Raw genomic sequence first — 144,179 nt, 5'->3', positions numbered from 1 at the left:
CACCACTCCTCTTGGGCTAGCTGCACAAAAGCTGTTCTACCCTGTATGCACACATGGATTTTTCCTCTCTGAACCCTGTTCACACAGGTAATGTACAGATGATCAGGTTTTTAAATACATCAGATAGGGATTGCATACATTAGTTAGGACTGCTCTGATAAGGGTATACCGTGAAGATTGGTAGAGCAGCTTAGTATACATTTTTTGCAAAAAACGTATCAACCAAATACCCTGTTATTTACATCTTTTACTAGCACTTGCGGATTACTGCAAACATTTTTTCAAACTGAGTGTTTTTGGTTTTACCATTCTCTTTTGTGTCTTCAGGTTTCTTGGTGGTGTGTGAACATGTTCTTACAGACTTGTTCTCTGTGCAGGTAGCCCATGTGTTCCTGTTTCCATAATTGTTCTCTTGTGTCTACAAGACTGGGGAGTTCCACCACTCCTCTTGGGCTAGCTGCACAAAAGCTGTTCTACCCTGTATGCACACATGGATTTTTCCTCTCTGAACCCTGTTCACACAGGTAATGTACAGGTGATCAGGTTTTTAAATACATCAGATAGGGATTGCATACATTAGTTAGGACTGCTCTGATAAGGGTATACCGTGAAGATTGGTAGAGCAGCTTAGTATACATTTTTTGCAAAAAACGTATCAACCAAATACCCTGTTATTTACATCTTTTACTAGCACTTGCGGATTACTGCAAACATTTTTTCAAACTGAGTGTTTTTGGTTTTACCATTCTCTTTTGTGTCTTCAGGTTTCTTGGTGGTGTGTGAACATGTTCTTACAGACTTGTTCTCTGTGCAGGTAGCCCATGTGTTCCTGTTTCCATAATTGTTCTCTTGTGTCTACAAGACTGGGGAGTTCCACCACTCCTCTTGGGCTAGCTGCACAAAAGCTGTTCTACCCTGTATGCACACATGGATTTTTCCTCTCTGAACCCTGTTCACACAGGTAATGTACAGATGATCAGGTTTTTAAATACATCAGATAGGGATTGCATACATTAGTTAGGACTGCTCTGATAAGGGTATACCGTGAAGATTGGTAGAGCAGCTTAGTATACATTTTTTGCAAAAAACGTATCAACCAAATACCCTGTTATTTACATCTTTTACTAGCACTTGCGGATTACTGCAAACATTTTTTCAAACTGAGTGTTTTTGGTTTTACCATTCTCTTTTGTGTCTTCAGGTTTCTTGGTGGTGTGTGAACATGTTCTTACAGACTTGTTCTCTGTGCAGGTAGCCCATGTGTTCCTGTTTCCATAATTGTTCTCTTGTGTCTACAAGACTGGGGAGTTCCACCACTCCTCTTGGGCTAGCTGCACAAAAGCTGTTCTACCCTGTATGCACACATGGATTTTTCCTCTCTGAACCCTGTTCACACAGGTAATGTACAGATGATCAGGTTTTTAAATACATCAGATAGGGATTGCATACATTAGTTAGGACTGCTCTGATAAGGGTATACCGTGAAGATTGGTAGAGCAGCTTAGTATACATTTTTTGCAAAAAACGTATCAACCAAATACCCTGTTATTTACATCTTTTACTAGCACTTGCGGATTACTGCAAACATTTTTTCAAACTGAGTGTTTTTGGTTTTACCATTCTCTTTTGTGTCTTCAGGTTTCTTGGTGGTGTGTGAACATGTTCTTACAGACTTGTTCTCTGTGCAGGTAGCCCATGTGTTCCTGTTTCCATAATTGTTCTCTTGTGTCTACAAGACTGGGGAGTTCCACCACTCCTCTTGGGCTAGCTGCACAAAAGCTGTTCTACCCTGTATGCACACATGGATTTTTCCTCTCTGAACCCTGTTCACACAGGTAATGTACAGATGATCAGGTTTTTAAATACATCAGATAGGGATTGCATACATTAGTTAGGACTGCTCTGATAAGGGTATACCGTGAAGATTGGTAGAGCAGCTTAGTATACATTTTTTGCAAAAAACGTATCAACCAAATACCCTGTTATTTACATCTTTTACTAGCACTTGCGGATTACTGCAAACATTTTTTCAAACTGAGTGTTTTTGGTTTTACCATTCTCTTTTGTGTCTTCAGGTTTCTTGGTGGTGTGTGAACATGTTCTTACAGACTTGTTCTCTGTGCAGGTAGCCCATGTGTTCCTGTTTCCATAATTGTTCTCTTGTGTCTACAAGACTGGGGAGTTCCACCACTCCTCTTGGGCTAGCTGCACAAAAGCTGTTCTACCCTGTATGCACACATGGATTTTTCCTCTCTGAACCCTGTTCACACAGGTAATGTACAGATGATCAGGTTTTTAAATACATCAGATAGGGATTGCATACATTAGTTAGGACTGCTCTGATAAGGGTATACCGTGAAGATTGGTAGAGCAGCTTAGTATACATTTTTTGCAAAAAACGTATCAACCAAATACCCTGTTATTTACATCTTTTACTAGCACTTGCGGATTACTGCAAACATTTTTTCAAACTGAGTGTTTTTGGTTTTACCATTCTCTTTTGTGTCTTCAGGTTTCTTGGTGGTGTGTGAACATGTTCTTACAGACTTGTTCTCTGTGCAGGTAGCCCATGTGTTCCTGTTTCCATAATTGTTCTCTTGTGTCTACAAGACTGGGGAGTTCCACCACTCCTCTTGGGCTAGCTGCACAAAAGCTGTTCTACCCTGTATGCACACATGGATTTTTCCTCTCTGAACCCTGTTCACACAGGTAATGTACAGATGATCAGGTTTTTAAATACATCAGATAGGGATTGCATACATTAGTTAGGACTGCTCTGATAAGGGTATACCGTGAAGATTGGTAGAGCAGCTTAGTATACATTTTTTGCAAAAAACGTATCAACCAAATACCCTGTTATTTACATCTTTTACTAGCACTTGCGGATTACTGCAAACATTTTTTCAAACTGAGTGTTTTTGGTTTTACCATTCTCTTTTGTGTCTTCAGGTTTCTTGGTGGTGTGTGAACATGTTCTTACAGACTTGTTCTCTGTGCAGGTAGCCCATGTGTTCCTGTTTCCTATGTCGGTGACTAGTTGGGGTTGTCGAGGAGTACATAGTGACGTTCCTTTGATGTCAATTCCCTCTTCCCCCTCTTCTGAGGTCCCTGAGTTTTTGTCGGATTTCCAGGATGTATTTGATGAGCCCAAGTCCAGTTCCCTCCCTCCACATAGGGACTGTGATTGTGCTATTAACTTGATTCCTGGTTGTAAGTTCCCTAAGGGCCGACTTTTCAATCTGTCTGTGCCAGAGCATGCCGCCATGCGGAGTTATGTTAAGGAATCTTTGGAGAAAGGGCATATTCGGCCCTCTTCGTCACCATTGGGAGCGGGTTTCTTTTTTGTTGCTAAGAAGGATGGCTCCTTGAGACCCTGTATTGATTATCGTCTGCTTAATAAGATGACGGTCAAATTCCAATACCCCTTGCCTTTGCTTACTGATTTGTTTGCTCAGATTAAGGGGGCTAGTTGGTTTACTAAGATTGACCTCCGAGGGGCATATAATCTTGTTCGTATTAAACAGGGTGACGAATGGAAAACTGCATTTAATACGCCCGAAGGCCATTTTGAATACCTTGTGATGCCATTTTGGCTCTCTAATGCTCCATCTGTGTTCCAGTCTTTCATGCATGATATTTTCCGCAATTATCTTGATAAATTCATGGTCGTATATTTGGATGATATTTTGATTTTTTCCGATGATTGGGAGTCTCATGTGAAGCAGGTCAGGATGGTGTTCCAGATCCTTCGTGATAATGCTTTATTTGTGAAGGGGTCTAAGTGCCTATTCGGAGTTCAGAAGGTCTCTTTTTTGTGTTTTATTTTTTCTCCCTCGTCTATAGAAATGGATCCTGTTAAGGTCCAGGCTATTCATGACTGGATCCAACCCACATCTGTGAAGGGTCTTCAAAAATGTTTGGGCTTTGCTAATTTCTATCGCCGTTTCATTGCCAACTTTTCCAGTGTGGTTAAGCCCCTTACTGATTTGACGAAGAAAGGCGCTGATGTGACGAATTGGTCCTCTGAGGCTGTTGAGGCCTTTCAGGAGCTTAAGAGCCGATTTACTTCTGCCCCTGTGTTGCATCAACCAGATGTTTCTCTTCCTTTTCAGGTTGAGGTCGACGCTTCTGAGATTGGGGCAGGGGCCGTTTTGTCTCAGAGGGAGTCTGATGGTTCTTTGATGAAACCATGTGCTTTTTTTTCCAGAAAGTTTTCACCTGCGGAACGCAATTATGATGTCGGTATTCGGGAGTTGTTGGCTATGAAGTGGGCGTTTGAGGAGTGGCGACATTGGCTTGAGGGAGCTAAACACCGTGTTGTGGTCCTGACCGATCATAAGAATCTGATTTACCTCGAGTCGGCCAAGCGGCTGAATCCTAGACAGGCTCGATGGTCCCTGTTTTTCTCCCGTTTTGATTTCGTGGTCTCGTATCTTCCGGGATCTAAGAATGTTAAGGCTGATGCCCTCTCTAGGAGTTTTTCGCCTGATTCTCCTGGAGTCCTTGAGCCGGTTGGCATTCTTAAGGAGGGGGTGATTCTTTCTGCTATCTCCCCTGATTTGCGGCGGGTGCTTCAGGAATTTCAGGCTGATAGGCCTGACCGCTGTCCAGTAGGGAAGCTGTTTGTTCCGGATAGATGGACAAGTAAGGTAATTTCTGAGGTTCATTGTTCAGTGTTGGCTGGTCATCCTGGGATTTTTGGTACCAGAGATTTGGTTGCTAGGTCCTTTTGGTGGCCTTCCTTGTCGCGCGATGTGCGTGCTTTTGTGCAGTCCTGTGGGACTTGCGCCCGGGCCAAGCCTTGCTGTTCCCGTGCTAGTGGGTTGCTTTTGCCTTTGCCAGTCCCTGAGAGGCCCTGGACGCATATTTCCATGGATTTTATTTTGGATCTTCCTGTTTCCCAGAAGATGTCTGTTATCTGGGTTGTTTGTGACCGGTTCTCTAAAATGGTCCATCTGGTACCTCTGTCTAAGTTGCCTTCCTCCTCAGATCTGGTTCCATTATTTTTTCAGCATGTGGTTCGTTTGCATGGCATTCCGGAGAATATTGTGTCTGACAGAGGTTCTCAGTTTGTCTCTAGATTTTGGGGGGCCTTTTGTGCTAGGATGGGCATTGATTTGTCTTTTTCTTCGGCGTTTCATCCTCAGACTAATGGCCAAATTGAGCGAACTAATCAGACCTTGGAGACCTATTTGAGATGCTTTGTGTCTGCTGATCAGGATGATTGGGTGTCTTTCTTGCCGTTGGCCGAGTTTGCCCTTAATAATAGGGCTAGTTCGGCTACTTTGGTTTCACCTTTCTTTTGTAATTTTGGTTTTCATCCTCGTTTTTCTTCTGGGCAGGTTGAGCCTTCTGATTGTCCTGGTGTTGATTCTGTGGTGGACAGGCTGCAGCAGATTTGGACTCATGTGGTGGACAATTTGACGTGGTCTCAGGAAAGGGCTCAACGTTTTGCTAACCGCCGTCGGTGTGTTGGTCCCCGGCTTCGTGTGGGGGATTTGGTTTGGTTGTCTTCTCGTCATGTTCTTATGACGGTTTCTTCTCCTAAATTTAAGCCTCGGTTTATTGGTCCTTATAAAATTTCTGAAATTATTAATCCGGTGTCTTTTCGTTTGGCTCTTCCTGCCTCTTTTTCCATTCATAATGTTTTCCATAGATCTTTGTTGCGGAGATATGTGGTGCCCGTTGTTCCCTCGGTTGACCCTTCTGCCCCGGTGTTGGTTGAGGGAGAGTTGAAATATGAGGTTGAGAAGATTTTGGATTCTCGTTTTTCGAGGCGGAGGCTTCAGTATCTTGTCAAGTGGAAGGGTTATGGCCAGGAGGATAATTCTTGGGTTGTTGCCTCCGATGTCCATGCCACCGATTTGGTTCGTGCTTTTCACTTGGCTCATCCTGATCGGCCTGGGGGCTCTGGTGAGGGTTCGGTGACCCCTCCTCAAGGGGGGGTACTGTTGTGAATTCCGCTCTTGAGCTCCCTCCGGTGGTTGTAAGTGGCACTTTTGTGAGTTCTGCTCTTGGGCTCCCTCTTGTGGTTTCTAGTGGTATGGCTGCTCCTTGGAGTTAGCTGTCTTCAGCTGCTTCCACCTGATCGTCATTTCTGCTCGGCTATTTAAGCCTGGCTTTTCCTTCAGCTTGTGCCACTTGTAAATGGTTTCTGGTTGGATTCACATCTCTTTGGATTTACCTGTTATCCTGACCAGTTCAGCTAAGCTAAGTTCTTGCTTGCGCTTTTCTGTCCACAGATTGTGGACTTACCCGTTCTGTGTTTTCTATGTTTGTCCAGCTTATCAGTATGAATTAATTCTGTCTTGCTGGAAGCTCTGGAAAGCAGATTTACCCTCCACACCTTTAGTCAGGTGTGGAGTTTTTAGTAAACTCTGCGTGGATTTTTGTAGTGTTTTATACTGACCGCACAGTATTCCATCCTGTCCTATCTATTTAGCTAGACTGGCCTCCTGTGCTCATTCTGGTTTCATTCTGTGTATGTCTTTTCCCTCTCCACTCACAGTCATTATTTGTGGGGGGCTAATATATCCTTTGGGGATTTTCTCTGAGGCAAGATAGTTTTCCTGCTTCTATCTTTAGGGGTAGTTAGCTCTTAGGCTGTGTCGAGATGTCTAGGGAGTGACAGGTACATCCCACGGCTACTTCTAGTGTGGTGTTGAGCTTAGGGACTGCGGTCAGTACAGATACCACTTCCTTCAGAGCTCGTTCCATGTTGCTCTTAAACCACCGCATCATAACAATCGCCCCCATGTAAGGGCAATGGGGTACTCGGTACCGGGTCCTTCAGTTTACTCAGCGGGGATGTCACGGTGGCCCGACCCGGACCGTGGCCCTATGAGGGGCGCCCAATAAAAGGCAGAGTTCGTAGATAACGGTAGTGTTCGTGACGTCACCTGTGGTATTCAGTCAGGGTGACCGACACTGCTTAGGGGTCCACTGGGGTGATGTTATGGCAGCTAGATTATATACCTTCCCACAGGTGAAGTATTTTCCCCGGGGCTTCTCAGAGGTATAGATGGTGATGGTGGGTGATGTAAGGCACGGCAAATAACGAGGACACAATGGGTGCAGTCTCTTTACCTTTACTGAAGGCTTTAGTATTCTCAGTCCAGAGTGCCGGATGACAGGGTAGGCAGGGTACGACCCGTCTGATGGCAATTCCAGAGTCCCCTTATCCAGGTGGAAATCAGTAGCCTTCCCCTTGCGCACAGTAACGTAGTAAGTCCCTACTTGCATAAGCTACCATAAGGTCCTCACTGTTGTTACTTCTCTCTCTCTGTCCCCCAGATGGATAGGACACTCCCGTATGACGGTGATGGCCTGATGCTATTTTATAGGGACCCTAGAGACGCCTCTTCTCCGCAATTGCCATCGTGTCTGCTTAGGTGTTTAGGTCGGACAGCCAACTTGGAATTCACTGCCCTGCCGGTCTCTGAAGTAAAGCATAGAGTCTATTACTCCCTCGGTGTTCCGGCCACTGGATCTACGCTTCGGAAGGAGGCAGCCTGCTTCTAGCTGGTCTCCCACCGATGTTTCACTCCTGTTGCTACGACTTCTGTGCTCACTCACAACAGGACACTTCCTTTCTTGTCCTTCCTTAGGATGCTGCCACATGGGTTGCAGGCGCAGCTCCGTGTCCTTCTTTCTTTCCTCCTCAGACTTCAGTCTGGATCTGACCAGGGATCACCCCAGCCAGCTCGACCGGGAGACCTTTCCTCGTCGGTCCCCAGCCAGGAACTCTCCTCCGACTCCTTCTGACTAACTTTCTAACCAACCCACCAGTTTTACCCTATGTGAAGTGTGGCCTAGTGGATAGAACCCTTAGCCCCCCCTGGTGGACTGGAGTGTGAAGTGCAGGGCCGGCGTCAGCACCCGGCACACCGGGCAAATGCCGGGGCCCTAGAGAGAGAGGGGGGCCCACTCACGCTGTCATAGATACAGCTGTGAGAGCAGAGCAGGAGATAACATGCTCTCTCCGCCTACAATGTCGTTCTCTTAACCCCTATGTGCCAGCTCTGACAAAAGCATCTTCTCAGTCAGTCAGTGAAGCCAGGCAGGCACACATAGGGGTTAATAGAAGGCAGCCAGTGTGACATTGTTTGTGGGCGGAGAGAGCAGTTCTCTGCTCTGCTCTCCAGCCCTGGCTGGCTGCAGTGCTGCTGAAGTTATGAGGCAGATTCAGGAGGACTCGGAGCTCCTAGTCCTACCAGTGCCTGAGTGAGTGGCACTGCTATATACTACGTGGGCTGCGCTGCTATATACTACGTGGGCTGGAGTGTTATATACTACGTGGGCTGCGCTGCTATATACTACGTGGGCTGCACTGCTATATACTAAGTGGGCTGCACTGCTATATACTACGTGGGCTGCACTGCTATATATTACGTGGGCTGCGCTGCTATATACTACGTGGGCTGCGCTGCTATATACTACGTGGGCTGCACTGCTATATATTACGTGGGCTGCACTGCTATATATTACGTGGCCTGCGCTGCTATATACTACGTGGGCTGCGCTGCTATATACTACGTGGGCTGCGCTGCTATATACTACGTGGGCTGCACTGCTATATATTACGTGGGCTGCGCTGCTATATACTACGTGGGCTGCGCTGCTATACACTACGTGGGCTGCGCTATATACTACGTGGGCTGCGCTGCTATATACTACGTGGGCTGCAGTGCTATATACTACGTGGGCTGCAATGCTATATACTACGTGGGCTGCGCTGCTATATACTACGTGGGCTGCAGTGCTATATACTATGTGGGCTGCGCTGCTATATACTACGTGGGCTGCGCTGCTATATACTACGTGGGCTGCGCTGCTATATACTACGTGGGCTGCAGTGCTATATACTACGTGGGCTGCAGTGCTATATACTACGTGGGCTGCGCTGCTATATACTACGTGGGCTGCAGTGCTATATACTACGTGGGCTGCGCTGCTATATACTATGTGGGCTGCACTGCTATATACTACGTGGGCTGCGCTGCTATATACTACGTGGGCTGCAGTGCGCTGCTATATACTACGTGGGCTGCGCTGCTATATACTACGTGGGCTGCGCTGCTATATACTACGTGGGCTGCAGTGCGCTGCTATATACTACGTGGGCTGCGCTGCTATATACTACATGGGCTGCAGTGCGCTGCTATATACTACGTGGGCTGCGCTGCTATATACTACGTGGGCTGCGCTGCTATATACTACGTGGGCTGCAGTGCGCTGCTATATACTACGTGGGCTGTGCTATATACTCCATGGGCTGCTATATACTACGTGGGCTGCAGTGCGCTGCTATATACTACGTGGGCTGCGCTGCTATATACTACATGGGCTGCAGTGCGCTGCTATATACTACGTGGGCTGCGCTGCTATATACTACGTGGGCTGCGCTGCTATATACTACGTGGGCTGCAGTGCGCTGCTATATACTACGTGGGCTGTGCTATATACTCCATGGGCTGCTATATGCTACGTGGGCTGCTATATACTACATGGGCTGCTATATACTACGTGGGCTGCTATATACTACGTGGGCTGCGCTGCTATATACTACATGGGCTGCTATATACTACGTGGGCTGTGCTATATACTCCATGGGCTGCTATATGCTACGTGGGCTGCTATATACTACATGGGCTGCTATATACTACGTGGGCAGTGTTATATACTACATGGCTGTGTTTATATGCGATCATGAATCGGGGTATGTGTTAAAGGGGGGGCCCACTGAGACTCTTTCGCCCGGGGCCCTCAAAAACCTGGAGCCGGCCCTGGTGAAGTGTGTGTGTGTGGCTGTGATACCTGGCAAGGTGAACTCCTTTGGTGCCATCAGACGTAACATCACTCCCCCCTAGTGGAAGAATGACATTACTGCAACGACCAGGACTCTGGGATGCTGCATAGACATACCTTAGTAAATAATTTATAGAAACAATACACCAAAAATTGGATTTTTTAGGACTGTGCCTCTTGTTTAACTGAACAATCTTAGAACTATATTGGAATACTATCTATCATTGTATTTATCTGAAGTTTTGGAAAATCTTTACAATTGGTTATATTTTTATGTTATAGTTGTTTGTTATGTAGTATTTTGTTATTGCATCCTGTCGTTATTGTATAAACCAAGTCCTCCCTTTTCCTTCCTTCCTTTTTCCTTATTTATATCCCTAATAAATATTGCTCCTTATCCCCATTTCCCCTCCCTTAGTTCCTTTCCCCAAATATAACTAAAAAAATTAAGTAAAAATGATTGCAAATTCTCTTCAAAGAGGAAGAGGACTAGAACTCTAGTGCCACCTATTGGAAGTAGCAATCCTAACAGTCAATGTAGACCCTTTAACCCCTTTCTGACATCAGAAGTACTATCCCGACAAGGTGGGGTGGGCCCGTATGACCACCGACGGGATAGTACGTCATCACCGATCAGCCGCACTCATGGGGGGAGTGCGGCCGATCAGGGCCGGGTGTCAGCTGACTATCACAGCTGACATCCGGCACTATGTGCCAGGAGCAGTGACGGACTGCTCCTGGCACATTGACCCCAGGCACACTGTGATCAAAGATGATCTCAGCGTTCCGGCGGCACAGGGAAGCATCGCGCAGGGAGGGGGCTCCCTGCGTGCTTCCCTGAGTCCCTCGGAGCAACGCGATGTGATCGCATTACTCCGAGGGTCTCCTACCTCCTCCTCCCTGCAGGCACTGATCTAAAATGGTCACGGGGGCCTTCCAAGTCCTGCAGGGAGGTGGCTTTCAAGCGCCTGCTCGGAGCAGGTGCCGGGAAGCCTCCCTGCAGTGCCTGTGTGATTGCTGATCTGACGCAGTGCACTGCAAAGTGTCAGATCAGCAATCTGTTACTTTACTGTGATGTCCCCCCCCAGCAATGTAAAAAAATATGTATATTTACATGTGTAGAGAAAAAAAATCCTAAAAAAAATATTGTTCCAATAAATACACTTCTTTATCTAAATAAAGAAAAAAGTAAAAGAAAAATACACATTTAGTATCACCGCGTCCATAACAACCCGACCTATAAAACTCCCACTAGTTAACCCCTTCAGTAATCACCATAAAAAAAAGAGGCAAAAAACAACGCTTTATCATACCGTCGAACAAAAAGTGGAATAACACGCAATCAAAAAGACAAATATAAATAACCATGGTACCGCTGAAAGCGTCATCTTGTCCCGCAAAAAACGAGCCGCCATACAGCATCATCAGCAAAAAAATAAAAAAAGTTATAGTCCTCAGAATAAAGCGATGCAAAAAGAATTATTTTTATGTAAAATAGTTTTTATCGTATAAAAGCGCCAAAACTTAAAAAAATATAAATGAGGTATCGCTGTAATAGTATTGACCCGAAGAATAAAACTGCGACTCCCCAAAAGAAATTAATGACTAGCTGGTTTTTGTTCATTCTACCTCACAAAAATCGTAATAATAATAATAATAATAATCTTTATTTTTATATAGCGCTAACACATTCCGTAGCGCTTTACAGGTTGCAAACATTATCGTCGCTGTCCCCGCTGGGGCTCACAATCTAAATTGTAAAAAGCGATCAAAAAATGGCACGTGCCCGAAAATGGTACCAATAAAAACGTCAACTCGTCCCGCACAATACAAGACCTCACATGGCTCTGTGGACCAAAATATGGAAAAAGCATTAAGCTACTTACCGGTAGCGGCATTTTTCGGGGGCCCATGACAGCACCACGAGAGAGGGGATCCGCCCTTCAGGAACAGGAAACCTACAGATACAAAAAGGGTGGCACCTCTCCCATGCATCAGTTGTATTTCAGAGCCTGAGAGGACTACCGCAGTTAGTGGCACACAAATATACATTATATACAAAAATATCCTGTTGAATTGTAACTAGATACCACACGTGAGATCTATATATCTCATTATATATACATTCTTTAGGAAGTGCAACCCCCACATGAAAAGGAAGGGAACTAAGGGTGCTGTCATGGGCCTCCGAAAAATGCCGCTACCGGTAAGTAGCTCAATCACAAAGCTCTCTACAGTTCTGCACCGCCTTATATCTCCTCTCTCATCTCTGTCTATCTCCCTACACGTGCCCTCCGTTCTACAAATGACCTAGGACTAACATCCCCCGTAATTCGAACCTCGCACCTCCGTCTCCAAGACTTCTCTCATGCTGCGCCAGCTCTCTGGAATGCACTTCCCCAGACGATCAGACTAATACCTAGCCCCGACCTATTCAAGCGTGCGCTCCATGCACATGATAACTGCACTTGATACTTGACTATTGCACTTAAACACACGGGCTGATGACCGGATCAAGCAGCTTCATATGAAAATCCCTATTTATTATAATTGCCAGACCTGAAATAACAAGCACTTTTTCACCTATTGTGTCCCCCCCCATTTCCTTGTAGATTGTAAGCTTGCGAGCAGGGACCTCACCCCTAATGTCACTGTTTAAATTGTCTTAACTTGTACTGAATTTATTGTCTGTACACATGTCCCCGCTTAACTGTAAAGTGCTGCGGAATATGTTGGAGCTATATAAATAAAAATTATTATTAAATTATTATTATTAGAATGGTGATAGGATTTGGGGTGCAGCCAGCGGACATACCAGGAATATTTGGGTGAGGAAGATCAGGATAGTTGGGTGATGGTGATGGGAATTGGGGTGCCGCCAGCGGACATACCAGGAATATTTGGGTGAGGAAGATCAGGATAGTTGGGTGATGGTGATGGGATTTGAGGTGCAGCCAGCGGACATACCAGGAATATTTGGGTGAGGAAGATCAGGATAGTTGGGTGATGGTGATGGGATTTGGGGTGCAGCCAGTGGACATACCAGGAATATTTGGGTGAGGAAGATCAGGATAGTTGGGTGATGGTGATGGGATTTGGGGTGCAGCCAGCGGACATACCTGAGGATGAAGCAGATAAGTTGTCAGATTGATAGCAATAACAAAGCATAGCAAAAATAAAAATGAAGCATCTATAGCACAGGGTTATTTTTCTGGCATATTTCTGCTGTAATATTTTATGTTATCCTTTTAGACACATCCTTCTAGAGACAGACCAAGGTCCAGACAGACCTGTGTCTCTGAATTTATATGATGATAAATATAATTAACCTGTGTGTAATCAAGACTCTGTATAAACGCACCTGCTCTGTGATAGTCTCAGGGTTTTGTTTGAAGCCCAGAGAGCATCACGAAGACCAAGGAAGACAACAGTCAGGATCGTGATACTGTTGTGGAGAAGTTGAAAGCCAGATTTGGATACAAAATTATTTACAAAACTTTAAACATCCCAAGGAGCACTGTGTAAGTGATCATATTGAAATGGAATGAGTATCATACCACTGCAAATCTACCAAGACCTGGCCGTCCCTCTAAACTTTCATCTCAAAACAAGAAGAAGACTGATCAGAGATACAGCCAAGAGGCCCATGATCACTCTGGATGAACTGCAGAGATCTACAGCTGAGGTGGGACAGTCTGTCCATAGGACAACAATCAGTCGTACACTGCACAAATCTGGCCTTTATAGAAGAGTGGCAAGAAGAAAGCCATTTCTGAAAGATATCCATAAAAAGTGTAATTTAAAGTTTGCAGCAAGCCACCTGGGAGACACACCAAACATGTGGAAGAAGGTGCTCTGGTTAGATGAAACCAAAATTGAACTTTTTGGCAACAATGCCAAGCGATATGTTTGGCGTAAAGGCAACACAGCTCATCACCCTGAACATACCATCCCCACTGTCAAACATGGTGGTGGCAGCATCATGGTTTGGGCCTGCTTTTCTTCAGCAGGGACAGGGAAGATCGTTAAAATTGATGGAAAGATGGATGGAGCCAAATACAGGACCGTTCTTGAAAAAAACCGGTTGGAGTCTGCAAAAGACCTGAGACTGAGATGGAGATTTGTCTTCCCACATGACAATGATCGCAAACATAAAGCAAAATCTACAATGGAACGGTTCACAAATAAACATATCCAGGTGTTAGAATGGCCAAGTGAAAGTCCAGACCTCAATCCAATCGAGAATCTGTGGAAAGAGCTGAAAATTGCTGTTCACAAACGATCTCCATCAAACCTCACTGAGCTCGAGCTGTTTGCCAAGGAAGAATGGGCAAGAATTTCATCTCTCGATGTACAAAACCGATAGAGACATACCCCAAGTGACTTGCAGCTGTAATCGCAGCAAAAGGTGGCGCAACCAAGTATTAAGTTAAAAGGGCCGAATAATATTGCATGCCTCACTTTTCAGTTTTTGAATTTCCACAAAAAATTAAAATAACCAATAAATTTCGTTCAACTTCACAGTTGTGTTACACTTGTTGATTCTTCACCAAAAATTTACATTTGGTATCTGTCACGGCCACTCCTTCTGCAGCCGTGCCTGCTGCCGGGACCACCGCCACTCTCTCCACTGATACTTACCCCCTGTGGCATGCTCCTCCTGCAGGCGCGCGTCCTCTCCTTCATTCTTCTTCGCTCCCTGGTTCTCGTCGGGTGCGCGTGTGCAACGCCCACTCCAGCACTTCCTTTTTCTGATTTAGATGCGCTCTGTATCTTCTTTCTGTGATCCTGGAGGACCGGGACCAGGAAGTCCTTCAGCACTCCATGTATTTAAGGCAATTCCTTCCTCTGCTCCTTGCCTGTCTGTCATTTGTGCTTCTGTGACTCAGGTCCACCTTTGTCTTTGTTCTGCCTGTTCTGAGTCTCCGCTCTGTCCAGTCAGTTGAGCTTCTCTGCCTTTCCCAGGCTTCCTTGTCTCCTCATCCAGTCCAGCCTTCCCAGTGTCCGCTCTGTACTCTGTGTCTCTGTCCTGTCCTGCTTCCTTTGTGTCTTCCCCTTCCCAGTGCTCCTTTGGTCTCACCTGTATTCAGCTGTTACGAAACTGTACTTCATCTTACCCCGCTCTGTCCGTCCTACGCTCAGCTTCTCTATTTTGTACCTCCTACTACCTGTCTCTGGATTCCAGCTTCTGCGGCAATAGTCTCCCTTGGGTCTGCCCCTAATGCTCCCTGTATAGGGGGTGGTCTACCTGGTCAGCTCACCCTTGGGAGGTTCGTTGTCATGGATCTGCGGGTCCACTCCAGGTGTTCCAAAAGATCTCACAGTACAGACAGGCCATGGACCCCGCTGGTACCCCGACTCCTACCCAGAAGGAATTATTGTTCCTTAGGGAGAATCAGTCTAGGATTATGTCCTTTTTGAAAACCTTGGAATCTCATCTCTCGTCCCTGCAGGCCTCTGATCCTGGGAGCGCTTCGCAGTTAGCAAGTCTCCAACAGGAGCTGGCTCAACAGCGCGACACTCAAGCTCATATTCTAAATTTCATGTCTTCTATGGATGATCGTCTCCGCGCCCTCCAGTCTTCGGCTCCCGTCTCTTCTCTGGCCTCTGCTCTTCACCCACCTGCCCATCTGGCTAAACCTCCTCGCTATAGTGGGTATCCAAAATTGTGTAGAGGGTTTTTGAAATTAATGCCAGCTTAATTTTGAGCTACTTCCCATACAGGATCCCACTGACCGTTCTAAAGTGGCTTTTGTAATCTCTCACTTAGAGAATGAGGCTTTGGCGTGGGTTAATCCTCTCTGGGAGCAGGTTGATCCCCTTGTTTCTCAACTCTCCACCTTCTTTGATACTTCTAGCAAAGTGTTTGATGAACCGGGTCGTTTGGCCTCTACCACTGAGTCTCTGTTCAACCTTCAACAAGGTACGCTTTCGGTGGGCCAATACGCTATCCGATTTCACACCCTTTCATCTGAATTAGGATGGAATAATCAGGCTTTGGTGGGACCATGGCGGGGGCTTTCTCCTCGAATTAAGGACGAGTTGGCAGGTCGTGATACTCAGTCTTCCTTGGAGGATCTCGTCTCGTTTGCAACCCGCATTGACTTACGTTTTCAAGAATGTTCTTGAGAATCCGCTAGAGAGAGATTTTCTCGACTTCCTCCTGTTTTTCCTAGCTCTTCCCATACTCGGTCTGAGTCTTCTTCTGCTAATTCTGCCCCAGAACCCATGCAGGTGGATCGTCTTAAGCCGGTGGAGCAACCTCTGAAAGCGAGACTAACTTAAGGTCTCTGTTTCTATTGTGGTAGTGGGTCTCATCTCTTGCGTTCCTGTCCTTTGAGGCCGGGAAACGCCTCCACCTAGGACTGGTAAGAGAGGTCTCCCTAGCTACCCCTCACTCTTTCTGTTCTTTTACATCTGGGTAATAAACGTTTCTCTGACTCTGCTTATATAGATTCTGGGGCAGCCGGGAACTTTATTCAACTCGAGGCAGTTAGGAGATTGCGGTCAGATCCCTTGAGACTCATCGACAGATTGTGTCAGTCGATGGCCAACCTCTTCAGGAGTCTGTTACGTTGGTAACCAAAGAATTGGAACTCCAAATTGGAATCCTGCATCGTGAGAAGATCGTCTTCTATGTGCTGCCTTCTTTATCCCACATGTTTCTTCTTGGACTTCCTTGGTTGAGGACTCACGAGCCTTATATTGACTGGTGGTCTGGCGAAATCCTGCGTTGGGGACTCTTCTGCCAGAGTAACTGTCTGCTTCCTGTTTTGCCAAAAAAACCTTCTCGTCCAATTTCAGTGTCTTCTAATTTACCTTCTTCGTACTTGTCTTTCCTTGATGTCTTCAATAAGAAAGAGGCAGAGACTTTACCTCCGCATCGACCCTATGACTGCCCAATTGATCATGTTTCCGGGCTCTACTCCTCCCCAAGGTCGAATCTACCTGTTGTCTCCTACCGAGACTCAAGCCATGACTGAATACGTCCGGGAGAATTTATCCAAAGGTTTTATTTGCAAATCCTCCTCCCCTGCAGGTGCAGGTTTCTTCTTCGTTTAGAAGAAGGACGGGTTCCTTCGTCCTTGTATTGACTACCGTGGTCTCAACAATCTCCCGATCAAGAACAAGTACCCGCTACCTCTCATTCCTGAGTTGTTTTATCGCCTGAGGGGAGCCCAAATTTTCACGAAATTGGATCGCGGAGCTTGCAATCTAATCCATATTCAGGAGACGAATGGAAAACCGCTTTTAACACTCGAGATGGCCACTATGAGTATTTAGTCATGCCTTTCGGCTTGTGTAATACTCCAGCGGTGTTCCAGGAGTTTGTGAATGTTTTCCGTGATCTACTCTACTCCTGTGTGGTGGTATATTTAGACGATATTTTGGTGTTCTCCTCAGATCTTGCTTCCCACAGAAGGGATGTCCGCCAAGTGCTGTCTCGTCTTAGAGAGAACAGTCTTTATGCCAAACTTGAGAAGTGCGTATTTGAGCAGTCTTCGCTACCATTTCTTGGCTATATCATTTCTGACTCTGGCTTGCAAATGGACCCGGAAAAAGTGTCTGCTGTGCTTAACTGGCCACGTCCTCTGGGAGTAAAAGCATAGTAACATAGTAACATAGTAAGGCCGAAAAAAGACATTTGTCCATCCAGTTCAGCCTATATTCCATCATAATAAATCCCCAGATCTACATCCTTCTACAGAACCTAATAATTGTATGTTACAATATTGTTCTGCTCCAGGAAGACATCCAGGCCTCTCTTGAACCCCTCGACTGAGTTCGCCATCACCACCTCCTCAGGCAAGCAATTCCAGATTCTCACTGCCCTAACAGTAAAGAATCCTCTTCTATGTTGGTGGAAAAACCTTCTCTCCTCCAGACGCAAAGAATGTCCCCTTGTGCTCGTCACCTTCCTTGGTATAAACAGATCCTCAGCGAGATATTTGTATTGTCCCCTTATATACTTATACATGGTTATTAGATCGCCCCTCAGTCGTCTTTTTTCTAGACTAAATAATCCTAATTTCGCTAATCTATCTGGGTATTGTAGTTCTCCCACCCCCTTTATTAATTTTGTTGCCCTCCTTTGTACTCTCTCTAGTTCCATTATATCCTTCCTGAGCACCGGTGCCCAAAACTGGACACAGTACTCCATGTGCGGTCTAACTAGGGATTTGTACAGAGGCAGTATAATGCTCTCATCATGTGTATCCAGACCTCTTTTAATGCACCCCATGATCCTGTTTGCCTTGGCAGCTGCTGCCTGGCACTGGCTGCTCCAGGTAAGTTTATCATTAACTAGGATCCCCAAGTCCTTCTCCCTGTCAGATTTACCCAGTGGTTTCCCATTCAGTGTGTAATGGTGATATTGATTCCTTCTTCCCATGTGTATAACCTTACATTTATCATTGTTAAACCTCATCTGCCACCTTTCAGCCCAAGTTTCCAACTTATCCAGATCCATCTGTAGCAGAATACTATCTTCTATTGTATTAACTGCTTTACATAGTTTTGTATCATCTGCAAATATCGATATTTTACTGCGTAAACCTTCTACCGGATCATTAATGAATATGTTGAAAAGAACAGGTCCCAATACCGACCCCTGCGGTACCCCACTGGTCACAGCGACCCAGTTAGAGACTATACCATTTATAACCACCCTCTGCTTTCTATCACTAAGCCAGTTACTAACCCATTTACACACATTTTCCCCCAGACCAAGCATTCTCATTTTGTGTACCAACCTCTTGTGCGGCACGGTATCAAACGCTTTGGAAAAATCGAGATATACCACGTCCAATGACTCACCGTGGTCCAGCCTATAGCTTACCTCTTCATAAAAACTGATTAGATTGGTTTGACAGGAGCGATTTCTCATAAACCCATGCTGATATGGAGTTAAACAGTTATTCTCATTGAGATAATCCAAAATAACATCCCTCAGAAACCCTTCAAATATTTTACCAACAATAGGGGTTAGACTTACTGGCCTATAATTTCCAGGTTCACTTTTAGAGCCCTTTTTGAATATTGGCACCACATTTGCTATGCGCCAGTCTTGCGGAACAGACCCCATCGCTATAGAGTCCCTAAAAATAAGAAATAATGGTTTATCTATTACATTACTTAGTTCTCTTAGTACTCGTGGGTGTATGCCATCCGGACCCGGAGATTTATCTATTTTAATCTTATTTAGCCGGTTTCACACCTCTTCTTGGGTTAGATTGGTGACCCTTAATATAGGGTTTTCATTGTTTTTTGGGATTTCACCTAGCATTTCATTTTCCACCGTGAATACCGTGGAGAAGAAGGTGTTTAATATGTTAGCTTTTTCCTCGTCATCTACAACCATTCTTTCCTCACTATTTTTTAGCTATCCAATGCTTCCTCAGGTTTGCAAATTACTACCGGCAGTTTATCCCACATTTCTCCACTCTGGTCGCCTCAAATTCTGCTTTGACTCACAAGGGGTCCAACCCCCACATCTGGTCTTCTGAAGACCATTTCATTTTCCACCGTGAATACCGTGGAGAAGGTGTTTAATATGTTAGCTTTTTCCTCGTCATCTACAACCATTCTTTCCTCACTATTTTTTAGCTATCCAATGCTTCCTCAGGTTTGCAAATTACTACCGGCAGTTTATCCCACATTTCTCCACTCTGGTCGCCTCAATTTCTGCTTTGACTCACAAGGGGTCCAACCCCCACATGTGGTCTTCTGAAGCTGAAGATGCTTTTCGCTCTCTGAAACAAGCCTTTGCTTCGGCTCCTGTACTCCGTCGGCCTGAGGTCAACAAGCCCTTCATTCTTGAGGTAGACGCTTCTGCCATTGGTGCTGGTGCGGTACTTTCCCAAAGATCCTCTTCCGGACATCTGGCTACTTGTGGTTTCTTTTCCAAAATCTTCTCCGCCTCGGAGAGGAACTACGCCATCGGTGACCAGGAACTATTGGCCATAAAATTGGCGCTGGAGGAGTGGCATTATCTGTTGGAGGGAGCTGTTCACCCTTTCAAGATCTTCACAGATCATAAGAATTTGGAATATATCCGCTCGACGCAAAGATTGAGTCCTTGACAAGCCAGATGGTCGTTGTTCTTTGCCCGTTTTGACTTCAAATTACATTTTCGTCCTGGAAACAAGAACTTCAAAACCGATGCTTTGTCCAGGTCATTTCTCGCATCTGATGTTGAGGAGTGTTGTGAGTTCTGTTTTTGGGCTCCCTCTGGTGGTTACTGATGGTACTGGGTGATTTGTGTTCTGCTGTCTCTGGTGTCCACCTGTTCTATTAGGATTTGGGAGTTTCCTATTTAACCGGGCTTTCTTGTCATTTCCCCGCCGGCTATCAAGGTTATCAGAGTGTTTTGTTACCTCAGCTTCTGGCTTCAGTAATCTTCAGGACAAGCTAAGTTTTTGATTTTCTTGTTCCACGTTTTGCTTTATTTTTGTCTTGTCCAGCTTGCATATAATTGTTTCTTTGCTGCTGGTTGCTCTAGCGGGCTGTAATTGCTCCTCATGTTCCATGAGTTGGAACATGAGTTCAAGTAATTACAGGATGGTTTTTTGAAGGGTTTTTTGCTGACCACGCAGTTTACTTTTGTATCCTCTGCTATCTAGTTTAAGCGGGCCTCATTTTGCTGAATCTGTTTTCATACTGTGTATGTGCCTTCCTCTCATTTCACCGTCATTATATGTGGGGGGCTGCTATTTCTGTGGGGTATTTCTCTGGAGGCAAGAGAGGTCTGTATTTCTTCTATAGGGGAAGTTAGATCTTCGGCTGGTGCGAGACGTCCAGGATCAACGTAGGCACGTTCCCCGGCTATTGTTATTTGTGTGTTCAGGTTTAGGGTCGCGGTCAGCTCAGGTTCCATCCCCCTAGAGCTCGTTGGTGCTTGTCCTTTTGTGATTCCCTGCCATTGGAATCATGACAGTATAGCCGGACAAAAATGTTTGGGCTGAAGTAGGAGGAAAAGTAGTCTGAGGAAGTTTTTTTTTTTTTTTCTTCTCCTCTGAGGTTGCTGCCTAGCCCTAATTGCAGCCTGGCTGATTTTTTTTTTTTTCCTCCTCTTAATCCTTGAATGGCTCTAACCTTAGCTGTTTATCATGGACGTCCAGAGTTTAGCTTCCAGCTTGAATAATCTTGCTGCTAAGGTTCAAAATATACAAGATTTTGTTGTACATGCTCCTATGTCTGAACCTAGAATTCCTATTCCAGAGTTCTTTGCTGGAGATAGATCTAGTTTTCTGAATTTTAGGAACAATTGCAAGCTGTTCCTTTCTTTGAAATCTCGCTCTTCTGGAGACCCTGCTCAGCAGGTTAAGATTATTATATCTTTCCTGCGGGGTGACCCTCAAAATTGGGCATTTGCATTGGCACCAGGGGATCCTGCGTTGCTTAATGTGGATGCGTTTTTTCTGGCATTGGGTTTGCTCTATGAGGAACCTAACCAAGAGATTCAGGCTGAAAAAGCTTTATTAGCTCTCTCTCAGGGGCAAGATGAAGCAGAAATATATTGTCAAAAATTTCGGAAATGGTCAGTGCTTACTCAGTGGAATGAGTGCGCCCTGGCTGCAAAGTTCAGAGATGGCCTTTCTGAGGCCATTAAAGATGTTATGGTGGGGTTCCCTGCGCCTACGGGTCTGAATGAGTCTATGACTATGGCTATTCAGATTGATCGGCGTTTACGGGAGCGCAAACCTGTGCACCATTTGGCGGTGTCTTCTGAACAGGCACTTGAGACAATGCAATGTGATAGAGTTCAGTCTAGAAGTGAACGGCAAAACTATAGGCGGAAAAATGGGTTGTGCTTTTATTGTGGTGATTCAGCTCATGTTATATCAGCATGCTCTAAACGCACAAAAAAGGTTGATAAGTCTGTTGCCATTAGTACGTTACAGTCTAAGTTCATTCTGTCTGTGACTCTGATTTGCTCATTATCATCCATTTCCGTCGATGCCTATGTAGATTCAGGCGCTGCCCTGAGTCTTATGGACTGGTCATTTGCCAAGCGATGTGGGTTTAGTCTTGAGCCTCTGGAAGTCCCTATTCCTTTGAAGGGAATTGACTCTACACCTTTAGCTATGAATAAACCTCAGTACTGGACACAAGTGACCATGCGTATGACTCCCGTTCATCAGGAGGTGATTCGCTTCCTGGTATTGTATAATTTACATGATGTTCTAGTACTTGGTCTGCCATGGTTACAAACTCTAGTCTTGAAAGATAGGAGACAAAAAAAGCGCAAATAGGGTCTTATCCCCAGGATTGTTCTTAATCAATTGTGAGAGAACTGCTCACCTGGTAGTACACAGTACAAGCGTGTAGTTGTCAGCTGCTGCAGATCCACAGGTCGGCGTTGCGACCTCTCAGAACCGTTATAATAAATGAAATGTGGATTACATCTGCGCTGCTGCGACAAATAATAGATCCAGATATACTGTTAGGGTGTTCGGGTGGTTTATTCAACGCGTTTCGAAGCTCAAAGGCTTCTTCTTCAGGAAGTTTCCACACAAAGTTATCTTTGTGTGGAAACTTCCTGAAGAAGAAGCCTTTGAGCTTCGAAACGCGTTGAATAAACCACCCGAACACCCTAACAGTATATCTGGATCTATTATTTGTCGCAGCAGCGCAGATGTAATCCACATTTCATTTATTATAATGGTTACAAACTCATAATCCAGTCCTTGACTGGAAAACAATGTCTGTGTTAAGCTGGGGATGTCAGGGGGTTCATGATGATGCACCTCCGATTTCTATCGCTTCATCTACTCCTTCTGAGATTCCTGTATTTTTGTCTGATTATCGGGATGTTTTTGAGGAGCCTAAGCTCAGTTCGCTTCCTCCTCACAGGGATTGCGATTGTGCTATAGATTTAATTCCTGGTAGTAAATTTCCTAAAGGTCGTTTGTTCAATCTGTCAGTGCCAGAGCATACTGCTATGCGGGATTATGTTAAGGAGTCCTTGGAAAAGGGACATATCCGTCCATCTTCATCCCCTTTGGGAGCAGGTTTTTTTTTCGTGGCCAAGAAAGATGGGTCCTTGAGGCCTTGTATAGATTATCGTCTTTTGAATAAGATTACCGTAAAATATCAGTATCCTTTGCCTTTGTTGACTGATTTGTTTGCTCGCATTAAGGGGGCTAAATGGTTCACTAAGATTGATCTCCGGGGTGCGTATAATCTTATACGAATAAAGCAAGGTGATGAGTGGAAAACCGCATTTAATACGCCTGAGGGCCATTTTGAGTATTTGGTAATGCTTTTCGGACTTTCTAATGCTCCTTCAGTCTTCCAGTCCTTTATGCACGATATTTTCCGTGAATATCTGGATAAATTTATGATTGTGTATTTGGATGATATTTTGGTTTTTTCTGATGACTGGGAGTCTCATGTTCAGCAGGTCAGGAAGGTGTTTCAGGTCCTGCAGGCTAATTCCTTGTTTGTAAAGGGCTCAAAGTGTCTCTTTGGAGTCCAGAAGATTTCTTTCTTGGGGTATATTTTTTCCCCTTCTACTATTGAGATGGATCCCGTCAAGGTTCGGGCTATTTGTGACTGGACGCAGCCTGCATCTCTTAAGAGTTTGCAGAAGTTCTTGGGCTTTGCTAATTTCTATCGTCGTTTTATAACTAATTTTTCTAGTGTTGTTAAGCCTTTGACGGATTTGACTAAGAAGGGTGCTGATGTTGCTGACTGGTCTCCTGCGGCTGTGGAGGCCTTTCAGGAACTTAAACGCCGGTTTTCTTCTGCTCCTGTGTTGCGTCAGCCTGATGTTTTGCTTCCTTTCCAAGTTGAGGTTGATGCTTCCGAGATTGGAGCGGGGGCGGTTTTGTCACAGAGAAGCTCCGATTGCTCGGTGATGAAGCCATGTGCGTTCTTTTCTAGAAAATTTTCGCCCGCTGAGCGGAATTATGATGTGGGTAATCGGGAACTTTTGGCCATGAAGTGGGCATTTGAGGAGTGGCGTCATTGGCTGGAGGGTGCTAGACATCGTGTGGTGGTCTTGACTGATCACAAAAATCTGATTTACCTTGAGTCTGCCAGGCGTCTGAATCCTAGACAGGCTCGTTGGTCACTGTTTTTCTCTCGTTTCAATTTTGTGGTTTCATACCTGCCAGGTTCAAAGAATGTGAAGGCGGATGCTCTTTCTAGGAGTTTTGTGCCTGACTCCCCTGGAAATTCTGAGCCCACTGGTATCCTTAGGGATGGGGTGATTTTGTCGGCCGTCTTCCCAGACTTGCGTCGTGCTTTGCAGGAGTTTCAGGCGGGTAAACCTGATCGTTGTCCGCCTGAGAGACTGTTTGTTCCGGATAGTTGGACCAGTAGAGTCATCTCCGAGGTCCATTCTTCTGCGTTGGCAGGTCATCCTGGAATATTTGGTACTAGAGACTTGGTGGCCAGGTCTTTTTGGTGGCCTTCCTTGTCGAGGGATGTGCGTTCTTTTGTGCAGTCTTGTGAGGTTTGTGCTCGGGCTAAGCCTTGCTGTTCTCGAGCCAGTGGATTGTTGTCACCTTTGCCTATCCCGAAGAGGCCTTGGACGCACATTTCCATGGACTTTATTTCGGATCTCCCTGTCTCTCAAAAAATGTCCGTCATCTGGGTTGTGTGTGACCGCTTTTCTAAAATGGTTCATCTTGTACCCTTGCCTAAGTTGCCTTCCTCCTCTGAGTTGGTCCCTCTGTTTTTCCAGAACGTGGTTCGTTTGCATGGGATTCCGGAGAACATCGTTTCTGACAGGGGATCCCAGTTTGTGTCTAGATTTTGGCGGACGTTCTGTGCTAAGATGGGCATTGATTTGTCCTTTTCGTCTGCATTCCACCCTCAGACGAATGGCCAGACGGAGCGAACTAATCAGACCTTGGAAACTTATTTGAGGTGTTTTGTTTCTGCTGATCAGGATGACTGGGTTACCTTTTTGCCGCTGGCCGAGTTTGCCCTTAATAATCGGGCTAGTTCTGCTACCTTGGTTTCTCCTTTCTTTTGTAATTCGGGGTTTCATCCTCGTTTTTCCTCTGGTCAGGTGGAGCCTTCTGATTGTCCTGGAGTGGACATGGTGGTGGATAGGTTGCATCAGATTTGGAGTCATGTGGTGGACAATTTGAAGTTGTCCCAGGAGAAGGCTCAGCAGTTTGCTAATCGCCGTCGCCGCGTGGGTCCTCGACTTCGTGTTGGGGACTTGGTGTGGTTGTCTTCTCGTTTTGTTCCTATGAAGGTCTGCTAAGTTCAAGCCTCGGTTCATCGGTCCTTATAGGATCTTGGAAATTCTTAACCCTGTGTCGTTTCGTTTGGATCTCCCGGCATCATTTGCTATTCATAATGTGTTCCATCGGTCGTTGTTGCGGATGTATGAGGTACCTGTTGTTCCTTCGCTTGAGCCTCCTGCTCCGGTGCTGGTGGAGGGAGAATTGGAGTATGTTGTGGAGAAGATCTTGGATTCTCGTGTTTCCAGACGGAAACTCCAATATTTGGTCAAGTGGAAGGGTTATGGTCAGGAGGATAATTCTTGGGTGGTTGCCTCTGATGTTCATGCTGATGATTTGGTCCGCGCTTTTCATAGGGCTCATCCTGGTCGCCCTGGTGGTTCTCGTGAGGGTTCGGTGACCCCTCCTCAAGGGGGGGTACTGTTGTGAGTTCTGTTTTTGGGCTCCCTCTGGTGGTTACTGATGGTACTGGGTGATTTGTGTTCTGCTGTCTCTGGTGTCCACCTGTTCTATTAGGATTTGGGAGTTTCCTATTTAACCGGGCTTTCTTGTCATTTCCCCGCCGGCTATCAAGGTTATCAGAGTGTTTTGTTACCTCAGCTTCTGGCTTCAGTAATCTTCAGGACAAGCTAAGTTTTTGATTTTCTTGTTCCACGTTTTGCTTTATTTTTGTCTTGTCCAGCTTGCATATAATTGTTTCTTTGCTGCTGGTTGCTCTAGCGGGCTGTAATTGCTCCTCATGTTCCATGAGTTGGAACATGAGTTCAAGTAATTACAGGATGGTTTTTTGAAGGGTTTTTTGCTGACCGCGCAGTTTACTTTTGTATCCTCTGCTATCTAGTTTAAGCGGGCCTCATTTTGCTGAATCTGTTTTCATACTGTGTATGTGCCTTCCTCTCATTTCACCGTCATTATATGTGGGGGGCTGCTATTTCTGTGGGGTATTTCTCTGGAGGCAAGAGAGGTCTGTGTTTCTTCTAATAGGGGAAGTTAGATCTTCGGCTGGTGCGAGACGTCTAGGATCAACGTAGGCACGTTCCCCGGCTATTGTTATTTGTGTGTTCAGGTTTAGGGTCGCGGTCAGCTCAGGTTCCATCACCCTAGAGCTCGTTGGTGCTTGTCCTTTTGTGATTCCCTGCCATTGGAATCATGACAGAGGAGGAGCCGACACACATCACGGATCCCAGCAAAATTATTCTTGTGGCTTCAGTCAGCATGTCTTCTTTACCACCAGGTAAAACCTTTGTCCGGGTGTACGAAAGGTCTCGAGTCCTACGTTGGGGCCATGCCTTAAAACCAGAAGGCCATGTAGGATACAAGAAGACACTCGCTATCATCACACGCCACTATTGGTGGCCGTCTCTTCTTCTGGATTTTCGAAGTTTTGTCGCCTCATGTCCTACCTGTGCAAGAAACAAGATCCCCAGACATCTGCCCTCCGGTCTCCTACATCCGCTTCCAGTTCCTTCGGCTCCCTGGCAGCATATCGCTATGGATTTTATAATTGACCTTCCTCGGTCTTCTGGTCATACAGTCATTTTTGTAGTCGTGGATTGATTCTCCAAAATGGCTAATTTCGTCCCTTTGCCGCTCCTGAATTGGCGAGAATCTTCATTGCTCATAGCTTCCGGATTCACGGTTTTCCGTTGCACATAGTCTCTGATAGAGGAGTCCAGTTCACCTCTCGTTTTTGGTGAGCTCTATGCAAACTGATGAATGTTACCTTGGATTTCTCTACAGCTTATCATCCTCAGACCAATAGACAAGCAGAGCACACAAACCAAATACTGATGACTTATCTCCGTAATTTTTCCAACGGTCATCAAAATGGCTAGTCTGATTTGCTTCCGAGGGCTGAGTTCGCGTACAATAACCACATCAATGAGTCTTCTTCCAAATCTCCCTTCTTCATCGTCTATGGGCAACATCCTGGTATCCCTCTACCGGTACTTCCCGTCTCGGGTGTGCCAGCAGCTGATCTTCTGTCCGAGGAGTTCTCCAGGGTCTGGCAGGAGACCAAAATTGCCTTGGAATGGGCACAGGCCAGGATTAAGAGACATGCCGATAAGAGACGTCTGGATCCTCCCTTATACTGGCCAGGTGATAAGGTGTGGCTGTCCAGGTTTATTCGTTTAAAGATCCCCTCGTACAACTTGGGTCCACGGTAAGTAGGTCATTTCGAGGTTTTGTCTCATATCAATGATGTTGCTTACAAGCTGAAATTGCCCGCTTCTCTTCGCATACCTAACTCTTTTCATGTTTCCCTTTTGAAACCAGTCATCTTCAATCAGTTCCATGTTTCTCCTGCTCAAACTCCTTTACCTGTCTCCGACCCAGATGTCTTTCATGTTAAGGACATTCTTACCATGAAAAAGTCTAGAGGTAAAACTCTCTTTTTGGCTGATTGGAAGGGTTTTGGTCCCGAAGAGAGGTCTTGGGAGCCCCGTGAGAACATACAAGCTCCTCAGATTTTATCCAGATTTCTGTCTGGTCTTAGAAAGGAGGGGTGTAAGGGGAGGGGTACTGTAATGGCCACTCCTTCTGCGGCCGTGCCTGCTGCTGGGACCACCGCCGCTCTCTCCGCTCATACTTACCCGCTGTAGTGCGCTACTCCTGCAGGTGCGCGTCCTCTCCTTCATTCTTCTCCGCTCCCCGGTTCTCGTCTGGTGCGCGTGCGCACCGCCCACTCCAGCACTTCCTCTTTCTGATTTACAGGCGCTCTGTATCTCCTCTCTGTGATCCTCGAGGACCGTGACCCGGAAGTCCTTCAGCACTCCATGTATTTAAGGCGATTCCTTCCTCTGCTCCTTGCCTGTCTTTCATTGATAAAATGGCGTCGGAAATTTAATGCGATCACCGTGACTTAAGTCGCGATGTCGCATTAAATAGCATGACATACTATCCCGTCACTGGGAATTAAGATCCAGGTCAACTCGATGGGATAGTACGTCATATGGCCTCAAAATTCTGTGTTTGAATCAGACGTAATAGAAGATTACAGTGGGGGAAGACGGCAAACATTCATATAGACGGCCGGTGGTGATGGAGTCAGTGACAGACTCTGGCCAAATGTTTCTAGAGCCGTAGTAGAAGATGAAGATGTCGTCCTCATCATGAAGTAGTTACTGTATATACTCGAGTATAAGCCGAGATTTTCAGCCCATTTTTTGGGGCTGAAAGTCCCCCTCTCGGCTTATACTCGAGTCATACCCGGGGGTCGGCAGGGGAGGGGGAGCTGTGTAATTATACTTACCTGCTCCCGGCGTGGTCCCTGCTTCTTCCAGCGCTGCAGCTTCTTCCTGTACTGAGCGGTCACATGGTACCGCTCATTACAGAAATGAATATGCGGCTCCACCTCCCATAGAGGTGGAGCCGCATATTCATTACTGTATATGAGCGGTAACGCTGCCCGCTCAATACAGGAAGAAGATGCAGCGCCAGGGAAGAAGCAGGGACGCAGCGCCAGGACCAGGTAAGTATACGGGGAGGGGGAGCGCAGCGCTGCGCTGCGCGATAGTCACCTGCTCCTCGGTCCGGGTGTCGCTCTGTCTTCAGCAGTGACGCTCAGGTGAGGGGGCGCGGTGACGTAGTCAGTGCGCGCCCTCTGCTGAACGTCAGTGACGAAGACGGAGCCGCACGAGGAGCAGGTAAAAGTGCCGGGGTCCTGAGCGAAGAGAGGCGAGTATGTGATTTTTTTTTTTTATGGCAGTAAAAGCAAATGGGGCAAGTGCCTGTGCGGAGCATCTTATGGGGCCATACTTGTGCAGCATTATAAGGGGCAAGTGACTGTATGGGGCATCTTCTGGGGCCATACTTGTGCAGCATTATAAGGGGCAAGTGACTGTGCAGAGCATCTTATGGGGCCACACTTGTGCAGCATTATAAGGGGCAAATGGCTGTGCGGAGCATCTTATGGGGCCACACTTGTGCAGCATTATAAGGGGCAAGTGACTGTGCAGAGCATCTTATGGGGCCATACTTGTGCAGCATTATAAGTGGCTGTGCGGAGCATCTTATGGGGCCATACTTGTGCAGCATTATAAGGGGCAAGTGACTGTGCAGAGCATCTTATGGGGCCATACTTGTGCAGCATTATAAGGGGCAAATGGCTGTGCGGAGCATCTTATGGGGCCATACTTGTGCAGCATTATAAGCGGCAAGTGGCTGTGCGGAGCATCTTATGGGGCCATACTTGTGCAGCATTATAAGGGGCAAGTGACTGTGCAGAGCATCTTATGGGGCCATAACACTTGTGCAGCACTATATGGGGTAAGTGACTGTATGGAGCATCTTATGGGGCCATAACACTTGTGCAGCATTATAAGGGGCAAGTGACTGTATGGAGCATCTTATGGGGCCATACTTGTGCAGCATTATAAGGGGCAACTGACTGTATGGAGCATCTTATGGGGCCATACTTGTGCAGCATTATAAGGGACAAGCGACTGTATTGAGCATCTTCTGGGGCCATAACACTTGTGCAGCATTATAAGGGGCAAGTGACTGTGCAGAGCATCTTATGGGGCCATACTTGTGCAGCATTATAAGGGGCAAGTGGCTGTGTGGAGCATCTTATGGGGCCATACTTGTGCAGCATTATAAGGGGCAAGTGACTGTGCGGAGCATCTTATGGGGCCATACTTGTGCAGCATTGTATGGGGCAAGTGGCTGTGCGGAGCATCTGTATGGGGCCATAACACTTGTGCAGCACTATATGGGGCAAGTGGCTGTGCGGAGCATCTGTATGGGGCCATAACACTTGCGCAACACTATATGGGGCAAGTGGCTGTGCGGAGCATCTTATGGGGCCATAACCCTTGTGCAGCATTATATGGGGCAAGTGGCTGTGCGGAGCATCTGTATGGGGGCCATAACACTTGTGCAGCACTATAAGGGGCAAGTAGCTGTACGGAGCATCTGTATGGGGCCATAACACTTGTGCAGCACTATATGGGGCAAGTGACTGTACGGAGCATCTTATGGGGCTATAACGCTCGTGCAGCACTATATAGGGCAAATATCTCTATGGAGCATCTTATGAGGCCCTTATTACCCTTTATGCAGCATTATATGGGGCATATTTTAATATGGAGCATCTAATGGGACCCATCAAACTTTATGGAGCATTATATGGGGCTCCTGATTCAATATGGATATTCAAAAACACTTAACTTACTGATGTCTCAATTAATTTTACTTTTATTGGTATCTATTTTTACTTTTGAAATTTACCGGTAGCTGCTGCATTTTCCACCTTAGGCTTATACTCGGGTCATTAAGTTTTCCCAGTTTTTTGTGGCAAAATTAGGGGGGGTCGGCTTATACTTGGGTCGGCTTATACTCGAGTATATACGGTATTTCTCCTGTCACGTGTAATGAATATCTCCTGCAGTATTGCTAATGCCGATTCCAGTGTCAGTAAATGAGACGAGAATTTTTTTGACTTATCCATCAAAGAAGGATATGGACAGAGACAAGATGGCGGAGAGGATATTACACCTCACCCTAGAGATCCTCACCAGCTAACTGTGAACAGCCAGCTTCTTTAGCAATGACCTTTTTTGGCTAATCCTCCTTGTGGAGCGTGTCAATGACTGCCTTCTGGGCATCTCTCAAGTCAGCAGTCTTCCCCATGATTGTGGAGCATACTGAAACAGACCAAGGGACCTTCTTAAACTCTTAGGAAGCCTTTGCAGGTGTTTTTTGTTAATTATTCTAATTTACTGAGATAATGAGTTTTGGGTTTTCATTGGCTGTAAGCCAATCATCAACATTAACAGAAATAAACACTTGAAATGGATCACTGTTTGTGATAACTTTATATACGAGACTCACTTTTCTCTGTCCCCCATGACGGCACCACGGAGACAGGGGATCTGCCCACCAAGGACAGGAAACCTACAGATAAAAAGGCGGTACCCCTCTCCCGCATCAGTTTGGTTTCCTGTCCTTGATGGGAGACCTACAGAAGATATACCTCGCTGCGGGAATTCTGGGCCCAATCGGTCCGACTCAGGCAGTGGGGTTCCCCCTGTCTCGGCTGGTGTGGTGTTCCGAGGCACCACTGCTGGGGTCAAGAGCCTCTAGGGTGTGCGGGGAGAGGCGGCAAGGAGGAGCGCGGCTGCCTCTCTGGGTAAGAAAAAGAAATGCAGCAGCAGCATCCCAGGGGGTCCCTCTGAGGAGGAGGCAACGCTAGTGCGGCCTCCCAGCATTAGTCTGCATGGCTGGGGTGTTTGGGGGTTCCGGGAACCAGCGCTCACGCGCAGCAAAGCGCAGTGCCATCTTGTGGGCGGTCCCGCCGGAATTCTATTCTCGGCCGCACTGCGCATGCGCGGGAATTCGGGCACGATCTGGCACAATGCATGTCTGGAAGAACCAAACAGTGCATGCGCCGGCGTTTTAAACAGCGCAAATGCCAGGATCAAGTGGCCACTATATAGAGGAAGCAGCCCAGGTCAAAATGCTTCCTATGGAGCTCGACCAGCATTCCCCTGCCACCATGAGCGACCTGGAGAGATTACCCGTATCCAGATCTACACCGCAGTCGCCATCGCAACAGCAGCAGCAAAAATGGAGGCCTCAAAAAGGACACCAGGAAACAACCGGTAAAGGATGCTCGGGATCAATGCACAGCAAGGAGTCCAGCGCAGCATCCGGTATAAAGGATAAACCAGTGCCAGATCCCCAGCCGATACTTATGGGTCCTTCAGTGAGTGATCTTCGTGAATTTTAGGAATTAATGAGGGCCTATATTTGTCTCTTTTCCCTAGGGGAAGAAAAGTTCTTGGAAATCCAAGCATAAAGTATGTGCCCTCTGTAGGGAGGATCTCCCCCACACCTGGGAGAAGAGACTAAGTAGCTCATGCATCCAGCAGACAGTATGCGAAGGGCTTCCCGGGTTCACCACAGACCTCAGAACCCTGATAAAAAACCAGGTGGAAGATACCTTTAAATCCCTACAGGGGGGAAAAATACAGAGAAAGATCAGGCACAGATCCCCTACACCAGAATCCAATTACTCAAATAATGAAGAAGGGGACTCAGATACAGATACTTCTAGTTCTTCCTCCACCTCATCATCTTCATCTTCCACTGGTGGTCGTAGCTGCTTTCCCATAGAAGAAACTCATAGCCTTATTAAAGCAGTCAGAAACACTATGGGGCTGACCGACCCTCATCCAAAAAAGTCAGTACAGGACATCATGTTTGATGGTCTTGAGCAAAAGAGAAGAAGGGCCCTTCCGCTTACAGGCCCTGATTAAAAAAGAGTGGAAAAAAACCATAAGAAAAGCTCTACTCACGCCAAAAAGGAAGAACCCCTTTGATGACCAATCCTGCTCTTTCTGGGAAAAAGCTCCTAAGCTAGACGTCGCTATAGCCAAAGCCTCAAAAAAGTATGCCCTGCCATTCCAGGACATGGGAGTCCTGAAGGATCCCATGGACAAAAAAGCAGACGCATTCCTAAAAAGCTCATGGGAGGCAGCTGGGGGAGGATTAAAACCAGCAGTGGCCGCTGCATGCACATCACGTTCACTAATGGTCTGGCTTGACCAACTAGAAAGTGACATTAAAAATAGATCATCTCGATACTCCATCCTAAATACCTTACCAGTAATGCGGGGGGCCACCGCTTTACTAGCCGATGCGTCTGCAGACTCAATCAGACTAGCAGCTAGATCGGCGGTTTTCTCTAACGCAGCTAGGCGGGCTCTCTGGCTAAAGTGTTGGCCAGGGTACCTTCAAACAAAGTCCAAGCTGTGTACCATCCCCTGTGAAGGAGAATTTTTATTCGGGCCCACTCTAGATGACATCCTGGATAAGGCGGGGGATAAGAAAAAATCATTTCCCACCCTCGCTCTCCCCTCCTACAGGAGGCCCTTTTGGAACAAGAGGTTTATCAGTAGGAAGCAGGGGAAGAACCAGGATAGGTGGATAGATTAGAAAAATAAAAACAAGGGTTTCATGTTTAACAAAAGCCCCACTGTTAACAAAAAACCTGCCCAATGAACTTTTGCCCCAGGTCGGGGGAAGACTGTCTTTGCTCTTCCCAGCCTGGGAAAAAATTACCAACAGTCCATGGATATTGGACATAGTCAAATCAGGACTGAAACTACGTTTCCACAAAATTCCTCATCCCTCCTACATGACAACATCTTTCAGATCGTCGACAGAGGAACAACTCGCGCTAGAGCAGGAAATAATGACACTAGCAGACAAAGCTGTTCTTCTGGAAGTTCCCCCCCAAAGAAAGAGGGAAAGGATTCTATAACCCCCATTCCTGAGTAAAAAAAAAACAGACGGGTCCTACATGACGATTATAAATATGAAAAACCTAAACAAGTACCTATATGTACAGACTTTCAAGATGGAAACAGTAAAAACATCAATAAAAATGTTGTTCCCACTTTGTTTTATGGCAGTTCTAGACTTGAAGGACGCATATTACCACGTCCCTATTCACAAAGACCACCAAAAATTCCGCCCAATTGTGGTCCACATCGGGAGGGGGGGGGCAATTATTAAGACATTTCTAATTTGCAGCCCTCCCATTCGCGCTAGCCAAAGCGCCCCAAGCTGATGGCGGAAGTGATGGCTCACCTAAGGGAGCAGGACACCTTAATCGTGCCATATCTTGACAATCTCCTGGTAATCGGCAACTCCCAACAACATTGCGAGAGACAGTTAAAAGAGACTATGCAGTCTCTAGAGAACCTGGGCTGGCTGGTGAACTTGGCAAAGTCCAAGTTAATACCATGCCAAGTCCAGGAATATCTGGGCATCACATTGGACTCCGTCAGGCAGGATTGCCGCCTTCCTTACGAGAAAGTGCAAAAAATGATCAGCTTAAGGTACTGTCACACTAGACGATATCGCTAGCGATCCGTGACGTTGCAGCGTCCTCGCTAGCGATATCGTCCAGTGTGACAGGCAGCAGCGATCAGGCCCCTGCTGGGAGATCGCTGGTCGGGAAAGAAAGTCAAGAACTTTATTTGGTCGCTGGACTCCCCGTAGACATCGCTGAATCGGCGTGTGTGACACCGATTCAGCGATGTCTTCGCTGGTAACCAGGGTAAACATCGGGTAACTAAGCGCAGGGCCGCGCTTAGTAACCCGATGTTTACCCTGGTTACCATCCTAAAAGTAAAAAAACAAACACTACATACTTACCTACCGCTGTCTGTCCCCCGGCGCTGTGCTCTGCACTCCTCCTGCTCTGGCTGTGAGCACAGCGGCCGGAAAGCAGAGCAGTGACGTCACCGCTCTGCTTTCTGGCTGCCCGGCGCTCACAGCCAGACCAGAGAAGCAGAGCGCCGAGGACAGACAGCGGAAGGTAAGTATGTAGCGTTTGTTTTTTTACTTTTTAGGATGGTAACCAGGGTAAATATCGGGTTACTAAGCGCGGCCCTGCGCTTAGTAACCCGATGTTTACCCTGGTTACCGGGGACCTCGGGATCGTTGGTCGCTGGAGAGCTGTCTGTGTGACAGCTCTCCAGCGACCAAACAGCGACGCTGCAGCGATCCGGATCGTTGTCGGTATCGCTGCAGCGTCGCTATGTGTGACGGTACCTTAAGTCTCGAGAATGAGGGATCTCCCCTCCATATCCCTGTGTCAAGCAATGTCTCTCCTGGGGTCCACGACAGCTTGCATCCCTGTAGTTCAATGGGCTCAACTCCATTCGAGGGATCTTCAATGGCAAATTTTGTCAGAAGAAGTTTCTCTAGGAGGAAATTTAGAAAGTCGGTTCAGTTTGTCACCAAACACAATACTCTCCCTAGATTGGTGGACATCATGGGACAATCTGTCATGTGGGGTCCCCTGGGTAACCCCGGTCTCAAAAATAGTGACCACAGATGCAAGTCCCAGTGGGTTGGGGGCCAACCTAGACAATCTCATAGCTCAGGGGGTCTGGTCAGACAGCTTAAAGGGTGTATCTTCCAACATGAATGAACTTCTCGCAGTCAAGTTCGCCCTCTTAGAATTCATAAATCCCCTTCACTCCCAGCACGTCAGAGTCATGTCAGACAACAGAGTGGTGGTAGCATATCTGAATCATCAGGGGGGTACCCGTTCCCATCCCCTAATGGAGGTGGCAAAATCAATCTTTCAGATAGCAGAAAAAACCTTCAGTCCTTGACAGGCATTCACATAAAAGGAGTAGACAATAACAGAGCGGACTTCCTGAGTCGGTCCCGCCTGAAACAAGGGGAATGGGAACTAAATCAGGCTATATTCAACCAGATCTCGGGAAGGTGGGGAGTACCTCATATAGACCTCTTTGCAAACTATCTGAGCAAAAAGGTAGGCACATAGTTACATAGTTATTAAGGTTGAAGGAAGACCATAAGTCCATCTAGTTCAACCCATAGCCTAACCTAACATGCCCTAACATGTTGATCCAGAGGAAGGCAAAAAAAACCCATGTGGCAAAGAGTAAGCTCCAAATTGGGGAAAAAAATTCCTTCCCGACTCCACATACGGCAATCAGACTAGTTCCCTGGATCAACGCCCTATCAAGGAATCTAGTGTATATACCCTGTAACATTATACTTTTCCAGAAAGGTATCCAGTCCCCTCTTAAATTTAAGTAATGAATCACTCATTACAACATCATATGGCAGAGAGTTCCATAGTCTCACTGCTCTTACAGTAAATAACCCGCGTCTGTTATTATGCTTAAACCTTCCTTCCTCCAGACGTAGAGGATCCACCCTTGCCCCTGTCTCAGGTCTATGATTTAAAAGATCATCAGAAAGGTCTTTGTACTGTCCCCTCATATATTTATACATTAAAATAAGATCACCCCTTAGTCTTCGTTTTTCCAAACTAAATAGCCCCAAGTGTAATAACCTATCTTGGTATTGCAGACCCCCCAGTCCTCTAATAACCTTGGTCGCTCTTCTCTGCACCCGCTCCAGTTCAGCTATGTCTTTCTTATACACCGGAGACCAGAACTGTGCACAGTATTCTAAGTGTGGTCGAACTAGTGACTTGTATAGAGGTAAAATTATATTCTCCTCATGAGCATCTATGCCTCTTTTAATGCATACCATTATTTTATTTGCCTTTGTAGCAGCTGCCTGACACTGGCCACTGACTATGAGTTTGTCATCCACCCATACACCCAGGTCTTTTTCATTGACGGTTTTGCCCAGAGTTTTAGAATTAAGCACATAATTATACATCTTATTACTTCTACCCAAGTGCATGACCTTACATTTATCCCAATTAAAGCTCATTTGCCATTTATCAGCCCAAGCTTCTAGTTTACATAAATCATCCTGTAATATAAAATTGTCCTCCTCTGTATTGATTACCCTCCAGAGTTTAGGGTCATCTGCAAATATTGAAATTCTACTCTGAATGCCCCCTACAAGGTCATTAATAAATATGTTAAAAAGAAGAGGGCCCAATACTGACCCCTGTGGTAACCCACTGCTAACCGCTACCCAGTCCGAGTGTGCTCCATTAATAACCACCCTTTGTTTCCTATCCCTGAGCCAGCTCTCAACCCACTTGCACATATTTTCCCCTATCCCCATTATTCTCATTTTATGTATCAACCTTTTGTGCGGCACCGTATCAAAAGCTTTTGAAAAGTCCATATACACTACATCCACTGGGTTCCCTTGGTCCAATCCGGAACTTACCTCTTCATAGAAACTGATCAAATTAAATTTTGCTCCATAACTCCTCTGGGGAACCCAGTAGCATTGGACGCATTCCTGATTCCCTGGGACCACCAACTAGCTTATGCTTTTCCCCCACTAGTTCTAATTCCAGCAGTCCTGAGAAACATTCGGGAAGACAGAGCTCGTGTAATCCTGATAGCTCCATTTTGGCCGACAAGGCCATGGTTTGCCTGGATGAGGAGGATGTCAATCTCCATCCCCTGGGTACTTCCGGATATTCCGGATCTCCTCCTCCAGGGACCAGTACAACACCCACAGGTTGCAAGTTTACACTTGACAGCCTGGAATTTGAAAGGGGGCTATTAGAACACAGAGGGCTTTCACCAGGGCTAATATCTACCCTACTACAAAGTAGAAAACCTGTAACAACTAAGCAATATGGGAAAATCTGGAAAATATTCATTTCATCCTCAGGCGCCACAATAGGTGAAGAAATTCCCCTGAATGCCATTCTAGAGATCCTACAAAAGGGGTTAGAAAGGAGTCTGGCCACGAGCACCCTAAAAGTACATATAGCAGCTTTGGGGGCGCTGTTTAATTAGCATATAGCACAGCCCACGTAGCATATAGCACAGCCCACGTAGCATATAGCATGGCCCACGTAGCATATAACACAGCCCACATAGTATATAGCACAGCCACAAAGTGTATAGCAGCCACGTAGTATATAACACAGCCACGTAGTATATAGCACAGCCCACCTAGTATATAGCACAGCCACGTAGTATATAATACAGCCACGTAGTATATAGCAGTGTGGGCAACATATCCCTGTTAAAAAAATAATTAAAATAAAAAATAATTATATACTCACCTTCTGGCGGCCCCCGGATCCAACCCAGGCCCTAGCAATGCTCCCGGCAGCTCCCGTTTCCAGTAATGCCTTGCAAATCAATGACCTGTGATGACGTAGCGGTCTCACGTGATCCTACGTCATCTGGGGTCATTTCGCAAGGCATCACTGGGAACGGGAGCTGCCGGGAGCATCGTGAGGATCGGGAAGGCTGCAGGGGACGCCGGAAGGTGAGAATAGCATGATTTTTTAAATTATTTTTAACATATCATAGGCAGCATCAATAGTAAAAAGTTGGTCACACTTGTCAAAATGCCCCCCCCCCCCCATCTCGCTAGGGCCCCGGCACTTCCCCGGGTGCGCCGGGTGCTGACGCCGGCCCTGACTATAGATTGGACCTTATCTCTTCCTCAGATCTCACCTTCGGGAAAAGGGTTCTGGAAGCTGTGGTCCCTCCATAAATGTACAGTCTCTGCAATTCTCTCCGTGGTGCCTTAATGGGGGACAGAAAAAATTGTAGTTACTTACCAATAACGGTATTTCTCTGAGCCCATGACGGCACCCGTACATTCCCTCCCTTCACATAAGAGTGCGCACATTGATAGAAGGTACCTATGCTAAACACCTAAGTAAATAGTCACGCGGTATCTCAGTTAAAGTCTTCAAGTAACGTTGATTTAGATTCTGTTTTAACTTAAGCTCCCATCATGCTCTGTAAACAACTGATGTGGGAGAGAGGTACCGCCTTTTTATCTGTAGGTTTCCTGTCCTTGGTGGGCGGATCCCCTCTCTCCGTGGTGGGCTCAGAGAAATACCGTTAATCGGTAAGTAACTATAATTTTTGTATTGAAGAACTAAAATAAATGTAACTTTTTGATGATATTCTAATTTTTTGAGAAGCACCTGTATGTAAAGCACCCTCCTCAGTAGGGAGGTGCCTGAGTAATTTCTCTACGTAGCATGTGAATGCAAGTAGTGTGTTGCCAGGTCCCTGGTCAATAACCTGTCACTGAAACCCATGTTGTCTAAATATGTTCCTGAAACCCGTGTTGTTTGAACTAGCACCATTGTCTTTCCTGGCTAGTGTCCCAAAATCTGCACTGTTTGAATAAGGACCAGTGTCCGTCTCTGGGTGTTCCAGAATCCATACCATCTGTACCGTCTCCTATATCTGGTCTACCAGCATCAGAATCCTGTACTGCCAGTGACTCCGAATCTATGTCCTTGACTGCCATCCTGACCCATAGGGTCAGCTGCTGCAGTTTATGGACTGCCCAGGAGTGGTACCCGGTGGCTACCTGCCATGCAAGCCTAACTCCATTATGAGGAGCTCCAGCAAAATCCAAGTAGCCACTTCTGGATAAGCCTGGCTTATGGCACAATGGGTCCATGATCCACGTGTGTAATAGTTTGCTCAGGACAAGGATCCCGCTAATCACAATGCCCCTTTGCATTCAGCATTATACCAAGAGATGTCTTGCCAGGGAGATCAGCAGAAAAAGATTCTGCCCTATCTGCATACAGTGAATACCCATTTGGAAGACCTGAAGTCGGCTGCTTCATCCACTCCAGCCCAGATTGCAGCAACTGGTGCCATGACTACCCAGTCTGGAACTTATGCTCCTGGAGCTAATCCTCGTCTGTCTGCTCTGTCACATTACAAAGGGGAACCAAAGCAGTGCTTTAGGTTCCTAAACCAGTGCACGATGCACTATGAACTATTGGCCCATTAGTTTCTCCCTGATGTGGCTAAAATGGGATTCCTAATGTCTCAAATAGCAGGAGTGGCCCTAGCGTGGATCAATCCTTTGTAGGAGAGAGGGAACCTTGTGATCTTGGACCTGCATGTATTCCTGTTAGACTTCCATAAAGTCTTTGATGACCCAGATCGTGTATCATCTTCTGCAACTTCCCTACTCACACTGTGTAAGGGAGTTCTGAGTCACACTGGGTGACTGAGAAGCACAACAACAGTAAGGGGGTGGGGGAGGCCCAAACACTAGGAAAAGGGGAAGTGGAGACCCCTAAGCAAATCTGACTACACCCAGTCTCCCCAAACGTCCCTAAAAAGGGTTTCGCAACTATCGTCGAGCAGGAACCTAATCCCTGACTTCCCCTAGTGATAGGCCCTGGATAGGGATGGGATGTGGTAAGCACTAGTCCGCCCCCACCACAAGTAAAGACATATAAGGTAAACAAATGAGGGAATACACTTAGCATGAGAAGACACCAAAGAGATCACGCCTGCCATCCTTCCAAGAGAATGCCAAGAAGGAACTAGTCAACTGCTAGTACTTTCAACCAGACAGAGGTAAATAGAACTATCACCGATACCTTACTGAAGCGACTAAGGTATTTAAACATCCAGCAAGGGTGTGTTAATCAGCAGCAGGTGGAGATCACTGCTAGGTCCTACACACACACCTGTGACAGTACCCCTTCTTTCTGCAAGTGACCTCCAGACACTCAGGACCTGGTTTCTCAGGATGAGAGGCATGGAACAAGCGAACCAACCTAGGGGCATTCACCTCTGATTCAGAAACCCACATCCTTTCTTCTGGACCATAAGCCCTCCAGTGCACCAAGTACTGCAGAGAACAACGCTCAAGATGGGAATCAACAATATTCTAAATCTGGTACTCCAAATTACTATTAATAAGGATTGGGGCGGCAGCAGGGAAGAGGATTCAAGAGGTTCAACATATTTCTTGAGCAGAGACCTGTAGAGCACATTGTGGGTTTTATGAGCCTAAGGTAAGTCAAAACAAAAAGCTGCAGGGTTAAGGACGGTGGTTATTTTATAGGGACCAATAAACCTAGGTCCCAGCTTCCAGGAAGGGATCTTCAACTTGATATTCCTGGTTAACAACCACACAAAGTTATTCACACTTAGGTCTGGACCTGGCAAGCGTTTCCTGTCAGCCAATAAGTTTCTACCTGTCTCCCATCCTCAAACTATGTTGAACCCCCTGACACACAGAAGAGGATGACAAAGCAAAACGTTCCTCCTCAAGAACTCCTGAAGCCCTTCCCTCACTAAAAGTACCAAGCTATGGATGGAAACCGTATGCTCTAAAGAATAGTGACCTGCAGGGAGATTTTTGGCGATTATTAATAGCAAACTCAGCCAACGGTAAGCAAGATGCCAAATCCTCATTTTCGGAGACAAAACACCTGAGGTAAGTCTCTAAATTCTAATTAATGCGCTCGGTCTGTCCCATTGACTGAGGATGGAAAGCAGAGGAAAAGGACAGCTGCACCCCCAGTCGAGAACAGAAAGCTTTCCAGAACTTAGGTCCCCCGATCTGACACATCAGAGGAAACCCCTTGAAGCTTCATGATCTAATTAACAAAAACCTAAGCAAGAGTCTTAGCATTCGGAAGTGCCAGTAATGCGATGAAATGAACCATTTTACTGAACCTATCTACAACCACCACAACCACCATCTTACCTACCAATACCGGTAGGTCAGTAATAAATCCATGGACAGATGTGTCCATGGGCTACTAGGAATGTACAGTGGAATAAGAGGACCAGATTGACAGGTATGCGATACATTAGAACACGCGCAAACACTGCAATCAGACACCTGTTCAACCACATTCCGATGCAACCAGCGCCACCAAAAACGACGAGAAAGGAGGTCTGCGGTTTCCTTACCCCCTGGATGACCAAGCACCAAGTTATGATGTTCCCTAATAACTTTACGGCACAAATTATACGGTACAAATTACCTCCCCTAAGGACAGGAGCATCCCCCTGAACCTCCAACACCTCTTCCTCCAGGTCAGGGTACAAGGCTGAAATAACTATCCCCTTCTGTAAAATTGGGGCAGGGTTCTCATGGTCACCACCACCTAGGAAGCTCCGGGGCACAAACCTTGGTGTTTTTAGCTCCGGGACGGAAAGTGACCACAAAATTAAATCTAGTAAAGAAAAAGGGACCACCTATCTTATCTAGGGTTGAGACGTTAAGCCGATTGAAGATATGACAGGTTCTTGTGGTCCGTGATAACAGTAATAAGTTGGACTGCTCCCTCCAATCAATGTTGCAATTCCTCAAATGCCAATTTATTGCCAGAAGCTCCCTAATACCCACGTCATAATTTCAGCTGAGGATAATTTTTTGGAAAAGAATGAGCATGGATGCCATTTACCAGGGGACGGACACTGAGCACAGCTCTAACTCCCAGCTCCGACGCATCCACTTAGCCTGATATTTCTCACCCTTTTATCATATGACTGAGTATAGGTGCAGTGTCAAAACAACTCTGTAAGGAGGAAAAAGCCTGCTGATCAGCATTCAACTATTTAGAAAAATCAGACCACTTCCTTGTCATGTCAGTAGAGGCTTTCACCATTACAGAATAATTTTGAATAAACTTCTAGTAAAAATTAGTAAAACTGCATCTCCTGGACGTTGAAAACACATTTCTCTAGTTTGGCATAAAGCTTCTTATCCCTTAATATCTGAAGCACCTGTTTACTATGCCTCTGATGTGTCTCCAAATCCAATGAATAAACCAAAATATCATCCAGATAGACCACCACAAACCTGCCCACCAAATGATGGAAAATATAATTTATGAAATGCTGGAACACCGCCCATGCATTGGTCAGACCGAAGACATAACCAGGCTCTCAGAGGCGTAGCTAGGATTTTGGTCCAGGGGGGGCAAAGCGTCTGAGTGGGCCCCAAGCTTCTGAGTGGGCCCCTAACCAGGTAACCTTGATTACAATTCGGTGACGCTCCCTAATACTGGGGGAGAACCTCAGCAGATGATCGCGCTGTTATTGAAAATAATCTCTATATAAAGATCAATATGGATATTACCGCCATATGGTCAGTGGTAGATACCAGTCCTACAGAACATATAAGAGATCACAGCACAGTTACAGATAATGACTTACCGCTGACGTCCTTTCTGATGGAATCATTCACTTTTCCCGTCTTTTCCATCTGGCCCAGACCGACATGACAACTTCTTCCAGTACAACTCGTCTGCAGAGAATACAACAAAGACACATTTCACTTCTCCAGCCCCATCACCATCTATCCCCAACCTGCACAAACTCCTCATCTCAATACTGAGCCGCTGCTGCCGCATGTGTCCCTATTACTGCACCTGATACCCTAATACTGAGCCACTGCTGCCGTATGTGTCCCTATTACCGCACCTGATACCACAATAATGAGCCGCTGCTGCCGTATGTGTCCCTATTACTGCCCCTGATACCCCAATACTGAGCCACTCATGCCATATGTGTCGCTATTACTGCACCTGATACCCCAATACTGAGCCAATGCTGCCGTATGTGTCCCTATTACTGCACCTGATACCCCAATACTGAGCCGCTGCTGCCATATGTGTCCCTATTACTGCACCTGCTGTGTGGTTCAATGTGTCCTCTAAATTCTAAAGTAACCCTCTATAATATAGTAATGCCAGGTGCAAATGCCCTAGCAAACAGCACCCACATTTTGCCCCTAGAAAGTAATATTGCCCTGTGTGCCCCTTTGATAGTCACAGTAACCTGAGTTCCCCTATAACAATAAGTGCTCACTTTACATTTAATAATGTCCCGATTGTCCCCCCTGTACAGCTCCCCTATGCACACTATGCATCTTCACTGTATAGTACCACCCACACAGTATACTGACCCCTTAGTAACCTCCAAACTGTTTGATGGCTCTAACTCTGTATGATGGCCCCTTCACTGTAATCTCCACAGTATGATGGCCCCTTCACTGTAATCTCCACACTGTATGATGGCCCCATAGATAACCTCCATATAGTATAATGTGCCAGATAGTCCACAATATAATACAATGCAGCACCCCCATAGGCAGACCCTGTAGTATAAGGCAGCACCCCCCCATAGACAGATCCTGTATATAAGGCAGCACCCCCCCAAAGGCAGATCCTGTATATAAGGCAGCACCCCCATAGGCAGATCCTGTATATAAGGCAGCACCCCCCATAGGCAGATCCTGTATATAAGGGAGCACCCCCCATAGGCAGATCCTATATATAAGGCAGCAGCCCCTCCCAAAGGCAGATCCTGTATATAAGGCAGCACCCTCCCATAGGCAGATCCTATATATAAAGCAGCACGCCCCCATAGGCAGATCCTATATATAAAGCAGCACCCCCCATAGGCAGATCCTATGTATAAGGCAGCACCCCCCATAGGCAGATCCTGTATATAAGGCAGCACCCCCCATAGGCAGATTCTATATATAATGCAGCACCCCCCCATAGGCAGATCCAATATATGGGGCAGCACCCCCCATAGGCAGTTCCTATATATAAGGCAGCACCCCCCATATGCAGATCCTGTATATAAAGCAGCACCCTCCCATAGGCAGATCCTATATATAAGGCAGCACCCCCATAGGCAGATCCTATATATAAGGCAGCACCCCCCCTAGGCAGATCCTTTATATAAGGCAGCACCTCCCCATAGGCAGATCCTGTAGATAAGGCAGCACCCCCATAGGCAGATCCTGTATATAAGGCAGCACCCCCCATAGGCAGATCCAGTATATAAGGGAGCACCCCCCCATAGGCAGATCCTATGTATAAGGCAACAGCCCCTCCCAAAGGCAGATCCTGTATATAAGGCAGCACCCCCCATAGGCAGATCCTATATATAAGGCAGCACCCCCCCATAGGCAGATCCTATATATAAGGCAGCACCCCCCATAGGTAGATCCTATATATAAGGCAGCACCCCCCCATAGGCAGATCCTGTAGATAAGGCAGCACCCCCCATAGGCAGATCCTGTATATAAGGCAGCACCCCCCCCCAAAGGCAGATCCTGTATATAAGGCAGCACCCCCATAGGCAGATCCTGTATATAAGGCAGCACCCCCCATAGGCAGATCCTGTATATAAGGGAGCACCCCCCATAGGCAAATCCTATATATAAGGCAGCAGCCCCTCACAAAGGCAGATCCTGTATATAAGGCAGCACCCTCCTATAGGCAGATCCTATATATAAAGCAGCACGCCCCCATAGGCAGATCCTATATATAAAGCAGCACCCCCCATAGGCAGATCCTATATATAAGGCAGCACCCCCCATAGGCAGATCCTGTATATAAGGCAGCACCCCCCATAGGCAGATTCTATATATAATGCAGCACCCCCCCATAGGCAGATCCTGTATATAAGGCAGCACCCCCAGAAGGCTCTTGAAATGTCCTTCAGGGATATTGAATGTCGTTTTCCATTCATCCCCTTCCCTGATTCTAACCAGGTTATAGGCCTCCCTTAAATCTAACTAGGAGAAAACCTTTGCTCCCACAACCTGGTTAGATAAATCTGGAATAAGAGGAAGAGGATATGGATCTTGGACAGTAATTAATTAATTCCCGGATATCTAAACAGGGATGGAGACCGCTATCTTTCTTCTTAAAAAAAAACCCTCTGCAGCCACGGGCGAAGATGAAGGTCTGATATGCCCCTTCTCAAGTCTCTCAGCAATAAAATATTTAATGGCTTATCTCTTAGGGATGGAAAATTTGTACAGTTCGGACATGGGTAGTTTACCTCCTGGAGTCAGTTTAATAGGACAGTCATATGCATGATGGGGAGGCAAATCCCGACACCCTTTCTCAGAAAGTACGGCCTCAAAACCAGACAAAAATGCAGGTAAGGTACCTGTAGATACTGCAGAAAGAGAAATGTTTAAGAAGTTCTCATGGCAGTAATCTCCCCATTCCACAATTTATCTGGATTGCCAATATCGGATAATGTTTCACCAACCAGGCTAAAACCCAGTATAACTGGAGTGGGGAGACTCTCCAGGACATAACAAGGAATTATCTCTTAATGCAAAGACTCCACCTTCAGTCTTTTGTTATGAATAATCTGTGTCAAAGCTCTCTGTGTGAGTGGCGCTGAGTCGATGGCGTAAATAGGAATGAGCTTAGCTAAGGTAGAGCAAGCAAGCCCATAAGTTCTAGTAAACTGAGCATCCATAATAACTCCAGCTCCACTGTCTACAAACACAGAAATTCTCTGTCCTTCACTCTAGCACCACCTCTGCTGTCAGGATAAACCGAGAATTACAGGTTGATGATGGGAATGCCATTCCCAAGGGTTAATCGAGTCATTTTTAGCTGAGGAATCAATGGACAGGCCCCAATAAAATGTCCCTTTCTTCCATAAAAGTAACACATTCTTTTTCTTGGGAATCTCAGGAGAGACATTTGATGCAGAAGCACCTCCTAACTGCATGGGTTCCTCTAACTCCACAAGTACTGGTTCACTCCCAGACCACCCCTCTGGCACAGGAATATTGTCCCGGAAAGAGGGCTCTGGAGAAGGTGGTCTTACCTATCTATCCCTCGGGCGTCTGTACACACTTATAGCCAATGACATGGTAGCCTCCAAGGACTCTGGGGTTTCGTACACTGCCAAAGCATCTTTCAACCTTTCTGTAAGAGGGAGGACACTGAACCAGTGGACTAAAAAGAATACCAGACAAGTAAAAGTTCAAATAAAATTGCCTTTATTATATAGAGATGGCAAACTGAGATACCACAAAAGAAACATGTGCCCACACTAGGAATTAAAAACACAAGAATATAAAAATAAATAATATTAGGAAATAATAGCCAAAATATGAATGTTCATGTAGGAATGAAACTGTTCCTGTAGGAATGCTCAGACCTGACACCCATAATGTGGTGGTGCACCACCTTGGGTGTCAGGTCCAAGCATTCCTACATGAACAGTTTCCTGGAAAGTGGATTGGTCGTCGTGGGCCAGTTGAATGGCCACCAAGGTCTCCCGATCTGACTCTTTTAAGGTACCTTCACACATAACGATATTGTTAACGATATCGTTGCTTTTTGTGACGTAGCAACGATATCGTTAATGAAATCGTTATGTGTGACAGCGACCAACGATTAGGCCCCTGCTGTGACATCGTTGGTCGCTGAATAAAGTCCAGAACTTTATTTCATCGCTGGACTCCTGCTGACATCGCTGGATCGGCGTGTGTGACACCGATCCAGCGATGTCTTCACTGGTAACCAGGGTAAACATCGGGTAACTAAGAGCATGGCCGCGCTTAGTAACCCGATGTTTACCCTGGTTACCATCCTAAAAGTAAAAAAAAACAAACACTACATACTTACCTTCCGCTGTCTGTCCTCCAGCGCTGTGCTCTGCACTCCTCCTGTACTGGCTGTGAGCGTCGGTCAGCCGGAAAGCAGAGCGGTGACGTCACCGCTCTGCTTTCCGGCCGCTGTGCTCACAGCCAGAGCAGGAGGAGTGCAGAGCAGAGCGCTGGAGGACAGACGGCTGTAGGTAAGTATGTAGTGTTTGTTTTTTTTTACTTTTAGGATGGTAACCAGGGTAAACATCGGGTTACTAAGCGCGGCCCTGCGCTTAGTTACCCAATGTTTACCTTGGTTACCGGCATCGTTGGTCGCTGGAGAGCTGTCTGTGTGACAGCTCTCCAGCGACCAAACAGCGACGCTGCAGCGATCCGGATCGTTGTCGGTATCGCTGCAGCGTCGCTTAATGTGAAGGGGCCTTTAGACTTTTATCTTTGGGTCATCTGAAGGCAATTGTCTATGCTGTGAAGATGCGAGATGTGCAGCATCTGAAACGACGGATATTGGAAGCCTGTGCTTGCATTTCTTCTGCGGTCTTGCTATCAGTGTGTTAAGAGTAGGAGAAGAAGGTTGCATTGACAATCCAACACAACAGGCAGCACTTTGAACACATTTTATAAGTGGTCATTTTATAAGTGGTCATAAACTTGCATTTTTTTGCTTTTTTTCTCGTTTTTTCGCTATCAAAACGGTATAAAAATGCTAATAAAGGCTTACATTAAGCATCCTATCTTAGAATGCATTCCGCATTTTTGTGCACATGCTGCATTTTTTTTCCGCTGCAGAATCGGATGCATAGACAGCATCAATAGTAAAAAGTTGGTCACACTTGTCAAACACTATGTTTGACAAGTGTGACCAACCTGTCAATCAGTTTTCCAAGCGATGCTACAGATCGCTTGGAAAACGCTAGCATTCTGCAAGCTTATTACGCTTGTAAAATGCTAGTGTTCAGCGGGAATACGCATGCCAATTCCGCATGCGATGTACCCGCGGCAAGGATGCAGAATTGCCGTGGAAATTTCCACGGCAATTCTGCAACATGTGCACTTAGCCTTAAAAAAGGCACACCATTGTTTTTCTTGTGAAATTCTCAATAAGTTTGATGTGTCACATGACCCTCTTCCTATTGAAAAAAATAAATTGGGATCCAAAATGGCCAACTTCAAAATGGCCTCCATGGTCACCAGCCATCTTGAAAAGTTTTCCTCCTCCCATATACTAATGTGCCACAAACAGGAAGTTGATATCACAAACCATTCCCATTTTATTTAGGTGTATCCTTATAAATGGCCCAACCTGTGTATAAGTAATTATAATCCCATAAATAAGGCCCTAAAAAAATTCTTCCATCTAAAAAAGCGATTGCACCATGATACATATATCATAAAACCGTGAAGTCATAAAAAAGTAATAAATACACAAAAAGCAAATAAATTTATACAATGTGATTTTCTGAATTTTATTTTTGATATTCTATCTCAATGTTAAAGGGAACCTGTCACCTGAATTTGGCGGGACTGGTTTTGGGTCATATGGGCGGAGTTTTCGGGTGTTTGATACACCCTTTCCTTACTCGCTGGCTGCATGCTGGCTGCAATATTGGATTGAAGTTCATTCTCTGTCCTCCGTAGTACATGCCTGCACAAGGCAAGATTGCTTTGCGCAGGCATGTACTACGGAGGACATAGAATGAACTTCAATCCAATATTGCAGCCAGCATGCAGCCAGCAGGTTAGGAAAGGGTGAATCAAACACCCGAAAACTCCGCCCATATGACCCAAAACCAGTCCCGCCAAATTCAGGTGACAGAGTCCCTTTAAAATTACCTACCCTTAAAACTATAAACTGTCCATGTCTTTGTCAGTGGGCAAACTTACAAATTCAGCAAGGGATCAAATTATTATTTCCTCCACTGTAAGTAATAAAAATAACATTGCACTATATTCACTTCCATGAGCAAATCATCCAGACTATGGTATGGGGTTGAGCAAGCTTCCAACTTACAAACAGATCATGGATGTAGGCGATTTCTTTGCAAACTTATACTTCCATAATTTGAGTAAGAAAGCAAAGACCTGGCCGGCGCCTGCATGCAGCCGAATGCTGCTAGGTAAAAAGTAAGTTTATTCTCACCGGCAGCATTCGGCTTCAAATCAGAGGGATGGCGCTGGTTCAGTCACTGCTCTGAGTACACAGTGCAGTGGCTATAACCACGCCCCAACACTGATTGGCCACCTGCCCCAATGCAGAGCCAGTGTCCGTCAGGTCGGGGGCATGGTTACAGCTGACGTTCTGTATTCTCAGAGCGGTGAATGAACCAGCGCCGTGACATACCTTTGACTAAAACCGGATGCTGCCAAGGAGAATAAAGTTTATTTTCTCCCAGCAGCCTTCGGCTACCTGCAGGTGCTAATCAAGTTAGTAATGCAATTAACCTGCAGATTATGCCCCTATCTGCAGGTTAATAACCTTTTTTTCTGGTGACAGCTTCCCTTTAAGAGTTGCTTTCCAAGCAAAACATTTCACACATTAAGAACATGAAAAAGGCTTCTCCAGTGTGTGAATGCTCTGGTGACGAAGAAGAGATAATTTCTTAACAAAACATTTCCCACATTCTGAACATGAAAAAGGCTTCTCCCCTGTATGGATTCTCTGGTGCTTAACAAAATATGATTTCTGGTTAAATCATTTCTCACAATCTGAATATGAGAATGGCTTCTCCCCTGTGTGGGTTCTCTGGTGGCTATCAAGATGTGCTTTCCGGTTAAAACATTTCCCACATTCTGAACATGAAAAAGGCTTATCCCCTGTGTGGGTCCTCTGGTGCCTATCAAGATGCGCTTTTTGGTTAAAACATTTCCCACATTCTGAACATGAAAAAGGCTTCTCCCCTGTATGAATTCTCTGGTGCTTAACATAATCTGGTTTCTGGTAAAAACACTTCCCACATTCTGAACATGAGAATGGCTTCTCCCCTGTGTGGGTTCTCTGGTGTCTGTTAACATGTGCTTTCCAGTTAAAACATTTCCCACATTCTGAACATGAAAAAGGCTTATCCCCTGTGTGGGTCCTCTGGTGGCTATCAAGATGCGCTTTCCGGTTAAAACATTTCCCACATTCTGAACATAAAAAAGGCTTCTCCCCTGTGTGGGTTATTTGATGCATAACAAGACTACATTTCTGCCTAAAATATTTCCCACATTCAGAACATGAAAATTGCTTCTCCCCTGTGTGAGTTCTCTGATGTTTAACAAGAGTTCCTTTATCTACAAAACATTTCCCACATTCTGAACATGAAAAAGGCTTTTCTCCAGTGTGGGTTCTCTGGTGGCTATCAAGATGTGCTTTCCGGCTAAAACATTTCAGACATTCTGAACATGAGAAAAGCTTCTCCTCTTTATGACTTCTCTGATGTCTCACAAGACTTGATTTCTCTGTAAAATATTTTCCACATTCTGAACATGAAAATGGCTTCTCTCCTGTGTGAATTCTCATGTGACTAGCAAGATTTGATTTCTTGCTAAAACATTTCCTACAAATGGAACAAGAAAATCTTTTCTCTGCTGTGTGAAATTTTTGATGTTTAAGAAAATTCTTTTTGAGGGGAAAACTACTTCCATGTTCTGAACGTGAAAATGGCTTCTTTGCTTTAGGAGCAGTTCTTTTTTTAATGCTTTTTTTGTGAGTTTGATATTCTTTAGCAGTCAGTAATGAATCTGAAGACAGGACCTGTTTCAAAGGATCAGATGTTTGATCTTTGCTGTTAAGGAATGATGGAACATATGGAGTAATGGCATTCTCTTCAATAGAATCCTGGTTAATCTCAAGATCATCTGATTTAAAAAGTGAAGATGTCAGATGTCCCTCTGACCTCCAGGTACAGTCATCTGTCAAGAATAAAATCAATTATTTTTTAATAAAATATCCTTGAATTTTAATTTTTTGACCATTTCTACTTACACTGTTCATAAAAATGACAGGTTATATATAAAAATGAATTCACAAAACAATGGCAGTTCACAGTGTAATAAAAAAAACTCAGCATGAACAAGGATAGCGTGGTGTTCAACTGTTTGTTCATTCTGCCTCACAAATATGGAATAAAAAGCCACCAAACAATGTTATGTAGGTGAAAATAATACCAATACAAGCTTCTACTCATCACGCAAAAAACAATTCCCCACTCAGGTCCATAATTTGTCAATGGAATGAACAGATGTTTCCATAGTGGCTCAAAGGCTGCTAAAAAGCAACATGACTTCCATAAACCAATCCAGCAATATCCACTCTCCTAAAGTCAAATCTCCCCCTCGCTTCTGAGCCTTGCAGTGTGCCCAAACCACATTTATCATCCATGTATTTGCCATTACTATAATGAGAAGAACTTACCGTATATACTCGAGTATAAGCCGAGATTTTCAGCCCAAATTTTTGGGCTGAAAGTGCCCCCCTCGGCTTATACTCGAGTCACGGTAGCGGTGGGGTCGGCGGGTGAGGGGCTGAGGGCGCTGGGGTATACTTACCTAGTCCCAGCGATCCTCGCGCTGTCCCTGCCGTCCCACGGGCTTCGGCGCTGCAGTTTCTTCCTCTCTTCAGCGGTCACGTGGGACCGCTCATTACAGAAATGAATAAGCGGCTCCACCTCCCATAGGGGCGGAGCCGCTTATTCATTTCTCTAATCAGCGGTGCCGGTGACCGCTGATAGAGAAAGAAGCTGCGGCACCGAAGACAGGAGGGGACAGCGCGAGGATCGCCAGGACTAGGTGAGTATAGCATATTCACCTGTCCTCGTTCCAGCCGCCGGGCGCCGATCCATCTTCCCGGCCGACGCCTCCATCTTCCCGGCGTCTCTGCTCTCTGACTGTTCAGGCAGAGGGCGCGATGACGCATACAGTGTGCGCGGCGCCCTCTGCCTGATCAGTCAGAGCAGAGACGCCGGGAAGATGGAGGCGCCGGAACGAGACGCCGGGAGCTGCAATCAAGGGAGGTGAGTATGTGTTTTTTTTTCTTTATTGCGGCAGCGGCGGCACAAATTTATGTGGAACATCTATGGGGCACAGTGAACGGTGCAGAGCACCGTATATGGCACAGCACAGCTATGGGGCACAGTGAACGGTGCAGAGCACCGTATATGGCACAGCACAGCTATGGGGCACAGTGAACGGTGCAGAGCACCGTATATGGCACAGCACAGCTATGTATGGGGCACAGTGAACGGTGCAGAGCACCGTATATGGCACAGCACAGCTATGTATGGGGCACAGTGAACGGTGCAGAGCACCGTATATGGCACAGCACAGCTATGGGGCACAGTGAACGGTGCAGAGCACCGTATATGGCACAGCACAGCTATGGGGCACAGTGAACGGTGCAGAGCACCGTATATGGCACAGCACAGCTATGGGGCACAGTGAACGGTGCAGAGCACCGTATATGGCACAGCACAGCTATGGGGCACAGTGAACGGTGCAGAGCACCGTATATGGCACAGCACAGCTATGTATGGGGCACAGTGAACGGTGCAGAGCACCGTATATGGCACAGCACAGCTATGTATGGGGCACAGTGAACGGTGCAGAGCACCGTATATGGCACAGCACAGCTATGGGGCACAGTGAACGGTGCAGAGCACCGTATATGGCACAGCACAGCTATGGGGCACAGTGAACGGTGCAGAGCACCGTATATGGCACAGCACAGCTATGGGGCACAGTGAACGGTGCAGAGCACCGTATATGGCACAGCACAGCTATGTATGGGGCACAGTGAACGGTGCAGAGCACCGTATATGGCACAGCACAGCTATGTATGGGGCACAGTGAACGGTGCAGAGCACCGTATATGGCACAGCACAGCTATGGGGCACAGTGAACGGTGCAGAGCACCGTATATGGCACAGCTATGGGGCACAGTGAACGGTGCAGAGCACCGTATATGGCACAGCACAGCTATGGGGCACAGTGAACGGTGCAGAGCACCGTATATGGCACAGCACAGCTATGTATGGGGCACAGTGAACGGTGCAGAGCACCGTATATGGCACAGCACAGCTATGTATGGGGCACAGTGAACGGTGCAGAGCACCGTATATGGCACAGCACAGCTATGGGGCACAGTGAACGGTGCAGAGCACCGTATATGGCACAGCTATGGGGCACAGTGAACGGTGCAGAGCACCGTATATGGCACAGCACAGCTATGGGGCACAGTGAACGGTGCAGAGCACCGTATATGGCACAGCTATGGGGCACAGTGAACGGTGCAGAGCACCGTATATGGCACATCTATGGGGCACAATGAACGGTGCAGAGCACCGTATATGGCACAGCTAGGGGGCACAATGAACGGTGCAGAGCACTATATGGTTCACACCTATGGGGAAATATGAACGGTGCAGAGCACTATATGGCACAGCTATGGGGAAATAATGATCTATTTTTATTTTTGAAATTCACCGGTAAATGCTGCATTTCCACCCTAGGCTTATACTCGAGTCAATAAGTTTTCCCAGTTTTTTGTGGCAAAATTAGGGGGGTCGGCTTATACTCGGGTCGGCTTATACTCGAGTATATACGGTACTTAGTTTATGGTGTGTGTGTCTCCTGGAGCACAATCTGGGCAGTATGTGTAGGGAAAAAAATGGCAAATGTGCAATTTTCACTCTCCAACATCCTCTGCATGCTAATTTTCAGAAAGTACCTGTGGAGTCAAAATAGTCACTACTCCTACAGTTGTGGCCAAAAGTATTGACACCCCTGCAATTCTGTCAGATAATACTCAGTTTCTTCCTGAAAATGATTGCAATCACAAATTCTTTGGTATTATTATCTTCATTTAATTTGTCTTAAATGAAAAAACACAAAAGAGAATGAAGCAAAAAGCAAAACATTGATCATTTCACACAAAACTCCAAAAATGGGCCAGACAAAAGTATTGGCACCCTCAGCCTAATACTTGGTTGCACAACCTTTAGCCAAAATAACTGCGACCAACCGCTTCTGGTAACCATCAATGAGTTTCTTACAATGCTCTGCTGGAATTTTAGACCATTCTTCTTTGGCAAACTGCTCCAGGTCCCTGATATTTGAAGGGTGCCTTCTCCAAACTGCCATTTTTAGATCTCTCCACAGGAGTTCTATGGGATTCAGGTCTGGACTCATTGCTGGCCACCTTAGAAGTCTCCAGTGCTTTCTCTCAAACCATTTTCTACTGCTTTTTGAAGTGTGTTTTGGGTCATTGTCCTGCTGGAAGACCCATGACCTCTGAGGGAGACCCAGCTTTCTCACACTGGCCCCTACATTATGCTGCAAAATTTGTTGGTAGTCTTCAGACTTCAGAATGCCATGCACACGGTCAAGTAGTCGAGTGCCAGAGGCAGCAAAGCAACCCCAAAACATCAAGGAACCTCTGCCATGTTTGACTGTAGGGACCGTGTTCTTTTCTTTGAATGCCTCTTTTTTTCTCATGTAAACTCTATGTTGATGCCTTTACCCAAAAAGCTCTACTTTTGTCTCATCTGACCAGAGAACATTTTTCCAAAACGTTTTAGGCTTTTTCAGGTAAGTTTTGGCAAACTCCAGCCTGGCTTTTTTATGTCTCGGGGTAAGAAGTGGGGTCTTCCTGGGTCTCCTACCATACAGTCCCTTTTCATTCAGACGGCGACGGATAGTACGGGTTGACACTGTTGTACCCTCGGACTGAAGGGCAGCTTGAACTTGTTTGGATGTTAGTCGAGGTTCTTTATCCAACATCCACACAATCTTGCGTTGAAATCTCTTGTCAATTTTTCTTTTCCGTCCACATCTGGGGAGGTTAGCCCCAGTGCCATGGGCTTTAAACTTCTTGATGACACTGCGCACGGTAAACACAGGAACATTCAGGTCTTTTGAGATGGACTTGTAGCCTTGAGATTGCTCATGCTTCCTCACAATTTGGTTTCTCAAGTCCTCAGACAATTCTTTGGTCTTCTTTCTTTTCTCCATGCTCAATGTGGTACACACAAGGACAGAGGTTGAGTCAACTTTAATCCATGTCAACTGGGTGCAAGTGCGATTTAGTTATTGCCAACACCTGTTAGGTGCCACAGGTAAGTTACTGGTGCTGTTAATTACACAAATTAGAGAAGCATCACATGATTTTTCGAACAGTACCCATACTTTTGTCCACACCCATTGTCAGGATTCCCCCTGACCGCTGCCACCAATTTGTCACGATTCACACCGTGACCGTCACCCCTACGTCACAGGTTGGGGTGACTTTAGGCCAACAGACGGCTATCACATGTGCAGGGGGGCTTATCTTAGTTATCCCTCCACTGCTAACAATGTGATGAGAAAACACACACAAGGCTATTGACCTCTTAGTTTACAGCAGGGGCTTATTCTAGGTATCCCACCGCTTTTCAATATACCACGAACTGCAGGGATTTATGTATATCCCGCTTACAGTTCCACTTAAGACTTGCAGCTCTCTGGCGCCCCCTTACTCTCAGGTCAGATTAGGTACTGCACCCTGGGTAATTAGTCGCCAGAAAGGCTGCCTGCTATGTACTGGCTATTGGGCACGCTGCAGCGACGCGATAACTACTCCCACTCAGGCAGGAACAATAATTATCAACGCCGCAGTCGCTACAGCATCACTCAACAGTCTGCACACTTATCGCTGCCACCAGCTTCGATTAAACGGGTCCGAAGCTAACCCAACACAGTAGTGTATTTCCCTTCAGAAGACAGGGTAAGTTTAGAGCAGGATGAACGAACTAATATTAAATATTATATCCCATAAAAATAATTAGGCAGTGCTTTATCAAAAATATTTTATAAAGATGTTACAAATGAGACAATTGCAAATATGTACAAGGGTAATTATGAAATAAACAAGGATTACATGAGAAAAAGTAACACTCACATGTTCAAAGCATTGCAGGCAACCATACGTCCCAGCTCATTTGGACGTGTGCAGGGCTCTTCCAGAAGACAAGAAATCAAGAAGAAAGTGACTCCTCAGAGCCTGCCAAACACTTAAAACCTTAAGGCTGTGACATCACAGAAAGGCTGGCTTATCCAGACCCTCCTCTCTCTACATTCTGCCTAAACTTTAAACTATTCTCTCTAATTTCTATAACTTCACTACAAAACATGTCATGGTCCTAACAAACCCATCATTCATCTCAGATTAACGTGGGCATTCTAATGAGATCAAATATGTCCTATCTGGGATACATATTTACAGAGAAATCCCTACTTCTTTACCAGATGGAGTTAGAAGCCCGAGTTTCAAGGGATTGGTAGATACACTGAGTGGGAATACGAATATATATTTTCGTGTTCTTAACGTAAACATGGTGCATAATATCGTACAAAAACCAAACAAAGAATCTTTCATGAATTTTGGAGCCATTTTTCCAGTTCTAGCTGGTGGAAGATTCTAACCTGGTCGTAAATTCCTTTCGGCCATAAAACTCCCCCCAGTACATTGGCAAAGCAGCTCTTGGCTGAGTGAAAGGGAAGGAATTTGAAGCTACAAACTGTTGCAGCATCACTCCAAGAAGGGGGGCTTAGCCCACGCAGGCTAGCAAGAGAACTACTTATGATATTTCATACCATATAGTGACACCCATTTTCATGTTTGGTGTGGAAATACATCCTATTTGGCTTTAGGACAATTATTTTTGTGTTTTTTCATTTAAGACAAATTAAATGAAGATAATACCAAATAATTTGTGTTTGCAATCATTTTCAGGAAGAAACTGAGTATTATCTGATAGAATTGCAGGGGTGTCAATACTTTTGGCCACAACTGTATAGTAATCTATAGGATTCACTGAGGGTTTTATTTTCCAAAAAGGAGTTACTTTATGGGAAATTCTACTGCTCTGGTTTTCTGCCATTTTGTAATATATTAGGGCTTCTGCAAATGGAGTGTCATATCTTCTCTGAGATCTGCTCCTACGATATCTGCTTCTGTCACTATATGTGTTGTCAAAGGTACACAGCCAGAGAGGGGGGGCATGCAGATCCACCTGATGTTATCACTTTGTCAAGGGAATGCAACTCTGCTGACTCCAGTTGTCCGGACAGTATGAAATTGACCAAATGATTGACAGATGAGACCGCAGCTGCTTCCACCACTAGACTAGGCAGGTTATTAGGTAACTAACAGGCAGCATGTGGTATAGACACCCCCGGTTTAAAAGCATGAATTATATGTATAAACCCTTGTACGGTCACTTCCAAATTCACTATAACACAGAAACTACTCGCTGCCACCACCAATAGTTTAGGCTACGTTCAGACTAGCGTTGTGCTAGTCTGCGTCGGCGCCGCGTCGGGCGACACAGCGGCGACGCACGCATCATGCGCCCCTATGTTTAACATGGGGGACGCATGCGTTTTTGCTTGTTGCGTTTTGCGACGCGTGCGTCTTTTTTGCCGCAAGCGTCGGACCAAGAAAACGCAACAAGTTGCATTTTTCTTGCGTCCGATTTTCGGCAAAAATCGACGCACGCGTCGCAAAACGCAGCGTTTTTGCGTGCGTTTTGCCGCGTTTTTCGTGCATTGTGCGTCGCGTCGCCGACGCAGCGGCGCACAACGCTAGTCTGAACGTAGCCTTATACAGGCTGATGGGACACCCATTGCAGATACAGTATGCCTTCGGGGTGCAGCTTACAGAGCAAAAGCAACAGACCTATAAAATGTTATACCGTATATAAGCCGATCCGAGTATAAGCTGAGGCACCTAATTTCGCCACAGAAAACTGGGTAAGGTTATTGACTCGAGTATAAGCCGGGTATGCATTGTCCCCTTATCCCTGTTCTGCTATGTGTGGCTGCCCCCATCCTGTCCTGTTTTGTGTGGCTCCCCTGGTCCCGACATATGCATGGCTCACACCCCCGTCCTACTCACCCTCCTCGCGCCGTTCATACATCTCCATTGTCCTGGCGCCGGCAGCTCTTCCTGAGTTCAGCAGTCCCATGGTACTGCTCATTAAGGTAATGAATATGCGCTCCACGACTATGGGAGTGGAGAAACATGCATATTCATAACCTTAATGAGCGGTACCACGTGACCACTGAGCACAGGAAGAGCAGCCAGCATCGGGACGGAGATGCAGCGACGGTAGCACAAAGAGGGCGAGTATGAAATGTTCTCCTGCCGCTGCTCCCCCTCCCCCGCAGGCTTTCTGGACAATGACTCGTGTATAAGCTGAGGGGGGCATTTTCAGCACCAAAAAATGTGCTGAAAATCTCGGCTTATACACGAGCATATATGGTATTTAATAAGGAAAGATAAGCAGTATTTATAATAAACATACAAAATGGCAACAAAACAATATATACAATTACATAAAATAAAAGGGAAAGCCGAAGAAAATTACTAAACTTAGGCTGGTTTCACATTTGCGTTTAAAAACGCAGCGTTTTAAACGCAAACGCATGTGGTGAAAAAAACGCATGTAAACGCGGTAAAACGCCGCGTTTTTTAGACGCATGCGTTTTTGCATGTTTTATTACAAACGCGGTGTTTTGACGCGTTTACATGCGTTTTTTCATGCATTTGCGTTTTTTAAACGCATGATGAGAAGTGTGTGACAGCTTGCCAATCAAAATCAACAAGAAAACCCACTATAAACAGAAATAGCTAGGGTTAGGGTTTGGATCCCTAGTAACCCTAGGGATCCTAACCCTAATCCAACCCTAATCCTAAGGGATCTTAACCCTAACTCTACCCCTAACCCTAATGGATCCTAACCCTAACCCTACCCCTTAGGGTTAGGGTTAGGATCCCAAGGGTTAGAGGTAGGGTTAGGATCCCTTTATCAATTTTATGGTGTGGGGTGGCTTATCAGTGTTTTTTCTTGTTTTTTTTTATAAAAACTCATGCGTTTTTAACGCAACCAAACGCATGTGCTTAAAAACGCATGCGTTTACATAGACAGCAATACGTTTTTTGCGGCAAAAAAACGCCGCTAAAATTACAATGTTGCATTTCTGCAACACAACGCATGCATACAAAAGACACATGCGGTGGCAAAACGCATGCAAAAAAGCATGCGTTTTTAATGTTAAGTATAGGAAAAAAAATGCATGCTTTTTTTGCGCTAAAACGCAGCGGCAAAAAACGCAAATGTGAAACCAGCCTTAGTCACAGAAATGGCTCAGAGCTTAGCGAAGGGAAGCACTTTGATTGGGAATTGGACAGAACTTGCACAGCGATCCGACAATAACCCAGACCAATGATCTGCTTTTTTATTAGCTCCTAAGTTACGCCCACACATCTCACCTTGATTACCTCATGGGGGGCTATTTGTGAAATGTTTTCAGCTCTTTAAGATTTTAGATATTGACAATATATTTTTAGCATGATTTTACATGCACATAGAGTCCAAATATGACCTGGGTCACAACATCTATAAGAACATTATTCAATTGGAGGGATTCTAATGGCCTCCCGGTGATGTGAATGAATGCATCATGTTATTCTCTTCGTTATGAAAATTTCTCTCATACATATCGGATTGATACCAACCTCAATATTCCTATTTGAACACTGGAGCCGGGCTGACTACAAACTGTGGTATGTGAATAGTAGTTATATGCCTGGGAAGGCACACTTCTCAAATAAACACCTCTCCTTTTGGTATCTCTTTTCCCCTAGAAGACATCTCCTGTTCAATTACCTATACACTACAGGGGTCCTCTGCTTCAATAGAAGTTAAAGCATTATCTCTCACTTTCCATATGTTCCATTGTGAGGTTTTACTTACAAAAGGAGTTTAAATTGTAATTAGTATTCCTTACTTCCTAGCTATATGTAATTCTCCTTCACCACATGTTAATTTGTGAGGGGAGGAGGACATCTCACTGGAGATGTATTAGGGGTTTTAATTTTTCTATGAAACGTGGCTTTATTCATTCTGCTGTTAATGGAGGAGACATTGGAAACAGGGGCTCTCTCCAGCGACTAAGATTATGGTGCTTGGGACCAATAGTACCATCCAGTTTGGCATATGAGTGTGTGTGCTGTCCAGCTGAAGTAATCTGCTCTCTGATTCAGTCATTTGTAAAGCACCCCACCATACTAAAGCTTGCAGCGTATTGTTAGAAGCTGCCAGATACAGCCTTATTCTACTCAAGTTAAAGGTACCTTCACACATAACGATTTCGTTAACGATATCGTTGCAAAGTCACGCTTTTTGTGACGTAGCAACGATATATCGTTAACGAAATCGTTATGTGTGACAGCGACCAACGATCAGGCCCCTGCTGGGAGATCGTTGGTCACTGGGGAATGATCAGGACCTTTTTTTGGTCGCTGATCACCCGCTGTCATCGCTGGATTGGCGTGTGTGACGCCGATCCAGCGATGTGTTCACTGGTAACCAGGGTAAACATCGGGTTACTAAGCGCAGGGCCGCACTTAGTAACCCGATATTTACCCTGGTTACCATTGTAAAAGTTTAAAAAAAAAAAAAACAGTACATACTCACATTCCGATGTCTGTCATGTCCCCCGGCGTCAGCTTCCCTGCACTGACTGTCAGCGTCGGCCGTAAAGCAGAGCACAGCGGTGACGTCACCGCTGTGCTCTGCTTTACGGCCGGCGCTGACACAGTCAGTGCGGGAAGCTGACGGTGGAGGACGTGACAGACATCGGAACGTGAGTATGTACTGTTTTTTTTTTTTTTTACTTTTACAATGGTAACCAGGGTAAATATCGGGTTACTAAGCGCAGCCCTGCACTTAGTAACCCGATGTTTACCCTGGTTACCCGGGGACTTCGGCATCGTTGAAGACAGTTTCAACGATGCCGAAGTCTTTCCCCTGATCGTTGGTCGCTGGAGAGAGCTGTCTGTGTGACAGCTCCCCAGCGACCACACAACGACTTACCAACGATCACGGCCAGGTCGTATCGCTGGTCGTGATCGTTGGTAAGTCGTTTAGTGTAACGGTACCTTAAGTCCTCTGTGCTCAGCTCCAGACTTGTGTAATTAACATAGTAACATAGTTGTTAACCCCTTTACCCCAAGGGTGGTTTGCACGTTAATGACCAGGCCAATTTTTACAATTCTGACCACTGTCCCTTTATGAGGTTATAACTCTGGAACGCTTCAACGGATCCTGGTGATTCTGACATTGTTTTCTCGTGACATATTGTACTTCATAATAGTGGTAAAATTTCTTTGATATTACCTGCGTTTATTTGTGAAAAAAACGGAAATTTGGCGAAAATTTTGACAATTTTGCAATTTTCCAACTTTGAATTTTTATGCAATTAAATCACAGAGATCTGTCACACAAAATACTTAATAAGTAACATTTCCCACATGTCTACTTTACATCAGCACAATTTTGGAACCAAAATTTTTTTTTGTTAGGGAGTTATAAGGGTTAAAAGTTGACGAGCAATTTCTCATTTTTACAACACCATTTTTTTTAGGGACCACATCTCATTTGAAGTCATTTTGAGGGGTCTATATGATAGAAAATACCCATGTCTGACACCATTCTAAAAACTGCACCCCTCAAGGTGCTCAAAACCACATTCAAGAAGTTTATTAACCCTTCAGGTGTTTCACAGGAATGTTTGGAATGTTTAAATAAAAATGAACGTTTAACTTTTTTCACAAGAAATTTATTTCAGCTCCAATTTGTTTTATTTTACCAAGGATAACAGGAGAAAATGGACCCCAAAAATTTGTCCTGAGTACGCTGATACCCCATATGTGGGGGTAAACCACTGTTTGGGCGCATGTGAGAGCTTGAAAGCGAAGGACCGCCGTTTGACTTTACAATGCAAAATGGATAGGAATTGAGATGGGACGCCATGTTGCGTTTGGAGAGCCACTGATGTACCTAAACATTGAAACCCCCCCACAAGTTGACACCATTTTGGAAAGTAGACCCCCTAAGGAACTTATCTAGAGGTGTGGTGAGCACTTTGATCCACCAAGTGCTTCACAGAAGTTTATAATGCAGAGCCGTAAAAATAAAACAAAAATTTTTTCCCACAAAAATTATTTTTTAGCCCCCAGTTTTGTATTTTTCCAAGGGTAAGAGGAGAAATTGGACCCCAAAAGTTGTTGTCCAATTTGTCCTGAGTTCTCTGATACTCCATATGTTGGGGGGAACCACCGTTTGGGCGCATGGCAGAGCTCAGAAGGGAAGGAGCGCCGTTTGGAATGCACACTTAGATGGATTGGTCTGCAGGCGTCACGTTGCATTTGCAGAGCCCTGATGTACCTAAACAGTAGAAACCCCCCACAAGTGACCCCATATTGGAAACTAGACCCCCCAAGGAACTTATCTAGATGTGTTGTGAGAACTTTGAACCCCCAAGTGTTTCACTACAGTTTATAACGCAGAGCCGTGAAAATAAAAAATCTTTTTTTTCCCACAAAAATTATTTTTTAGCCCCCAGTTTTGTATTTTCCCACGGGTAACAGGAGAAGTTGGACCCCAAAAGTTGCTGTCCAATTTGTCCTAAGTACGCTGATACCCCATATGTTATTATTATTATTATTATACATTTTTATAGCGCCATTTATTCCATGGCGCTTTACATGTGAATACGGGGCAAATATAGACAAATACATTAAACATGAGCAGATAACAAGGCACACGAGTACATAAGGAGGGAGGACCCTGCCCGCGAGGGCTCACAGTCTGCAGGGGGTGGGTGAGGATACACTAGGAGAGGGGTAAACCCCTGTTTGGGCACACGGGAGAGCTCGGAAGGGAAGAGCACTGTTTTACTTTTTTAACACAGAATTGGCTGGAATTGAGATCGGACGCCATGTCGCGTTTGGAGAGCCCCTGATGAGCCGTAAAAATAAAAAAAAAAATTTTTCCACAAAAATTATTTTTTAACCCTCAGTTTTGTATTTTCCCAAGGGTAACAGGAGAAATTGGACCCCAAAAGTTGTTGCCCAATTTGTCCTGAGTACGCCGATATCCCATATGTTGGGGTAAACCCCTGTTTGGGCACACGGGAGAGCTCGGAAGGGAAGGGAGCACTGTTTTACTTTTTCAATGCAGAATTGGCTGGAATTGAGATCGGACGCCATGTCACGTTTGGAGATCACCTGATGTGCCTAAACAGTGGAAACCCCCCAATTATTACTGAAACCCTAATCCAAACACACCCCTAACCCTAATCCCAACGGTAACCCTAACCACACCTCTAACCCAGACACACCCCTAACCCTAATCCCAACGGTAACCCTAACCAAACCTCTAACCCAGACACACCCCTAACCCTAATCCCAGCCCTATTCACAACCGTAAATGCAATCCAAACCCTAACCCTAACTTTAGCCCCAACCCTAACCCTAGCCCTAACACTAAGCCTAGCCCTAGCCCTAACCCCAACCCTAACCCTAATGGGAAAATGGAAATAAATACATTTTTTTAACTTTTTAATTTTTCCCTAAGGGAGTGATGAAGGGGGGTTTGATTTACTTTTATAGCAGGTTTTTTAGCGGATTTTTATGATTGGCAGCCGTCACACACTGAAAGACGCTTTTTATTGCAAAAAATATTTTTTGCGTTACCACATTTTGAGAGCTATAATTTTTCCATATTTGAGTCCACAGAGTCATGTGAGGTCTTGTTTTTTGCGGGACGAGTTGACGTTTTTATTGGTAACATTTTTTGATCGCTTTTTATTCCGATTTTGGTGAGGCAGAATTCTCAGAAAACAGCTATTCATGAATTTCTTTTGGGGGAGGCGTTTATACCATTCCGCGTTTGGTAAAATTGATAAAGCAGTTTTATTCTTCGGGTCAGTACGATTACAGCGATATCTCATTTATATCATTTTTTTATGTTTTGGCGCTTTTATATGATAAAAACTATTTTATAGAAAAAATAATTATTTTGGCATCGCTTTATTCTCAGGACTATAACTTTTTAATTTTTTTGCTGATGATGCTGTATGGCGGCTCGTTTTTTGCGGGATAAGATGACGTTTTCAGCGGTACCATGGTTATTTATATCTTTTTGATCGCGTGTTATTCCACTTTTTGTTCGGCGGTATGATAATAAAGCGTTGTTTTTGCCTCGTTTTTTTTTTTTTCTTACGGTGTTTACTGAAGGGGTTAACTAGTGGGGCAGTTTTATAGGTGGGGTCGTTACGGACATGGCGATACTAAATATGTGTAATTTTATTGGTTTTTTTTTATTTAGATAAAGAAATGTATTTATGGGAATAATTATTTTTTTTTCTTTATTTAGGAATTATTTTTTTTATATATATATTTTTTTTTACACGTGTGGAAACTGTTCCAGCAAGACCTACAAATAGCTAAATGGTAATCCTTCCTATGTTAACCCTGCCATGTACCCAGACAGTAGTGCACATCCATATACAGGGTATTGTCGGATTCAAGAGAATGTGGAAAATAATTTGTAAGGTCCATTTGTTTCCTAGAATTCTTTGTGAAGAATTTCAACGTTATCACCACATAAAGTGACACAAGTCAGATTTGAAGAATCGGCTCTGGTTAGATCAGAGTATTTTGGGCACCAACTACTGTAGTCAAAAACTGTGACTATAGACAATAACACATCTACTGAAATGATCAAACTCAACAGTCTTCATCAGTAATAAATGAGTAACAAGTGGTGAAACCTCTCTGGAGTAATTACAGTATGGGGCTCGGTGGCTCTTGGCAATCTAAACTATCGTAAGGGCCAATATTTTCTGTCAGAGGAATTTCAAGAAGAAATGTTAGACATTCATAATAGGATGACCAGCCATAGACAGAATATTAGGAAAGGTGTAATCTGTCTGTTTAGGCATTTCATATTAGAATATAAACAAGATCCCTCCAGATTAAGACTCAATATATTAGAACAAATATCAGGACATGTGTCTAATATGTTCCTGCCGCAGGGCTTGACCATTAATAATCAATAGTCGGCTAATATTTTGCCTGTTACTATTCAGATTCCTCTGAACTATATTCTACACATGGCGACTAAAGGAGACGAATCCCTGCACTAACAAAAGGGATATTTATTATACACAATCAGAAGTCGACCGTAATTAATAACCACTACAAACGCACAATTATATACACAATAATATAGAATTTAACCAACAATAATCTTAATATTTCCCTAATATTATTTCCTTCCCAACTATCTAAATTACACACACACACTTACAGCCTATCACTCTTTTCCTATGGGAAAGGGTTAACAAAAAGCAGTGATACTTAGCAGACTTGAAGATGAGGCTGTTTGGCTGTTGGTTCTTGCAGGGATGAATGGAAGGGGTAAATAGCAAGGGCTGATGAAGGAGGGGGCAGGCAGAAACAGCTGCCTGCAGAACACAGAATAGCACATCTCTGGAGACAGAGCAAGGGGGCAGAAAGGAGAGATGCAGGGACACAGGGGGCAGCCGGACAGGGCAGAAGCTGCTGGGAGAGCAAAGGAGATGCAGGGGCTGGGGCAGGAGAAGAGGGGACGGGGCAGTGAGGGCAGGAGAAGAGAGGATGGGGCAGTGAGGGCAGGAGAAGAGCGGATGGGGCAGTGAGGGCAGGAGAAGAGAGGACGGGGCAGTGAGGGCAGGAGAAGAGAGGACGGGGCAGTGAGGGCAGGAGAAGAGAGGACGGGGCAGTGAGGGCAGGAGAAGAGAGGACGGGGCAGTGAGGGCAGGAGAAGAGGGGACGGGGCAGTGAGGGCAGGAGAAGAGAGGATGGGGCAGTGAGGGCAGGAGAAGAGCGGATGGGGCAGTGAGGGCAGGAGAAGAGAGGACGGGGCAGTGAGGGCAGGAGAAGAGAGGATGGGGCAGTGAGGGCAGGAGAAGAGAGGACGGGGCAGTGAGGGCAGGAGAAGAGAGGATGGGGCAGTGAGGGCAGGAGAAGAGAGGACGGGGCAGTGAGGGCAGGAGAAGAGAGGACGGGGCAGTGAGGGCAGGAGAAGAGAGGACGGGGCAGTGAGGGCAGGAGAAGAGAGGACGGGGCAGTGAGGGCAGGGGGCAGAGAGGTTGGACAGGGCAGAAGCTGCTGGGAGAACAAAGGAGATGCAGGGGCTGGGGCAGGAGAAGAGGGGACGGGGCAGTGAGGGCAGGAGAAGAGAGGATGGGGCAGTGAGGGCAGGAGAAGAGAGGACGGGCAGTGAGGGCAGGAGAAGAGAGGACGGGGCATTGAGGGCAGGAGAAGAGAGGACGGGGCAGTGAGGGCAGGAGAAGAGAGGACGGGGCAGTGAGGGCAGGAGAAGAGAGGATGGGGCAGTGAGGGCAGGAGAAGAGAGGACGGGCAGTGAGGGCCGGAGAGGACGGGGCAGTGAGGGCAGGAGAAGAGAGGACGGGGCAGTGAGGGCAGGAGAAGAGAGGACGGGGCAGTGAGGGCAGGGGGCAGAGAAGAGAGATGCAGGGACATGGGGAGGCCGAACATGGCAGAAGCTGCTGGGAGAGCAAAGTAGATGCAGGGGCTGGTGCAGGAGAAGAGAGGATGGGGCAGTGAGGGCAGGAGAAGAGAGGATGGGGCAGTGAGGGCAGGGGGCAGAGAGGAGAGATGCAGGGACACAGGGGAGGCCACACAGGGCAGAAGCTGATGGGAAAGAAAAAATGCAGGGGCTGGGCAGGAGAAGAGAGGACAGGGCAGTGAGGGCAGAGAGGAGAGATGCAGGGACACAGGGCATGGGGGGGGGGCGGCAGGGCAGGAGCTGCTGGGAGAGCAAAGGAGATGCAGGGGCTGGGGCAGGAGAAGAGAGGATGGGGCAGCGAGGGCAGGGGGCAGAGAAGAGAGATGCAGGGACACAGGGGAGGCTGGACAGGGCAGAAGCTGCTGGGAGAGCAAAGGAGATGCAGGGGCTGGGGCAGGAGAAGAGGACGGGGCAGTGAGGGCAGGAGAAGAGAGAACGGGGCAGTGAGGGCAGGGGGCAGAGAGGACGGGGCAGTGAGGGCAGGGGGCAGAGAGGAGAGATGCAGGGACACGGGGGAGGTCGGACAGGGCAGAAACTGCTGGGAGAGCAAAGGAGATGCAGGGGCTGGTGCAGGAGAAGAGAGGACAGGGCAGTGAGGGCAGGGGGCAGAGAGGAGAGATGCAGGGACACAGGGGAGGCCACACAGGGCAGAAGCTGATGGAAAAGAAAAAATGCAGTGGCTGGGCAGGAGAAGAGAGGACGGGGCAGTGAGCAGAGAAGAAAGATGCAGGGACACGGGGGAGGCTGGACAGGGCAGAAGCTGCTGGGAGAGCAAAGGAGATGCAGGGGCTGGGGCAAGAGAAGAGAGGACGGTGCAGTGAGGGCACGGGGCAGACAGGAGAGATGCAGGGACAAGGGGGAGGCCGGACAGGGCAGAAGCTGCTGGGAGAGCAAAGGAGATGCAGGGGCTGGTGCAGGAGAAGAGCAGACAGGGCAGTGAGGGCAGGAAAAGAGAGCACGGGGCTGTGAGGGAACGGGGCAGAGAGGAGAGATGCAGGGACACGGGGGAGGCTGGACAGGACAGAAGCTGCTGGGAGAGCAAAGGAGATGCAGGGACTGGGGCAAGAGAAGAGAGGACGGGGCAGTGAGGGCACGGGGCAGAGAGGAGAGATGCAGGGACAAGGGGGAGGCCGGACAGGGCAGAAGCTGATGGGAGAGCAAAGGAGATGCAGGGGCTGGTGCAGGAGAAGAGCAGACAGGGCAGTGAGGGCAGGAAAAGAGAGCACGGGGCTGTGAGGGCAGGAGAAGAGAGGACGGGGCAGTGAGGGCAGGGGGCAGAGGGGAGAGATGCAGGGACACAGGGGGCAGCTGGCAGGGCAGAAGCTGCTGGGAGAGCAAAGGAGATGCAGGGGTTGGGGCAGAAGAGAGGACAGGGCAGTGAGGGCAGGGGGCAGAGAGGAGAGATGCAGGGACACAGGGGAGGCCAGACAGGGCGGAAGCTGCTGGGAGAGGAAAGGAGATGCAGGGGCTGGTGCAGGAGAAGAGAGGACGGGGCAGTGAGGGCAGGAGAAGAGAGGATGGGGCAGCGAGGGCAGGGGGCTGAGAGGAGAGATGCAGGGACACGGGGGAGGCCGCACAGGGCGAAAGCTGCTGGGAGAACAAAGGAGATGCAGGGGCTGGTGCAGGAGAAGAGAGGACGGGGCAGTGAGGGCAGGGGGCAGAGAGGAGAGATGCAGGAACACGGGGGAGGCCGGACAGGGCAGAAGCTGTTGGGAGAGGCTGGGCAGGAGAAGAGAGGACGTGGCAGTGAGGGCATGGGGCAGAGAAGAGAGATGCAGGGACATGGGGGGAGGTCGGACAGGGCAGACACTGCTGGGAGAACAAAGGAAATGCAGGGGCTGGTGCAGGAGAAGAGAGGACGGGGCAGTGAGGGCAGGGGAATAGATGATGGGGCAATGAGGGCAGGGGGCAAAGAAGAGAGATGCAGGGACACGGGGGGAGGCCTGTTATGAAAGGCAATTCAGTATCACAATGGACATGGAGGTCAGAGCACATACAGTGATCTGACAATAACCCAAAATAATAGAACGAGCTCTGAGACGTGGGAACTCTGCAGACCGCAATCCCTGATCCTCTCCAAACACAACTAGAGGCAGCCGTGGATTGCGCCTAACGCTACCTATGCAACTCGGCACAGCCTGAGAAACTAACTAGCCTGAAGATAGAAAAAATAAGCCTACCTTGCCTCAGAGAAATACCCCAAAGGAAAAGGCAGCCCCCCACATATAATGACTGTGAGTAAGATGAAAAGACAAACGTAGGGATGAAATAGATTCAGCAAAGTGAAGCCCGATATTCTAGACAGAACGAGGATAGGAAAGATAACTTTGCGGTCTACACAAAACCCTAAAGAAAACCACGCAAAGGGGCAAAAAGACCCTCCGTACCGAACTAACGGCACGGAGGTACACCCTTTGCGTCCCAGAGCTTCCAGCAAAACAAATAGACAAGCTGGACAGAAAAAATAGCAACAAATAGCAAAGAAGCACTTAGCTATGCAGAGCAGCAGGCCACAGGAATGATCCAGAGAAACACAAGTCCAACACTGGAACATTGACAGGAAGCATGAATCAAAGCATTAGGTGGGGTTAAGTAGAGAAGCACCTAACGACCTCACCAGATCACCTGAGTGAGGAAACTCAGAAGCAGCAGTACCAGTTTCCTCCACAAACGGAAGCTCCCAGAGAGAATCAGCCGAAGTACCACTTGTGACCACAGGAGGGAGCTCTGCCACAGAATTCACAACAGAGGCCGGACAGGGCAGAAGCTGCAGGGAGAGCAAAGGAGATGCAGGGGCTGGTGCAGGAGAAGAGAGGATGGGGCAGTGAGGGCAGGAGTAGAGAGGACAGGGCAGCGAGGGCACGGGGCAGAGAAGAGAGCGCAGGAGCACTCCCGCCGGATATTTAAATCTGGCTGTGGCGCGCTCCCGTTTGCCCACGCCCCCACAACCATTTGGCCACGCCCCCGTCTGCACACATGTCGGCAGGGTGCATCCGCTACAATCCTGGCATGCGCACATCCCTGCTCACACCCTGGCATGGCGGCGGGGAGCTTTGAAGTTCTGGATGCCTGTACTGATATGATTATATCAGCACTGTCGCCTGGACCCCTGCGGCAGAACAAAGAATCTCATTGATCGTTTTGACCTGATAGTGTGGCCACCTACTGACATGGTAATTAACCAGGTCAGCATATAGCCACAGACAACAGATGGACATCCAGGGCATGTCTGCATGGCCTATGGAGGGGACATTGCCACATATGGGGGGACATTATAAAAGGGAATATGGGGGAAAAAAAAATCTATCTATCTATCTATCTATCTATCTATCTATCTATCTATCTATCTATCTATCTATCTATCTATCTATCTATCTATCTATCTATCTATCTATCTATCTATCTATCTATCTATCTATCTATCTATCTATCTATCTATCTATCTATCTATCTATCTATCTATCTATCTATCTATCTATGTTCCTGGCTAGAATGCTAATACATATATAAATGTACAACCTTGGGCACTTCCCTTTACAGTTCCAAAGACTTGTGAATGGAGAATCCTCTGGATTTTTAAACTACCCGCACTTAAACCACAGGGCCTGAATAAGAGCATTGACTATGCGACATAATAGGAGTATTTTTTTTTTTTAATAATCCTTAGATATTTTGTTTGTTGCCATGTATGTTTATTTTTCATTATATGTATTTTATTGTGCATCCAATATGCATTTTACATCTATTTGTATTGTTTTGCATAAGAAGAAAGGTTTCAATTCCACCTCTCGTGTCTCCCCTTTTCCTCATAGATTGTAAGCTTGCGAGCAGGGCCCTCATTCCTCTTGGTATCTGTTTTGATCTATGTGTTTATTGTTATGCTGTAATGTCTATTGTCTGTACAAGTCTCCTCTAAAATGTAAAGTGCTGCGGAATATGTCGGCGCTATAGAAATAAAATTATTAATCATTATTAATCCACAATGTATTATTTGTATATGCCTGAGGAAAGAGCAAAATTAAAACAGTTTTTTACATTCATTTGTTTTGCTACCCAATTTTATGGCTCCGCACTTGGCAGCGCTTTTCAAAGCCCTGATTTTTTCCTTCTTCCCATATCAGGGATCTTGGAAGCCAACAGCATCATTACCCTTTGCTTTCTCTAAAAGGCTCATCATAATATATTTCTAACTTTCCAGACAGACACAGGCTCCTATTATTCACATGGTACGTCTTTCAACTAACCCCAGCTTTACCCCAGTGTTATTTATGACTGTGTTTACTTTGGCTTGATTATATGCATCTGGTCCACTCTTAATTCTCTGACCAAGATATGCACAGACCACTCCTCTCTGCTTCACACCTGAATGCACTTTGTAGCACATATATGGCAGAGCTCAAGTCTGCCAAGACTTTAGTCTGCAGTGTGTATCCTTTAAGTGTGAAGATCAGAATTAATTCCAGATTTGAACCAGAAAATAACTGAAGGTAACTGGACACAGTCACTGTAAACAATGTTTGAAGAGGAACTGTTCATCTCCTCTTCAATCCTCCCCATCCATCTCACCACCGCCTCTGAACTGTTCCTCAACATATAATCCTCTGTCTCCAACCACAGACAGCCCCCTCATGCCCTCTCCTGCTCCCACCTGCTAACACTTTGTCTGCTCCTTCTCACTGCTGGTGATATATCTCCAAATCCTGGTTCTCCTCACCAAATCCTCACCGTCACTTCTACCTCCCATTCACATTCTACCACAAATTTCCGTAACCTCTCTAACCTTATACCCATTAGCTCAGCCCCCGCTTCTCCATTCCCACTAACAGGAGCTCTGTGGAACGCTCGCTCTGTCTGCAAGCTTTCCTACATCCATGATCTTTTTATTACTAACAAACTTTTCTTCCTCGCCATCACTGAAACCTGGCTCACCCCTTCTGACACAGCCTCTCCTGCTGCACTTTCATATAGTGGATTCCACCATTCCCACACACCCCGCCCCAGCAGCAAGCATGGTGGAGGGGTTGGTTTTCTCCTGTCAGATAACTGCTCCTTCACCTCAATCCCATTACCACCCTGTTACACTCTCTTACTTTGAGGTGCACTCTGTGCGCATCTACTCCCCCTCCAACCGGGTGTCATTTACCGCCCCACCCCACCCAAGGCCAGCCACCACCTTCTTTGACCACTTCACCACCTGGCTACTGCATTTCCTCTATGCTGATATCCCCACTATCATCTTGGGTAACTTCAACATCCCCATTGACATTTACCTCTCAGCTGCCACTAAACTTCTATCGCTCACTTCCTCCTTCGACCTCACTCAATGGTCTTCTGCAGCCAGTCACAAAGATTGCCATACACTGGACCTCATCTTCACCCGCCTCTACTCCCTATCTAACCTCTCTAACTCACCTCTCCCTCTTTCTGACCACAAAATACTCATTCTCTTCCCTCTCCACTCCTTGTCTACAATCCCCAACCCACAAACTTGCACACCTTCGCAGAAATCTTAAACACCTCAATCTACACTAACTGTCTGAATCCCTTCTCCCTCTTACAGGCATAAGTTCTCTACACAATGCGGATGCCACTGCCACTCTATATAACACCACAATAGCTGTAGTTTTGGAATCGATTGCCCCTTTCACACATACCAAAGCTTGCAGACTCAACAGACAGCCCTGGCACATCAGCCTAACCAAAGAACTGAGGTGAGCTTCCAGGGCTGCTGAGTGGAGATGGAAAAGATCCCACTCCAACGAGCACTTTATTGCATTCAAACAGTCCCTCACTACTTTCAAGGCCAAACTCGCCACAGCTAAACAAACCTACTTCTCATCTCTCATATCCTCACTGTCTCACAACCCTAAACAGTTATTCAACACCTTCAATTTTCTCCTCTGTCCCCCTGCACCTCCTCCCTCCCCACTCATCTTTGCCTCATTTTTCAAGCAGAAGACTGATAACATCAGAGACAGTTTTAGTCAACAACCCCCAGAGCCCTTCCTCCTAACTGCCTAGCCCTCCACCTCCAAAACCAACTTCTCCACCATTACAGAAGATCGACTCTCCACTCTACTCTCAAGATCGCATTTCGCCACCTGTGCACTTGACCCGATCCCATCCCACTTCATCCCAAACCTCACCACAGTCTTCATCCCAACCCTTACCCATCTCTTCCACCTATCACTAACAACTGGTGTTTTCCCCTCAAGCTTTATACATGCCTCAATCACACCTATCCTCAAAAAGCCCTCTCTTGATCCATCCTCTGTATCTAGCTATCGCCCTATATCACTTCTCCCCTATGCCTCAAAACTACTGGAACAACACATCCATCTTGATCTGTCCTCCCACCTCTCTTCTTGCTCCCTCTTCGACCGCTTACAATCTGGCTTCCTGTCACACCACTCCACTGAAACTGCCCTTATTAAGGTCACCAATGACCTCTTAACCGCTAAGAGCAAGCGACAATACTCTGTCCTCCTCTTCCTGGACCTGTCGGCTGCCTTTGACACAGTGGACCATTCCCTATTATTACAGACCCTCTCATCCCTTGGCATCACAGACTTGGCCCTATCCTGGATCTCATCATACCTAACAGACCGGACATTCAGCGTCTCCAACTCGCACACCACCTCCTCCCCTCACCCACTATCTGTCGGCGTCCCGCAAGGTTCAGTCCTAGGGCCCCTGCTCTTCTCCATTTACACCTTTGGCCTGGGACAGCTCATAGAATCTCATGGCTTTCAGTATCATCTCTATGCTGATGACACACAGATCTACATCTCTGGACCAGATATCACCTCCCTACTAACCAGAATCCCTCAATGTCTGTCTGCTATTTCATCCTTCTCCGTTAGATTTCTAAAACTTAACATCGACAAAACAGAATTCATCATCTTTACCCATCTCACGCGACCCCCATAATGGACCTATCCATTAAAGTAAACTGCTGCTCACTCTCCCCAGTCCCAGAAGATCGCTGCCTTGGGGTAATCCTTGACACTGATCTCTCTTTCAAACCACATATACAAGCTCTTTCCAGTTCCTGTCAACTTCAACTCAAACATATTTCACGAATCCGTACATTCATCAACCAAGAATCAGAAAAAACCCTAGTCCATGCCCTTATCATCTCCCACCTTGACTACTACAACCTCCTGCTCTGTGGCCTCCCCTCTAACACTCTCACACCCCTCCAATCTATTCTAAACTCTGCTGCCAGAATAATCCACCTGTCCCCCCCCTCTATTCCCCGGCCTCTCCCCTCTGTCAATCCCTGCACTGGCTCCCCATTACCCAGAGACTCCAGTTCAAAACCCCAACTATGACATACAAAACCATCCACAACCTGTCTCCTCCGTACATCTGTGACCTCGTCTCCCGGTACTTTCCTGCACGCAACCTCCGATCCTCACAAGATCTCCTTCTCTACTCCCCACTTATCTTCTCTTCCCACAATCGCATTCAAGATTTCTCTCGCGCATCACCCCCACTCTGGAACTCTCTACCATAACATATCAGACTCTCGCCTACCATCGAATCCTTCAAAATGAACCTCTTCCGACAAGCCTACAACCTGCAGTAACCACTGATCGACCAAACCGCTGCACGACCAGTTCTACCCTCGCCTATTGTATCCTCACCCATCCCTTGTAGATTGTGAGCCCTCATGGGCACGGTCCTCTCTCCTCCTGTACCAGTTGTGACTTGTATTAAGATTATTGTACTTGTTTTTATTATGTATACCCCTCCTCACATGTAAAGCGCCATGGAATAAATGGCGCTATAAAAATAAATAATAACAACAACATTCTATGTATGTTGTCATTTTACTTTGTAGTTTACACATCTGGGCACGTAAGGGTCAGCATCTTCTAATCCCAGGGGGTAGATGGATCCACCAGGTTGTAAGTTCTATAAATAAAGGGCTTTTAATGCCCAAAGTAATTTGAATAGTTTTGGGTGGAGGAGAATGTTATGGTCTAGAGTCAAAATGGTGATCACACGATTGTGATATGGCCGGACTACACAACCGATAAAGCAGCTACAGCCAGTGACTGAGAAGAATCTGTGACTTCTCTGCATTTAGTGGTTACTAATCACCTGGGTATTCATATGTAGGAATCTCCACTTTACACCACTCATCACTCCTCACATATGTCTCAGTAGTATTAATATGGGTCAGATCTTCACCCTGAAACAAATATTATAAAAGTCACAGACAGATGGAGAAGTCACATCTATGATCAGCTCTAATCCTGCCATCTCCACCGGTCTCATTACATAAGTATAAAACATATAATACTGGTGGATAAAACAAGACTGATCACAAGACCTTCACAGCCATCTACACATCATAGGGGAGATCTCATGACACCTCTTCATCTACCTGATGATCCTGAAGAACATTGGGATCTTCTTGTTTACAGTCCTGTGGAAGAAGAGGACGGGGACATCTCTCTGATGTTGTCCTCTTACTGGATAGATCTGGAGGAAACACATACAAGGACTGAATTCATTCTGTCGCCTCCAGCTCAAAAATATCTCCAGAATCTGTCCTTTCCTCAACCGTCAATCTACTAAAATGCTTGTGCACGTCATCATCTCCCGCCTTGACTACTGCAACATCCTTTTCTGCGGCCTCCCTGCTAACACCCTTGCACCTCTCCAGTCCATTCTTAACTCTGCTGCCCGACTAAATCATCTCTCTCCTTGCTACTCCTCTGCTTCCCCCCTCTGCAAATCTCTTCACTGGCTCCCATTCCCTCAGCGTATCCAGTTCAAATTACTAATACTGACCTACAAAGCCATCCATAACCTGTCTCCTCCATATATCTCTGAAGTAATCTCCCGATATCTTCCCTCACATGATCTCCGGTCCTCCCAAGACCTGCTTCTCTCCTCCACACTTATTTGCTCCTCATCCAACCGCCTCCAAGACTTCTCCCGAATATCCCCCGTCCTCTGGAATTCTTTGCCCCAACACGTCCGACTATCAACCACATTCGGATCCTTCAGACGGAACCTGAAAACCCATCTCTTCAGGAAAGCCTACAGCCTGCACTGACACCGCTGCTGCCTCATCACTATCGAAGCTACCGCCTCACCAACACCAGAGCTCCTGCAACCCTCAACCTACTGTCTCCTTCCCCAAAATCCTGTAGCATGTAAGCCCGCAAGGGCAGGGTCCTCGCCCCTCTGTATCAGTCTGTCATAGTTAGTTTGTTTACTGTAAGTGATATCTGTAACTTGTATGTAACCCCTTCTCATGTAAAGCACCATGGAATCAATGGTGCTATATAAATAAATAATAATAAAAATAATAATAATAATTCTTTACATACAGATAATTATAGGCCGTGTGTATTTAGTCCTGTCTATTACCTGGTGATGTGAGGGGCTGGGGAACCTCCATCATGACGTCCTTGTACAGATATTTGTGTCCTTCTAAATACTCCCACTCCTCCATGGAGAAATAGACGGCGACATCCTGACACCTTATAGGAACCTGATACATACAATGATACAGTCATCCCACGATCCCTTCATATAATCACTGTATAATGTCCCAGTATTCCCAGCAGTGTCACCTCTCCAGTCAGCAGCTCAATCATCTTGTAGGTGAGTTCTAGGATCTTCTGGTCATTGATGTTCTCATGTATCAGGGGGTGAGGTGGAGGACTCGTGAATGGGCTCAGCGGTCTTCCCCATCCCTCAGACACAGGGTCCAGACAGCGCTCACTAGAGGTCTTCTTCACTACTGTATAATCCTGGTTATGGAGAGACACATTAATAAATCTCACTACAGGCATTTCCAGAGTCCTCACCTCTCCAGTTCTGTCCATCTGTTATTCCCATAGATAAGAATGATGTAATGTGACGTCATCAGAATCTCTCACCTCTCCAGTAAGATGGAAGAGGATCTCTAGGGTGAGCTGTAATATCCTCTCCACCATCTTGTCTCTGTCCCTATCCATCTTTGATGGGTAAATCAGAAAAATTCTCTTATGTAGAAGATCTTCACTGAGAGGATCCGATATTGTAGAGACCTGAATGAGAAGATGAGCCGATGTAACATCATAAAAATCCCGTGTAATAATACAATTACTGGAGATAATAAGGGAAACATATGAGGAGATTTATTATTTTACAGTATTCAGTTTTCTTCTTTCCATCTACTAATGAAACCTATATATTTAGGCCACAGACAACAAGCAGTTTCTCCCTCGGAGTCGGCAGCTGAATACGTTTCTCATAGACTCATCTTCCATAACGCTAATTCTCGTCTCATTTACCGACACTGGAATCGGCAATTACCAACTTAAAGGAAAAGATATATAGATATATACATTTGGCCGAGTCATATCTCCCGACTCTGTAGACCGCATGCTGCCTTTGTCAATTTAGGTCTGCAACTAGATAGACCAAAAGTCTGTATTTCTCACTTACTAATCTTTGTCAGACTCATCACCAGGAAATTTTCCCTCTGGTGACCCAGGTAACTCAGAATGGTGGACCTCACAGACTCCACACAATATGATGGTTCAAACAACACCTCACACAGTATTATGGCCACCAAAGCCTGCTACACAAAATAAGGACCCCCACTCAGGGGATTGTGGTACTGTGGGAACATTATGCTATGTATGGGGGAAGGGGGTGATGGTATTTTGGTAGCATTGTACTGTGTGTGGGAGAATAGCGGTACTATAAGGACAGTATACGGTGTGGGGGAAATGACAGTACTGTGGGAGCATTATACTGTGCATGGTGGAATGGAGGTACTGTGGGATGGTTATTCTGTCTCTGGGGGAATGGCAGTAATATTATACTGTGATGAGGAAATGACAATACTGTGAGATTACTGTATAATGTGTGTGGGGGAATGGCATTGCCTTTGGAAAATTGTACTGTGTCTTGTTGGATGATGGTACTGTGAAATATTATACTGTGTGGAAGGAATGGTGGTACTATAGGAAGATTATACTGTGTGTGGTGGACTTGTGGTACTATGAGAACATTATACTGTATGGGGGTGGCGGTACCATGGAAATATCTCTTGTATGAGAGATGTCATGACTGTTTGAACATTATACTGTGTGAATGGCATCATACATACTGCATAAGGAGTGTAAAAAGGCGTGCCATAAGAAGCAGGAATTCTCAGGACTGTGCGGCATTTGTACAAGAAGACTGCCATCCAGGCGGGACCCTGAGGAATCAATGGGAAGAGGGAGATTTTCAGCAAGCAAGATTCTAGATGGTACTTTGAAGATGCAGTTTCTTGATATAAAAGGCAAGTACAAAAAAAGGAACAAATTTGTTGGCAATCAAAGAACGGGCAGAAACTGTTACGGGGAAAAACTGAGGCTGAGGTACCAGGCCGTGGTAAAGTTCTCGAGGCAGCGGGTTGAGAAGACCCGGAGTCCAGGCTACTCCAGGTAACAGCCAAGTCCCAGCCCTCACTACTTCAGGTAATTGAGACGTCCGCCATTGGTCAAGCACCAAAGATGCGAGAGTAGGTTTTGCTCGGGAGTATATGCCTGCAGTGAAAAACAGGAGGTGAGAGTGATCTGGGCCGTTGCTTCCAGCACTGATGTAACTGTAGAGGGGTTGGTCCGAGATAGTACAACAGTCAGGATAGGGGCCGGTTGAAGTGAAAGCAGTTCAGCGAGCCTTAATAGACTGTCAGGAGGACATGGCCTAACAGGAAGAACTGGAGACCTCCACTATGGCAGGTGTTCACAGTAGAGGAAGTGTTGAGGCCTATATGTGTTGGGACAATCACCCTTGTCAGTAGCCAACATAACATATGGTTAGAGGCTGCTATTACAGTGATAGTGAGCAGGAGAATTCATTTTATGATATTGTATATTTCACCTCATAATCACCCTGTTTTGTATTATTCACGGTTGCTATAGTTATCACAATTCCCCACCATAATCAGGGAAATAAATAATGATATTAATAATTAATTCTGCCTTCTGTTGGTTTGTGTGTTGTATCTGGTCACTCAATACAGGTACACAATGGGGGCATTACACTGTGTGGGGGGATGGCAGTACAGTGGGAACATTATACTGTGTGGGGGATTGCGGTACTTTGGGAACATTACACTGTGTGGGAGGATGGTGGAACTGGGGGGGAACAATATACTGTGCGTGGGGAATGGCAGTACTATTGGAACATTACAATGTGTGCGGGGAGATGGTGGTAGTGTGGGAATATTACACTGACTGGAGGTGCTGATGGAGGTGCTGTGGGAAGATTATACTGTGTGGGGAGATGGCGATACTGTGGGAACATTATCCTGTGTGTGGAGGGGATGGCGATTCTGTGGGAACATTATCCTGTGTGTGTAGGAGATGGTGGTACTGTGGGAACATTATTCTGTTTGTGGAGCGGATGGCGAAAGGAAACATTATACAGTGTCGGGGGAATGGAGGTACTGTGGGAACATTATACTGTGGGAGGGGGGATGGCGGTACTGTGGGCAGTGCCATCACCAGGGCATTACTGCCCTGACTGTTGTATAGGGCCCGATGACGAAAGGGGGCCCACATCAGGCCCCGGCTCTTCTGGTCATTGGTGAAGTATAGCGCGGCACAGCTGTGTCGGTGCTCAAGAGAGGTTTCCCACACCAGAAAATAGAATAAATAACTTGGCACTCAACTTGGTGAATAGTGGTAGTCAAGAAAAACAAAATTTATTACTTTTAGAGTGGCAGTCCAGAAAATTAGACGTTTCGGTCAAGTGAAAAGACCTTCTTCAGTAAACCGACTGCTGTAAAGGTGGAGTATATACAGCACTTGTATGTGTATATATGAAAGGCTGAGGGGTCCTATGTAAGAATCCAGTAGGACCTAAATGTTAACGGCCAGTAGCCGAATTATAGGTCATCAGTATTCATCCACAAAAGAATATGAAAAGGTATAATTAGGAACACGGAGCTAATGAAGATGTCTGGGGAAGTATATGGCCATGGGAATAATGTCACATGTATGGCAGAACGATATATCCAGCAATTAACATAAGTAAAGAAAGGTCCAAAAAGAAATAATTGGAGCGAGAGATCGGTGTCCACCGATTCAATTAGCGATGGACACCGCATTGATGTACGCCCATGGTCCACAGCACATCGGAGCCGATTGTGTCTATTAACTTCATCTACCAAGAGGCTTTTCTCGCTCCCATTATTTCTTTTTGGACCTTTCTTTACTTATGTTAATTGCTGGATATATCGTTCTGCCATACATGTGACATTATTCCCATGGCCATATACTTCCCCAGACATCTTCATTAGCTCCGTGTTCCTAATTATACCTTTTCATATTCTTTTGTGGATGAATACTGATGACCTATAATTCGGCTACTGGCCGTTAACATTTAGGTCCTACTGGATTCTTACATAGGACCCCTCAGCCTTTCATATATACACATACAAGTGCTGTATATACTCCACCTTTACAGCAGTCGGTTTACTGAAGAAGGTCTTTTCACTTGACCGAAACGTCTAATTTTCTGGACTGCTACTCTAAGTAATAAATTTTGTTTTTCTTGACTACCACTATTCACCAAGTTGAGTGCCAAGTTATTTATTCTATCTTCTGGTCATTGGGCCCCAGTGGCAGGATTCTGCCGCTGCAGAAACTGAACCTGTGTCCTGCAGGTTCAGTTAAACTCTATTAACCCCTTTCTGCCATTGGACGTACTATTCCGTCCATGTGGGGTGGGCCCTAATTCCCATGGACGGAATAGTACGTCCAGCGCGATCGGCCGCGCTCACGGGGGGAGCGTGGCCGATCGCGGCCGGGTGTCAGCTGCCTATCGCAGCTGACATCCGGCGCTATGTGCCAGGAGCGGTCACAGACCGCCCCCGGCACATTAACCCCCGGCAAACATGATCGCGGTGTGCCGGCGGTATAGGGAAGCATCGCGCAGGGAGGGGGCTCCCTGCGGGCTTCCCTGCAAGGGTCTCCTTACCTCCCTCCCTGCTCCAGGCCCGGATCCAGGCGCTTGGTAAGCCTGCAGCACTAAGTCAGATCGGTGATCTGACAGAGTGATGTGCAAACTGTCAGATCACCGATCTGTGATGTCCCCCCCTGGAACAAAGTTAAAAAAAAAAAATTTCCACACGTGTAAAAAAAAAATAAAAAAAAATTCCTAAATAATGAAAAAAAAATAAAAAAATATTATTCCCATAAATACATTTCTTTATCTAAATAAGAAAACCAAACAATAAAAGTACACATATTTAGTATCGCCGCGTCCGTAACGACCCAAAATATAAAACTGTCCCACTAGTTAACCCCTTAACCTTAACCAGAGCCGATTCTTCAAATCTGACTTGTGTCACTTTATGTGGTGATAACGTTGAAATTCTTCACAAAGAATTCTAGGAAACAAATGGACCTTACAAATTATTTTCCACATTCTCTTGAATCCGACAATACCCTGTATATGGATGTGCACTACTGTCTGGGTACATGGCAGAATTAACATAGGAAGGATTACCATTTAGCTATTTGTAGGTCTTGCTGGAACAGTTTCCACACGTGTAAAAAAAAATATTTATATAAAAAAAAAATTCCTAAATAAAGAAAAAAAAATAATTATTCCCATAAATACATTTCTTTATCTAAATAAGAAAACCAAACAATAAAAGTACACATATTTAGTATCGCTGCGTCCGTAACGACCCAAAATATAAAACTGTCCCACTAGTTAACCCCTTCAGTAAACACCGTAAGAAAAAAAAAAAAAAACGAGGCAAAAAACAACGCTTTATTATCATACCGCCGAACAAAAAGTGGAATAACACGTGATCAAAAAGACAGAAATAACCATGGTACCGCTGAAAGCGTCATCTTGTCCCGCAAAAAACGAGCCACCATACAGCATCGTCAGCAAAAAAATAAAAAAGTTATAGTCCTCAGAATAAAGCGATGCAAAAGAATTATTTTTTCTATAAAATAGTTTTTATCATATAAAAGCGCCAAAACATAAAAAAATTATATGAGGTATCGCTGTAATCGTACTGACCCGAAGAATAAAACTGCTTTATTCATTTTACCAAACGCGGAACGGTATAAACGCCCCCCCAAAAGAAATTCATGAATAGCTGGTTTTTGGTCATTCTGCCTCACAAAAATCGGAATAAAAAGCGATCAAAAAATGGCCCGTGCCCGAAAATGTTACCAATAAAAACGTCAACTCGTCCCGCAAAAAACAAGACCTCACATGACTCTGTGGACCCAAATATGGAAAAATTATTGCTCTCAAAATGTGGTAACGCAAAAAATATTTTTTGCAATAAAAAGCGTCTTTTAGTGTGCGACAGCTGCCAATCATAAAAATCCGCTAAAAAACCTGCTATAAAAGTAAATCAAACCCCCCTTCATCACCCCCTTAGTTAGGGAAAATTTTTTAAAAAAATGTATTTATTTCCATTTTCCCATTAGGGTTAGGGCTAGGGTTGGGGTTGGGGCTAGAGTTAAGGCTACAGTTAGGGTTGGGGCTAAAGTTAGGGTTAAGGTTGGGGCTAAAGTTAGGGTTAGGATTACATTTACGGTTGGGAATAGTGTTGGGATTAGGGTTAGGGGTGTGACCGGGTTAGAGGTGTGGTTAGGGTTACCGTTGGGATTAGGGTTAGGGGTGTGTTTGGATTAGGGTTTCAGTTATAATTGGGGGTTTCCACTGTTTAGGCACATCAGGGGCTCTCCAAACGCGACATGGCGTCCGATCTCAATTCCAGCCAATTCTGCGTTGAAAAAGTAAAACAGTGCTCCTTCCCTTCCGAGCTCTCCCGTGTGCCCAAACAGGGGTTTACCCCCAACATATGGGGTATCAGCGTACTCAGGACAAATTGGACAACAACTTTTGGGGTCCAATTTCTCCTGTTACCCTTGGAAAAATACAAAACTGGGGGCTAAAAAATAATTTTTGTGGGAAAAAAAGGATTTTTTATTTTCACGGCTCTGCGTTATAAACTGTAGTGAAACACTTGGGGGTTCAAAGTTCTCACAACACATCTAGATAAGTTCTCTGGGGGGTCTAGTTACCAATATGGGGTCACTTGTGGGGGGTTTCTACTGTTTAGGTACATATGGGGCTCTGCAAACGCAATGTGACGCCTGCAGACCATTCCATCTAAGTCTGCATTCCAAATGGCGCTCCTTCCCTTCCGAGCCCTCCCATGCGCCCAAACGGTGGTTCCCCCCACATATGGGGTATCAGCGCACTCAGGACAAATTGGACAACAACTTTTGGGGTCCAATGTCTCCTGTAACCCTCGGGAAAATACAAAACTGGGGGCTAAAAAATAATTTTTGTGGGAAAAAAATTTTGTTTTATTTTTACGGCTCTGCATTATAAACTTCTGTGAAGTACTTGGTGGGTCAAAGTGCTCACCACACCTCTAGATAAGTTCCTTAGGGGGTCTACTTTCCAAAATGGTGTCACTTGTGGGGGGTTTCAATGTTTAGGCACATCAGTGGCTCTCCAAACGCAACATGGCGTCCCATCTCAATTCCAGTCAATTTTGCATTGAAAAGTCAAATGGCGCTCCTTCGCTTCCGAGCTCTGTCATGCGCCCAAACAGTGGTTTACCCCCACATGTGGGGTATCGGCGTACTCAGGACAAATTGTACAACAACGTTTGGGGTCCATTTTCTCCTGTTACCCTTGGTAAAATAAAACAAATTGGTGCTGAAGTAAATTTTTTTGTGAAAAAAAGTTAAATGTTCATTTTTATTTAAACATTCCAAAAACTCCTGTGAAACACCTGAAGGGTTAATAAACTTCTTGAATGTGGTTTTGAGCACCTTGAGGGGTGCAGTTTTTAGAATGGTGTCACACTTGGGTATTTTCTATCATATAGACCTCTCAAAATGACTTCAAATGAGATGTGGTCCCTAAAAAAATAAATGGTGTTGTAAAAATGAGAAATTGCTGGTCAAATTTTAACCCTTATAACTCCCTAACAAAAAAAAATTTTGGTTCCAAAATTGTGCTGATGTAAAGTAGACATGTGGGAAATGTTACTTATTAAGTATTTTGTGTGACATATCTCTGTGATTTAATTGCATAAAAATTCAAAGTTGTAAAATTGCGAAATTGTCAAAATTGTCGCCAAATTTCCATTTTTTTCACAAATAAACGCAGGTAATATCAAAGAAATTTTACCACTATCATGAAGTACAATATGTCACGAGAAACAATGTCAGAATCACCGGGATCCGTTGAAGCGTTCCAGAGTTACAACCTCATAAAGGGACAGTGGTCAGAATTGTAAAAATTGGCCCGGTCCATAACGTGCAAACCACCCTTGGGGGTAAAGGGGTTAAACTATTGCCGTGCGGGCCCAGGCTGACAGCTGACGTCAGCTCGCACATTGCTGGCATATGACGTCATTGTCATTCGTCGGTAAGTGCACGCCTGGACTGCATTGAGGGATCATCATCGCAGGAGCGTGGCCAGGTAAGGAGAAAGGTTTTTGTTTTTATTGAAAGTGGCAGGTGGAGCAGGATGGGAGACATGGGGGCAGGATGGGAAAGACGGGGAAGAATAGAAACACAGGGGGAAGAATGGAAACACGGGGCAAGAATGGAGCACAAGGGGCAAGAATAGAGACACAGGGGGCAAGAATGGAGACACAGGGGGGCAAGAATGGTGACACGGGGCAAGAAGTGAGACACGGGGCAGGATCATGAGGTAGGATGGACAGATGGGGCAGGATCATGGGGAAGGATGTAGACAGATGGGGCAGGATGGAAACAGATGGGGCAGGATCATGGGGCAGTTTGTAGACACATGGTGCATGATCATGGTGCAGGATGGAAACATGGGGCAGGATGGAGACACATGATGCAGGATGGATACAATGGAGACAGATGGGGCAGGATCAAGAGGCAAATGGGGCAGAATCATGGAACAGATGGGGCAGGATCACGGGACATCACATGGGGGCAGAATGGATACTGATGAGGGCAGGATAGGAGAACACATGGGGCCAGGATGGGAGAACATATGGCTGGAGCCGGGAATGAGACACACAGGGGCCAGGATGGGGATATTATTACCACAGGTACTAATTAAGGGATATTATTATTGCAGTCATGTATTTATCTTATCTTTTGAGGATACTGTTTTAAATGAGAGGAGGGTCCTGTTACTGTGCAGAGCAACACTATGTCGCCTTTTTTTTTCTCCATGTGGTGTAGTGTAGAAGTTGGGAAAAAAAAATTAAGTATTGTGCTCTGCAAGCAGTGCTCTAGATAACTGTGTTATTTCCTGCAGAGACAAGACCTGGCTGTAAGAAGTGATGGTGGTCTGTGCTGGATGTAAATGAAAAGCAAAGATGAAGGACTTCACCTAGAGACGTCACTGGTGAGTCAGTGTGTTACCTGTATACTGACAATATACACTGTTATATACAGTGGTCCTGTGTACATTGTTACCAGTGATCACTGTATTACCTTTAAACTGACACTATACACAGAGCTCCTGTGTATAATGTCACTGATCACTGTATAACCTGTACACTATATGCAGAGATCCTGTGTATAATGTCACTGTTAATCACTGTACAGTTGTGGCCAAAAGTATTGACACCCCTGTAATTCTGTCAGATAATACTCAGTTTCTTCCTAAAAATGATTGCAATCACAAATTCTTTGGTATTATTATCTTCATTTCATTTGTCTTCAATGAAAAAAACACAAAAAGAATTGTCCTAAAGCCAAATTGGATATATTTCCACACCAAACATAAAAAAGGGTGTGGCCAAAAGTATTGGCACTGTTAGAAAAATCATGTGATGCTTCTTTAATTTGTGTAATTAACAGCACCTGTAACTAACCTGTGGCACCTAACAGGTGTTGGCAATAAATAAATCACACTTGCAGTCAGTTGACATAGATTAAAGTTGACTCAACCTCTGTCCTGTGTCCTTGTGTGTACCACATTGAGCATGGAAAAAAGAAAAAGACCAAAGAACTGTCTGAGGACTTGAGAAACCAAATTGTGAGGAAGCATGAGCAATCTCAAGGCTACAAGTCCATCTCCAAAGACCTGAATGTTCCTGTGTCTACCGTGCGCAGTGTCATCAAGACGTTTAAAGCCCATGGCACTGTGGCTAACCTCCCTAGATGTGGACAGAAAAGAAAAATTGACAAGAGATTTCAACGCAAGATTGTGCAGATGTTGGATAAAGAACCTCGACTAACATCTAACAAGTTCAAGCTGCCCTGCAGTCCGAGGGTACAACAGTGTCAACCCGTACTATTCATCGGCATCTGAATGAAAAGGGACTGTATGGTAGGAGACCCAGGAAGACCCCACTTCTTACCCCGAGACATAAAAAAGCCAGGCTGGAGTTTGCCAAAACTTACCTGAGAAAGCCTAAAACGTTTTGGAAAAATGTTCTCTGGTCAGATGAGACAAAAGTAGAGCTTTTTGGGCAAAGGCATCAACATAGAGTTTACAGGAAAAAAAAAGGCATTCAAAGAAAAGAACACGGTCCCTACAGTCAAACATGGCGGAGGTTCCCTGATGTGTGTGCATGGCATTATGAAGTCTGAAGACTACCAACAAATTTTGCAGCATAATGTAGGGCCCAGTGTGAGAAAGCTGGGTCTCCCTCAGAGGTCATGGGTCTTCCAGCAGGACGACCCAAAACACACTTCAAAAAGCACTAGAAAATGGTTTTAGAGAAAGCACTGGAGACTTCTAAGGTGGCCAGCAATGAGTCCAGACCTGAATCCCATAGAACACCTGTGGAGAGATCTAAAAATGCCAGTTTGGAGAAGGCACCCTTCAAATATCAGGGACCTGGAGCAGTTTGCCAAAGAAGAATGGTCTAAAATTCCAGCAGATCATTGTAAGAAAATCATTGATGGTTACCGGAAGCGGTTGATCGCAGTTATTTTGGCTAAAGGTTGTGCAAACAAGTATTAGGCTGAGGGTACCAATACTTTTGTCTGGCCCATTTTTGGAGTTTTGTGTGAAATGATCAATGTTTTGCTTTTTGCTTCATTCTCTTTTATGTTTTTTTCATTTAAGACAAATTAAATGAAGATAATGATACCAAAGAATTTGTGATTGCAATCATTTTCAGAAAGAAACTGAGTATTATCTGACAGAATTGCAGGGGTGTCAATACTTTTGGCCACAACTGCATTACCTGCACACAGACACTAAATACAGAGCTCCTGTGTATAATGTCACTGGTGATCACTGTATTACCTGTACACTGACACTATATACAGAGCTCCTGTGTATAATGTCACTGGTGATCACTGTATTACCTGTACACTATATACAGAGCTCCTGTGTATAATGTCACCGGTAATCACTGTATTACCTGTACACTCACTGTAGTGAAATATGTATAGGTATGCATGTGTGACTAGCAGTAATTTAACATCTGTCCTGAAGGCTGCAGGTCTCGCCAAGGTGATAATATGTGTTATCCTGAGAAAATGCAGTTTTCCTGTTCTCAGACCCAGGGGGCCTTCCTGGAAAAACAGAATTTTAAACATTTAACACCTCAAAGGCAGATGCCAAATGGGTCCTAGTACAGACTAACAATTTCTATTTACTATCTATCTGTGAGAACATATGGATCGCCCCATCAGGGTAGTGGGGTACTCAGTACCGGGTCCTGCGGTTCACAGGGGGATGTCACGGTGGCCGCACGGTCCGTGGCCCTGGGACGTCCGTATTAAAGGGAAAGGTCTTTAATGGGAATGTTCGTGACGCCACCTGTGGTATTCGGTCAGGGGTTCGCTGGGGTGATGTTATGGCAGCTAGATGGTATACCTTCCCACAGGTGAAGTGTATCCCCAGGGCTTCCCGGTGTGCAGATGGTGAATGGCGCAGTGAAGAATGAGTCTCTTGCAGTCTCTTTACCTTTACTAAAGAATTCAGCATCCACAGTCCAGAGCACCAGATCACAGGGCAGGCAGAGTCCGGCTGATTTGGAGGCAAGTCCAGAGTCCCCTTGTCCAGGTGGAAATCAGTAGCCTTCCTCTAGCGCAGTGGTGTTGTAGTTCCTTACTGCCTAAAGCTTCACATAAGGTCCTCACAGATGTAATGTCTCTCTCTCTGTCCCCCATATAGGACAAACCCGTATGACCGGTGGCTTGAGGCGGTTTATAGGGACTGAAATAAAACAGATGTGGCACTCACCCAAGGTCTGCTCAATTCAGTGTCCTTTATTAACCGGTTTATAGGGACTCTATCATGCCCCAGTCTCTAAGGGGTGCCACCGTGCCTCCTAGGTGTAGGGCGGACAGTTAACGTAAAATTAGCTGTCCTGCTGGTCTCTGGAGCAAGGCATAAAGGGTTGTTGCTCCCTCGGTGTTCTGGCTACCGGGATCCTGCGCCTCAGAAGGAAGCAGCCTGTGTAGGGCTGGTCCCCTTCTGGTATCCACTCCTTTGCTACTTCTTTCACTCGCTCTGCAATACAGTTCTCCTTTGATGTCTCTTTCTGGGAACTGCAGCTCTTAGGGCATGCACAGCTCCGTGTCCTTCTCCTTCGATCTCTGACAGGATCCCACCCGTCAGGGACCAACTACCTGAGCAGAGCTCAGCCAGCAACTTCCTTTGTGGGGAGTGACCTAATAAATAGGAGCAAGAGCTCCCCCAGGTGGCCTGGAGTGTGAAATGTGTTGCATGATTGTGACACCTGGATGCAGTTATCCTTCTTTGCCTCCAAATGTAATATCACTCTCCCCTAGAGGAAAGTGACATTACTGCAATGACCAGGACCCTGGGGCACTGCACTTATACCAAGAATTTCAGATAAATAATATATTCATTGGTGGAGTGGCCATGGTCCAGTGAAAAACAAGCAATTATATCAACCTGAGAGGCTGGTCTAGAAATCTGACCTCCAGGGTGACTATAAATTAGGCCTGTACACATAGAATCGTGGTTCACAGATTGAGGGGCAGCCAAGCTGATGTGTTCCTTTCCATATTCGTCCCCCCCTCAGGGAGCAGAAAGCAAACTACAAAGTTAAGATATTTCTGTAAGTTTTCTCCCGTTTATTTTTATAACTGTTTTGCATATTTGTATGTCACTTTTTACTACCATATTTTTATACCCTTTTTATTGTAAGCACTGTACCTTTTCTATTAAGGCATAAAACTTTAATAAGTTTAACCTTGCATGTTCTAAAGAATCCATAGCCTTAAAGTGTGTGAGCCTTATGATTGACAGACAGTAGTAGTAATATTTCCGGGACTCATCACCCTCTGTGGGTCATTTGCATTGTAGCTGTTCCATCTTGCAAGTTCTACATGGATATTTTCTCTCTGAACCCTGTTCATACAGGTAATATACAGATGATCAGGTTTTTAAATACATCAGATAGGGATTATATACATTAGACAGGACTGCTCTCTTATGGGCATACCTTGGCGATTGGTGGAGCAGCTTAACATACTTTTTTTGCAAAAAACCGTATTAACTAAATACCCTGTATTTTTCATTTTTTGACTATCACTTGCTTATTTACTGTGACTTTTTTTTTACAACAGAGTATTTGTTGACCTCTCTGTGCGCTTTTGTGTCTTCTCATCACCCGTGTGTTCGGTGAGTGGTGGCAGCGTGTATGAGTGGGGTGTGTGGCCTGTGTGAGATTTATGCTCCCATTGCAGCATACGACAGAGGTTGAATGCTGGACTGAGAGAACTCTTGCAGGCGCAACCCCAAGTCGCGTGCTGAGAACTGGGTACGTGACACTCACACTATATACAGAGCTCATGTATAATGTGACTAGTGATCACTGTATTACCTGTACACAGACACTATATACAGAGCTCCTGTGTATAATGTCACTGGTGATCACTGTATTATCAGTATACTGACACGATATACAGAGCTCATGTGTATAATGTCACTGATGATCATTGTATTACCTGTACACTGTACTAAAATATATATATATATATATATATATATATATATATATAGTGTATAATGTCATCGGTAATCACTGTGTTAGGCTAGTTTCACATTTGCGGTTGTGTCCACAGCGTTTATGCCGCAATTTTCCGCATGCGTCGTGTATTCCTATCTTTAACATTAGGGACGCAGGTGACTGCGATTGGATGCGTTTTGCCACGTTTGACAACACATGCATCATTTCGTTGTCTGTGGCTTGGCGCGGTAAACGCTACATGTAATTTCAGGGGCGTGAATTTGCTGCCTCGAAACGAATGCAGTTGTTAGCAGAAGGAATGCGGCGAAAAAACGCATTACAGTCTATGAGAATGCATGCATTCACAAGCACATGTGTTTGTTTGCGTTTGTGAACGCATGCGTTTTACCACAGGAAAACATGTCTAGACACTGATTAGCCACCCCCCACATACAAACTGATAAAAGGAGGGAGTGGGCATTTGCAGTCCACAACTCTGCAGACTGGACGAAGCTCTGACACTGGAAAGAACCTGTAAGAATTTCCACTTTGGACAATTTGAGTATCAAAGCCAATCTCTGTATTTTATTTTTTTTCTCTCTATATGTCCTAATAATTTCTGTCTTTTTTTCTTGCTCCATGCATCAGAATGTCATCGTCTTCTTCTGAGGAGCGTCTTGGGCCTGAACAAGGTGGAAAGGGCAGTGAAGCGAGTACTCACCTCTTCAGATTGGTAAGTATTCTCTGTCACATCTATACATGTGACAATTTTTTTTTTCTTTTTCAGAACAGTTCTTCAACTACGGCAGAGGCAGAGCAGGAGCAGCGTGGACACAGTCATGTGGCAAGGTGGCGTTTAAGTATACCTGACTGATTGTCCTTTGTTTAATGTATCCTGACATTACTATTCTTGACTGTTCATTTCTTTATTTTGCTCTCTTTACCTTTTTCCTCTTGACTCTTTTTTTCTTGACTTTGAATATTTTTGCCTGTTTTCTGTCTCTGTTGTTCTCTTTCTTTTCCTTATGTTAATGTCTCCAACATTAATGTATTTTTTTATTTTCTAGATTCCAGAACGGGATGAGGACCTCATTGATAACAATATCCTCATCTCCCTGGTCCATGAGTAAGTCCCGTTGTGGGACACCCAGGTTCCGCAGCACTCGGACAATGTGACGATCCGGCAGCTATGGAATGAGGTGGCCCAAGCGATGTGGGATGGCTGGGACAACACCCCGGCTCGGGTCCGCAAGGCATTTCGCAAGTATTGCAATGCGGTGTGATGTGGCAGTGACCTTGGCCGGGATCACACAGCTGTGTGTAATGAGTAGTGTTGAGCCACCTCCCTAGTGTTCGGTTCGTCGAACAGGGAAATGTTCGACGAACTGTTTGTCGAATGTTGGTCGAACACCATCGAACCCCATTGAAATCAATGGCAGGCAAACACAAACACATGGAAAACACCTTAAAAGGTGTCCAAAAGCTGACAAACTGCTCAGAAGACACAACAAACACATGGAAAAGTCACAACTACATATAGTCATGCGAAAAGAAAAGAGGTGGAGGAATAAAAGGAGGAGGAGACACAGATATAGGCATGTCATGCCGTTGTAAAATCAAGAAAGGCTGGAGTAAAAATCAAAACCCACTCTACCAACACCCAGACGTCTTGACAAAATAAAAAAAGAAATATCTTTAGGTAGAATGGCGGCGGGTCCATTCAGAACACTTTCCTTAGAAGACGTAGTGGTACCCCCATTGGGAGTTGTGCCAAAAAATGAACCCAATATATACAGACTAATCCACCATTTGTCATATCCAAGGGGCAGGTCAGTAAATGACAACATCGACGCCGTTAAAAAAAAAATAGTACTTAGGTAAATAGGCGGTGTACTTCATGGGTGAAGTACACTGCTGAGTAGCACCAAATTCTACTAGGCCCAAAAGGATTTCCTGGGCTAGATGCCGTTAAAAATAGTACTTAGGTGGGTGGCTGGGCTACTCTGCTGACTAGCAGACACTGAAGCTTTGGAGCAGACCTCTGAATGCCAGGCCATAGTATGAGGAAACGACTCTGCAGACGACCCCACCCACCTGGAATTTACGATGGCAACGTCATGTAAAACTCAGCAAGGGGACTAAATAAAAGAGTCTCCATTTTTTTCAAAAAATTCGGCCACAGACACCACTTAAGTGGCATCAATTTCGACAGAGTTTTTTAAAACGGTTGGTGAGGTGATTTTCAAAAATCAAGCTTTTACTCTCCCCAAAATGACACAGGGGTAGAAAAGTCCTTGCGGATCCAGGATTTGTTCATCTTGATGAACGTTAGTCTGTCTACATTGTCACTGGACAGCCGCATGCGCTTATCTGTCAGCACACCACCAGCAGCGCTGAACACACGTTCAGAGAGAACGCTGGCTGTGGGGCACGACAAGATCTCCAAGGCGTGAGTGGCAAGCTCAGGCCATTTTTCAAGATTGGAAGCCCAAAATGACCAAGGGTCCAGTTCCACAGTCATGGCATCGATGTTAACTTGTAGATACTCTTGTACCATCCTCTCTAGGCGTTGGCAGTGCGTCAGACTTCTTGTCTCCTGTGGCCTTGCAAAGGATGGTCTAAAAAAAATCTTGAAACGATTTGAAAAAATTGCTGTTACCACCAGATACGATGTTACTGTTACGGTTTGAGTGATGACTCGATAGTCCCACGGTTGGCAAGTTAGAACTCAGAGATTTACTACGTGCACTACTGGTGTTTTGTGGAAAAGCAGATGTTAGATTATGTAACAGTCTCTGCTGATACTCCTGCATGCGTGAATCCCTTTCTATGGCAGGAATTATTTCGCCAAATTTGCTTTTGTACCGGGGATCTAAGAGTGTGGCAACCCAGTAGTTAGCATTACTACGGATTCTGACAATCCGAGGGTCATGTTGCAGGTAGTGCAGCAAAAAGGCACTCATGTGTCTTGCGCATCCAGGAGTACCAAGTCCTTGTTGTGTTGGTGGTGGCGAGGTGAGAATCATGCTTCCTTCATCTGCCCTCTCCCCCAACCTCGCACAACAGAAATTTGATCAAGGTCTCCCTCATCTGATGAGTCTTCCATGCCCAGCGCCAGTTCGTCCTCCACTTCTTCCTCGCCTCCTGCACCTTCCTCAACAGTTTGGCTGGTACCATGCGCCCTCGGTAATCCCTCTCCCCCAGCCTCCAATGCCAGCTGCCTTGGTGCTGCCAACCTTCTTGACCTTGGAAATATGATCCCTTCCGCATACGACTCCTCCTGTTCCTCCTCCTCTTGTTCCACCACCTGACTCCGAACACTGTGTAAGGTGTGCACCAGCATATAAATCACCGGAATGGTCATGCTGATAATGGCATCGTCAGCACTAAACATCTTCGTTGCCATTTCAAAACTGTGCAGAAGGGTGCATAGGTCCCTGATCTGAGACCACTCCTGCAGCGTGATTTGCCCCACCTCTTGATCTCGTTGGCCCAGGCTATACGTCATAACGTATTGCACCAGGGCTCGTCGGTGCTGCCACAGTCGCTGCAACATGTGCAGAGTTGAATTCCACCGTGTTGGCACATCGCATTTCAGCCGGTGAACTGGCAGGCCCAACGACTTCTGTAGAGATGCAAGTCTTCGAGCTGCGGGATGCGAACGGCGGAAGTGAGCACACAGCGACCGTGCCCTCTGCAGAAGCCCATCTAGTCCGGGATAGTGGGATAAAAATTGCTGGATAGGCGAAGGACCGCACCCAGGTTTGCAGCATTGTCGCACACAGCCTTCCCTGGCTGCAGGTTGAGTGGAGACAACCATTGATGGAACTCTGTCTCCAGAGCTGACCACAACTAATAGCTGTGGGACTCACATTTCCCAGACATTTCAATGTAAACACTGCCTGATGCCGTTGAGCCCTGGTGCCAGCATAGTGAGGAGGTGTGCAGAATTCCTTCTGCGCAGTTACAACGCGGGTGGCATTACCAGACAGGATTCGGGTGCAGGTGGAGGACTGAGAGGAGGTTGAGGAGGCAGAAGCAGTGGAGGAACTTCTAGATCCAGAGGATCGACGAGCAACTCGTGGCAACGGCAAGACTTGGCCAGCAGCCCCTTCTCCTGATGTCGCTGTAGTTACCCACTGCCCAGTCACCGACATGTAACGCCCCTGTCCATGTCTACTCGTCCAAGTGTCTGTGATGAAATGCACCCTGTCACACACAGAGTTTCTCAAGGAAGCGGTGATGTTTTGTGCGACATGCTGGTGTAGCGCAGGCACAGCTTTCTTTCAGAAGTAGTGGCGACTGGGCATTTGGTACTGGGGCACTGCGATGGACATAAGGTCTTGAAAATCCTCTGTGTCCACCAGGCGGAAAGGCAGCATTTCTGTAGCCAACAGCTTGCAGATGGAGAAATTCAACCTCTTAGCTTTGTCATGGCTAGGAGGAAATGGTCTTTTACTTGTCCACATCTGAGGGACTGAGGGCTGGCTGCCGTGCTTAGACAAGTAGAGTAGGATGGCCCCGGCAAACTGCTGGTCTGTGAGGAAGATGCAGGCGGAGATGTTATGTTGCCTTGATCAAAATGTGGTGTCGATGTCGGAGAGCGCTCAACACCAGCAGGTGTTTCCACTTGGAAATGTCCTGACAACCTGCCAATCACACTGGCTGTTGCGGGTAAAGAGGTGGAAGGTATGCATGCAAAACCGTGCGCAACTGCGGTCCCCAATCACAGAGGATGAAGAGGACGCGGATGCACTTGATGGGGCAGACTGTGGTTGACCCAGCCCACTAGGCCGCATTGTAGCACAGTGAGCTTGCCACTGCAACTTATGCCTCATATCCATGTGACGGTTCATGCATGAAGTACTCAAGCTAGTGATTTTTTGGCCTCTACTGAGATTTTGTTGACAAATCTTACAGACAAAATGAGTTGGGTCATCCTTTGTGATGTCAAAAAATGCCCAGGCTATGCAAGGCTTAGAGCCTGTGCGACCTGAAGAGCCGTCAAAAAATGCCCAGGCTATGCAAGGCTTAGAGCCCGTGCGACCTGAAGAGCCACCACGACTTCTGGTCTATGGCACAGTTGGGGTTGAGGAGGCAGTTGTTGACGTGCTTCCAGTACTCCGTCTCTGTCTGGAAGGCGCACCGTTACCTCGTCATCAGACTCGTCACTAGCATCCTCCTCCACCTCCTCTGCTGACCTCATGGACTGGCGGACTGGGGGTTGACAGTAAGTGGGGTCTACAACCTCGTCATCATCATCCTGTGTATTCTCACACCCGTCGTCCTCAGAGCCAGCCTCTTCCTGCCCCGACCGAAAAGTCAAGTTTTCGTTCCAATCAGGTATCTCAGTCTCCTCATCATCTTCCTTAGTCTCCACCAACAGGAGTTACAGTTTGGGAACGAGGGTCTACATTATGCTCAGAACCTTCTTCATCTGGGCCTGGATCCGACACACAAAGATTCTGGGCATCAGTGCAGATCATTTCCTCGTCTGAATTCACAGAAGCTCTGGAGCCGACCTCGGATTCCAAGGCTATAGTATGAGTAAACAGCTCTACAGACTCAACCACCCCATGCTCAGACGGGCTGCTGGAGACTTGGGAGCTGTGAGGAAGCAAGTGCGATTGGGGTGACAACTCTGAGGACTGGAGTAGTTGTGATGTTGAAGTTGACATGGATGAGAGCCCACTTGAACGAGCACTTGATATCCATTCAAGCACCTGCTGTTTTTGTGCCTCATCTGGAATTTTTGGCGATGCTCGGAAAGGGATCATATCAGATTGTCCACGAAAAGAAGTAGACATCTTACTTTGGCTGGTCTTTCTTCTGCAGATGTTACTGTTGCTTTACCACCTACCCCACGGACACAACCATTTTTTCCCTTTCCAACACGCCTATTCCTCTTTCCACCATCACAGCAGGCCTTTTGCCACTCATTTTAGTGCTTAACTAATTGGCAACTCTGTATCTGTAGTTGTTGGCACAACAACCGATGGATGAAAACCGAGCAGAACCGAGTGGCCAAACTGTGGTACTAGGCCCAAAACTATTAAGTGGATTAGATGCAGTGAAAATAGAGATACACAGGCGGTGTAGTTTCACAGGCGGGCTACTCTGCTGACGTGCAGACACTGCTCCTAGGCCCTAAACTATTAACTGGATTAGATACATTGAAAATTGAGATACACAGGCGGTGTAGTTAGTTTCACAGGCGGGCTACTCTGCTGAATTGCAGACACTGCTCCTAGGCCCTAAGCTATTAACTGGATTAGATGCAGTGAAAATAGAGATACACAGGCGGTGTAGCTAGTTTCACAGGCAGGCTACTAGCCCAAAAGGATTGGCTGAGCTAGATTACACCAAATGCTGTGACAAACACTTGCACAGCACTGGCACAGACCTGCCTGGCAAACAGTGCTATGAACTGCTGTAACCTACCCTGAAAAGGGCTGATATTACAACTAGTCCCAACTCCTTCCGACTCCCTAAACCTATCCCTCTGACAATTCACTCCAAAAACACACTCTTAGGCTGCTGTCACACTAGCAGTATTTGGTCAGTATTTTACATCAGTATTTGTAAGCCAAAACCAGGAGTGGAACAATTAGAGGAAAAGTATAATAGAAACATGTGCACCACTTCTGTATTTATCAGCCACTCCTGGTTTTGGCTTACAAATACTGATGTAAAATACTGACCAAATACTGCTAGTGTGACGGCTGTAGGCTGTATAGCGCCCACAGCAGCAGCGGTGCCGTCTAGCACTAAGCTGCAGCAGTGAGGAAATGGTGGGGACGGGGCAAATGGCTGGTTCTTATAGGGCAAGGACATGTGACATACACAGCCAATGACACATGCCCTTGCTTGTGTGCATCACATGCACATTGCTGTGTGTGTGCGCACTGCTGATAGGCTGAGAGACTGCACAGCCCCACTGTAAATGCGGGAAAGAAAAAAAAAATGGAGATCGGCGTTATTTCAGCACAGATCTATCCCCCGCCCACTATTCACTAAAACAGTCTATTAACAATGATAAACAGTTTTAATGTGCAAATCAATTGAGGCTTTTGGTGAACGAACAGTTATCGAACAGAAACTCGAACAGCCAAATTTTAAGCAAATTGTTCGGGTTCATCGAACGACTCGAAGACCACCCAAAACAGCTCGAATTTGAAATTGGCGAACAGTTCGACTCGAACACCACTCATCTCTAGTAATGAGAGAAACTCCTGAGAGTTTCTCTCATCACACACAGCTGTGTGATCCCGGCCAAAAGTGCATGGTCTAACCATTATTTTTATTTTTCAACAGTGCTCAAAGTCAGAACACCTTGGTGTTCGATAAAGGATCGCTTCAACAAGGACCTTCATCAATAGAGTCGGGTTCCCAGTGGTTCTGGAGCAAGGATCAGAAAATATAAGCATCACCGCATGCTCGCATTTTTGAGACCGGTCCTTGCCCAGAGAACGTAAGTATTTTTGTGTTGCATTGGATTGTGTTGTATTGCCTAATCTGTATTTTTCAAGTCCACAAGAGTTGGCGCTTTTACTATTATAAATGTTTTGTACTAATGTTTTTTTGTTCACAGCACCTGGAGCAGCACTCTTGACCCTGGTTCTGGAGTGGTCCTTGATCAAACAGCCACAGACCCTTCCCAGCCATCCAGCAGCGCAGCAAGTGGGCCTGCAACACAGACTGGAGACCAGGAAGCTGGTCCGTCAGGTATTCCCCTGTCTCAGTCCTCTGCCTCTTTTTTGGGGAGTTCTTCCTGGCAGAGGGCCTCGGACAGGTCGCTCATGCCCAAGTTTTTGCACTTGAGCTTGATCTTTCATGATGGACTCAAGGCGATGGGAGACAGACTGGATCGTGGCTTAAACCATATGAATACACTTATCCAGGATGTCACCAGAAGCCTTGACCAAGTGAAAGCCGACCTCCAGAGGCCAGCACATCATTTTTTCAATCAAATTGAACTGGGAATGTCGGAACACCTTACTCCTGATCTCCAGCTTAGTGTCATGCAGGCCTGCAATGCTGCTTACGTGCAGGCTATGCAGCAGAGTCGGTATTTTCAGCAGCCAGTGGTGGCATTTCCACCTGTGCCAACACTGTCACGCTTGACCTCAATGATGAATTCTGCTACATACCACTGCACGGCCACCACCATTCTAAGCACTGCCGAACACCACTACAGTGCCACCACCATGCCAACTGCTGCTCCTGCTTGGACATCCTCCACTGCCACCACCATGCAGCATCTGCAACCGGATCAGGACAGGTCGGCCACCATCACCAGGTCCCAGCTGCAGCAGCACCCAGACCCTGGCATGCTTTTCACCACCAGCATGCAGCAGCAGCACCCGGACCCTGGAATGGCTTTCACCACCACCAGGATGTAGCAGCATCACCCGGACCCTGCCATGGCCTTCCCCACCACCACCATGCAGCAGCAGCTGGACCCTGGCATGGCCTTCCCCACCACCACCACCATGCAGCAGCAGCACACGGACCATGACAGGTTGGCCACCATGATCGGGGCGCAAGAAATGAGACCACCGAGGCTCCCCAGACTGCAGCGCTGATCCCAAAAAGGGAAAAAAGAAAAAGATGCAGACTATCGCTATCCCTCCCTCCCCCTCACCTCCCAATTTGTCTGGGTTTGTCTCGCCTTCAAGTGTGTCTCTGCCTTCCCATGCCTCTAGCACCATCCCTTAACTCCCTGACCCACTAGTTTAATTGCCCTTCTCCTGCAACCCCTGCATAGTCTTCAGTCAGCCTCACAGTTACACACACCCCAGTTCCGTCACTCTACCCCAAGCCGGCGCAGTTAATTTTTTTTTGTTTAAATAAATGTTAATAGTTTTTTATCCCGAATACTGTTTGGTTATTTGTGTATTTTGCCGCCAGCAACACACACCGTGCGCCGAATGAACACACTGCACCATACACTTTGATTTTTTGCCACCTCATAGCTCCAGGAGTTAAGTAGAACACTGCAGCTTTGTGTGTTTGGTATGGAGCTATGAGTTGTCAAAAACAAATATAACTTGTATTTTCTCCATAATCTCTTCAGTCTGCTTAATCTATGTGACGCAGACTGAAGGGACAATGGCAGTAATACAAAGCAGATCTATACTCAACAGGTCATGTGTCAAATAGTGAGTTCATGATGCACAAAACTCTGCGTCTTGAACTCATTATTTATGACACATGACCTGGTGAGTAGAGAACTGCCTTGTATAACCTCAATTTTCTCTTCAGTCTACATAATCTATTTCACACAAACTGAAGAGATGATGGAGAAAATACAAGGCATATCTATACTCACCTGGACAGGTGTCAGAAATAGTGAATTTATGAGGCTGGGTTTTGTGCATCATGAAGTCATTATTTCTCACACATGAACTGGTGAGTATAGATCTGCTTTGTATTATACCTCAATTGTCTCTTCAGTCTGCGTCCAATAGATAATGCAGAAGAGATTCAGGATGTAATGACGTCAACTACCTTACCACAAACAACATAAGTGGTTTTTAGAGGAAAGCCATAGGAGACTCAGTACAGGTATCAAAACACATTGTTTATTAACAAAAAATATTAGTAACATTTAAAACATACCTGGTACAGACCCACACCCAACAGCACATTTTACACAATATTATGTTGCCATGGCACACGTCCGATGTCAGAAACAAAATAGGCAGCAAATTGGTCCCGCATGTGGGCAACTTCAACAGTTGACCGCAGCGGCTGATGTTGGTAATCTGGCAATGGGTTTGCAACTGGTTCATCCAGTTCAATATTGTGTCACTCCTTAGCCATTATGTAATTGTGGAGAACCACACAGGCTTTGACAACCTCATCGACTGTCTCCATTTTTAGATTAATGGCTGTCCCAAGGATACGCCATTTTGAGACAAGAATCCCAAAGGTACACTCAACTGTTCTTCGGCCCTGGTCAGTCTGTAGTTATACATCCTTTTAGTGTGGTTTAAGTCCCGACTGGAATATGGCTTCAGTAGGTTTTCACACATCTGAAAGGCCTCATCCTGAACCATAACAAATAGCATCTGTGGGCCTTGAGTGTTGGGGAGAAGTTGTGGCAGGGGAAAGTCATAGTTACTCACCGATAACGGTGTTTCTCGGAGCCCATGACAGCGGAGAGAGGGGATCCGCCCTTCAGGGACCGGAAACCTACAGATAAAAGGGCGGTACCTCTCCCTCACATCAGTTAGCTCTGTAAATTCTACAGAGTTCAATATTAGTCCTAGGAGGGACTGAAGGGTTTCTGGATGAAGCCTGAATTTTTTGAAGTTCACAATCCAACCTAAAGCCTGTAAAGATGAAATGGTATTAGTCAAGCTTTCTTCACATTGTGATGCTGAATTTCCAATTATTAGGAAGTCATCTAGGTAAGGCACTATTAGCGTATCCTGATGACGCAGATAAGCGATCACCTCGAGCATGACTTTTGTGAAAACCCGAGAAGCCATGGAAAGGCCAAATGGCATAGCTGTAAATTGGAAGTGACGGATCCGGCCTTGCAAGTTGACCGCTGGTGTTCTGTATAGATGGGAAGATGGTAGTACGCATCCTTCAAATCTAGACCCGTCATGAAACATCTAGGAAACAAGAGTTTAATAGTAGACCTTATTGACTCCATCTTAAAAAGGTGTGATCATGCAAAAAGGAATTCAATCTTTTTAGGTTTATTATAGCACGAAAAGAACCATCCGGTTTGGGAACCAGAAATAAAAGGGGAATAAAATCCACTTCCTTCCTGATTCTTTGGTACTTCTATAAGAACATTCTTAGCCAAAAGACTTAGAATTTCTAACTGAAGCGCTTCTTGCTGTTCCGGCGCTCTCAGTGATGTTACAATAAAAGTATCCTGTGGTAGATTGGAGAAATCTAATTTTAGTCCAGATTTTTCTAGGCAAAAGGACCCACTGGTTTGAAGTTGTGTGTTACCATTGTTGGTGAAAAAAATTCAGTCTTCCACCTACTGGGATTTCTTTACTGATGGTATCTACCACGTCTAGATATTTTGGGGTTACTAAATAAGGCACCTTTCTGTTTTGTTTCCTTCATTTCCCAATGATCTCTTTGCGGCTCATACAGCCTCCTCCTGTTAAATGGCCGTCTCCTAAACGCTCTCCTATAAGGAAAAAGAAACTGTTTAGGAAAGCCCCTCCTTCTTTCTCCTGCTTTATGGAGTATGTCATCAAGAACCTTTCCAAACAGGAACTCACCCTGGCATAGGATTGTACATAGTCTAGATTTAGACTGTGCATCCCCCTTCCATCCTTTCAGCCAGAGGGCTCGTCGAGCTGCGTTAACTAGGCCCGCTGATCTCGCTGCCAGACGCAGAGAATCCACTGAAGCGTCGGCTAAGAATGCCGCAGCACTTCTAATTAATGGAACTGCCTGTAGAATTTTTTCTCGTCACCTTGCCTTTTACCTGTTGCTCCAGCTGGTCTATCCAAACTAATAGTGACCTAGCTGTGCATGTACCCGATATGGCAGGTTTAAAGGCTCCCGTGTTCATCTCCCAAGACCTTTTAAGGAGGGCTTCAGTCTTATGGGCTAGTGGGTCTAGTAAAATTCCTGCATCTTCCACAGGGAGAGATGATTGTTTTGATGTGGGTGCTACCGCCGCATCCACCTTTGGATCACACTGCTAATTCCTCATCACTGAAAGGGTAACGCCTTTTGGAAGAAGATGGGAGAAACCCTTTCCCTTGTTTGTCCCATTCTTTTTTTATAAGGTCTTTAATAGCAGAAATGACTGGAAAAGCGCGCCGTTTTTTCTGGCCTAGCCCCGCAAACATGATATCCTGTACTGATCTGACCTCCTTAGTGTCTGGACAACCCAGAATGTTTTTAACGGTTTTTATACAATGGTCTATGCTATCGACTGGAAAGCATGCTCCGCCCTCATCCTCAGAAGAACTAGAAGGTGATCTTGAGGCACTGGAAGATAGGATTAAGCCCCCTTCAGACTCTGAACTGGAGACTGGGGAAAGGCTTTTGCTTCCTTGTTTTTTTAGGCTTTTCGATCCCAGGGACTGGATCTCCTGCCTAATTATGGCTCTTATATTAGTGGTCGTAACCGCAGCTTCTTCCTGTAGGGTCTGATTTATGCAGCTTGGACACAACCTCTTAGGATATGAATCAGGCAAGGGTTGTATACATAGGGCACACTCTTTATGCTTTGATTTACTGGTTTTCTTAGCCCAAGGGTATGTGCACACGATGCGGATTTTGCTGCGGATCCGCGTTTCCGCAGCTGCGGGTCCGCAGCAGTTTCCCATGAGTTTACAGTTCAATGTAAACCTATGGGAAACCAAAAACGCTGTGCACATGCTGCGGCAAAAAATGCGCGGAAACGCAGCGTTTTACATTCCGCAGCATGTCACTTCTTTCTGCGGATTCCACAGCAGTTTTACAGCTGCCCCTATGGAAAACCGCAGTTGTGAAACCGCAGTAAAACCGCGGTAAATCCGCGATAAATCTGCAGCAAAAACGCAGCGTTTTTGCCCTGCAGATTTATCAAATCTGCTGCAGAAAAATCCGCAGTGGCCAAGAATACGTGTGCACATACCCTAAGGGAGAGGACAGAGAAAGAAGGAATCAGCTTATAGGTAGAGGATTATATACACTCACCCAGTGAAACCATCATTATACCGGTTTTGGAGGTTGAGATGCTGAGTGGAGTCTGAGTAGAACTGCATCTCTACTCCTTCTTGCATGAGTGTCAGATCCTTCAATAGAGCGACCACTCTTTTTTGCTGTAGATTTTGAGCTCTTAGCGCTGCTGTCCTTGCCAGCGCTCTCCTGCTCCACCACTGGTGGATGCCCCTCATGTGCCGGAGACAACATTCTGAGCTATTTGCTCTGTGTCCCGGCCTCTCATTTGAATCGTGCGGCGTTCTCAGCGTGCCTCCTACCGGAAGTGCTCCAACCACTTCCGGTTCAGTGAGGCAGAGCGCACTTACCAGTGAGGCGCTGCCGCCGCTGCCTTCTGGCAGCGTTAAACCAGCTGATCCGCTCCACACGTGCTCCCTCCATAGGCCGGGCTTGCCGCCCGGAACCTGCCGGAAAAGTGACCAGATGAGGGGGGAGGCTGCATGCAGTGGCTCCCCTGCCGCTGCTACTGACGCCGCAGCCCCTGCTGTCCGCATGAAGACCACACAGGCGGGTGTACAGGTCAGGATATTTGGAGGTACTCCAACCACCTTCGTCCATGTAGGTATTCCAGGGATTTCCGATAGGAACAGTAAACAAACTGAGGGGAGGAGGACTGCCCTTTTTATCTCTGTAGGCTTCCTGTTCCTATGGGCGGGTCCCTCTCTCAAAGTGGGGGCTGTTGTGGCGAAGGGTAAAAATACAAATAATACATGGCAGACTAACGATAATTAAGACAGGCACTTGTTTAGAATTATTATGTACCTAAGGCTAGTTTCACATTTGCGTTAGAATCCGCAACGTTTAATCCGCATCTGCTGGAAAAAAACGCATATAAACGCACACATACGCGGCATTTTTTTAGACGCATGCGGTTAAAAAAACGCAGCGTTTTTCCCGCTTTTCCATGCGTATTTTTCTGCGTTTGCGTTTTTGGTGCGCATGGTGACAAATTTTACAGAAGAAAAATCTAGATAACCAGACACCGCCAATGTGACTACAGAGGGCGTGTGTTATGGCATATCTTTATATAGACCCTTGAACAGCTGAAATCTTCAGATTTTGCTCCTGTATCCTTTGTCATGATGGATCTTCGCATGGAGAGCTTTTATTTCAACCTGGATTTAAGCATCAAGCTGTTTCTTGCCTGTGCATTTGTTTGGGAGCAAGACAGAAATCGCGAAAGATGGAGAAAGAGACGTCGTAGGCATTTTTGGAGACACCCCATTATTGAACTACGTGAGAGACGTGGAGCCTATCACACGCTGTATGGCGAGCTTAATGCCAACCCGGACAAATTCCCGGAATATACAAGGATGTCGCAAGACTCTTTCCGAGATTTGCTTGCTCGTGTCCAAGGAGCCATATGGAGACAGGACACCCAGCTCCGTTGAGCGATTCCACCAGAGGAACGTCTGCTGGTTACATTAAGGTACGTAACAAATCTAAACAAATGGCAGTGCTAATTTTGGGTGTTCTGACATGTATGTTTTTGGTATTTTCCTTTATGTCTTTAGCAGAACAACACCATACATAGAATTGATTTTATTTTATTTTTTTTATTCCAGATTTCTGGCAACCGGAGAGAGTTTATCATCCCTCCACTTCCAATACCGGCTTGGAATTTCCACCCTGTCTGGAATGGTTGCAGACACCTGCCGGGCTTTGTTGAATATTCTCCGGGATGAGTTTATACCCCTACCCACCGCGGACATGTGGATGGCAATTGCTGAAAAATTCTGGAGTGTGTGTGATTTCCCCAACTGTTTGGGAGCGGTTGATGGAAAGCACATCCGCATTATAAAACCAGCCAGAACAGGATAGGAGTACTTCAACTATAAAAAATATTTTTCTGTTGTGCTCATGGCAATAGCAGATGCGGACTGTCGCTTCATTGCCGTGGACATTGGAGCTTTTGGCCGTGGCAACGATTCCCAGACTTTCAAGAACTCTGATACGGGGCGCCATGTGTATGGCTAAAATTTTAATTTTCCACGGCCATGACCTCTCCCCAACACTCAAGGTCCACCGATGCCATTCATTATGGTTGGTGGATGAGGCCTTTCAGATGTGTGAAAACCTACTGAAGCCATATTCCAGTCGGGACTTGAACCACACTAAAAGGATCTTTAACTACAGACTGACCAGGGTCCGAAGAACAGTTGAGTGTACCTTCGGGATTCTAGTCTCAAAATAGCGCATTCTTGCATCAGCCATTAATCTAAAAATAGAGATAGTCGACGAGTTGGTCAAAGCCTGTGTGGTTCTGCACAATTACATAATGGCTAAGGAGCGGCCCAACATTGAACTGGATGAACCAGTTGCACACCCATTGCCTGATTACCAGCATCACCCACTGCGGTCAACTGCTGAAGTTGGCCACATGCGGGACCAATTTGCTGCCTTTTTTTAAACAGATATTGGACGTGTGTCATGGCAGGATAATGTTGTGTAAATGTCCTGTTGGGATTTTATCTGTACCAGTTATTTTCTTAAATGTTACTAATATTTCTCGTTGAAAAACTTTATGTTTTGGTATTTTGACCGTGTCTCCTATGTATTTCCTCTACAAACCAAAGCTGTCCTCACACTAGCAGTATTTCGTCAGTATTTAATATCAGTATTTGTAAGCCAAAACCAGGATTGGGTGCTAAATGCTGAGGTGCTAAATATGTTAATATTATACTTTTCCTCTAATTGTTCCACTCCTTGTTTTGGCTTACAAATACTGACCACATACTGCTAGTGTGACGGCAGCCATGTTGTTTTAGTGGTAAGGTTGTTGACGTCATTGCGTCCTGATTCTGATCTGCAGTATCTATTGGACGCAGACTGAAGAGACGTTGGCTGTAATACAACTCAGATCGATACTCATCAAGTCAGGTGTCAGAAATAATGAATTCATGATGCACATATAACAGCCTTATGAATTCAATATTTCTGACACATGTCCAGGTGAGCATAGATATGCCTTGTATGACCGCCATCGTCCCTTCACTTTGTGTGAAATAGATTAAGTACACAGAAGAGAAAATGAAGGTTATACAAGGCAGTTCTCTACTCACCAGGTCAGGTGTCGTAACTAATACCTGACCTGTTGAGTATACATCTGCATTGTATTGCCACCATTTTCTCTTCAGTCTGCAACACTAGCAGAACTAAGAGATATGGAGAAAATACAAGTCTTAATTTTTTGGCCAACCTCATATCTATACTAAAGACACAGAAAGCTGCAGTTTTTTACTTGCTAAGTACAGGAGCTATGATGTGGCCAAAAAATTAGGTTGTGCGGCGAACGGTGTGTATTGCCAGCGGCGAAAGACACAATTAAACCACACATAATTGGGGGCAAAAAACAATATTATTTATTTTCTTAGAAACCAAACTTTTTAATTAACTGACTGCGCCTGCTTGGGGTAGAGTGATGGAAATGGGGGGGTGTGAAGCTGTGAGGCCTGGCTACGTGTGGACGACGCAGGGGTGGCAGGAGAAGGGGCAATTAAACTAGTGGGGTCTGGTAGTTCAGGGATAGGGCTTGACACATGAGAAGCCTGAGATGCACTGGAAGGGTGAGACAAACCTGACATTACAGACACACTGGGAGGTGAGGGGGGAGGAATACTGATTGTATGCTGTTTTTTTTATTTTTTCTCGCTTTGTGGGATCACTGGGTTCTGGGAAGCCTCGTGGGCTCATATGTCGTGGCATGGTTGTGGTGGGGGACCTGTCAGGGTCCGGCTGCACTTTGCTCGTAGAGCGTGCAGCCATGCCAGAGTCCATAGTGCTCGTAAAGCGTCCAGCCATGCCAGTGTCCATAGTGCTCGTAGAGTGGAAGGCCATGCCTGGGTCCATAGTGCTCGTAGAGCGGAAGGCCATGCCTGGGTCCTGCTGCATCGTGGTGGAGCGGAAGGCCATGCCAGGGTCCTGCTGCTGCATGGTGGTGGTGGAGCGGAAGGCCATGCCAGGGTCCTGCTGCTGCATGGTGGTGGCGGTACGAAAGGCCATGCCAGGGTCCTGCTGCTGCATCGTGGTGTCAGTGGAGGAGGTCCAAGCAGGAGCAGCGGTTGTCATGGTGGTGGGCTGTCCTACAGCACTCGGCATGGTGGTGGTGCTGTACTGGTGTCCGGCAGTGCTAGGAATAGAGGCGGCCGTGCAGTGGTATGCAGCAGAGGTCGGCATTGAAGTTAATCGTGAGTGAAGGCACAGGTGGCTATGCCGCCACTGTCTGCTGAAAATACCGACTCTGCTGCATAGCCTGCACGTAAGCAGCATTGCAGGCCTGCATGACACTATGCTGGAGATCAGGAGTAAGGTTTCCGACATGCCCTGTTCAACTTGGTTAAAAAAAAATATAAAAAAAAAAAAAAATGATGTGCTGGCCTCTGAAGGTCAGCTTTTACTTGGTCAAGGCTTTTGGTGACCTCCTGGATACGTGTATTCATGTGGCTAATGGCAATATCCACTCGGTTACCCAAAGCCTTGAGTCTATCATGAAAAACCAAGCTCAAGTACAAAAACTCGGGCATGAGGGACCTGTCTGATGCCCTCTGCCGCGAGGAGCCCTCCCCCCCCCCCAAAAAAAAGGGGCAGAGGCAAAGGTGGGAAAGGGGAACACCTGATGGACTAGCTTCCTGATCTCCAGTTAGTGTGGCAGGCCCACTTGCTGCAGCGCTGCTGGATGGCTGGGACGGATCCGTGGCTGTCTGATGAAGGACTGCTCCAGAACGTGGGCCAAGAGTGCTGCTCCATGTGCTGTGAAAAAAAAGGAAAAAAATAAATAATACCAAAAATTTTCCAATCGCCAACTCCTGTTGAATAGAAACATACAGATTATGGCAATACAACACAACCTAATGCACAGGAGAAATACTTACGTTCTCTGGGCAAGGACCTGTCTTAAAAATACCAGAATGCGATGGTATTTATACCATATTTGAAAAAACAAAACATAATGGTTAGACAATGTACTTTTGGCCGTGCTCACACAACTGTGTGTGATGAGAGAAATTCCTGAGAGTTTCTCTCATCACACACAGTTGTGTGAGCACGGTCAAGGTCTCTGCTGCTTCACACTGAATTGCAATACTTACAAAATGCATTTCGGACCCGAGTCGGGGCGTTGTCCCAGCCATCCCACATCGCTTTGGCCACCTCATTCCATAGGCGCCGGATCGTCACGTTGTCCGAGTGCTGTGGAACCCGGGTGTCCCACAACGGGACTCGCTCATGGACCAGGGAGATGAGGATATTGTTGTCAATGAGGTCCTCATCCCGTTCTAGAACCTAAAAAATAAATGAAGACATTAAACGTTGTATACATTAACATAAGGAAAAGAAAGAAAACAGAGGCTGAGAAATGGCATGAATAAGGAAAGTCAAGATAAAAAAAGGAGTCCAGAAGAAAATTGTAAAGAAAGAGTAAAGTAAAGAAAGGAAGATTCAAGAATACTAAAAAGGGAGGATACAGTAAACAGTCAGCCTTGTATACTTACACGCTGCCGCCTTGACACTCGACTGTGACCCCGCTGCTCCTGCCCAGCCTCTGCCGCAGCAGAAGTGCTCTAAAAAACATGAAAAAAAAAAATTGTCATATGTGTAGATGTGACAGTGAATACTTACCAATCTGAGGAGGTAAGTACTCACTTCACTGACATGTCCGGCTTCAGAAGGCCCAGGACGTTGCTCCTCATCAGAAGAAGACATTCTGATGCATGCAGAAAGAAATGGAAGAAATTAGGACATGTAGAGACAAAAAATAGAAAATAAAGGCATTGGCTAGGATATACTCACATTGTTCTGAGTGTAGATTCCTTCCTGTGTCTGCTCTGCTGCGTCTGGAAAGCTTCTCTGTTTGCTGCGTAGTGACCTACAACTGTCCACTCCCTCCCTTTATCACCTTGTATGTGGGGGTGGCTAATCAGTGTCTAGACATGTTTTTCATTGGTGCAACGCATGCGTTCACGAACGCAAGCAAACGCGTGTGCTTGCGGCCGCATGCGTTCACATAGACAGCAATGTGTTTATTTGGCGCATTTCTTCCGTTAACAACCGCATACGTTTCTAGTCAGCAAATTGACGCCTCTAAAATTACTACATGTAGCGTTTACCGCGCCAAACCGCAGACGACGAAACGATGCATGCGTCGTCAAACGCGGCAAAACGCAGTCAAACGCAGACACTTGTGTTCCTAATGTTAAATATAGGAATACACAACGCATGCGGATTATTGCAGAAGAAACGCTGCGGACACAACCGCAAATGTGAAACCGGCCTTAGGGTGACCAGGAGACGTTCCTCTGCAGGAATCGCTCTACGGAGCTGGGTGTCCTGTCTCCAGATGGCTCCTTGGACACGACCAAGTAAATCCTGAAAAGTCTTTTGAGACATCCTGGTATTTTCCGGGAATTTGTCCGGGTTGGCATTAAGCTTGCCATATAGCTTGTGGTAGGCTCCACAACTCTTCTGGAGTTCAATAATGGGGTGTCTCCAAAAACAGACACTGTAGTCCCATTGGTGGTGTCTGTTTATCTAGATTTTTCTCCTGTTAAGTTTTCCACCATGCGCACAGAAAATGCAAACGCATGCTAAACGCATGGAAAAGCATGTAAACGTTGTGGTTTTTTTTTACCGCATGTGTTACCTTATGCGTCTTAAAAATGCTGCTCTTTGCACGAGTTTGCATGCGGTTTATCGTGCATTTCAGGTTGCGGATTAAACGCTGTGGAATCTTCCGCAAATGTGAAACACAGACACTGCATACTAAGTACAGATCTCCTGTGTATAATGGCACTTATGGTGATATTAGTATTGTATTTTTTATTAATGATCAGTATTGTAGTACTCAGACACTATGTGGTGGTAATATGTTGTCCGGCCATGGTGTGGTGGTATTTTCTTCTTGTTTGTGCTGTTAGTTGGTCACTATGTGGTGGTAATATGTGGTTTGGTCATGGTGTGGTGGTCTTTGCTCCTTGTATGTGGTATTATAGGTCACTATATCGTGGTAATATGTGATCTGGACATGGTGTGGTAGTATTTGTCCCTTGTATGTGATATTATTTGTCATTTTAAAAATTGAAAAAAATAAAAATATACCAAAATTGTATTGGATAATTTAACAAATGATTAATAGGTTAGGGCCCAGCCAAAAGAGTCTACCTTGTCGTGGTGGTAACTTAAAAAATCTTTTGGCCAAAACAAAAGCTGCTGACTATATGTGTGATCTGGTGATGGGACCTGTTAATGTGTGATTGCTGAGAAGTGGAGTTTTTCCAGGAGAGAGCGGTGGGACTGTGGACAGTTTGAGGAATGGAGCCTGGGCGCAGTCTGAAGGGGCCCCCGAAAAGGTTTCCAGTATGGCGCCAACGTTATAATGTGTGTGGTGGGGGATGTCAGTACTTTGGGAATATTATACTGCGGGGGGGGGGGCATCATACATACTACATAAGGAGCATTACACTATGTGGGGGCAAAGAAAAGGGCCCTGTACTATGAAACAATTTGTTTGCTCCCTTCCATAGTTTGGTTGTATGCAGTGGCGTAACTAGAAAGTTATGGGCCCCGATGCGAACTTTCAAATGGGGCCCCCCCAACCATGCAAAAATATTTTCCACCCAAATTCAGATTTTCCCTATTCATTTCGCACACTATAGCTTTATTGCAAAGTTGTATAGTGTGACCTCTGTGGCGTAACTATCCGGTGCTCCATCCTGGTATATATCTGTCCCCCGTACTGCCATTGTTATGTAATTTATAAAAGAAAATAAACCATTATACTCATCAGGGGCTTACATAGAAGTCATGGGGATCCATATAAGAAGTATAATGCACCCCCATAGTACTCCTTATAATATAATGCACCCCCCTAGTCCTCTATATAATATACTGCAAAGTTCATAGTCATCCATATAGTATAATACACTCTCCATAGTCCTCCATATAGTACAATAGTATAATACACTCCCATAGTCCTCCATATAGTATTATACACTCCTCGTAGTCCTCCATATATTAAAATACACTCCTCATAGTGCTCCATATAGTGTAATACACTGCTCAGTCCTCCATATAGTAAACTACACTGCTCAGTCCTCCATATAGTATACTACACTGCTCATAGTGCTCCATATAGTATAATGCACCCCTCATAGTCCTCCATATAGTATAATACACTCCTCATAGTCCTCCATATATTAAAATATACTGCTCAGTCCTCCATATAGTATAATACACTCCTCATAGTGCTCCATATAGTGTAATGCACCGCCATCGTCATCCAAGTCGTACAATTCATTTCTCATAGTATAATGCACCCCATAGTAGTTCATATAGTATAATGTATTCCCCATAGTCCTCGATACAGTATAACGCAGCCCACATATAGTATAATGCAGCCACCCCACACAGTTTAATGTAACCACCCCACAAAAGTATAATGCAGCCCCACCATACAATATAATGTAACCCCCATAGAATATAATGCACCCCCCTCATAGTATAATGCAGCCACTCCATACAGGTGCAGTGAGAAAGACACGGGCAAATGGTGACTATGGGGCAGGGGAGAAGGACACAAGGGGGCTAAGGGAGATAGGCACAATGGTGACACGGGGGGCTAGGGAGCAACAAAGACAGGCACAAGGGGACACATGCGGGCTAGGAGGCAGGGGAGAAGGGCACAAGGGGACTAGTGGGCAAGGGAGACTGACACAAGGGGACACACAGGGACAAGGGACTCAAGCGCAGGGGGACAAAGGAGACAGGCACAAGGGGACAAACAGGGACTAGTGGGCAAGGGAGACTGACACAAGGCTACACACGGGAACAAGGGACACAAGCACAAGGGGACATATGGGGACCAGGAAGAAGAGGAGAAGGGCACAAGGGGACACACGGGGACTAGGGGGCAAGGGAGACAGGCACAAGAGGACACAAGGGGACTCCGAGGGCAGAGTAGATAGGGACGCAAGTAGACGGAGTTGCAAGGGGACAGGGGGAGACTTGGGTCCAGGGAAGAAGGGCGCACAGGGATTACGAGGACAGGGTAGATGGGGAACACGGTGAGAAAGGGGACAGGGGAGACTTGAGAGAAGGGCAGACCAGACGGATCACATGGGGACAAGGGGCTGGGAATGCATGGGGGGAGCAGGAGGACTCAGGGCATGGGAGATGGGGAGCATTGGGGGACCAGGGGAGGAGTGACAAGGAGCATACGGGGCCTGGAGGAGCACAATGACCTGAACCTGGGGACCTACGAGGACATGGGGCATGGGAGAGCAGGGAGGAAACGGGGCTGGTGTCACATGAGGCCGGGGATGCTGGGGGCCAAAGATGGAGACACTCGGGCAGCAGACACACCTCACTGCCGCCGATCCCGTACACCTCCATGTTCAGGATCCTCCACATGGCTGAGCGGCTGCGGCATGCCCCTCCTAGGCGTATCGGTTTACGTACCCCCCGCCAGATCCGGAGCCGAATGTTCCTCGGACCCAGCAGCCACCACAGGCTCTGCCAATATGGTGGCCGCCATCACCTGTGCAGATGCTGCACTGCCTGGGTCCTGCAGAGAGCGCGTGCGCGATGAAGTGATGTCATCACGCACCCGCAGTGTCAGAGGCTGAGGGGAATGCTTTGAACTGTATTGGCGTCATAGACGCCAGTATAGTTCAATGCGGCGGCGGGGGGCCTTTGACCTGCCGGGCCCCTGACCTGCCAGGCCCAGTCGCAACGGCGACCACTGCGACCGTGGTAGTTACGCCCCACCTCACACCCACACTACAGATCACACACAGACACACACTACAGATCACACACACACGTACACACTACAGATCACACACAGACACACATACTACAGATCACTCACACACGTACACACTACAGATCACACACACAAAGGGGAGGCTGATATAAATGTGCAGCTCCTCAGCATCTCCTGCTTACAGAAGCTATGCCTGTCACGCACCTCCCCCTGCCTTCTGTCCCGGGGCTGCAGAGATCAGGAGAAGCTGTCTCAGTCTCACCTTGCTGACTGGAGATGCTTCCTTTCTCTCACATGCCCTGGCTGACCCCTCCCCCTAGATACGCCTCGGACTGTTGCCGTGAGAGAGAAATCTCCTGCACTGCAACATGATGTCGGGTGCTTCGGACCTTCCGGGCCCCTGACCAGACGGGTCCGGTCGCAATGGCGGCCTCTGCGACCGCGGTAATTACGCCCCTGATTGTATGTATCTATTACAGGAAACAGAACAAAAACAATATGACTGTTATAAAGTGACAACAAAAACCCAAAAATGGTCTCAGTGCTGAAGTCCCCCGCGCCCAGTAATGGAGAATGTCCACTTGCCTCCACCCGCAGAGCCGCACTCCATATAGATAATAAGGGTATGTGCACACGATGCGGAAAACACTGCGGATCTGCAGCGTGTCCGCAGCAGTTTCCCATGAAATGTAAACCTATGGGAAACTAAAAACGCTGTGCACATGCTGCGGGAAAAAAACGCACGGAAACGCAGCAATTTACATTCCACAGCATGTCACTTCTTTCTGAATTTTCCGCAGCGGTTTTACAACTGCCCCTATGGAAAACCGCACTTGTAAAATCGCAGTGAAAACCGCAGAAAAATCACGGTAAATCCGCAGCGGTTTTCCACTGCGGATTTATGAAATCCGCTGTAGAAAAATCCGCAGTGGACATAAATACACGTGCACATAGCCTAATGGAGGCTCCAGCACCGACCTCCACCCGCAGAGCCGCACTCCACATAGAGAATAATGGAGCCTCCAGCACCGACCTCCACCCAGAGAGCCGCACTCCACATAGAGAATAATGGAGCCTTCAGCACCGACCTCCACCCGCAGAGCCGCAGTCCACATAGAGAATAATGGGGCCTCCAGCACCGACCTCCACCCGCAGAGCCACACTCCACACAGAGAATAATGGAGCCTCCAGCACCGACCTCCACCCGCAGAGCCACACTCCACATAGAGAATAATGGAGCCTCCCGCACCGACCTCCACCCGCAGAGCAGCACTCCACATAGAGAATAATGGAGCCTCCAGCACCTACCTCCACCCGCAGAGCTGCACTCCACATAGAGAATAATGGGGTCTCCAGCACCGACCTCCACCCGCAGAGCCACACTCCACATAGAGAATAATGGAGCCTCCAGCACCGACCTCCACCCGCAGAGCAGCACTCCACATAGAGAATAATGGAGCCTCCAGCACCTACCTCCACCCGCAGAGCCGCACTCCCCATAGAGAATAATGGAGCCTCCAGCACCGACCTCCACCCGCAGAGCCGCACTCCACATAGAGAATAATGGGGCCTCCAGCACCGACCTCCACACAGAGAATAATGGAGCCTCCAGCACCGCCCTCCACCCGCAGAGCCGCACTGCACATAGAGAATAATGGAGCCTCCAGCACCGCCCTCCACCCGCAGAGCCGCACTCCACATAGAGAATAATGGAGCCTTCAGCACCGCCCTCCACCCGCAGAGCCGCACCCCACATAGAGAATAATGGAGCCTCCAGCACCGACCTCCACATAGAGAATAATGGAGCCTCCAGCACCGACCTCCACATAGAGAATAATGGAGCCTCCAGCACCGACCTCCACATAGAGAATAATGGAGCCTCCAGCACCGACCTCCACCCGCAGAGCCGCACTCCACATAGAGAATAATGGGACCTCCAGCACCGACCTCCACCCGCACTCCACATAGAGAATAATGGAGCCTCCAGCACCGACCTCCACCCGCAGAGCCGCACTCCACATAGAGAATAATGGGACCTCCAGCACCGACCTCCACCCGCAGAGCCGCACTCCACATAGAGAATAATGGGACCTCCAGCACCGACCTCCACCCGCACTCCACATAGAGAATAATGGAGCCTCCAGCACCGACCTCCACCCGCAGAGCCGCACTCCACATAGAGAATAATGGGACCTCCAGCACCGACCTCCACCCGCAGAGCCGCACTCCACATAGAGAATAATGGAGCCTCCAGCACCGACCTCCACCTGCACTCCACATAGAGAATAATGGAGCCTCCAGCACCGACCTCCACCCGCAGAGCCGCACTCCACATAGAGAATAATGGAGCCTCCAGCACCGACCTCCACCCACAGAGCCGCACTCCACATAGAGAATAATGGAGCCTCCAGCACCGACCTCCACCCACAGAGCCGCACTCCACATAGAGAATAATGGAGCCTCCAGCACCGACCTTCACCCGCAGAGCCGCACTCCACATATATGGCTGTTCTGTGCACATAGGACCTGTGATGAGGTCACAGGAGGGGAGGAGTCAGGGGTCACATGATCAGGGGACTGCATGATATCCACCAGTGTAGACGCTACATGGAAACTTCTCCTCAGTCCAGCAGGAGCTGCTCCGGTGCAGATGCGGCCAGGCTTCCTGCTCTGCCAAGTGTCCTCCAGCAGGTCCGTGCTGTGTCCGGTCTGGCTCCTCTCCTCAGTCCACTGCAGCCTGTGTGGGGGAAGGGGGTCGGACTGCACAACTTGTTTTACTTATTGCACTGAGAATGGGACACAAACTTTGTGCTTGAGGCATTAGAAGCTGCAGGTGAGATGTGCAGCCCCCAGTCTCTGGGGCAGGGGTTGCTAGCTTATAGCTGTGCAGCTTGAGTGGAACTACAGGTCCCAGCACACACTGCAGAGCTGAAGCTTAGTGGATGGTGCAAATCTGCTTTGTGCATTAGAAATCTAATGAGAAGACTATGCTCTTACTAAATGCACAGAATTACTGCACAATATGACTGATCTCCAGGTGTCAAGAATTGTGCATAGTTAGTAACATAGTTAGTAAGGCCGAAAAAAGACATTTGTCCATCCAGTTCAGCCTATATTCCATCATAATAAATCCCCAGATCTACGTCCTTCTACAGAACCTAATAATTGTATGATACAATATTGTTCTGCTCCAGGAAGACATCCAGGCCTCTCTTGAACCCCTCGACTGAGTTCGCCATCACCACCTCCTCAGGCAAGCAATTCCAGATTCTCACTGCCCTAACAGTAAAGAATCCTCTTCTATGTTGGTGGAAAAACCTTCTCTCCTCCAGACGCAAAGAATGCCCCCTTGTGCCCGTCACCTTCCTTGGTATAAACAGATCCTCAGCGAGATATTTGTATTGTCCCCTTATATACTTATACATGGTTATTAGATCGCCCCTCAGTCGTCTTTTTTCTAGACTAAATAATCCTAATTTCGCTAATCTATCTGGGTATTGTAGTTCTCCCATCCCCTTTATTAATTTTGTTGCCCTCCTTTGTACTCTCTCTAGTTCCATTATATCCTTCCTGAGCACCGGTGCCCAAAACTGGACACAGTACTCCATGTGCGGTCTAACTAGGGATTTGTACAGAGGCAGTATAATGCTCTCATCATGTGTATCCAGACCTCTTTTAATGCACCCCATGATCCTGTTTGCCTTGGCAGCTGCTGCCTGGCACTGGCTGCTCCAGGTAAGTTTATTATTAACTAGGATCCCAAGTCCTTCTCCCTGTCAGATTTACCCAGTGGTTTCCCGTTCAGTGTGTAATGGTGATATTGATTCCCTCTTCCCATGTGTATAACCTTACATTTATCATTGTTAAACCTCATCTGCCACCTTTCAGCCCAAGTTTCCAACTTATCCAGATCCATCTGTAGCAGAATACTATCTTCTCTTGTATTAACTGCTTTACATAGTTTTGTATCATCTGCAAATATCGATATTTTACTGTGTAAACCTTCTACCAGATCATTAATGAATATGTTGAAGAGAACAGGTCCCAATACTGACCCCTGCGGTACCCCACTGGTCACAGCGACCCAGTTAGAGACTATACCATTTATAACCACCCTCTGCTTTCTATCACTAAGCCAGTTACTAACCCATTTACACACATTTTCCCCCAGACCAAGCATTCTCATTTTGTGTACCAACCTCTTGTGCGGCACGGTATCAAACGCTTTGGAAAAATCGAGATATACCACGTCCAATGACTCACCGTGGTCCAGCCTATAGCTTACCTCTTCATAAAAACTGATTAGATTGGTTTGACAGGAGCGATTTCTCATAAACCCATGCTGATATGGAGTTAAACAGTTATTCTCATTGAGATAATCCAGAATAACATCCCTCAGAAACCCTTCAAATATTTTACCAACAATAGATGTTAGACTTACTGGCCTATAATTTCCAGGTTCACTTTTAGAGTCCTTTTTGAATATTGGCACCACATTTGCTATGCGCCAATCCTGCGGAACAGACCCTTTCGCTATAGAGTCCCTATAGCGCAAAATTGTTACTAGGAGACCGGACAGCAGCCGCGTGAATATGGATGTAGCAGTGCTGAAGGAGTCGTGTGTTATCTGGGGAAATCGTATTGTGATTTCTTAAAAGGGGTTATACCACATTTATTGGGCATCAAGCGACTTTGCTCAAATTATGTCTTGTACTAATGGCCCATCGTGTTCCTCTGCGATGTTCTGGCATAACCCCGGGGGCTGCTGGTCTAATACACAGCACATACAGGGCACCATGACCGCTTCAGCTCTGCTACATCTGATGGTTTACAGTTATGTGCAGCTATCCACCTCTGATGTGCCTCATCTCCCCTCTCTAAGTGGACGGGGCTCAGCAGTTAGTGAAACTACAAGTCTTAGGCCATGTTCACACAGTGCGTTTTTTTCTGCGGAACCGCAGCGTTTTTGCCGCTGCGGTTCCGCAGCTGTTTTCCATGCAGGGTACAGTACACTGTACCCTATGGAAAACAGGAACCACTGTGCACATGATGCGGGAATCGGGAAAAAAAGCCGCGCTGAATAACCGCGGTAAAAAAGAAGTACCATGTCACTTCTTTTTTCGGAGCCGCAGCGGTTCTGCACCCATTGACCTCCATTGTGAGGTCAAACCCGCAGTAAAACCCGCAGATGAAAAAAATATCTGCGGGTTTTACTGCGGTTTGTGGTGCCGAACCGCTGCAGCAGGAAGTGCGGGGAAGCGGGCGGAAGTGCGTGGGCGGAGTGTGGCTGCCCCCCCGTGCTCCGATCCCGCCCCCCCGTGCTCCAATCCCACCGCCCCGTGCTCCGATGCCCCCCCCAGTGCTCCGATTACCCCCCCCCCCCGTGCCCTAATCTCCCCCCCTTATACTTACCCGGCGTCCCGGTGTCCGTCCGGCCGTCTTCTCCCTGGGCGCCGCCATCTTGCAAAATGGCGGGCGCATGCGCAGTGCGCCCGCCGAATCTGCCGGCCGGCAGATTCGTTCCAAAGTGCATTTTGATCACTGAGGTTATATCTCAGTGATCAAAATAAAAAAAAAATAGTAAATGACCCCCCCCCCCCCCTTTGTCACCCCCATAGGTAGGGACAATAAAAAAAAATTAAGAATTTTTTTTTTTTTTCCACTAAGGTTAGGGTAGGGTTAGGGGTAGGGGTAGGGTTAGGGGTAGGGTTAGGGTATTTTCAGCCATTTTAACTGCATAGAAAACTGCATAAAAAAAAGGATCAAAAAAAGGACCAAAAAAAGGACCTGCGTTTTCTGCCAAGAGCTGCAGTTTTTTAAAAAACAGTCCTGAAAAAAAAAGGATGGAAATCAGGAACGTGTGTACAGGGTATGTTTCCACGTGAAGGAAACGCTGCGTGTCTGACGCTGCATAGAGCCGCAGCGTCAGACACGCAGCGTCCAGATGTTACAGCATAGTGGAGGGGATTTCATGAAATCCCGTCTCTATGCGTGGTAACACGCACGCGGCGGCCCTGCGACTCCGGACATGCTGCGCGTCTTTTGAGATCGCAGCATGTCCGTATATCTTGCGGCGTCGCCGCAAGATATAGCACAGGGCCCTATGCGATGGGTGCGATGATGCCGGATGTGTGCTGTGAACACATGCAGCATCATCGCGTCCCAGAAAGGGGGCGGGGCTTATCGCAGAGCGGCAAAGCCGCTCCAACGATACCGCCGGCCATCCTGAAAGTGGACACGCAGCCTAAGGGTACCGTCACACAGTGGCACTTTGGTCGCTACGACGGCACGATTCGTGACGTTCCAGCGATATACTTACGATCTCGCAGTGTCTGACACGCTCCTGCGATCAGGGACCCCGCTGAGAATCGTACGTCGTAGCAGATCGTTTGAAACTTTCTTTCGTCGTCTAGTGTCCCCCTGTGGCGGAATGATCGCATGGTGTAACAAAGGTGTGCACGATATTGTATACGATGTGCGCATAGTAACCAACGGCTTCTACATCGCACATACGTCGTGAAGTTATCGCTCCAGCGTCGTACATTGCAAAGTGTGACCGCAGTCTACGGCGCTGGAGCGATATTGTTACGATGCTGGAGCGTCACGGATCGTGCCGTCGTAGCGACCAAAGTGCCACTGTGAGACGGTACCTTTAGAAACTCCTTTATCAATAAAATGGGACTTGTTTGATTATATTAACCCCTTCTTGACAGGAGCTTTTTTTAGTTTTAGTTTTCCACTCCTCTTCTTCCCAAAGCCATAACTTTTTTTATTTTTCCGTTAATATGGCTATGTGAGGGCTTATTTTTTGCGAGACAAGTTGCACATTTGAGCGACATCATTGGTTTTACAAAGTCGTGTACTCGAAAACAAGAAAAAAATTCCAAGAGCAGTAAAATTTCAAAAAAAGTAGAATCCCACACTTGTTTTTGGCTTTTTTGCTAGGTTCACTAAATGCTAAAACTGAGCTGCCATTCTGATTCTCCAGGTCATTATGAGTTCATAGACACCAAACATGTCTAGCTTCTCTTTGATCTACTTGGCGAAAAAAAAATTCCAAAGTTTGCTAAAACAAAACAAAAAAAAAATGGCGCCTTCCGTAGCGGCTCCATTTTTCATGATCTTGGGTTGGGTGAGGGCTTATTTTTTGTGCGCCGAGCTCACGTTTTTAATGATACCACCTTTGTGCAGATATGTTTTTTTGGTCGCCTGTTATTGCATTTTAATGTAATGTTGCGGAGACCAAAAATAGTAATTCTGGCATTTTTATTTTTTTCCGCTACGCTGTTTAGAGATCAGATTAATTCTTTTTTTTGTTTTATTGATAGATCGGGCGATTCTGAAAAAAGCGATACCAAATATGTGCAGGTTTGATTTTTTTTTTTTTTTTTTTATTTGAGCAAAAAGGGGGTGATTTTAAACTTTATTTTTTTTTTTTAAACCCTTTTTTTTTTTTTTTTGGCATGCTTCAGTAGCCTCCATAGGAGATTAGAAGCTGGCATAGTGTGATCGCCTCTGCTATATAGAGGTGATGCATAGATCGCTCCTATGTAGTAGAACTACAGCATTGCTATGAGTGCCGACCACAGGGAGGCGCTCATAGCAATCCAGCATCAACAACCATAGCGGTCTCGAGGAGACCTCAGGTTGTTATGGAAACGCAGCATTGATCCCCACTCATGTGACGGGGGTCAGCGATGTGCGTATGTCCGTCCGTGCGACGGAAGCTCTAGTTAAATGCCTGATGTCAACATCTGACAGCGGGATTTAACTAGTTAATAGGCACGGGTGGATCGTGGTTCTGCTTACACCTAATGTAGGCACATGTCAGCTGTTTAAACAGCTGACATGTCTCGGCTTTGAGGTGGGCTCATTGCCAGAGCCCACCTCAAAAAGGGGGATACTGCCAGCTGATGTACTATTCCATCAGCTGGCAGTAAGGGGTTAAAGGGAATCTGTCAGCAGGATTGTGCTCAGTAACCTACAGACAGTGTCTGGTCTGCACAGTTATACTGATTTAAAATGACAGCTTGGTTGATGAAATCTGTCTTGTGGTTGTTTAATCTTTATTTTCAGTTAATGAGATTCCCGTGCTCCGGGGTGGCCTTTGGGGGGGGTCTTCATCAGTATGGCTTCTGACAGATTATTGATCCCTCACTGACCTGCCCCCTAGTTTACATCCTAAAATTATATATATTGAAAGATTAAAATAAATCACCTTCAGCAGGCAGGCGCCTGCACTGCAGCATGATTGCATGTATAATGTGAATTTAATTCTTTTATTTGTTGGTATAAAATCTGTATACAAATGGCGACACCTGCGCAGTAGCAGCTATCGACGATCCAATAGATGCTACTACGCAGGCAGCGCCATCTTGGTGGAGGATTTTTTTTTTCTCTGTAGCAAAATGGCGCAGTAGCATCTATTGGATCGCCATTTTGAGATAGATAGATATATACAGTGGGGCAAAAAAGTATTTAGTCAGTCAGCAATAGTGCAAGTTCCACCACTTAAAAAGATGAGAGGCGTCTGTAATTTACATCATAGGTAGACCTCAACTATGGGAGACAAACTGAGAAAAAAAAATACAGAAAATCACATTGTCTGTTTTTTTAACAATGTATTTGCATATTATGGTGGAAAATAAGTATTTGGTCAGAAACAAACAATCAAGATTTCTGGCTCTCACAGACCTGTAACTTCTTTAAGAGTCTCCTCTTTCCTCCACTCATTACCTGTAGTAATGGCACCTGTTTAAACTTGTTATCAGTATAAAAAGACACCTGTGCACACCCTTAAACAGTCTGACTCCAAACTCCACTATGGTGAAGACCAAAGAGCTGTCAAAGGACACCAGAAACAAAATTGTAGCCCTGCACTAGGCTGGGAAGACTGAATCTGCAATAGCCAACCAGCTTGGAGTGAAGAAATCAACAGTGGGAGCAATAATTAGAAAATGGAAGACATACAAGACCACTGATAATCTCCCTCCATCTGGGGCTCCACGCAAAATCCCACCCCGTGGGGTCAGAATGATCACAAGAACGGTGAGCAAAAATCCCAGAACCACACGGGGGGACCTAGTGAATGAACTGCAGAGAGCTGGGACCAATGTAACAAGGCCTACCATAAGTAACACACTACGCCACCATGGACTCAGATCCTGCAGTGCCAGACATGTCCCACTGCTTAAGCCAGTACATGTCCGGGCCTGTCTGAAGTTTGCTAGAGAGCATTTGGATGATCCAGAGGAGTTTTGGGAGAATGTCCTATGGTCTGATGAAACCAAACTGGAACTGTTTGGTAGAAACACAACTTGTTGTGTTTGGAGGAAAAAGAATACTGAGTTGCATCCATCAAACACCATACCTACTGTAAAGCATGGTGGTGGAAACATCATGCTTTGGGGCTGTTTCTCTGCAAAGGGGCCAGGACGACTGATCCGGGTACATGAAAGAATGAATGGGGCCATGTATCGTGAGATTTTGAGTGCAAACCTCCTTCCATCAGCAAGGGCATTGAAGATTAAACGTGGCTGGGTCTTTCAACATGACAATGATCCAAAGCACACCGCCAGGGCAACGAAGGAGTGGCTTCGTAAGAAGCATTTCAAGGTCCTGGAGTGGCCTAGCCAGTCTCCAGATCTCAACCCTATAGAAAACCTTTGGAGGGAGTTGAAAGTCCGTGTTGCCAAGCGAAAAGCCAAAAACATCACTGATCTAGAGGAGATCTGCATGGAGGAATGGGCCAACATACCAACAACAGTGTGTGGCAACCTTGTGAAGACTTACAGAAAACGTTTGACCTCTGTCATTGCCAACAAAGGATATATTACAAAGTATTGAGATGAAATTTTGTTTCTGACCAAATACTTATTTTCCACCATAATATGCAAATAAAATGTTAAAAAAACAGACAATGTGGTTTTCTGGATTTTGTTTTCTCAGTTTGTCTCCCATAGTTGAGGTCTACCTATGATGTAAATTACAGACGGCTCTCATCTTTTTAAGTGGTGGAACTTGCACTATTGCTGACTGACTAAATACTTTTTTGCCCCACTGTATATATATATATATATATATATATATATATATATATATATAATATTTATTTTATTATTATTAAATTTATGCCAAATAAAAGAATTAAATATATAAAATATTCAGTGACCTGTCAGAAGCCATACAGTTGAATAGCAAATCAGAGCACCACATGAAGCCACCACAGAGCAGGAGCATATCAGTAATCTTTATCTTCAGTTTTGAGTTAAACAACCACAAGATGGATTTCATCACCAGGTATCATTGTAATCAGTATAATGGGCCAAATCAGCATTTCAATTGATATATAAATAATGCCTAACCACTATGGTGGATCTTAACCCTCTATCACTCCAGCTCTATTTCCCGCAGAGTGCCACCTCCTTTTGTTTCACTGATGGCCTCTATGCTGTGTTTCCTTCTGGAAAAAGAGCTGTAAGTCGATCAGGAAGAGGTGGCACTGAGCGGGTATATAGCTGGAGTAACAAATCTACTCCCTCATTTGCATATGTATGCAAACCAATTTCAGATGAATGGACTGGAAATGTAAAAATATTGCTGGAATAGTCTTTGAAAGAGCTACATGGGCATATACATAGATTCAGCCTCATTCATTCCCTATGGGATTTGCGTACATGTGCGGCTCTTGCAGTGAGACAAAAAAACAGCGCTAGCAGCGTTTTTTTTCTGTTGCTGCAAGTACCGCATTTGCTGGATCATGGCAAAACCGCAAGTGCCGCACATGTCCGCAAGTCCCATAGGGAATGAATGAGGCCGAACGCAGTGTTGCCGTAAGTGATCTGTTACGCGGCAGATCTGGAAAAACTTCCAGGTCTGCTGCAAATGGCAAAAATCGCTGATGTGAAAGTAGCGTAAGTCACTGCCAATAGTGTCTGAATTAGTCATACTCACCAATGGGGGAGGCAGCACTAAAAGTGCCTAGGGCGGCATAAACTCTAAATACGGCCCTGCCTCAGTCAGTGACATTTCCGCCATTATTCACCCCTCACTACTGGCACAATTCCCCCGCGCCGCCTTTTCTACACCGTGTTATGTGTGGAATGTAACGTGTGATTTCTCTGGAGACACATAGACCCCACACATGAGGGAATTATTAGCCAAATTTTTTTTAATTTTCACAAGAGTAATTGGACATATATTATATGCGGCATAATTCTCTTGACTTATTGTATTTTATTATAGTGGTAAAATGTCTTTGATATGACATGTTTATGTGTGAAAAAATTAGAAATTTGATGAAAATTTAGAAAATGTTTAAATTATCAAATTTTTCACTTTTATGCAGATTAAATCAGAGAGTTATGTGACACAAAATAGTTAATGAATAACATTTCCCACATGCCTACTTTACATCAGCACAATTTTGGAAACATATATTTTTCGTTAGGATGTTATAAGGGTTAAAAGTTGACCAGCAAATTCTATTATTTTTACCCATAAATTTATAAAACAATTTTTTTAGGGACCACATCACATTTGAAATAACTTTAAGGGGCCTATATGACAGAAAATACTGACACCATTCTAAAAACTACACCCCTCGAGGTTCTCAAAACCACATTCAACAAGTTTATTAACCCTTCAGGTGTTTCACAGGAATAAGTGGAACAAGGAAGGAAAAAAATGAACATTTTTTTTTCACAAAAATTTTACATTAGACACCTTTTTTTTATTTTCGCAAGGGTACCATGAGAAAACAAACTGCAAGATTTGTTGTGCATTTTCTCCTGAGCATGCTGATACCCCATATGTTGAGGAAAACTACTGTTTGGGTGCACGGCAGGCCTCGGAAGGGAAGTAGCACTATTTTACTTTTTGAATCCCCAAAAATTGCTGGAATCAGTAGCAGACACCGTGTAGCATTTGGAGTGCCCCTGAAGTGTCCAAAGAGTGGAAATTCCATCATGTGACCCCATTTTGGAAACTAGACCTCTCAAGGAACTTATCTAGATGTATGGTGAGCACCTTAAACCCCCAGGTGTTTCATAGACGTTTATTACATTGAGCAGTGAAAATAAAAAAAATCACATTTTCCCAACAAAAATAATCTTTTTGGCCCCCAATTTTTTTTTACAAGGTTAACAGGAGAAAATTAACCTCAAAATTGGTTTTGCAATTTCTCATGAGTTGTGATGGGCGAACCCCTGGATGCTCAGGGTTCGTGTAGTAAGCTGGCCTGCTGTGACTGTTCTATTATCATTGACATAGAATCTGTGACAGACACTGCCCCCGTGTGGCCAGAAGTTATACCTATGCCGAATGTGATTACAGAGAAACAAACTGTATTGGCAGAACTTCCCCCTGTGATGTCATGTGAACAGGGCGAGGAGGGAAAGAGAAAGCCCGGGAAACTGGTGTGTGCAGAGAGAGGTCGGTGTGTGCTGGCGTCCTCCTGTAGAGGCGATATAGAAGATTGCCTAGATGACCGCTATCTCTTGGAAGCGGACATTCAGATTGTTCCCAACTCCCACACTGCGGAGCACCCAACGGTGACATCTTCACAGACCCTGGAGCCCATGAACTGTAAGCGGGTCCTCTGTTGAGAGGCCGAACATTCCACCCTTACCTGTTGAACCCCAAGGACTACAGCCTGGACCTGAGGGACGGAGTCTTGTTCAATCCCTGTTGTTTTTTCTCTTCGGCTGGAGCGTCCTGTTGTGAATTCTGTGGCAGGGCTCCCTCCTGTGGTCACAAGTGGTACTTCGGCTGATTCTCTCTGTGAGTTTCTGTTGGTGTAGGAAAGTGGTATTGCGGCTTCTGAGTTTCCTACCTCAGGTGATGTGGTGAGGTCGTTAGGTACTGCTCTACTTAACTCCACCTAATGCTTTGATCCTGGCTTCCTGTCAATGTTCCAGTGTTGGACTTGTTTTTTCCCTGGATCATTCCTGTGGCCTGCTGCTCTGCATAGCTAAGTTCTTCTTTGCTATTTGTTTGCTATTTTTTCTGTCCAGCTTGTCTAATTGTTTTGCTGGAAGCTCTGGGACGCAAAGGGTGTACCTCTGTGTCGTTAGTTCGGTACAGAGGGTCTTTTTGCCCCCTTTGCGTGGTTTTCTTTAGGGTTTTGTGTAGACCGCAAAGTTATCTTTCCTATCCTCGCTCTGTTAAGAAAGTCGGGCCTCACTTTGCTGAATCTATTTCATCCCTACGTTTGTCTTTTCATCTTACTCACAGTCATTATGTGGGGGGCTGCCTTTTCCTTTGGGGTATTTCTCTGAGGCAAGGTAGGCTTGTTTTCTATCTTCAGGCTAGTTAGTTTCTCAGGCTGTGCCGAGTTGCGTAGGCAGAGTTAGGCGCAATCCACGGCTGCCTCTAGTGTTGTTTGGAGAGGATTAGGGATTGCGGTCTGCAGAGTTCCCACGTCTCAGAGCTCGTTCTATGATTTTGGGTTATTGTCAGATCACTGTATGTGCTCTGACCGCTATGTCCATTGTGGTACTGAATTGCCTATCATAACAGCGTCCCCCTGCAGTGACAGACAGGCCTGCGACGTGGGAAGATAACCTCTTGGAACAAAGGAACTGGTAACGTGTGGATAGGGAAAGTGAGGGACAGTTTGTTATTACACGTTATCTCTGTGAATAGGCATATTTTGTACTGTCTATTATTGTGTTCCGCTGTGTTAAGGAAAATGTATAACAGTAAAGATACGGTTGTTAAAATAGAACGGTTGTTAAAATAGAATCGGAGTGTGGAAGTTTTGCTGGGCCAGATCATGGATATACATGGGCGACCTTGCCCTCGGTCACTTCATCTGGCGTAGTCGGCAGGATCTGTGCCCAGCAAGATTCCCACCCAGTGTACAGTCAGAAACCGCCGCCGGTGTCTATTGTAAACCAGGTCAGGAAGTTTGGCGGGCGAAACTACCCCGTACCAGAATGGGCGGAACAAGTGCGGATACTGTGAGAAATGTATAATATTGACCCTAAGACCTTGGCAGAAATGGCGGTACTGACGCTAGAGGGGGAGGCATGGACGACAGTCAGACTGGAGACGGTCAGGGGGCAGCGTACGTTGGAGGACTTGGTGCGGGTGCTGGAAAAGACCTATGGACCTACTACGTACCAGGGAACACTGCGATACCTGTTCTTTAGACGGACACAGCTTGAATGGGAAGACATCCCCCAATATGCAAATGCCCTTCAGGTACTCCTTGAACAAGTCTGTGCAAAAGGGGAACAACTGACTACTATGGCTCCTCGTGACCTGGTACTGAGAGACCAATTCGTTATAGGGCTGAGAGACCAGTATCTTAACCGTACGCTACAGGACTTGATTCGGATGACGCCGACTCTCACCTTCGCTGAAGTCAAGCAGGAAGCCATAGAACGTTCTAGGGGACCCGTCATGGATGTGGGGACTCAAAGCGCTGCGTGCAGATCCATATTAGACATTAAACAGCCCAACAGTGACACTGAGGAGCTGAAACAGATGGTAGCAGATTTACAGCAACAGGTGTCACAGTTAACACTAGAACGACAGAGAGACCAGCGGATGCAACCTAGCCGTCCCGCAGGACCGTGTTGGTCATGTGGTGATCCTCGTCATAGGGCGAACTGTTGTCCTCAACGAACAAACCGTCAGTTACCACAACGAACGGAATATCAGCTACATCCACGAGCAGAGCCGCCACGCCAGGTCTCACCACAATGGCCGCCGTTAAACTAGACACCCCTGCAGCTGAGGTTCGAGCAGCAGGGGGGATAGAGAATGGGGTGTAGAAAAACAGAGCCAGCAACGGAGTACTCTTGCCTCGAGTAGTCCTACACTTGAAGTTATTCTGGAGGGAGTTGCAGTACAAGGATTGATGGACACTGGGTCGCAAGTGACCACGATCTCTGAACAGTTTTATGAAGAATACCTCAAACCAAGAACTGTTTGTGATCCAGATACCACCATTAAGATAATTGCGGCTAATAACCTACCCATTCCAGTAACCGGAGTCGCCTGGATGGATACGAGGGCCTGCGGACAAGACCTAAGGAAACGAGGAATCGTCATTATCAAGGAAGGCTTCGGCTCTGAGACCCCAGTAATAATCGGAATGAATATCTTGAAAGACCTGGATCTTATGCTGTTGACAAGAAAAGGGCCCAAGTACTGGCAGAAGGTTACAAAACATAAACCGACTCGTCTGGCGTTCCAGCGCGTAATCCGGACCTTTGGACTTCAACAGATGGCAAAGGAACAACTACCCCTAGCAGCCATTAAGGTGCCCCATTGTACCCGGATTACTTTGCCCGCTGAAAAAGAGACAGTCATTTCCCTGCCTCTTAACACCAACCGACAGCTTGAAGGAGTTGAAGTGTTAATCGAGCCGAGGGCTTCAAGTGGGGTAAGCTAAACCCACTGGTCGCCCGCACCCTAGCCGTCGTGAGGAACGGAAGAGTCCCTGTCCGGCTGAACAACACCGCAGACGTAGGTGTAGCCCTTGAAGCTGGCACGCAACTTGCCAGAGTATATGCTCTACCCACAGAAGTGAACCCCATGGGGCCCTTACAATTCACCCCGCGAGAGGTACCGACAAATACCACCTCAACAATACCAAGAGGTGAAAAGCCTCTTAGAATCTATGCTACACGCTGGAGTGGTGCGGGAGAGCCAGAGCCCATGGGCTGCACCCGTGGTGATAGTCAAAAAGAAAGATGGATCCCTGAGATTTTGCGTAGACTACCGTCGGCTGAAAGCGTGCACGATCCGGGACTCCTATCCACTCCCCCGGATCGAAGAGTCACTGACTGCCCTGAAGAAGGCCAAATATTTTTCGTCCCTAGACTTGGCCAGTGGATATTGGCAGGTCCCCATGAGTGAGAAGGACAGAGAAAAGACCACCTTCATCCTTCCCATGGGCCTGTACGAGTTTGACCGGATGCCATTCGGCTTGAGTAACGCACCAGGGACCTTTCAGAGACTGATGGAACGCTGTCTGGGAGATTTCAACTTCGAATTCACGCTGATATACCTTGATGACATCGTGGTATACTCCGCCACCTTTGAGGATCATCTTCACAAGCTTGGCAACGTGCTCCAGCACTTGAAGAGACACGGCTTGAAGTTGAAGCCCAGCAAGTGCAGTCTATTCCAGCAGGAGATCGATTACCTGGGACACCGGATCTCAGCCGAAGGTGTCCAACCCTCTCCAGAGAAGATAGCAGCTGTCAGAGAGTGGCCACAACCAACTACCATCAAAGAAGTCCAGGCTTTCCTGGGACTAGCGGGCTATTACCGCCGATTTGTCAAGGACTTTGCCCGGCTTGCGGAACCACTGCATGAGACTCTCCGAGGGACCGTGAACAGTCCCAGAGGACGACGCATCAGCTGGGGGCCCGACCAAGAGAAATCCTTCCGGGCGCTTCAAGCTGCTTTGACATCGCCCCCTATACTGGCATTTGCAGATTACACCCTGCCGTTCCAGTTATACACCGACGCCAGCCTTCAAGGTCTCGGGGCGGTCCTCTCCCAAGTCCAAGATAACAAGGAACGCGTAATAGCCTATGCCAGTAGATTCCTCCGTGACACCGAAAAGAACCCCGTCAACTACAGCTCTTTCCGCCTGGAACTCCTGGCCCTGACCTGGGCTATGACAGAGAAATTTGCTGGCTATCTGACAGGGGCGGAGGAGCTGGTCGTGACAGACAACAATCCTCTTGCCCACTTAGAAAATGCCAAACTAGGGGCAATGGAACAGCGCTGGATGGCAAGGCTCTCTAGATTCCAATACAAAATTAAATACAGAGCGGGGACGGAGAATCAGAATGCTGACAGCCTTTCCAGAGTGACATCATCCTCGCCAGTGGGGGACCGGGATGAAGAGTTGGAGGAAGATGAACTGCCCGACTTTGCCCAGCTAGCTAAACAAATAGAAGATAGCCGCCAGTATGCTGTAGGCGGGATCGAAGCCATAGTGGGGTCCCCCCTGTCCCAACAAGAATGGGCCAAGCTTCAAGATCGAGATCCTGAACACGTCTTACTGAAACAGTACGTGAAGACACAAGAGAAACCACCCTCCAAAGTAAGAGCCCGACTATCAACCAGGACCTCTGCCCTACTTGCCCAATGGGATCGGCTGATCGTGAAGGATGGAGTCTTGTATCGCAGGGCCCTTTTATCCCATATGCTGGAAGAATGTCTGCAGATTGTCGTCCCGGTGCAGCTGGCCCATGAGATGGTGGCTGAAGCCCACAGAAGGAACGGCCACTTCGGCATAGACAAGACCCTCCGGTGGACCCAGCAATTCATTTTTTGCCCAGGACTCCATAAGCTGGTTGAAAACGTCTGCCTAGGATGTCGTACATGTGAACTCCACAAGTCTACTGAACAGCGTGCACCCGTCCAGACTATTAGCACATCCAGGCCCCTCGAATTGTTGATGGTGGACTATCTGTTGATTGGAACGGCGAATAGTGGCTACCAGTACTGTCTGGTGATGGTAGACCACTTCACGAAATTCGCCGTCGCTGTTGCTACCAAAGATCAGACTGCCGAATCAGCTGCACAGGCCATCTGTCAGCACTTCGTTCGAGTCTATGGGTGTCCGGAGCGGCTGCACTCTGATCAGGGGGCGTGTTTCGAAGGGCGAGTCATTGAAGAACTCCAGCAGATGTATGGAATCAAGAAGTCCAGGACCACCCCGTATCATTCGCAAGGGAATGGCGCGTGTGAACGTTTCAACCGGACCCTCTTACAACTGATCCGAACCTTAGCAGAAGACAAAAAGCCCGACTGGCCTCGATTCCTCCCAGAACTGCTGTGGGCCTATAACAATCAAGTCCATTCTGTCACCGGATACACGCCTTACACCCTCCTTTTTGGCCGCCCAGGCAAAGGCATCCATGAGCTACACCTGTCTAACTCTGATGAAGACACCTGTGGTACCTATCCTTCCTGGCTACAAGCACACCGTCAAAGGATGGAAACGGTCTACCGGCTGGTGGAACAGCAGATCCAGGACCAGGTCCACGCTGACCCACTTCCAGTACAAGAAGACCTACTGAGTGTGGGTCAACTGGTCCTAGTTCGTATAAAGAAACCGCAAGGAAAACTCCGGCCCAAGTGGGAGACCGAAGTCTATCGAATAATTGGACACCCGTACCCTGGTGGCCCCGTCTACCAAGTACAAGGCGAAGACAGCGGCAGCCTCCGCACCCTGCACCGCAACATGTTGCGCCCCTGTCGTTCTCAGCCTGACGTCCCTCCTGTAATACCTGGAGGGATGGATATCACTAATGCTGTGGGAGACACCGATACCGGGGGTGTAGAGGTGGAAGACATCCCTACCCCTGCTCGCCTGACTGACGCGTCTGAACCCCTTACCTCCTCGACTGACTTACCGACTGGGGTGACTGATCGGGGGGAGGGGCTGGCACCCATTAGGCGGACAACGAGGACTACCGCCGGAGTGCCCCCGGGACAGTCCTACAGAGACCAATATGTGTGGCCTTTTCCGCAGCCGGGTCCTACCACTTCCACAGCCATCGCCGCCCTGGGGACAGTCGTTGACAGGGACTGCCAACCTTTAAGCGGGGGGGTGTGTAGTGAGCTGGCCGGCTGTGACTGTTCTATTATCATTGACATAGAATCTGTGACAGACACTGCCCCCGTGTGGCCAGAAGTTATACCTATGCCGAATGTGATTACAGAGAAACAAACTGTATTGGCAGAACTTCCCCCTGTGATGTCATGTGAACAGGGAGGGGAGGGAAGGAGAAAGCCCGGGAAACTGGTGTGTGCAGAGAGAGGTCGGTGTGTGCTGGCGTCCTCCTGTAGAGGCGATATAGAAGATTGCCTAGATGACCGCTATCTCTTGGAAGCGGACATTCAGATTGTTCCCAACTCCCACACTGCGGAGCACCCAACGGTGACATCTTCACAGACCCTGGAGCCCATGAACTGTAAGCGGGTCCTCTGTTGAGAGGCCGAACATTCCACCCTTACCTGTTGAACCCCAAGGACTACAGCCTGGACCTGAGGGACGGAGTCTTGTTCAATCCCTGTTGTTTTTTCTCTTCGGCTGGAGCGTCCCCCTGCAGTGACAGACAGGCCTGCGATGTGGGAAGATAACCTCTTGGAACAAAGGAACTGGTAACGTGTGGATAGGGAAAGTGAGGGACAGTTTGTTATTACACGTTATCTCTGTGAATAGGCATATTTTGTACTGTCTATTATTGAGTTCCGCTGTGTTAAGGAAAATGTATAACAGTAAAGATACGGTTGTTAAAATAGAATCTGAGTGTGGAAGTTTTGCTGGGCCAGATCATGGATATACATGGGCGACCTTGCCCTCGGTCACTTCATCCGACCGAACAGTTAAAAACAGTACCCGAACCTGGAACCATTTCACTTGAATAGGCAGCCCGAACAGCCAGTATTTGCCATGCTGTCGTGTACATAACAGCGCAGCCAACACTGCCTCTGATCAGCGATTAAATCATTACTGCTGGTCAGAGAGCCGCGGCTCTCACACAAATGATATTGTGAGCCCGCAGCTATGATTGTAAGTAAAAAGTGTACCTCCGGTCATTGGCATCGGCTGATGGGACTACTACTCCGATCAAATTGAAAATATTGAGATGCTTAGTACATAATTTGGCCAATTCATGCATGCCCAGCAGCCAATGATAAAGCGGTCTCAAAACTGCTGGGAATCAAGTATCTAGTGTGAATACCTCTCTTAGGCTGAAGTCTGAGTTTTTGAGTAGATGCGAATACATTTTTTTAAAGCCTGAATTTATGGGTAGGTAGTAGAGGTGAGCAAATATGTTCAGAAAATGATCGCCAAACAAATTCGGCACAAATATGGCACATTTGGATTCATGATCGGAAACAAAAATGTCACGACTCAGATGTCAGGTAACCCGGGACATTGGCTCCTTCCTATCCCTAACACTACAGGGCACCCTAGCTTGCCCTGTTCCCCAGGTTACTTCTGAAGGTGAAGATGCCAGGGCCACGTACTTTGCCTTATCTCCTGGATCCGCCCTCTGTCTGTTCCTTTCCCCCACAGGTGGAAGAGGGGAGCAGTTGTGCACTGCTGTACACCATCTAGACGAACAAGGCATCACAAACAAGGGTTACTGAAAATACCAGGCATACAAATATTCACTCACATATAACAGAGGAATACACCAGAGTGTGGAGGATGCAGAAAAACCAAAGTAGAAGGAAAAGGAATTATCAGACTTACAAACCCAAGCAACTGTCACAGATACAGTACAGACAAAAAGTTTGGACACACCTCATTTAAAGATTTTCCTGTATTTTCATGACTATGAAAATTGTACATTCACACTGAAGGCATCAAAACTATGAATTAACACATGTGGAATTACATACTTTACAAAAAAGTGTGAAGCAACTGAAATTATGTCTTATATTCTAGGTTCTTCAAAGTAACCAACTTTTGCTTTGATGACTGCTTTGCACACTCTTGGCATTCTCTTGATGAGCTTCAAGAGGTAGTCACCGGGAATAGTCAACCAACAATCTTGAAGGAGTTCCCAGAGATGCTCAGCACTTGTTGGCCCTTTTGCCTTCACTCTGCGGTCCAGCTCACCCCAAACCATCTCGATTGGGTTCAGGTCTGGTGACTGTGGAGGCCAGGTCATCTGGCGTAGCACCCCATCACGCTCCTCCTGACGCAATAGGGCTATTATGGGAGGAACTTTGAGTTTTCCCACATCAGTTTTGCCTTTTGCCCACAGATCAGTGGGGAGTTGATCCAGGGTAGGTGCAGTGGGCGGATCACTTTCTGCAGTACTTGCAGCTGCATCCAGAGTCATGATCTTGCAGAGGGTACTGGGTTTAAGTTGAGGGGTCATAGTCACTGTTCCATCATCATGGTAATTAATAATCACCTGAAGTTTCCGTAAAACGTCAGCACCTAGCAAATTACATTGTCCCCTGGGGGCTACCATTAACAGAGTCAGAATGGTCTTCCCACAAATGGAGAGGGGAATGGGTTCTGTCAGTCCCAAGGTCTGGGTCGGCGCATTGAAAGGTGTGGCCATGACAAAGTCGGTGGTGTCACGGAAGGGTAATGGGCAGTCTGAAAGCATGATAACTGAGTTGTCAGCTCCTGTGTCATCCTGAAAATCTGCTGTAGTTCCTCCTGGCAGGCTCACCTGTACTGTACAGTCGGGGGTGGGAGGTAGCGTGACTAGAGGACACAGTTGCAGGCTGCCAATTACCTATTCGTCGGTCTGGGGGGTGAGAGGGGTGTGAACCTTATCTGGGTATGGGTTTGTGCGACAATCTTTCCTAAAATGTCTTGGTTTCTTACATCCGTAACACAATCTAGGGCCCGTAGTGGGTCCTCCACATCCTACACCTCTCTGTGAGGGTCCACTCCTCTGAAAGTGAACCTTAGTCTTTTGCTTCTGCGAGTCCAAACTGACTCCATGTGCAATATTAGCAAGATCCCCTGGGGGACAGGATTTTCAATCTGGTCTACTTGCCATTACCTTCTCTCTCACATACTTATCAATCCCTTGCATATATGCATGACTTAACAAACGTGTCACAGTTTTATCATCTTCGCCATAACCCATGTCAGACCATCGTTGTTGCAACCTGTAGAAATAATCAATGGGGAGCTCCTTCAGGTCCTGTGTGGGTTTTCATGAAGTCATGCCATTTACCTGAATCTAATTCCCCTGAGGGGTGGAAGCCTCCTGCCTTCAAGAGCACATTAACCTGCTTCTGGGATTCCTTCCCTTCTTTTCTCTGGACTAATTCTCTAGCACTATGGAACCCTGTACTCTCTTGATTCCCCATTCTATTGCTAGTATACGTGCAGGCTGAAAACTTATCAGATGAACCTTTCCTCCTCACCTAGAGTAGGCTATGTCCTCCTGCGTTAGTCCTAAACTACAGGTTTACTGTGCTTACAGGTTACTATATTAGCTTGCTTCCAAGATTGATAACACAGGTATATGAACAGACAAACAACAAACAGTCCACAAGCACACCACACAAAGATCATGGGGTCAATCATTTTAGTCTAACAGTGGAGTCATCAGTAACCACACAATGAGGGTCAATATCTGGGTTCAAGGGTACCTGAGCCGGGCAAAAGAAACCCGTAATTTTACCTGATCCTGGTCGACTAGAAGAAGGGGAAGATCTGTCCACAAGTGGAGTGAAGTATAATATATAAGCAGAATATAATCAGTATTCTTACCCCAGCGCTGTGTGATGCCACTTGTCCCGGGAAGTCCCCTGGTCCATTACTGGAATCGGCCGGGTCTCAGAGGAAGCACTCAGGTCCCTGTTCGGGCAATGCCAGAATTCCTGTCGCAGGTCTCGACCTGTTCTCTGATGAGTTCACCTTAGAGATGACGTCACGGCCGGAGAGATAAGACACAGTACACCAGGCATGTATCTGAAGTACCGTATATACTCGTGTATAAGCCGACCCGAGTATAAGCCGACCCCCCCTAATTTTGCCACAAAAAACTGGGAAAACCTATTGACTCGAGTATAAGCCTAGGGTGGAAATGCAGCATTTACCGGTGAATTTCAAACACAAAAATAGACCATTATTTCCCCATAGCTGTGCCATATAGTGCTCTGCACTGTTCATATTGTCTACATATTCGTACCACCCCTATTGCAAAATATGGCCTGTCCCCATAGGAGATATTGTTTGGTGCTAGGTTCTTAGTTGCAAATTTTCAGTCTCAGTAGTTGTCAGAAGAAACTGACCGTGCTGTTCAATATGTTATTCAGTTTAGTAGAAATGTTGCTAACACCCATGTTTTAGTTTCTTCTTCCCTTCCAGATTCAGCAGAAACCGACACTGGTCACAATTTGAAGCCTGGTGGTTTTATGGTAGTGAAAAGCTATGTCAGAAGACATGGACTAGAACCCTTGTATGACAGTCCCTACCAGGTCCTCTTCATTACTCCTACGTCAGTAAAGCTGGAAGGAAGGCCGACATGGATCCACGTATCGCACTGCAAGCTGGTCAAACAGACTAGTGGCAAATAGGGGGACATGATGTTTATGTTTTTCGTATTTCCATATAAAAATATTGGTAACTGTATGGGACAGTCTAAATTCCCCAATATTCTTGAATAATAAGTTTGTACAATACCATGAAAGATTAGTAGTACAGATGGGTATAGCCAATAGAATTGTCAGTTATACAAATGTGGGATAAATTGGTTAGGGCCACAGATTATCTAGATGATCAAATTTGGGATATATTGGATATACTTAATACCACTGCCTGTGTTATGAATCTGTTGAAGGGTCTAAAGTCCACTGATTGCTCAGACTATGTCCCACTAATTCATGAAGCACCTAAACTAAAGGTCCCAGGAGGGATAACCGTATTAGCTGATAATTATACCTGCTATAATTCCCACGACACTACAGGTACACCAGTAGGGGTCTTCGAGACAGGTTTCTGCAAAGAGAACAGTTCCCTATATACTGACTTGCTAGTTAATCATATACAGTATATGTACGATATTTATTGGTTATGTGGAGATGGTAAGCTCCGTCCTAGGTTGCCTAATGCCTGGATAGGTCAATGCACCCTTGTTAAACTAGCTATGCAGTTCAAGATTTTACCTTGGGATCCGGAGACACCTGATGAATAAACCAGAAAGAGGAGAAGTCTCGATCAGCTCCACATGAGTTATGAAGAAGATCCATTGGTATATGTCGATGGCATTGGAGTGCCAAGGGGGGTGCCTGACCAATTTAAAGCCCAGAACCAGATCTATGCTGGCTTTGCTTCTTTAATCCACAAGTGCAGATTAATAAAAATGTTGATGGGATCAATTATATATATTACAGTGAACAAAGTTTTGCCAGTTTTATCTGTGATGCTTTCCAAGGTATAGTTGAGGAATTGGGCCCTAACACTAGAATGACGCTCCAAAACCGACTAGCCCTTGATCTTAGCTGAGAAAGGAGGAGTCTGTGGGATGGTGGGAGAGGAATGTTGTACCTATATCCCACAGAACTCTTGGGTAAATGGAAGACCATGATAGCTCTTAAAATGATAAATGGGTTAGCAGCAGAATTAAAAACTAATGCTGGAGTAAAGACATCTTTCTTTTCCGGTTGGTTGGGTAGGCTCAAAAGATTTCTCCAACAAGCTTGTCTGGTACTGATTGCCCTTCTTGTAGTTGGATCGATAATCCTCTGTTGTGTTATTCCCCTGTATAAAAAAAAAGATATCACTGAGGCAACTCCGACTGGCACCTTCCTCAACCAAGAAGTAAACCCACTAGAGTGCGATGGCACTGATCCTGGGGAGATCCCTAAGTACGTCCCCCTCAAGAAGTTAGACAAAACCCCCAATTCTCAGATGATGCTAAGAGATTTAGTTTAGGGACAGCAGGAGAACTCCATGTGAAGCTAGTGAAGGGTTCAGCTGCCTGGAGGCCTCTCACAAGGGGAGAGCTTCTGAGGTGTCTGGATGAAGAAATCCACCTCCCCTTTCCCCATCACATGGACAGTCTCGAAGGATCTTTCTTTTTAGGGAAAAAACTTAGTGTTTAGGGGGGATTGTCAAGGTGAAAATATATGTTTTTATACACTTTTGTACTTTTATATACTTATGCTGCGAAACAATAAGTTTTTCCCCTTTGCTTGCTAATGCATATGTAATTGTATTTAAGATGGCTGCCAGTATTCGCTCTGCTGAAGAAAGAAAGTTTCGCATTCCAGAAGCCAAGTATCATTTCTCTTGAAATGGAAACTTAGAGCGACGTGGACAAAGGAAGATTCATCAGAAGATGCCAGAGCCAATCAGAGGGACTGAATACTAGATACATTGCTTAAACTCCGCCTAACCCCGCCCTCTGCACACCTTCCCTCAATAGATCATATAATGTTGTGTATTAGGAAATAAACCAGTTGCTGTGACGTTCCCACTACGTGTGGACACACGAGCATGCAATGAGTTTGAACCAGCATTGTGTCTGACTCATTCTTATCCGGTACCAACATGCTCTTAATCTGATTTGTAATGACTGGTGGATGAAGGATATTGTCGTGACGACCCCGACAATATTGCCCCATAGCTGTGCCCCATACAGTGCTCTGCACTGTTCATATTCCACCTTGGCTGTGCCATACAATGCTCTGCACTGTTCATATTGCCCCATAGCTGTGCCCCATACAGTGCTCTGCACTGTTCATATTCCCCCTTGGCTGTGCCATACAGTGCTCTGCACTGTTCATATTGCCCCATAGCTGTGCCCCATACAGTGCTCTGCACCGTTCATATTGCCCCATAGCTGTGCCATATAGTAACATAGTTATTAAGGTTGAAGGAAGACTATAAGTCCATCTAGTTCAACCCATAGCCTAACCTAACATGCCCTAACATGTTGATCCAGAGGAAGGCAAAAAACCCCATGTGGCAAAGAGTAAGCTCCACCTTGGGGAAAAAAATTCCTTCCCGACTCCACATACGGCAATCAGACTAGTTCCCTGGATCAACGCCCTATCAAGGAATCTAGTGTATATACCCTGTAACATTATACTTTTCCAGAAATGTATCCAGTCCCCTCTTAAATTTAAGTAATGAATCACTCATTACAACATCATACGGCAGAGAGTTCCATAGTCTCACTGCTCTTACAGTAAAGAATCCGCGTCTGTTATTATGCTTAAACCTTTTTTCCTCCAAACGTAGAGGGTCCCCCCTTGTCCCTGTTTCAGGTCTATGATTAAAAAGATCATCAGAAAGGTCTTTGTACTGTCCCCTCATATATTGATACATTAACATAAGATCACCCCTTAGTCTTCGCTTTTCCAAACTAAATAGCCCCAAGTGTAATAACCTATCTTGGTATTGCAGACCCCCCAGTCCTCTAATAACCTTGGTCGCTCTTCTCTGCACCCGCTCCAGTTCAGCTATGTCTTTCTTAAACACCGGAGACCAGAACTGTGCACAGTATTCTAAGTGTGGTCGAACAAGTGACTTGTATAGAGGTAAAATTATGTTCTCCTCATGAGCATCTATGCCTCTTTTAATGCATCCCATTATTTTATTTGCCTTTGTAGCAGCTGCCTGACACTGGCCACTGAATAGGAGTTTGTCATCCACCCAAACACCCAGGTCTTTTTCATTGACGGTTTTGCCCAGAGTTTTAGAATTAAGCACATAATTATACATCTTATTACTTCTACCCATGTGCATGACCTTACATTTATCCCCATTAAAGCTCATTTGCCATTTATCAGCCCAAGCTTCTAGTTTACATAAATCATCCTGTAATATAAAATTGTCCTCCTCTGTATTGATTACCCTGCAGAGTTTAGTGTCATTGCAAATATTGAAATTCTACTCTGAATGCCCCCTACAAGGTCATTAATAAATATGTTAAAAAGAAGAGGGCCTAATACTGACCCCTGTGGTACCCCACTGCTAACCGCTACCCAGTCCGAGTGTGTTCCATTAATAACCACCCTTTGTTTCCTATCCCTGAGCCAGCTCTCAACCCACTTGCACATATTTTCCCCTATCCCCATTATTCTCATTTTATGTATCAACCTTTTGTGTGGCACCGTATCAAAAGCTTTTGAAAAGTCCATATACACTACATCCACTGGGTTCCTTTGGTCCAGTCCGGAACTTACCTCTTCATAGAAACTGATCAAATTAGTCTGACATGAACGGTCCCTAGTAAACCCGTGCTGATACTGGGTCATGAGGTTATTCCTCTTCAGATACTCCAGTATAGCATCCTTTAGAATGCCCTCCAGGATTTTACCCACAGTAGAGGTTAAGCTTACTGGCCTATAATTTCCGAGTTCAGTTTTCGTCCCCTTTTTGAATATTGGCACCACATTTGCTATACGCCAGTCCTGTGGTACAGACCCTGTTATTATGGAGTCTTTAAAGATTAAAAATAATGGTCTATCAATGACTGTACTTAATTCCTCCAGTACTCGAGGGTGTATCCCATCCGGGCCCGGAGATTTGTCAATTTTAGTGATTTTTAGACGCCGCCGCACTTCCTGCTGGGTTAAGCAGGTGACATTTAATGGGGAATTTTTATCACTAGTCATTTTGTCTGCCATAGGATTTTCTTGTGTAAATACTGATGAAAAAAAGTCATTTAGCATATTGGCTTTTTCCTCATCCTCATCCACCATTTCACCCAGACTATTTTTAAGGGGGCCAACACTATCATTTTTTAGTTTCTTAGTATTTATGTAGTTAAAGAATATTTTGGGATTATTTTTACTCTCTCTGGCAATGAGTCTCTCTGTCTCAATCTTTGCAGCCTTGATTTGCTTTTTACAGAATTTATTTAATTTTTTGTATTTATTTAATGCCTCCTCACTACCTACTTCCTTTAATTCTCTAAATGCTTTCTTTTTGTCACTTATTGCGCCCCTTACAGCTCTATTTAGCCATATTGGTTTCCTCCTATTCCTAGTATGTTTATTCCCATACGGTATATACTGTGCACAGGTCCTATCCAGGATGTTAATAAACGTCTCCCATTTTCTTTGTGTATTTTTGTGTCTCAGGATATCGTCCCAGTTAATTGCACCAAGATCCTCTCTCATCCGTTGGAAATTTGCCCTCCTGAAGTTTAGTGTCCTTGTAACCCCTCTATTACACATCTTTTTAAAGGATACATGAAAACTTATTATTTTGTGATCGCTATTCCCCAAGTAACCTCCAACCCTTATATTTGATATGCGGTCCGGCCTGTTGGTTAATATTAGGTCTAGCAGTGCCCCCCTTCTTGTTGGGTCCTGAACCAGTTGTGAAAGGTAATTGTCTCTCATAGTTGTCACAAACCGATCACCTTTGCTGGAACTGCAGGTTTCTGTTCCCCAATCTATTTCAGGGTAGTTGAAGTCCCCCATAATAATGACTTCTCCTTGAGTCACAGCTTCATCTATTTGCTTTACGAGGATATTCTCCATTGCTTCCATTATTTTTGGAGATTTATAACAAACCCCTATCAGTAATTTATTATTTTTTCCCCCTCCCCTTATCTCCACCCACAGGGATTCTACATCTTCATTAAATTCACCTATATTAGCACGCCGGATGGGTTTTAAGGACGATTTTACATAGACACACCCCACCCCCTCGCTTATCTGTACGGTCATTTCTGAACAGACTATAGCCCTGCAAGTTAACAGCCCAGTCATGGCTCTCATCCAGCCATGTCTCAGATATCCCCACCATGTCATAATTATGCTCCAACAACATTAGTTCTAGTTCGTCCATTTTGTTGGCGAGGCTTCTGGCATTAGTATACATGCACTTGATGTTCCTCTCTGTACCTCTATTCTTTCTTAAATTATTAACTGTTCTAACCCCACCCCCATGCCATCGCCACCCCCAACTTCCTTATTTGTGCCCAGGTCTCTGTCTGCACTATCTTCCCCTCCTATAAATTGAATACCCTCCCCCCCAATCCCTAGTTTAAACACTGCTCCAACCTTCTAGCCATTTTCTCCCCCAGCACAGCTGCACCCTCCCCATTGAGGTGCAGCCCGTCCCTAGCGTAGAGCCTGTAGCCCACTGAGAAGTCGGCCCAGTTCTGCAGGAACCCAAACCCCTCCTTCCTACACCAATTCTTCAGCCACTTATTAACCTCCCTAATCTCCCGTTGCCTCTCTGGTGTGGCACGTGGTACCAGCAGTATTTCGGAAAATACCACGTTGGAGGTCCTTGCTTTCAGCTTGCAGCCTAATTCCCTGAAATCATCCTTAAGGACCTTCCACCTACCTCTAACTTTGTCATTTGTGCCTATGTGCACCATGACCGCTGGGTCCTCACCAGCCCCTCCCAATAATCTGTCCACCCGATCAGCGATGTGTCGGACTCGAGCGCCAGGTAGGCAGCACACCGTTCGACGATCCCTGTCTTTGTGACAGATTGCCCTATCTGTTCCCCTAATAATTGAGTCGCCCACTACCAGCACCTGTCTGGCCTGCCCTGCTCTCCTATTTCCCTCCTTACTGGAGCAGTCACTCCCCCGGCTTTCAGAGGACATGCCTGGCTGCAGCAGTGCTACCCCTGTACTGGCACCCCCTCCTCTGCCAACTTAGCAAACTTATTGGGGTGTTCCAGATCAGGACTAGCCTCCCTGGCACTCTTCCCTCTACCCCGCTTCCTAACTGTCACCCAGCTTGCTACTTCATTGTCCTGCAGCTCCATCCTACCATCCCCCCCCTCATCTGTCCCATTGAGCGTCTGCTCCGTGAGCAGAAGACTCCTCTCCATATTGTCAATGGATCTCAGTGTTGCCAGCTGCACATTTAGAGTCAGAATCTGGGTTTCCAAATGCACAACGTGCTCACATCTCACACAGCAGTATGCACCCTCGATCGGCTGCTCAAGGACTGCATACATGTGGCAAGATGTGCACTGGATGGCATTAACAAGAGTGGAGCACATTTCCTAATGGGGATTGCACCAGACAGAAAAGTTAAATTATAAAAAAAAAATAATTAAATACAAAGTATTAATACAAAACAGACAGCAATTCAGCTCTGCACTGTTCATATTCCCCCATAGCTGTGCCATACAGTGCTCTGCAGCGTTCATATATCCCCATAGCTGTGCCCCATATAGTGCTTTGCACTGTTCATATTCCCCCTTGGCTGTCCCTTATAGTGCTCTGCAGCGTTCATATCTCCCCATAGCTGTGCCCCATACAGTGCTCTGCAGGGTTCATATATCCCCATAGCTGTGCCCCATATAGTGCTCTGCAGCGTTCATATATCCCCATAGATGCTCCACATAAATCTGTGCCATGGCCGCTGCTGCTGCAATAAAAAAAAAAAAGCCATACTCACCTCGCTGATTGCAGCTCCCAGCGTCCGGTCCCGGCGTCTCTCCGCACTGACTGATCAGGCAGAGGGCGCCGCACACACTATATGCGTCATCGCGCCCTCTGACCTGCATAGTCAGAGCGCAGACGCCAGGAAGATGGAGCGGCGCCTGGCGGCTGGAACGCGGACAGGTGAATATTACATACTTACCTAGTCCCAGCGATCCTCGCGCTGTCCCCACCTGTCACAGCTGTCTTCGGTACCGCAGCTTCTTTCTCTATCAGCGGTCACCTGCACCGCTGATTAGAGAAATGAATAGGCGGCTCCACCCCTGTGGGAGGTGGAGCCGCCTATTCATTTCTCTAATGTCCCGCTGAAGAGGGGAAGAAGCTGCAGCACAGAAGACTGTGGGACGGCAGGGACAGCGCCAGGATCGCTGGGACTAGGTAAGTATGCCTCAGCGCCCTCACCCGCCGACCCCACCGCTACCGTGACTCGAGTATAAGCTGAGAGGGGCACTTTCAGCCCAAAAATTTGGGCTGAAAATCTCGGCTTACACTCGAGTATATACGGTATCTCTAGTTTATTGAGCTTGCACACACTTTTTATGCATTCTTATGTCGGAAGTGGATTCACCATATATGGGCTAAGCGTCGGAGAGTTTACTCCCTTGTCTCCCTATGGTTTCGCAAACATATTTTTCTATACAAAATATTATTCGTTATCTATCAAGGACATTTCATCCTCCATGGCCTGCTACAATAACAGCAATATCAGCTAAATGAAGAATAGTGAATAAGGCTGGTTTCACATTTGCGTTTTTTGCCGCTGCGTTTTAGCACAAAAAAACCCATGCGTTTTTTTTTCTATACTTAACATTAAAAATGCGTTTTTTTTGCATGCGTTTTGCTGCGTTTTGACGACGCATGCGTCGTTTCTATGCTTGCGTTTTGTTGCGGAAATGCAACCTGTAGTAATTTCTAGCGGCGTTTTTTTGCCGCAAAAAAAGCATGCTTTTTTTGCGCCAAAAAAACGCATTGCGGTCTATGAAAGCGCATGCGTTTTTAAGCACATGCGTTTGCATGTGCTTTTAAACGCATGCGTTTCAATAGAAAAACACATAAGCATACACACTGATAAGCCACCCCCCAACCCTAACCCTAGGGATCCTAACCCTAAGGGTTAGGATCCTAACCCTAGGGTTAGAGCTAGGATCCCTAGGGTTAGGATCCCTAGGGTTAGGGTTAGGATGCCTAGGGTTAGGATCCCTAGGGTTAGGGTTAGGATCCCTAGGGTTAGGGTGAGGGATAGGATCCCTAGGGTTAGGGATAGGATCCCTAGGGTTATTAGGGATCCTAACCCTAACCCTAGCTATTTCTGTTTATAGTGGGTTTTCTAGTTGATTTTGATGATTGGCATTTGTCACACACTTCTCAGCATGCGTTTCAAAAACGCAAACGCAGGAAAAAACGCATGTAAACGCGTCAAAACGCTGCATTTTTTTACCACATGCAAAAACGTATGTGTCTAAAAAAATGCAGCGTTTGCACGCGTTTACATGCGTTTTTTGCACCACATGCATTTGCGTTAAAAACGCTACGTTTTTTAACGCAAATGTGAAACTAGCCTAACAACTTGTTTATCTGACCTTTAGTAACATTTACACAAAATGGAGGCAAGCAAGATAAAATGGATCCTGATATAACAATATCCAGTATATTTCCTTTCTATTGAGTTGTTGTACACGATTCTGAGTTTCCACAGAGACGTGTTCACTGGGGCTAATACGCATTTTATTACTGTCTTTGTTGTGATTTAGGATGTAGTGTCTCAATAACCCGTGAAGGAGAAAGCCTTTATGTATGCTGGCTCTATGGGAATTAACACTTTTGTGTAAGGGCTGTGTTGTACTGCCAACATACTGCTTGTTACAGGGACACTTAATCATATAAATCACAAAACTAGTCATGAAAGTTAATGATTGAGAAATAGAAAACGATTCATTGGAGCTGTTGGGAATAACACAGGTACTACCATGACATATAGAATAACAACACAGGCAAATGAGGCAATTCTTGGTATTACATTTATGAATAATAATAAACTTTATATAGGGATAACATATTCCGTAGCACTTTAAAGACATTATCTTTGCTGTCCCCAACAGGGCTCACAATCTAAATTCCCTATCAGTATGTCTTTGGAGTGTGAGAAGAAATCGGAGTAACCAGAGGAAACCCACGCAAACACAGAGAGAACATACAAACTCCTTGCAGATGTTGGTGGGATTTGAACCCAGGACTACAGCGCTGCAAGGCTGCAGTGCTAACCACTGAGCCACCGTGCCACATGCTCGATGTTTGGGGTTCATCATGTTCATATTATTTTTCAGTCTAGATGTTTCCCTAGGATAGGATCATTCAGGAGAATATACCAATATTCCTGAATAGTTCTCCGTATTTCTTTATAGTGTATATTGAATGTGGTGATGAAATTGGACTCATATTTGACACATGACGTTTTGGTTATAAGTAGTGTTGAGCATTCCGATACCGCAAGTATCGGGTATCGGCCGATATTTGCGGTATCGGAATTCCGATACCGAATTCCGATACTTCCCGCGTATCGGATACCGGAATCGGAAGCTCCCATAATTCAAAACTGAACTTTGCAGCCAATGAGGAATGAATGGAAGTGTGGGCACATCCTGTTTAGCATGGTGGGCATGTAACTACTGGCAAGGCTGTGATTGGGTGCTGAAATGATGTCACCATGCACTATAAAAAACGCTGCCGCCATTTTGCGCTCACTCTGCTGTGATTTCAGTTAGGGACAGGATGCTGTGTTCTAACTGAGGGCCAGTTGAGATAGCTAATTGCTTCATTTTGCTTTTCCAAGGCTAA

General features: G+C 46.2%; 1 protein-coding gene across 1 annotated transcript; it reads right to left on the bottom strand.

Moving 5' to 3' along the window:
- Nucleotides 1-48,387: 48,387 nt before the first annotated feature.
- On the bottom strand, nt 48,388-109,352 carry LOC138663319 (oocyte zinc finger protein XlCOF22-like). Its single transcript, XM_069749495.1, has 8 exons — nt 107,180-109,352; nt 106,778-106,970; nt 75,970-76,119; nt 75,661-75,840; nt 75,455-75,578; nt 74,460-74,557; nt 74,174-74,264; nt 48,388-50,519 (listed from the first exon to the last, which is right to left on the bottom strand). The coding sequence occupies exons 2-8, from the start codon at nt 106,841-106,843 to the stop codon at nt 49,318-49,320; spliced, it is 1,911 nt and encodes a 636-aa protein (XP_069605596.1). The 5' UTR covers nt 106,844-106,970; nt 107,180-109,352; the 3' UTR covers nt 48,388-49,317.
- Nucleotides 109,353-144,179: the final 34,827 nt, after the last annotated feature.

This window comes from Ranitomeya imitator, chromosome 2 (genome assembly GCF_032444005.1).
Source record: "Ranitomeya imitator isolate aRanImi1 chromosome 2, aRanImi1.pri, whole genome shotgun sequence".
In the NCBI taxonomy this organism is placed as follows: domain Eukaryota; kingdom Metazoa; phylum Chordata; class Amphibia; order Anura; family Dendrobatidae; genus Ranitomeya; species Ranitomeya imitator.
The sequence above is the reverse complement of the archived record's forward strand: the minus strand, read 5'-3'. Positions and strand labels throughout refer to the sequence as shown.

Coding starts and splice junctions, on each gene's coding strand:
- LOC138663319 (XM_069749495.1), bottom strand. CDS start 106,843: ATGAGGTGGCCAAAGCGATGTGGGATGGCTGGGACAACGCCCCGACTC. Junction 76,120..106,777: donor TCGGGTCCGAAATGCATTTT/GTAAGTATTGCA, acceptor CTTCTCATTCAG/GTCTCTACAATATCGGATCC. Junction 75,841..75,969: donor TCTTCCATCTTACTGGAGAG/GTGAGAGATTCT, acceptor CTCCATAACCAG/GATTATACAGTAGTGAAGAA.